Source organism: Rhamphochromis longiceps, linkage group LG4, assembly GCF_057381845.1.
Source record: "Rhamphochromis longiceps isolate RC_006_pf linkage group LG4, R_longiceps_female_GT1.1, whole genome shotgun sequence".
Classification (NCBI taxonomy): domain Eukaryota; kingdom Metazoa; phylum Chordata; class Actinopteri; order Cichliformes; family Cichlidae; genus Rhamphochromis; species Rhamphochromis longiceps.
In genome coordinates, this window is record NC_140560.1 from 19561649 (window position 1) to 19705827 (window position 144179).

Below are 144179 nucleotides of genomic sequence, written 5' to 3' on the forward strand. Positions count from 1 at the left end.
TTGTTGTTGGATTTTTTTGTGATGTGACCACTTCCAGGTTCTGTATCAGCCGCCTTTCTGACGCTAGATGGGATGGAGAGCATTCTCAGTCATCAATACTTCAAAACCAAGAATGTGACAGAGATGTACTCAGATGTTTTAACTGCCATAATACCAGGAATAAACACCACCAACCTGACAGAGCCTGTCAACTTTACAATTCAACACAAGGTGTAGCATCAAGATTGTACATATAGAGTGTTGTGAAAGTGTTTGCCCCCTTCCTGTTTTCCTGGATTTTTAGTATGTTTGTCACTTAAATGTTTCAGATCATCAAACAAATATAAATAATAGACAAAGATAATGCAAGTAAACTCAAAATGCAGTGTCTAAGTGTAGGTATTTGTCATTAAGGGAAAAAAAAGTAATTGCCCCCTAACCCTAATAACTGGCTGGGTCACCCTTAACAGCAACAACTGTAGTCAAGTGTTGCAATACGTGGCAATGAGTCTTTTACAGCTCCGTGGAGGAATTTTGGCCCACTCGTCTTTGCAGAATTGTTTTCATTCAGCCACATTGGAGGGTTTTTGATCGACAGCGTCTCAATCAGATTAAGGTCAGGAATTGGACTTGGCCACTCCAAAGTCTTAATTTAGTTTTTCTTAAGCTGGAGGTGGACTTGCTGATGTGTTTTGGATAATTTTGAATCATCATCAGCGTGCCTCAGAGTGAGGTCTTGAACAGATGGACGATATTCTCCTTCAGGATATTTTGGTAAACAGCAGAATTCATGGTTTTTCAGATCCTAAGGCACCACAACAACCCCAGATGTAATGGAACTCAAATCTCATTAGTACACAAAATATTTTCCAAAAAGTCTTCAAGATCATCAAAATGGGCTTTTGGCAAAGGTGAGATGAGCCTTTTGGTCAGAACTGTTTTATTTCTTGAACTCCTCTGTGGATGACATTTTTGCCGAGTCTCTTTCTTATTCTTGAAGCATGAACTCTGACCTTAACTGAGACATGAAGCTTGCAGTTCTTTAATGTTGTTCTGGGTTCTTTTGTGACATCCTGGATGAGTTGTGAATGTGCTCTTGGAGTAATTTTGGTAGCCCAGTCACTCCAGGAGGAAGCCAGGAAGCTTTCCAGACTCATAGCTATCAGTGACTTTGTTTCTCCGTTGTTTCTTTAGATCGTGGTATGATGTCTTTCTCTCTTTGTCCAATATTAACATTTGTGTTTAATATGCAAGACACCAGGAAATCAGGAAGGGGGCAAACACTTTTCACACCACTGCATGTATTGAAAAAGAATCAGACTTTTTATTCTTGCCTTTGCCTATTTTTTTTTTTTTTTTAGGAAGTACCAGATAATGGAATGGTCACTTGTGTGTACTGGGAAGCCGGAGAAGCCGAAGGTGGACAAAATGGAGAGACGATGCGTTGGTCAGAAGAGGGTTGCTGGGTTGCATACTCTCACAAAAACTACACTGTTTGTAGCTGCTCACACCTTTCTACCTTTGCTCTCATAATGCAGATTGGGGAGGTATGTCAGTTACATGTTGGTAAGGTTGAAGTCTTATTACTTACAGGACTTAACATACTTGTACATTTTTCAGATTTGATTAAAACTCCACAATTTGACAAATGGAAACATGCAGTGTATATAAGCGGTTAAATCCCTTTTTACATTTTAAGTGGAAGAAATTTTTTTTTGTAATCAGTCAAAATTTCTGTAGAACTTTAATTTGGTATTCTGTCAAACTGCTTTGTCAACAAGTATAGTACACTTTACACACCCAGTTTTAGACAGTTTATCCCACACTTCTTGGCATATGCAGAATTAGAAAGAGACACAACATTTCACTAGCAGGGACCACTCCCTTGGTAACAATGAGCAATGAGGGATGAAGGAGTGTGATTAGTGCTGCGGTTTGGGGAAGGCCTTGAAGGCCCCTGTACTAACGAGAAATAAAGGGAGGAAAGGAAGAGAGGAGAGGACAGGAGAAGAGAGGAAAGAAAAAAGGAAGGGGGGGGGGGGGGGGCATGAAAATGAGAACAGCAGGTATTGGAGAAGGGGGGCTTTTATAGCCTGAGGCCAGAGGGGGCGCTCCTGAAATTCAGATGATATCTCAACAAAAATTGCTCTTAAAAAATCTCCTGGATCTTAGACATTTGTCAGCTTTAAAGCATTTCAATAAGCCAATAAGTCAAGCACAGTTATAGCCAAATTTACATCCATTTTCATCAGTATCCATGTATCTCATTTTCAGCCTGTGCCACAGAATGACTTCTTAGAGTGGCTGAACCGGATATGTGTGATTATTGGACTATTCTTCTTGGCTTTGGCCATCTTTACCTTCCTTCTGTGCAGCTGGAATCCCAAAATTAACAACACAGCCCGTCTCCACCTCTGCCTCAACCTGTTTTTTTCACAACTGCTCTTGTTGTGGAATCACAAATACACTGATAATAAGGTACAATGTGGCTAAACTCCAAGAATTATCAAAATATTATCTATTGTGTTCCAATTGTCCATAAAGCTTAAACATATTTATCTGTCTCTACAGCTGGCCTGCACTGTCATGGCAGGGCTTCTCCACTTCTTTATTGTTGCCAGTTTTGTGTGGATGTTGCTGGAGGCACTACAGCTCCACTTGTTGGTACGGAAGCTCTCCCAGGTGAAAGTCATTCAAAGAGATGGCCTCCCCAGGCCTCTTCTCTATCTGATTGGCTATGGTGTTCCATTTGTGATTGTGGGTGTTTCGGCACTGATGTATTCTGGTGGATATGGACGTACTGAGGCTAATGTGTAAGTCAGACACAGTGCAATGCACCGATTTATGCATTAAATCCTTTTATTACTAAATGTACAAGACTGGATAATGGTCTCTGATGTGCGTTTGAATTGCAGATGCTGGCTGTCAGAAAAACGAAACTTCAAATGGGCTTTAACAGGGCCAGTGATAGCGATCCTTGCTGTGTGTCTATTTTTGTGTTAGAACCGTATTACACATTACATTTTTTTCTTATAATGATAATTTGTCTCAAAGTTAAATTATAAATCTGATTATTTTATCAGATGAATTGCTACCTGTTTGGTGCAACTTTATGGAGTCTGCGGCCCACCTTGGCTAACATAAAAAGTGATATCTCTCAGTCCAAAGATACAAAGTAAGTTTGAGGTTTGTTTAAAAAGCAAGTTCAAATTCTGAGTAATCATTAAGATTTTTGTGCAGCTTTTTAAAAAAAATGTCACTCAGTAGAGACTCCAGACTAAGTGCGATTTCCATTCTGATTCTGATTATTTGCTAAATGACAACACAGATTTTTCCCTATTTCAACTACAACTGACATTATATAGAAAGAATAATCAACTTTTTTCAATGCAAAATATTATTTGCATAATAAAAAATAAATAAATAGATAAATAAACTTTTGCTCCAAACTCAGTAAGTTACAGGATTTTCTCTTTCAAGCATGCTAATAATTGAATAGAAATTAGCTGTTGTATACCCACCTTTATATCAGACACTTGCATCATTTTCCCGTATACTTATGAATTCCCCGGATGAGAGGACATCAACCCTTTCCCCTTTTTTCTCACCTGTCTGTAATTTTCCTTTCACAGCTCTTGCCTGACTCTCTTACTTGTGGTTGGTTCTGAGCTCTGAATAGTTTAGCTTGACTCACTTTTCATTTGTTGGCTAATTTTTAAAAAGTACAGAGTTAAGTGTTTGATCAGGTTTGTCATAACAAACATTTTCTGTGGTCGTTTACTTTGGCGAACTTTGTGTCTTCACTCGTGGTGGGGAGTTTCCATGCTGACAACTTGTTGGCATGCGCCTGTGAGTGTGCGCACAACTATTTGCATGCGTTTCCATGTGCAAGTAAATCATTTTTTATTTGTGCACTGTGAGTGTGTAGAAGTAGTAGTTTGTAACAATTTGCTCATGAAATGTATGCGCAAGACGCCGACCAGCCAGTCCCCCTTCTGGACCAGAGAAAACTGGAAATCGGGAGATACCTTTCCCTTGCCAGACAATCAGTTCATCTCTAGAGACTAAACATGTCTTCCTGTTTGACTATAAGTGCAGTTACAGTAGAGAAATGAATTCATTTAGCATACTGACTTTTTTATTTAACATCCTGCTCCAATGTTTTGTAAAGAACTGTAAAAACCTTCTGTTGTTCTGTTTGCAGGTTGATTTTGTTCAAGATACTGGCCCAGTTTGTTATACTTGGCTGTACCTGGATTCTTGGCCTGTACCAGACGAACCTCTTCTTTCAGGTTGCTTTTATAGTTCTGAACTCCCAGCAGGGTACTTTTCTCTACATTGTCCACTGTGTCCTCAACAAGGAGGTAGACTCGTTATACCAGTGTTTCTTAACACTTTTCTTACATACTGTATGTCAAACTTTTTATAATTCATTCTTTATATTATTCCTGAGTTCAATTCTACCATCAGGCCGGGGTCTTTCTGTGTGGAGTTTGCATGTTCTCCCCCTGTTTGTGTGGGTTCTCTCCGGGTACTCCGGCTTCCTCCCACCATCCAAAGACATGCACTTAGTGGGAATAGGTTAATTGAGTAATCTAAATTGCCCATAGGTGTGAATGCGGGAGTGAATGTGAGTGTGAATGGTTGTCTGTCTCTTTGTGTTAGCCCTGCGACAGCCTGCGACCTGTCCAGGGTATACCCCTGCCTCTGGCCCTACGACAGCTGGGATAGTCTCCAGCGCACCCCGCGACCCTGAAAAGGATAAGCGGAAGCGAATAGATGTATTCTTTATAAGAGAAAAAAAATTAAGTTAAAATGTAGTTAAATAAAAGCTAATCTCTGCCCCACTAGCAATGGCTCTGTGGCTTTATGGATCTATCTATAGGGAATGCACCACATTAAACACCTGTTTAATAATGACCAGCTCTGTGATTTAACATCATCTCTAGTTAAAACATATTGGTAGTATTTTTTATGAGTTTTATAGTGAGAGTTATTTCATTTATTTTTCAAAATGTGCATTTATTTCATATTCTAGATTAGAGATGAGTATGTCAAATGGCTGACCTGTTCTTTCAACAAGACCAGAGAAGGCGGCTCAGTGGTAAGTTTCGCATAGCAGTCACTTGACCAATAAGACTTTTTAAATTTAAAAGCTAACCTGTGTTGCAAATGTGACCGCATAAAGCGTTGCTTTGCTTGTAATAAATTTAAACCTTTTGTAACAATTTTTTTAGTTTTTCTAAAGTATCTGCACTACTTTTTGACAGAGAAATGCACCATCAGTGTCCGAGGACTTGGACATCCCTCAAGAGCACAGAGGGTGATGTTGATAAATAAGTGAAGGAAAAGATGGAAATGGAAGATTTATATACTTTTCTGCTGGCAACTGTTTACTTTCTTGTCAAATATTTGAATTTGTACTGTGAATCAACCTTATAAGTTCTTTCTGTCATGAAAAATTAGTGCATTTTATGTAATACTTGTTTAAACTTATTTAGAAAGTGTTTTAAACTACTACTTGCTGATTAAATGTCCCAAGTGTTTCTCCCAAATGTTCAACTTTACTTTGAAAAGGTTATGGCCAGATATAGGTGCGCCCAAATCATACATCAGATCTTGGGTTTCACAACCAGTTATTAGGGCTAGAGGACAATAACTTTTTCCACACAGGGTCAGGAGGGTTTGGACAGCATTTTTTCTTTAATAAATCTAGTTGTTAAGCAAACATTTGCTTACTTAAGTTTTAGTTTTGCTTATTTAAAGTTGCTTAATGATGACTGATCAGCAATTGACCAATGATTGATTCAGTGGTTGGAGTCAACTATTGTACAAGTGGCTTGTAATGCCCAGTTTTACAAGACACAGTAAACTGCTGTTAATGCTTTAAAGTGGTTGGTTGTGGGATTTACATACTGCTTAATTTGACTCAATAAAGTCGCCTGACACCCAAAGTTCTGTTTTTTGTCACCATTTAAACGACTTTAAAGTAAATACATTATTTACTTTAATTTAGAATTTAGGAGGAAGAAAGTTGGTCATTAATTATCAATGTCCCATAAAAAGGTTTACTCATGGGTGCCTTTTTGGCATGAGGAAAGGAAGGAGTCTTGCCCTTTTTACAGGCCTGAAATACAGCCCCCCTGAAGCACAGTATGGCTACATTTTTCATGCAGGTGCCATGATTACTGCAGCTTGATGAGAGCAGACAGTAGGGCACTGGTGGAGGGCAGCCTGAAGGAGGAGTAGTTGGTAATGTAAAGCAAATGCAGGCACTGATCGTGTACATATTAGCATACACAAAACACTGAAACGGTTCGTTTCGAAGTAGGAGTGAGCTCTGATGCAGGTTTTGACTGAAAGCTTGAAATGTTTTTTTTTGTGTGAAAGGACAAATATTCAATAGATCAGAAATACGAGATGGCCTACAGAAAAAAAAGTAGGACAAGCAGGACAGCCCCTATTTTTTTAATTTCACAAATAAAATAGCTATTTGATCAATTTTGAAGTGTGCTTTAAAAGTCCTTAGTCTCTAAATTGATTTGGTGCAGATTTTACAGGATTAGTTTTGGGAATTTTAAGTATAACTGTGTTCATTGTCTTTGAGATCTGAGAAAGGAACTAAAGAAAAGAATAAATGCTTCACAAACCTGAAAACACTTTTTCACAAACATGAAAAAGACAACATAAAAATCCTGCAGTCAACAGTGTATGTTTCTTTCCTAGGTCCTTAACATAGTCTACACAAGTTGGTGAATTTGCATTGGTTTTTGCATTCACATAATGCTTTTAAAAGCAATATTTGGGTGTTGCTCATGTTTTACAATGTGAACATTCAGAACAGATCTGGAGACTTGACTTGTCACTATGGACTGTGTCTTGTCACTTTTTCTGGGTAAGTGAATTTGACAGAGAAAATAATTTTAAAGGTATTAAATTGATGTCAGTGCTAATTTTAATGAGAAAACTAGATTATTAAGATGGAACAAATTTTTAGTTTAGATTCTGGATTCAAAGACACATATTTCTAATCAAATAATGGTAAATTATAAACAGTTACTATGACTTTAGGTAGCATTTCACAAAGATATGTGTAAATTTCAGTCAATGTTTACAATACTTTAATCGCAAAAGTTTTAGTTTTTGGTTTTAGCTGTTGAAAAATCACCTTTTAAAGCAATGAAAACTAGTTCATTCACCAGTATTTTTCCCTTTGGTAGGTTTGTTTATCATACCTGTCTCTTGTGATTTTCCTCCTGGTATGTAAGATTTTCTGCTACAGCAAATACTAAAAAACCCACAGCAAATCCTCCAAAAACGTGTAAAATAACTACTATGATACCAATGCTTGCTTGTTATTTGCAGGTTCTTGTGATGGATACATTGAGATAAATGAACCATGGCGGAACCGAGCCTTTGCATCTACCCCTTTTACTGGTTATTCCCAAAATGATACCGATTTTCTTGGCAAATGGTTGCGCTTTACGGGGATCGGTGGAGACACAGTTATTACATCCTGTCTAACAGTCCAAACTGGTGCTACACTTGTCCCCATTTTTATACCATTTCCCTTACCAACTAATTTGTCTCTGTATCCGACAAATGGGACTGCAAAAGGGTGTAATGAAAAAAGTTTTTTAGTGAGTGTGGCCCTCTGTCCAGGAGAATTCTATGTGTATAAACCAGAGGATCCCCTCCCAGCTCCCGACATGGTATATGTAACTTGTGAGTATAAACATTTTTTGTGTGTAGAATTTTAATTTGAAGTTTTATTGGTTTAAAGAATTGTGTGAAATGTACATGATGTGTTTAAATTTGTATTTTACAGGCAACATCTTACGAGCAAACGTTACTTACAAAATACACAAAATACGAAATAAAAGTTTCGAAACATCAATTCTCATTTGGACAATTAAGAAACATTTTCAAACTTTATGTAACGCCAGAACTGCCATTAGTGATATTTGATAGGCAAATAATGCAAAACGTCTTTATAATAATAATAATAATAATAATAATAATAATAATAATAATAATAATAATGATAATATAAGCCCAAAATGCATCTGAAAATGATGATGATGATTTAAATTACAAAAAAATGCTGTCAAAACCAGCATGGCCGTGTGTAAAAAAGCCAATGCCTCCTAAATGTAATAACTGGTTTTGCCCCCTTTGGCATCAAGAACTGCAAGTTTTAATTCAGCTACACTGTAGATGGTTTTCAGCTAAAACCTGTTTAGGTCACCAAAAGCATCTCAGTCTGATTCTGGACTTTGATTCACCCATTCCATTGGTTTTGGTATGTTTTGAGCCATTCAGAGGTGATTTTGGTGGTGTTTTTTGGATTATTGTCCTGCTGCAACTCCCGGACCACCACACTACCACCACTGTATTTGACTCAAACTAGGATCACATTTTCTGAATTCTGTGTTAGTTTTATGCTAGAATAAGCCTCAAACCTTACAAAACGTTCAACATTTGTCTCATCAGTCAACAGAATATTTCCTCAAAGACTTCGAGGGTTAATCAAAAATGTTTTTAACAAATGTAAGACGAACCTTTCTGTTTTGCTCAGTAGTGGTTTTCTCCTTGAAACTCTCACATTTTTGCTCAGTCTCTTTCTTATTGTTGGATCATGACTGGGACCTTAACTGAAATTAAGTGTGTAGTGCAGGTCTTTAGATGTTGTTGTGTTTTCACTTGTGAACCCCACGATGAGCTGTTGATGCTCTCTTGGAGTAATTTTGGCACCCTGGATTTTTCCAGGGAAGGTTTCTAGATAATGGCTGTCACTTAAGTTCCAAAGTCTTAGAAATGTCTTTGTAAACCTTTCCAGGCTGATACATGTCAATTACATTGTTTCTTAGCTGCATGATATGTAGCTTTTAGAGAGTTTTTAGCCTATTTCACTTTGTAAGACAAGTGATTTTATGGTTCAAGAGTTCTGGCAGTAATTGGATCCAGGCATAGCTAATGGAACTGAACTTAGCTTTTACAAAAGATCCGGTTAACTGTTAATACCTGTGAATTCATGACTTAATAAAGGGAGGAAATGCTTCAAATAGGGCCAGGAAGGTTTGGATTACTTTTTTTTCTCTTAATAAATTAACTGATTATTTCAGAATTTTATATTTTATTAATCTGTGTTAAAATAAGTTTTTACTTTTATTAACTTGTTTGATGCTCCAAAAAGATTTAAGCATTTTCAAAGACTTATTCAATTACTTATTATCTTTGTCTTGTGAGTGTATGCCTTGTGTTGATGAATTTCTTCACTCACAAAAAATATTTTGTGATGGATACAACCTAAAAGAGTCTGGGAGTAAACTACATTGACAAAGTAATAGGCATCTTTCCACTGAGATGCAGTTACACAATATTTTTTAAGCAAATATAATACTGAAATAACAATAAAAAAAAAACAAGTTACACAGAATAGAACAGAAAAATCAAATATTAGATTAAAACAGACGTATTCTTTGATGTAGGTGTTTGTATTGGTGCTGTATGGGAAAAAACATCATTTGCATTCTTAAAAAGATGGCTACACTAAACTTCATTTGATTAGGCCGCAGTATTTTGAAAACTAGTAAAGATGTGAAACAACTTGCCAGCTATGAACTGTTTTGTGCTTCGCACAAGCAAGTAACATGTCTGTTACAATATCATACTCATTCATTTTTATGAGCAATGCATGCTGCATTCATGATTTTTTTCTTAATATAAATAATATATATAATATTATTATTTATCCTAATATATAAAATAAAAAATATATTATTTATTGGGAATATTATGTTATTCATAATATTGAACATGTACCATGATTTTATATCTATTTAGATCATAGTAAGTGTACTGAAAAGTCTTGTGGACCATTGGGTAATTGCACAGCAGGTGGGGGGTGCATTTGCAATGATGGATATGAAATGCCTCCAGACGACCCGCCTACTTCAACATCATATGGCTGTATTGGTAAGAAATTATAGTACATTAAAAACAAGATGTTATTTTCAAAACAGCAATATTTATATATATTTTTTATATTACGATCAATATGAAAATACATAATTTTCAAGATCGTTACAGAAATCTAGACCTATAATGTTTACACCAGTAATTGTAAAAGCTGTTATTTATAAACAGACACTCAGAAGCAAGTGCATCATCTGGACTAATATGTTTTTAAAGTTTGCAATTTGCTAATTGTATATCATCTTACCAGATATCAATGAGTGCACAAGGACTAAAGGAATTTGTGGTTATAATACCAACTGTTACAATACAGTTGGGTCATACAGTTGTAACTGTTGGGAAGGATTTCAACTACCAAAGCCAATACCAAAACTTAAACTGACCCCTGGCTGTGAAGGTACAAATCAAACAAACAAACACAGAAATAATCCTGTTTAGTTTGTTTTATATTCACTTTTTAATTGTTCTTTGTGTAGATATTGATGAATGTCTTAGTGGTGTCTGTGGGCCATACGGGACCTGCTACAACACCATAGGAAGTTTTGTGTGCAACTGCTCTAAAGGATTTAGGGCTGATTATAAGATGTCCCCTATTTGCCAAGGTCTGTATTGCACGTTACAATATTCTATCAAGTGAACTTCATTGGACTGTTCATATTACTGTTAATTACTGAGTGTGACAACAGAATATTTGTATGCATAATATATTAAGAGTTGTATGAGTTTCTGTGAAAGGGTGGTTTGTACTTTTACAACTTTAAAATGCAGTGTGATAAGAACTAGCTGTAACTTTCTAACTTCAGATGTTGATGAGTGTTACAACTCAACGATATGTGGTCCATATTCTATCTGCGAAAACCTGCCTGGAAATTACTCCTGTAGCTGTAAGGTGGGTTTTGAACCAATGGATAAAACTAAGCAACCCAATGAGACCAACGTCTGTATTGGTATGTGAAAATTGATTTATTTATATTTGAAGTCACTTGTGTTTGCTCTCTCTCTCTGTCTCTGTGTCTCCCTGCTATTTCAAAAGTATTTATGTGACCACTACAATGTCACAAGATTGTTATACTGAGTAAAGAAAGGCCTAGGCTGACAAAATACATTAAATCACAGGGTCATTGCTGTTTTAGTGTCAGAAGGATGAATTAATGATGAATTATCAAAGTGTTCAATGAAGCACTGGCAATGTCATGGCTTGGCTAAAATCATACAGACTTTTTTTTTTTTTTTAAAAAAGGAAAGACGGAACACATTGTCACAAAATGTGGAAACTATGCAAAGATTAAATTTAATCTATTATAAATAAAACATGAAAACATACTATCCAGATTTGGCATTGCTAGCACAATTTAACTGCACAACCTGTCCTTGTTAGATTTGAAACTAACAGAATAGCCTCTTTTCCATTATTACCTAATCGGACAGACTAGCCAAGATTCCTCCAAATATGCGTTTATTGTTGTCATAGAAACATGTCCAGGCATCCGCTGATGTAATTTTTGTTTCTCAGAAAAGAATATATGGCTTCTTTTGTTGATAACATATATTTTTTTAATTCATGTACTTCAACAGATATTAATGAGTGTATCCTACCAGTGTGTAGTACATGTATAGACATCTGCGGACCAGATTGTAACTGCTCAAATTCAATTGGATCTTACTTGTGCACCTGTATCCCTGGTTATCGGATTAACAACCCAGACTTTATAGCCAGCTATGATAACCCATGCAGAGGTTTGTGCTCTTGTTTGGTGTTTTGACATATAGCAGCTCAAATATGATTAAATGCAGCAGTTTGATCAAATGATCAATTAAAAACAGATTGCCTTGCATGTGTGTGTGTGTGTGTGTGTGTGTGCTCTCTATACTGCAGATATTGACGAATGCACTGAGACACCCGGTATATGTGGTAAAATGACTGTGTGCACTAATGTACCGGGTACCTTTTACTGTTCCTGCCCCGATGGATTGTTCCCCACAACTGGAATCGTTGCCTGGATATTGAATGTCACATATTGTCAAAGTGAGTCAGTTTCAACCATAATTTTGAATTGTTTTAAGGTTATTTATTTGGTTTGAGGGAGCATTTGATGTTCACATTTTTAATTTACTGACAGGCATTGAAGATGCTCTAAATAAAGTTCCAGTCAAAGAGGTGAGACCCATCAAAATATTTACCTTTTAAAGGTGCCTTATTTTTTTGTCACCAATGCATAACAATGTTTAAACCAATGTTTAGCTCCATTCAAATAAAGCAACAGGAAATTAAACCATGACAATTACCAGACAGTGCTTTGTAATAAATGAATACTAATACTGCACATTCAATGCAGGGTCTGACAAAAGAAATATCGTTCATCAGCAATATGCAAGATGACCTGAAAAACAATACAGGTGCCTTCATACCAGAAGCGGTATGTAGTTCAAAAGTAATGCTTGTAAGCCAGAGTGTGCTTTGTTATATATTCAGATATTTGTAACTAAAAATAATATGTTATGTGATGTACTGAGTAAACCACAGTACATTTTATCTAACGCCTTTCTCTCTTTTCTTCATAATGTGTTTGCAGACGGTAGCCAACAGCTTTGCTGCATCTATGGTACTTAATGTCCAGCCAAAGAAAACATACCATATTCCATGTCTGTATTTACATTTATGTGTTTCACTGATTAAAATGATTTACATTTTTGCAGGCCGTGTCCGGTGTTGGACCACGAGCCACACAAAGCAAGGTGAGTAGTGAAGGAGATCGGGGGACGGGCAACGCAATTCTTGACCTTTCAGAGTATATCGTTGTTGCAATGACTCCACATACCGAAAACCAAACCAAAAAGGAAGTGCACTCTTCGACAGTGGGTAAGTTAAATTCTAATATTTTGTAGCTTGACTATATTTAAAATTACTGTTGGTATGAATTGACTGATTGTTATCTATTTGTAAGATCTGAGCCTGCTGGCCATTGGTCCAGGGAGTAAGGATAACTGGAATACCTCCCTCTCTGCTAATGGAAATACCATGGACTTCAACTTGCAGGCTATAGCTCGTGCTAACAATGGTGAGAGAGTATTTTAAAAATTAAATATATTGACAAATCCAAACTGTTTTTATTTAACAAATGGTTTTCAATTTCTTTTGTGATGCGAAAACTCCCAGGATCTGCAACAGCTGCTTTTATGACACTGAATGGGATGGAGAGTCTTCTCAGTCATCAGTATTTCCAAACAGAGAAAAAGACAGATATGTGTTCGGATGTTATCACAGCCATAATACCAGTTAATAACACTAACCTCACAGAGCCTGTCAACTTTACTATCTACCATAGGAAGGTACAGCTGCAGAATCTCAACTCTACATCTATTAATGCAGAGGGATACAGACTTTTAATGTTTCTTCTTTGCTTTTTCAGGAAGTACCAGAAACAGGAACAGTCAGTTGTGTTTACTGGAAAACCACAGAAACTGTAGAAGGAAAGTCTATGAGCTGGTCAGAGGAAGGCTGCTGGGTTGCATTCTCTAATGAAAACTATACAATCTGCAGCTGTTCTCACCTTTCTACATTCGCCCTGATCATGCAGATTGGGGAGGTATATATTTTTTTCTTCTTCTTTTTTGATGAACTTATTATTAATTTGATTTTGAGTATTGGATGCACAGACTTTGTCTTTTCTTCACTTCATTGTGTTGTAGAAGTAATTTAATTTGATAAAATAACTCTTTTTTTCTATTAGCAAACACTGAGTGACTCAGAATGGCAATACGTAGGGAAAAATTCTTGTAAACCCAAAAACTGTTATAAAAATTTTAGAAATTGAATACGGTACTTTGTGGAAACTCCCTTGGCCACAAACAATCTCCTTAGCTAGTGTATAAAAACTTGGTACAGGTTGATTTAGCCAGTTTATAACATTCTTTCCAGAAGTAATTGTGGTCTAGTAAATCTGTGTGTCTGGGAGCTAAAGGGTTGTCAGCGGTTTGTCCCAAAGCCAACTGTGAAGGGACCTGAATAGTTACTTGCATACTAAGAAAAATATGCAGTAAGGTCATTTTAATCACAATCTTCATATGTCTCATTTTCAGCCTACACCATCAAATCCTTTTTTAGAGTGGCTGAACCGGGTATGTGTGATTATTGGACTATTCTTCTTGGCTTTGGCCATCTTTACCTTCCTTCTGTGCAGCTGGAATCCCAAAATTAACAACACAGCCCGTCTCCACCTCTGCCTCAACCTGTTTTTTTCACAACTGCTCTTGTTGTGGAATGACAAATACACTGATAATAAGGTACAATGTGGCTAAACTCCAAGAATTATCAAAAGATTATCTATTGTGTTCCAATTGTCCATAAAGCTTAAATGTATTTATCTGTCTCTACAGCTGGCGTGCACTGTCATGGCAGGGCTTCTCCACTTCTTAATTGTTGCCAGTTTTGTGTGGATGTTGCTGGAGGCACTACAGCTCCACTTGTTAGTACGGAAGCTCTCCCAGGTGCAAGTCATCCGACGAGATGGCCTCCCCAGGCCAATTCTCTACCTTGTTGGCTATGGTATTCCATTTGTAATAGTGGGTGTTTCTGCACTAATTTACTCTGATGGATATGGTGTTACCTCCTCAAATGTGTGCGTAACACATAATTATTTTCACATTTTCCCATGTGATCAATGTTTTTCTAGAACAGGTTTGCTTGATTGATTATTTATTTACTTGTTTACATGATTCTTTTGCAGATGCTTTCTCTCTACAAAGCGGAATTTCAACTGGGCTTTAACGGGACCTATTATTGCTGTCCTAGCAGTGAGTACATTGAGTATTTGCAGCTGCGTATTGAGTGTTTAACATCCTCATGTGTATATGTATAACTACATGACTGTAGTTAGCTGTCATGTTAGGCCTTGGACATTTAACTTCTGTTGGACAAATGGTTTGTATTTGGCCCATGAAATGTAGGATTGGGTATAGGATTATATTTAAAGCACTGCCGTGCCAAATTGGATTGACAACTTATTGTAATGGAACTGAAGCAATAATCTATAATTAAAAGTCTGTGTTATCTAGTCTGTGGCAGGCTTCTTTTTACTTTGTACACCTAGCAAATATTGCTGTTTGTTTATTTTTCAAAGATCAACTGGTTATTGTTCCTTGCTACTCTCTGGAGTCTGAGACCCACTTTGGCCAACATGAAGAGTGATGTTTCTCAATCCAAAGACACCAGGTTTGAACATTCATGTACTGTTTTCACTGAGGTGACAATGAAAGTGGCACCTGCATGTAAGTGCTAATGCACAATTTGTGACTTACGTACATGTCTTTATAGTGGAACTCATTGTAATGTTAAGGTGAAGGATGGCTTTGGATAAATGAGCTGAAATAAGATGAAACACAGAAAATAAGGACATGTTTTCTGTGTATGAATGTAAACACAAATAATGGTAAAAAAATATATTGTGCTCTTTGTTTTTCAGGTTGATTATTTTCAAAATCGTGGCACAGTTTGTCATACTGGGCTGTACATGGATTCTGGGCCTGTACCAGTCAAACCTTTTCTTCCAGGTCCTCTTCATCATCCTCAACTCCCAGCAGGGCACATTCCTGTACATCGTACACTGTCTGCTAAACAAGGAGGTAGACCTTATCTTGAGCTATGCTCTTATTACATTTTGCTCTTTCACAACCTCTCATTTAAATGTTCACACTAGGCCAATAGTAACACAATGAAGGGAGCATAAAGTAAGTTTGTGGTTATTCGCTAAAAAAAAATGATCTGCTGGTTTCTCCTTTACTGTGTTTTACAAATTTTAAGAAGTACAATGTTCACAGTGTAACAATGATTATGGTTGTAAAGCTTTACATGGACTCTTCAGTATGGAGCTATTATACTGTACTGAAACTGTCTTTACCAGGTGCGAGAGGACTACATTAAATGGCTGACATGCTCTATTGGAAAAGAGGCAGCTGAGGTAAGTCTTGTGAAAAACATCGAGTCCTGTCACTTTTAATCTCAGTCAGATCAGCTCTTAGCCCAGCTGTTTCTAACAAATGAATGTATTTCAGGAAAAAGATGTGGGTTCGGTCACCGAAGATTTCGACAAGCCTGAGAACCAAAACAATGAAGGGAAGAAGGACCACTGATCCAATGAAGTGAGCAACGCTAAAACAGACAACGCTATATGTATCGAGTTATTATCCGTGCTTTTTCTTAATTCCATTTTATTGTGTCTAGAAAGTTAACGGTAGCATAGCATATTAGCTTATTAGCTTAGCATATTGATCTGTATCATTGTGTCTTTTAGGGCCCTAGCTTGCTATTTTAACTGCTAAAGAAAAATATATTTTTAATTAAACCTGAATGCAGTGACTGCTAAAGTAATGCTCTTTCACAAGCAATTATTTCTAGGTGTGTTTAAGTTTTATTAGTTGTATGTTACTGTACTAGCTGTGCTATATTACAACAGTACATGTCATGTTAACACCATCAGTTAGGCCTGTTATTATTATTATGCTGTATAAATTTGAAATGTAGCTAATGTAGCTAACGTAGCTAACGTAGCGGTAGAATACCATAAGTCTGACAGCCATACTGATTTTCTCACTCACTGACTAAACAGACCATCTCTGTACCTAATTTGCTTGGGTCTGGGAGCTTTCGCAAACATCTTGCTACTCACACCCTCAGAGAGTCAGGCTTGAAAAAACAAAACCTCCTACAAATAAAAACATGTGCTTCTCAGTTTATTCTTTCTTGTGTTATTTGCATTTTATTTACGTGGCATATGAGACACTTTGACGTAGCTTAAACTTTACAAGACAAATTCGAGGGATGTACAAAGCCAAGCATACTTTGTGATTTACATCAGCATTTAGCTTGCACACTATTTCAGAAAAAATCCCTTACAGGACAGAAACAAACTATTAAACTTGAATTAAGAAATTAAAAAAAAAAGAAATAAAAGGAGTGCAGGGATAAATCGTGTTTAATATGGTTTGCTGTAATGTCTGTCATTTATCAGAACATGCATGTAACCCTGAAAGAAAGTAACTTTTACTACCCTTCAGTTTCCTTAGGATAGATAAGGTATCACATCCTTGGTTCATCATTAGTGCTTCCTTTCTTTAGGGAGAATAACCATTAATTTGTAACATTAGGGCCATGTTACCCAGATCGTCAGTTATTTATTTGGGATTCACATTTATTGTAGATGATTGCATTTGTTGCTGTTTGCCTCTTATCATAATTGGGAAAAAATAAAGTGCTGATGATAATCCTTGCATTGGAGATTTACAACAACATACCTTACTTTTTGTGGTAAATTACAACACTCAGGATTCACTCTTGGATAATTTGGGTTCCCAGGAAATCTAATATCTGATTATACCTGCACTTGTAGACTAAAACTTTTACAGTACACAGATATCATCAAGTTTACTGTAATGCATATGCAATACAAATGTCTTCCTGAAGGCTGCAGTGTTCAACCACATTATGAGATTGCAGCTTTTGTGCTTCCTGACTCCGACCAAGAAGACATTGTTTAATTTAAATCATATGTGTAACATGAAATCCAACATTTCATTCTGAAGCGTCTAATTAAAATGGTATAAAAATTAAATGATGATATGTCTAGGAGTCCATGTTAAATGATAATGATATTATTAATATAAATAAAGATAAAGCAGAAAAAAAACAAGTATCTGTGCCATTCTGACACCATCTGTTAGTCAAAGCAAAGTAGTGGTGATGATATTTTGAAAGTCTACCTTACATAGCTTAATTCTCTTAAATAAAGTAATGGCTGCTAACTAACCCTATACTAACCATAAACAGATTGGTGGTGTTTGATATGAAGGGGTTAACAGTTAATAACACTGCTGCTACCAGTGTTTTCTGTAAAGTCTTCAATGGACTGTATCAGTTACTGAAAGCTACATACTGAGCATGTGACACACTGAGTGATGCAGTTTTGTCAACTGCCACTAGATGTTACCATCTGTTACCAAGTTACTATCTATCTGTTTGTGTGTGTGCACGTGCAGATATGTTTGCTGGTATTGAGTATTAACCTGCATTGTACTAATACTAGAAAATAAACAGTGCAGTAGTAGGGAAACGGAAGGTGAGATGTGCTAGCTGTAGGTGAGCTAGGTGCTAGCTCACCTACAGCTTTCAGGCCTTTTGTGTATGATTTATCAATTTAAACTATCCACATATATTACACAGACATACAAGGTGGTTGAATGAGCATCATATTTGGGGCACAACGTAAATATACGTAGAGAAAAAAATATTTATTTTGCCTGCTGATATTCAAAATTGTTGGCGTGATGTTGTTTGCATGCTCGTTTGACTATATCATTGAAAATTTATGCATTCAAATGCCTGTTTCTGATTCCTGTTTAATGATGCATAGTGTCAGTCAGGATCAGCTGGAACTCTGCGTTCTGTCTGCTTGACTGCTGATTGGATCCCATTTGAATCTAGTGATGCTGCCCTCATCTCTGTCCAGGCACGAGGCCACTGATGACACGGCCTGCATTCACACTCTAAACCCCTCTTCCCTCTGCATAAACATTTCTATGTGATAAACACTGAATTAATGTAATATTAAATATGACAGTTTTTCCACAAGCCTGCAGCACAACTGAGAAATACAAATAGGGTTTTTTTTCTCTTTATGTTACTAAAAATATTGCAGCTCAGAGATCATCCTAGGAGAATTCAGATTCAATCACTGCGAATTATATCAAAATGGCAGACTACTATGCTTTACAAGGTTTTAAGACAATATAACTGTCATAAATGTAAGATAAGTTAGTTCCACATTTTGCAAATGCACCAAACTGCTTAAATATCTATTACTGTGACATTAGACAGGTGTTCCAATTTTAATTTTTTCTAAATTTCTGTAGCATCTAAAACTCAGTATGTCATGTTTCCTGCAGTTTTTAGACGTTCATTCCAAAAGCTTTTATTTTACGCTCCAGCTTCAGCTGGAACTCACTAACTCAGTTACTGCAAATGCTTATTAACAAATTAGTAGAAGCCTGTTTGTTTATTTATTAATTTTTTTTATGCCGCAAACGACAATCCTGCATCATGTTTAACACACAGCTGGAATAACTGACAAAATAGGGATAAATATAACAAGATATGGTTCCCAGGGTTTGCTTCATTCTCTCTCTTTCCCTGCTTCTCTTCCACTCTCTTTGCTGCTCTTCTCAATACTATACATGGTTACCATGGAAACACACTTGCAGCTCTCGAGTCGTGAGGCCAGTCAGCTGAGATACCATGTCTGGTAAACAAATCCGCAATCTGAACTGCTGGGTGTGTGTCAGAGTTTGTCAAAACATGAAGGCATCAGCCAAAGGTCATAAGTGCCAGAAAGGTGGCCGGAGCAGGGGTTCAAACTGAGACAGCTAATGTGACAGTGCTAAACTTTTCCTACTGCATGTTTTATTTAACAGACATTTGAATGGCATGTAATCCTCTTTAATCCACTATAATAGGAACATGACTGAGAGAGACACGGATTTCTAAGTGCAGCTAAAGCTCTATGTTATTTTTTTTCATTACTAAACTAATACAAATGCAAAACAAAGTAGACCCCCAAACAACAAACACATGAATTAGACAAGGAAATGTAAAATGTGAAAGAGCACATTCACAAGTGTATAAACTCTCATTCTGCCAACATATTACATGGACTATAACTGAGTTTCCTGGGTACTCTAAAAAAAGCATTTAATAGCAGAATAATATCTATAACAAGGTTTATTTCTTCTCAAAGCATTATTAGCTATGCAATGTTAAAGCTTAAAGATTACATTATTACATTGTATCAATTTTTATGACTTAAAAGCTTATTCACCATCCTTTGACTCTGGTGTCAGTTTTTGGTAAGTTCAGTTAAACCTCATTTGTATTTACACGATGCAACTATAATGGGCTATTTTGACTCAGTTACAAAAATAATAAAACTAAACACACAACGAAGCCATGTAATCACTTCGACGTATCCTGGGTCTGCCAATAGGCCTCATTTACATGCTCAAAATACCTCATCTGTTCAAACCACCTAAGTGGCAACAAGACCCCAAGATACCCGAACACCTACACTTGGGGCAGCAACTAACTGCCCCAGTGAAAGCTGGAGGTCAACAGAACCACACCATCTGAGAAAAGCAGAGACCAGATCCTGAGACCACCTAACCTGCTGCAGTACTTAGAAATGTGATGAACAAAGTCTGTGACAAAGGGCAGCCCAGACAGGGACCAGCAGCCACTAGGAACAAGTCTGACTTATTGATGGCAATGCACGCTAAACACTCTACTGTGGTTGGATGGAAACAACTAAAGCTAAATACACACTGCAGGCACTGCACAGCATTTGCCTTGTGCTGTGGCATGTGACAGAGAGAGCAAAGGTTTTGCAAGTGGATTTTCCAGCCAAGCGCTGGACAGTCACATCAGCAGGTGGAGCATTGTGATAGTGGAGCAGTATCAGCTGTTCTTTTCATGTGTTGCATAAGCAGAGCATGCCCCAGCTGTCTCAGGTATATCCACCTCCAACACTTGATGAATTCGAATTATCAGAAGTTGCCCATTCAGATGATGAATGCAGCAAAGGAGACTTTCTTCTTCTGTCCCACGCCCCTGGTATGATATATGTGATGCTTTAACTTAGGACCTATGGCAAATAATTCCATTAATAGAAATACATAGGTGGAATTGAACAAACGGACTGAGATATTGAATATATTAAAATAATATAATCTACTGGTAAAAATTCAGAAAAAACAATGCAACAAGCAAACATGGGTATAGTTTATCATCATATGGTCATGTTATACTTGTTATTCTTCAACTCTTCTCCTGGTCCATGTTTTTTTTATTCTTGTTTTCATGCTTTCCTTTGCTTTTTGTACCATCGGTGCCCTTTTATCATTTGTTTCTTGTATACCCTCCCTCTACAGTGTATTTAATCTCACTTTTCCCTTCCCTCTGCAAGTTCATCTTTGCACAGCTGCAACAGTCTCGGCCTTGTGTTTCTTTGTGTCGTTAATAAAGGGTTTGCTTGTCTTTTTGATTCGTCTATCCCCTGTTCAGTTCTGGCCCGACTCGTCGGACCAATCACCTGGATAAAGACTCTTGCCAAATAAAGATTGTAATCCTGATCTGGTCCCTGAGCTGTAGGTTTAAATTCACTTGGTGTTGACACACTTACAGTCATGTGAGAAAATTCGGACACCCCATAAAATAATCGGCTCTGTATTAATAAATGTTCAAATATCAATATCTAATCATGTTTTCATGTATTACTGGAAAAGAAAGTGACTTAATTGCAATTAAACAAAAAAAAATACACATAAAAAAAAAGATATGAACAAAAATGTGTATTTTAATGGAGGAAAAAGTTAGGACACCCTACCCCTTAATAACTAGTGTTGCCCCCTTTGGCTTATATAACTTCAGTGAGACACCTTTTGTAACCTTTTACTAGTCTCTGACATCGACAGCAAGTTTGGGCCACTCCTCAATGCATAATTCTTACAGCTGTGAGATGTTTGAGGGTTTTCTTGCATGTACAGTCTGTCAAGTCACCCAACAGCATCTCAGTGGGATTACGATCAGGGCTTTCACTTGGCCTTAATGTCTGGCCTTAATGTTTCTCTCAGAGAGCAAATATTTTCTCCTTGCACACCTCAAACTTGTGTAGTCTCTGATAGTAGAGTCATGCACTTTAACATAGACACTAGCCAGAGCCTGCTGTAGTTCCTGTGATGACATTTTAGGATTTTTGATGACTTCTTTGAGCAATTTGTGGTCTGCTCTAGGGGTGAATATGCTTGGACAGCCAGACCTGGGCGTGGTGGCAGTTGTTTTGAATGTCCACCAGTTGTAAACAATTTTCGAGATGGTGGAATGGCTGATGTCAAATTCCTTTGAGATCTTTTTGAATCTTGTGGAGCAGGGAAATTATTTTACTGCTATTGTTAAATAATTGTCATCATTACCATTGCATTAATAATATAATCTGGAGTTTATATTGCATTCAGGGGTTGAACAGTGTGTGTCTTTCAGAAAGGCTAAAAGTAACAGGACAGGAAACAGGCTTGGAGAGTTTTGCAGAAGTGAAAGTTATTTTGAGCAGCAGGCTAAGACGAGGCTTTAACAATGTAACAATGTAACAGATAGCTTTAAGAAGGCCTTAAGATGTTATGCATACAGTTATTATGTTGACCTTGTATTTCAGGTGCAGTTATGACTATTTTATACACAATGCATATCTGTGCTTATTAAAGAGTTGGAGCTCGGTCAATTAATTGGGGGTCGGAAGCTTTGTTCGGCGCGATGTCCGGACAATCTATTGTGCAAGTGACTTGGAGCCATAGAAGGAATTGCAATACATGCTTACAAAACACTTATATATCAGGTCATTTTATATTAAGGTTTAAGTAGAGGTTCTTGGTTAAAACATTTATTTAGTAGAAGACATACATATAGTCTCAGTGAGCCTCTGGTCTGGTGAAAGGTCAGAAGTGCAACAGGTGAATTGAGAAAGAGCATGTGAGGTCGTGACACACATGAGTTAAATTTATTTAGAGGAGAGATTAGTCATGTCTGGTTGTAACTGCAAAAGTGTCTCGGTAAAAGAGGAACCGTCCTTGTTGTCTCGGCAAGAAAGAGGAACAATTTACTTTAAGATAAGAACGGAAAGTACCAGCCATGAAAATAGAAGATGATCTTCTGGGTTAAAAGCCATTGTGGTGTTGATCTGATCTATGTATAAAATGTATCTGTGAAGGGGCGTCAGTAAATCAAACCCTGATGCTATAAAATATCTGTTCATGCTTTGATTAAGTTGGAGATCACTTGCTGTCGGCGTACAGAGTGTTCTTCCCACACGTGTGTAGTCATTAAAATCATTGTTTGACCAAGACCTTCTGGACCATGGGTGGTTTGTACTCTCCTTCCTCAATTGTGAACCTTAACATTTGGGGGCTCGTCCGGTGGTTGAGGAGGGAGAATTGGAGGTGTAGATGGAGAAATTTGGTCTTAGGTGGTCTGACGGGCAGACATGAATTCCAGTGGTCGAAGTGAGTGGGCATAAGCCGGCTTATCCAAAAGGTAAGGCACTACCTGTTGAATTATTTCCAAAGTGTGCCAAATTGGATATGATAAAATTTAAGTCTACTCACTGAAATTACTGGTGGATGTCTGTTTTGATTTTGATGAAAATTTCATGAGTTGAAGCAGTTAGAGTTCTGCTAAGAAGAAATGAAAGCAGTAAAGTCTGCTAAAGCAGTTAGAGTCTGCCAGGAAAAGTTTAAATACTGGGTTGAAGTCCCAAAGAAATTGAGTTAGAGTCTCAAGTAGTTTGGTAGGAAATTTGGTCATTTTGTGGGTTAAAGTCCCGGTTGGTCATTAGGTCAGACCTTGGTTGGTCATTTTGTGGGTTAGAGTCCCCATTGTCCATCAGGGTAGATCTGCCTCAGTCATACACTTGTGTTGGGTGTTGATTGTTGTTTCAAAGTATTATAAATTATTCTAGGACGGCAGTTCGAGTCTGCTAGGAAGCGCAGTTCTCGGAGGTAATGCTCCCTCCCGGCCAAGGACGCTTGGCCCTGACCTATCGGCGAATAGGGTTAGTACGGTTGGCAACCGGGGAGAACTTGGGAACCTCCAAAATAGCTAGGAGTTAGAGTCTCCTTACCGTTTGGAACGGTAGTCTGCGCTTTTTTGGTCAGAAGAAGTTGGACTTCGGGCATGTAACTTTAACTTAAAACTTCAGGGTAAGCCTTGGCTGGGAAACGCCAAAAAATAGAGCTTCAGGCAAAGTTTGGGTTGGTTGACGCTTTTAAATTGAGTTAGGGATTTTAGAGATGAGGCCAGAAACAGTTAAAGTCTTGATACTGGTTAATTGGTCGCAAAAAACTCAGGGAGTTTATCCGCTGGGCGGTTATTTTAAAGTTTGAAAGTGTTTTTAATTTAAGAGATGCATGAGTGTGTGTTTAAGATGCCATTTATGTTTATTAGAGGGTTATAAATAAAGTTTTGAGTTGCCGTAGTGGATGTATAGTAATTGACTGAGTTTGGATGTAGATATATAAATATATTGAGTGTACTGTATATACTTAAGACTAACACATTACTTTCAGTAGTAACTTTTCTCCAGCATTAGTTGCTGGTGTGTTTTATTTTTAATTTCTTGTGTGTGCGGTGAGAATTAATGGAGGTTTCAATTTTTTGTTTGTTTGTTTTTTACTTGCTCTTTCTGATTATGACAAGCATGTCTAAAATACTCTTAGGAAAGTGTGTTTTGAGTTATATTCCTCAACTCTGGTCACACTTTAAGTGTGAATGCGGTGACTAGAAGGTTTTGAATGATGAATAAAGGTGTGAGAGGTATTTCTTTGGTGATGTAAAGTAGGATGTTTTAAAGAGTTTTAAAGTGATGAGGAACGTTGAAGAATATATATAAATACAAGTCAATACGTTAAGAGTATAATTAGGTTCATGCTTTTGATTAAAGAGTCCCAAAAAGGATAAGTTAGGGAGATGCAGGAAAAGGTGTTTTGTTTCCTTTGCAGAAGATCTCAGCGACCACAGGAGGGGCGAGGATCCTGGAGATCTCGAGGCCTGCTGAACCACCAGAGAGGGACCGAGAAAACCAAAGCTTACACATGGAGTGTTCTCGAAGGGGAGCTGGTGTTTATTACTGGACCAAATAGATGACATGAGGTTGTCTGATTTGCTGAGCGAGGACACAATGTATTGCGACCTCTGGTGTTCCAGAGGTCGAGAGAGGGAGTGTGGAGCAGGGAAATTATTTTACTGCTATTGTTAAATAATTGTCATCATTACCATTGCATTAATAATATAATCTGGAGTTTATATTGCATTCAGGGGTTGAACAGTGTGTGTCTTTCAGAAAGGCTAAAAGTAACAGGACAGGAAACAGGCTTGGAGAGTTTTGCAGAAGTGAAAGTTATTTTGAGCAGCAGGCTAAGACGAGGCTTTAACAATGTAACAGATAGCTTTAAGAAGGCCTTAAGATGTTATGCATACAGTTATTATGTTGACCTTGTATTTCAGGTGCAGTTATGACTATTTTATACACAATGCATATCTGTGCTTATTAAAGAGTTGGAGCTCGGTCAATTAATTGGGGGTCGGAAGCTTTGTTCGGCGCGATGTCCGGACAATCTATTGTGCAAGTGACTTGGAGCCATAGAAGGAATTGCAATACATGACACCACCGCGCCCCGACCGGACCCTCCGACCGGCTTCCTCCACCTACCTATTCCGAATCTACACAAGAAACGCTATAGGAAACGCGGTAGAAGGAGCGGCCGCCGCGTTCGCTTCAGGCTCTACTTTAAAGCCAGAGCCACAGGCTACCCACATGCCAGCCTGGATATTTTATCTTCTTTCCCTCCTTCCCAGGAGCGCTCTGATGCTAAGTTGCTCACCCACCGTTGGATCTGCTTGGCCGACCACGAAGTCTACCCTGCGATTCCTGTGGCATGTTCTCCTGCTCGGGTTTGGATAACATCGCTCCGACGCGGCGTTTGCCGAAGCAACCTAAGTGTCCTACGACGCACCACCCGTGGCGACTTAGCCCCTAGGATACGGATGGCATTGCTTAATGTCAGGTCGCTGGTCAATAAGACCTTTCTTTTAAATGACTTCATCTCCACTAATGGGATTGATGCCTTATTCCTGACTGAAACCTGGATTCGTCCTGGTGAGTTCATCCCTTTTACTGAACTTCTTCCGTCGGACTGTGTTGCTTTTAGCTCACCAAGGCTTACTGGTAGGGGTGGCGGCGTAGCCTCGGTTTTTAAGAATTCGTATGCAGTTCGGCAGCTACCCTCACCTACCTACTCTAGCTTTGAAGTCCAATTATTGGAGATGACTGCATCCACGACCACACTCTGCGTGGTGGTTTATCGACCGCCTAAATATAGCAAATATTTTATCACGGACTTTGCTGATCTCCTAGGCTCCGTTCTTTTTAAGTATGGTTGTGTTCTCATTGTCGGTGATTTTAACATACACACTTGCTGTAAGGATGACTCATTTGCTAAAGACTTCCTTGCCTTAACGGACTCTTTTAACCTGGCTCAGTGGGTTAATGACCCAACGCATGTTAAAGGACATACTTTGGACTTGGTTTTCTCATATGGTCTGGACATTTGTATCAAGGATATAAGTGACGCTGGGATCTCGGATCATTTCCCAGTTATATTTGATACTGGCTTATGCACTAATGAACTACATCCTGCGGCTCCCCTTCGCCCGCTACGTGTAATTAATGCTGAAGCGATGTCAAACTTCTCTATGTCTTTCTTGGATTCTGCATCTGTCACTCTCGACTGTTGTTCTTTTCACTCGGTTGATGACTGTGCTAATTCCTTGTTATCGCTGATTTCTTCAATCCTTGATACTGTTGCCCCCATTAAGATGAAGCGCCCTAGAACCTACTCTCAGTGTTGGCTTAATGACACTACGCGCGCCTTACGTCGCGTGTGTCGGCGCGCTGAGAGAAGGTGGAAAAAAGATAAACTTCAGGTTTCCCATGACATGCTACGGACTAGCCGCTTAAAATTCCAAAGTGCTGCTAAAACGGCCAAAACGTCCTTCTTGTCCAAAATCATCCTGGCCAATGACCATAACCCCCGTACCTTATTTAAAATTTTTAACTCTGTGGTTAACCCTTCCCCGGACATGCCTTTAATTCATTCTCAGGGTCTTTGTGAGCGATTTCAAACTCACTTTTTAAAAAAGGTCTCATCTCTTAAGTCCTCCCTTCCCCCTGCTTTATATCCTCTCCCCATTCCTGAGTGCATTTCAACTTTCCACCAGTTTGAGCCTGTGTCACTTTTGACTCTTAAGCGGCTAGTTGCTCAAATGAATAACACCAATACTGTGCTTGACATTCTTCCATCTCGTTTAGCTAAGGACTGTTTTGATGTAATCGGACCTAGTATCCTATTTCTTATGAACTTTTCCTTGCTCTCAGGCTGTGTTCCTTTGTCCTTTAAGCATGCTGTAGTCCACCCGATTCTTAAAAAAAGAAATTCTGACTGTTATGACCTTTCAAACTATAGACCGATCTCTAAGCTTTCGTTCTTGTCCAAGATCCTGGAGAGACTAGTTCTCTCCCAACTCCAGGCGTACTTGGACACGAACAATATTGCTGAGAAATTTCAATCTGCCTTTAAGCCATTGCATAGCACTGAAACAGCGTTGGTTAGAGTTCTTAATGATATTCTTGTAATCACTGATACTGGACGCTCTATGGTCCTAGTTTTACTGGACCTCTCTTCGGCCTTTGATATGGTAGACCATAACATTTTATTACTAAGACTTGAGCACACTGTGGGTATTAGAGGCACTGCCCTCGACTGGTTTAAATCATACCTCGCTGATAGATCCTTATCAGTTCACTTAGGCACCTTCTCCTCTTCCTCCGCTCCGGTCTGTTGTGGTGTGCCTCAAGGATCAGTTTTAGGCCCTATTCTCTTCTCATTGTATTTGCTCCCTCTAGGCGCAATCTTTGAAAAATACAATATCGCCTTCCACTGTTATGCCGATGACATACAGATCTATTTTGAACTTACTGACGACCTTGCTGTGTCCCTGCACTACTTTCAAGAATGCATGCGGGAGGTCAAAGAATGGTTCCTGAGTAATTCCCTCGTTTTAAATGATAAGAAGACTGAGATTGTGGTGTTCAACAGTAAAATCCCTCGTGCCCAACTCTGTGCTGCCCTGGGTTCCTTTGCTAGTTTTTCTTGTGACTATGTCAGTAACTTGGGTGTACTGCTGGATAGCTCGCTCAAACTCGATAAGCAAGTGTCTGCTGTAGTGAGATCTAGCTTCCACCAACTGCGCCTTATCTCTAAGGCTAGGCATTATATTCCGCATGAGGACCTGGAGAAGCTTATTCACGCTTTTGTGACCTCCAGGTTGGATTATTGTAACTCCTTGTACTATGGTCTTCCCTCTTCTCTTCTTCTTAAACTGCAAACAGTCCAAAATGCAGCAGCCCGCCTTTTGACTGGTACCAGGAAATTTTGCCATATTACCCCTGTCCTAGCTAGCCTGCATTGGCTGCCCATAAAGTACCGTATTCAATTTAAAATATTACTCCTTACTTTCAAAACTATTAATAAATTAGCGCCAAGTTATCTTAGTGAACTTCTCAAACCACATACTCCTGCTAGAACACTCAGATCTGCCACTCAACTACTTCTGACCCAACCCAGATCTCGACTGAAGTCTCGGGGTGACCGTGCGTTTGCTCTGGCTGCCCCGGTACTGTGGAATACCCTTCCTCTCGACCGCCGCGCATCTGATTCCATTGCACTGTTCAAATCACGATTAAAAACCCACTTATTCAATCTTGCCTTTCCCTCTAGTTAATATTTCTTTTATGATTTTATATCATGCACTTTTATGCTCATTTAAATTCTTGTTTGCTCTGTACCTGTTGCTTTCCTATGTATTAGTGACAGTTATCTGCTTGCATATTTAGTACTTGCTTTGGTCCTATTTCTATTATCCTCCTCCTATACTCTATTTTACTTGTTAAGCACCTTGGCATACCCTTGGTTTTTAAGTGTGCTTTATAAATAAAGTTTATTATTATTATTATTATTACATGCTTACAAAACACTTATATATCAGGTCATTTTATATTAAGGTTTAAGTAGAGGTTCTTGGTTAAAACATTTATTTAGTAGAAGACATACATATAGTCTCAGTGAGCCTCTGGTCTGGTGAAAGGTCAGAAGTGCAACAGGTGAATTGAGAAAGAGCATGTGAGGTCGTGACACACATGAGTTAAATTTATTTAGAGGAGAGATTAGTCATGTCTGGTTGTAACTGCAAAAGTGTCTCGGTAAAAGAGGAACCGTCCTTGTTGTCTCGGCAAGAAAGAGGAACAATTTACTTTAAGATAAGAACGGAAAGTACCAGCCATGAAAATAGAAGATGATCTTCTGGGTTAAAAGCCATTGTGGTGTTGATCTGATCTATGTATAAAATGTATCTGTGACGCATGAAGGGGCGTCAGTAAATCAAACCCTGATGCTATAAAATATCTGTTCATGCTTTGATTAAGTTGGAGATCACTTGCTGTCGGCGTACAGAGTGTTCTTCCCACACGTGTGTAGTCATTAAAATCATTGTTTGACCAAGACCTTCTGGACCATGGGTGGTTTGTACTCTCCTTCCTCAATTGTGAACCTTAACAATCTCTTACCAGACTCATAAGCAGCCACAATCTTCTTTCTGAGGGCACCAGACAGCTCTTTAGATCTCACCATGGCGCTCACTTCAACACTTCAACAGTCAGGAGCACACCAAACTAAATCTGAGGTTTAAATAGGGCAAGTCTCCTTTAAAATGCTGGGTAACAATGTACTGATCATGTGCACCTGACAAGATACAACTGTGTGTGATTTTAACCGTTTTAAGTGGGATGACATGTGGGGCTGTCCTAATTTATTCCTCACCCGAATTTGCATTCTTTTTAAATTATGTTTCACATAAAGTTTTAAAAAAGGTTTTTCTTATTTTTCAGTTGTTTAGTTATGTTATTTGGATCCCTCAGTATCATTGAAATTTATATTAAATATCCATGTGTCCAAATACATTTTAAAGTATACAGGCTTTCATAGGGTGTCCTAATTTTCTCACATCACTGTTGCTGGGTTTTTCTAAATGTGCTTTGAGACACTTTTAAAGGTCTCCACAAAGAAGGTGGTTAATCGTTTTACTGTCCAAAGAACTTTCAATATTTATTTATATAGTACAAAACCTCATGTGTCATGCCTCCTGCATACTCTGTTTGTAGAGCATGCACTGAATACCTGTAATTATATCTATCATTTCATAAATCTCGGAATAACCCTATTTATAGGCCTAGCTTTGAAATGCTGGCCTTTGTAAGTGAATGAATGACAAGGCTCCAGCAGACATCATTCAGCCCTTTTGTGGGCATTTACTGAAGCTCCTACAAAGAGTATCAAAGGAAAACTCCAACAATCCTCGTAAATAACCTTGGTTACTTCTGCTGACTTACTTGATTCTTTAAGTAGGTTTACCGAACATGTACAACACACTTTTTTAAAATTATTTTTTTTACAGATTGTATAGTTTGCTCGTATAGGTTAGAATCCACCAGGAATCTCTCCAGGTACTCTGGCTTCTTCCCAAAGCAATGCAGTTAGAGCTGTTATCCCTGGAACAGACTGGTGACCTGTTTAGGGTGTGCCCCACCACTCGCCCCTGGCAGCTCGAATTGGCCCAACTCTTGAGTTGTGTTGGGTTTTATGGCACTCCCTTTAATTTAAGAATAAGGACATAGGTGGAAAGGCCATATTACAATGTGATATACTGGCCTGATCTTCTATTTCTGTTCCATGATATGTATAGTGGGAACTACTGGTCAGTCAATCCTATGTTGCACATTAGCACGGATCTGTCATAACGACATAAAATGAAGGGCAGTCTAATGATCTTGATTGCCTATTGAGAAAACCTGATGTAATGTGTGAAAACACTATGATGTATGCACAATGAGTCACCTCATCAGCACAGAAACCTGGCATACGATTACATTCGCATCAGACCTGCCCTTAATGCCAATAAAATTATTCCATTCAGGAGGAGGTAAGTGCACGAGCCATTTATCACCCAGCAAGCACAATTACAGACAAAGCCATGGATAAATTGTAGTGTTAAACATTATCATATTGAAGGAAAAAAACAGCAGATGCTGCAAATAACCATATGAAAGAGATGATCTTCTATTTAGCATAGCAGTAAAAATAAGAAAATATACTTAAACTGAAGCTAATGCTTGCTGACAATGTTTCAAAGTTAACCATGTTGATATATAAATGATTGCTGGGAACAAAAAACACATTCAGCTGTTGACTTTCCAAAATAAAAGCCTGCAAAAATCAAGGCAACACCAAACACACATAAATAAAGCAAGCAGAAAATGGATGCACCCATCTGGAAAGATTTCAACTGATTCATTATTGGAGTAGCCAGTGTCATAATCCCAGAACCTTATTAGTGATATAATAACATCCCCATTTCTTTCCAACATAGTGATCACAAGAAGTATCAGGAATTAAAGGTCCTGACAGTAATTCGGTAATAAAAGAGGAGTCATTAATTGTTTGGCTGCTAGGAAAACGTTTGCATGCATCAAAGTGAGAGTGAATATAGGAAAGAAGTATTTATGACTAGACAGCTGGTTGAGGTTAGTTATGAATGCGAGCATGCAGGCCAGCAATTTTGGGTCCCATGAGAGCAAAAGCTCTAGCCTGAAGCTCGACATTTTCTAGTCTGACAAAATTATGCTTTTGAGAGATGACCTATCTTTTTAGCTTCATGTGAACTTTTAAATGGCTAACCAGTCTGTTCAAATATGTCTGATAGACAAACTCCTGTAGATTTTTTTTTTCATGATTACATGACGTTACTCCATAAACCGGTGACGTAAATACTTTTTAACTTAAGCAAATAACTTCATTTCGATAACTTTGTCATCAATATTGGTCAAATTTATCCTCAGTCATGGTTTTCCATCAGTTTAATTATAGTCTACGGCTCACCCAGTTTGCTCGAGGATCTTTATTGGATATGTGTAGATACAGATAAAAAAAAAAAAACCTTAATAACCTAAGAAGGTAGGTCAACAAACACTTTTTGACTCCTGTTCTAAATTCTTGGCTAATAGTAGACCAGAACTGAACAAATGCAGGCGACAGAAGAATATTAGAGAATTTCCTTAGATACTTGTGTGGAAAAAAGGGATAAGTAAGAGAGGTCAAACACACTACAACTTAAGAAAACACCAGCAAACAGAAAAATGCTGCAAAAGCACACAGAATACACTGGAAACTGAATAAAACACAGTAGAAGTAGAAAAAATGTCACAAAAGCCTCTTAAGTTGCTCCCTGATGGGGCCGCGCCCTCGCTGACCCTGGTTCTGCTTTAGGTTTCTTCCTGTTAAAAGGGAGTTTTTCTATTCCATTGTCGTCCAAGTGTTTGCTCATAGTGATATGATAGTTGGGGTTTTGTCGTTTTCTTTCTTTACCTTCTTTACCTTGCGATGTAAAGGAAACTGTTGTTGTGATTTGGTTTTATATAAATAAAACTGAATTGAATTGAATTGAATTTCACCAGGGTCACCATATATCTGATTTATGTGTGTGGGTATTGGAAAACAAAACAAGAACAAAACAAAAACCTTTTGCATGATGATTTTTGATGCAAGAAATCCCCATTATTTTTGGAACAGGTCCATTTTAGCGTAGACAGTACAACACAGCCTATTGTGCATGCAAGCATAAACATTTAAAGAGGTCACCACATATGAAGGCAGATGCAGCGAAATTAAATTTGTTGCGCATCATGCTACGACAAACCATTGCGTTGGCTCAACAGTGGACCTACTGATATGAATAAAAATGAATAAGTCTCAATGCCACAGCACTCTCTTGAGCTAATAGTCCTCTGCTGGCAGAGAAAAAAAGACAGAGATTGAGAGTGTGTGAGTTAATAAGCTGAGGTAAACATGTGTGTTTGCATGTGTATGGGCGTGCTGCCTTCTGTGATGGAAAAAAATGAAGTGTGAAATGAGGAGGGGAAGAGTGTTAATTGAGTATGATTACACCTTCAACATATTTCTTGCCGTGAAAAAAACAGAATCATCCTCCCCACTGTCCACACAGGCAGAACATCCTCAGGGGTTTCTCATACCTCTAGATTTTTCCTGCAATAGCCTGATTCACAAACTGCTGGGAAAATTCATCGCTCCCATCCTACTCCATCTTAGAGCTTCAAATGTGTTTGCGGTTAAAATGAGAGGGAAGAGAAGGAAGAGGAGGAGGAGGAACTGTCAAAAACGTAGGCTCTCATTTGAACACAACAATGCATTTTTTATTGTCCCCTCACCATAACCTAGAAAAAAAATGCTGCAAATTATTGAATTGTGCTTGGGGTCAGATGCTGCTTTTAGCATTATTGTGTTTTTGGAAGGAGTAAATAATTAACATATTTCAAGAAACTGTACTTATTAAAAGGTCTTTCATTGGTTTCTTTTCCCTTTCTTTCTTTCTTTCTTTCTTTTTTTTGCATCTGTTCAATCAAGTTTTACGAGGGCAGTCAGATTGCTTGTGCGCCTATTCACGTCTTGAATGTGAGGTGGAAGGAATCACTGATGCAGCGACTGCATGTCTGTGTCAGCCTCCTGTGTGTGCATGCAGAGTTATGGCAATCAACGCTGGATAATCCTAGGTGTGATGACTTGAAGATTTTATGAATATTAAACACCAAACACCAGCAATTAAAAGAGGTTAAGTGGTGACCCAATCCGCAGGTAGGTTATACTGTAGTGAAAATGAAGCCAGTTGTAGATGCCCACTGCAGTTGGACTATATTAGTCTACGCAGAGGTCTAGGCTATGCATCCTCCCTCCCTCTCTATCTCTCCCCCTCTCTCTCTCTCACTTATCCACTCCCGCCGTGGTGGTGAGCCTGCGACGTTGGATGGAAAAAAAGCTCCCTTTTTGTTCCCTCGACGCACGATTTGGAGGAAAAATGAGTGAAGGTACTGTACAAAAATTGCCCCTTTTCATCTTTTATATTTTTTAATTATTTATTTATTTTAACCCAACCTGGTATGATAAAATATATGCACGCGACGGCAACGGGAGGACGCACCTGCACCACAGACTCCCAACGCTTTGCTAGGTTGAGTCCTCTTGGTGCAACAGAAGCCCCATATGGCAGATTTCATGAGGTCATGGAAGCACGCTTTTCCCTGTTTGTGGTTTGAATTATCCGCGATGAGGAGCAAAGTTAGGTTTTAGAAATATGTACGTGCAATCGGGAGAATTTTATTGCTGGGTATTAGCGCGCATTTTCTTCGGGTTTTTTTTTCTTTTCTTTTTGGTACAGTTGTCGTTCATAAGGTGGTATTCCTGCGCGACTGGCTTTAGAAGTGATTAAAATCTGTGGCGGTAGATTTAGAGTGTCACATGAAGCTTGGCTGGTATTTATGCTGGATTCTGCGGAGATAGGATGGCCGGGCAGAGTACGCGCCATGGACAGATGTGCGCGAGGGGATTTAGTGTCGAGGGAGGGAATCGCTCAGGGCATAAAACTGACTGTGCGTGCGCGCGCGCGTGTGCTCTAGCTTGTGGGTTTTTCTTTTTTTCTTTTTTTTTCTTTTTGGAGGGTGAATGGATGGACCAGCTACTCTGTTGCGCTACAGACACCTCTCTGTTCTTCTACCTGCAGTCAGGGCTTTGGCTTAAGCTGCCTTTAGTTTCACTGTGCTCGCGCGTGTGTGAGTTAGCGATTGAGGGAGAGACACAGAGAGAGAGATAGTCTGCCGGCAGCAGCAACAGTGTCCGACTACTGACCGATGGACCGCACAGATTCTTTCGCCCACACATTTTTAGGCTGCTAGGCACGAGATAACAGTTAGCAAATGTGAACAACACTTATCTTTTTTGTTGTAATCACTAACTTGATTATATTAATTGTAGGGCTGCAACTAAAGATTTTTTGGGTAGTCGACTAACAAACAATTTTTCGCTCATTAGTCGATTAGTCAGGGATTATTTCAATAACTCTAATTATCTCCGTGTCCTGTGGAGAAACGTCCTGTTCTAGGCTCCAGTACCTCACCTGCTCAAGTCTGCCCACCTGCGAATGTCACCCTTTTGTCTCATCCCACAGCAAATTAAAATAATGACCCAGGAAACATATGAATTAGGTATTAGGCAATACACATTATAGCGCTAGTAGTATTTAAACAAATAATAATGTGCAAATAGGAACTGGAAAAAGACTTCTGTCCCTACGTTCAAAACAAGCTTCCAATTAAATCAAAATATTTTTAGTTTCCAGTCCAAATTAACAAAGTTTCCGAAGTTTTCAGATGATTCAGTTCATGAATTCACGATTGCAGTGGACGTGCTCTGGAGTGACGCTTGCTGATAACCATGCTAAAGATGCTCTCTGTTGTGACTTCAGCCATCTGAGAGGTGCTCAAGCCTTTTTACAGGACAAACACATCTATACAATAAAATCCTGCGTCGATGAAATTTTATAGTCGACGTCATCGATTATGTCGACATATCGTTGCAGCCCTAATTAATTGACAGTGTCTGGAGACACTGATGCAGTAGTGGGTGTCCAAGCTGTTGTGCGTGTGTGTGCGTGTGTACGCGTGCATGTGTGTCTTTGAAAATGATCTGCATACATCATGTAAATAGACAGTATAACAAAGGAAGGACTTGTGTTCACTTAGATAATGAAAGAGGGAATGCATATAATCAACAAATGAGGATGCTTCCTGAAATGGTGCCATTGGTTTCTCCTTATAGTGGCAGGCTTGGACAGGTGACAAATTAAAAGAGAAAACATAAACGGTTGACCCGGCAGTGAGGAGACCCCCGTTGGCTCTGTTATGCCTGTGGGGTTATTTTGCTGATGGTTTTGGTCCACTTAGATGAATGCATTGGACCAAATTTGTGGAGGCTTGCTCTGACATCCTGTTTTTCTACATCCTGACTAGAATGGTCTCTTCCAGGATTATAGGGCCTCCATCCATAGGGCACAGTGGTTCACTAAATGGTATGATGACTATGAAAATACTATGACTCATTAACTGCTGCTTTCGCTACACCTAAATCATAATTACTTGCACATAATTAACAAATAGCCTAACGATGATGCTCGACACCATCACCAAAACACAAAGCTGGGGAATACATTATTATATTTTATTATATATGTATTACATATGAGAGGTGGGAATCATCAGATATCCCAAGATACGATTATTACCACGATACTTCACTCATGATTTTTTATTTTACATTTTGTGACAATTGCAATAACATATATTGTGAATTATCACCTTTTTCAACTGCAAATTATCCTTAAAGTTTAACTCTGACATTATCTGTTTTATCCAAAGTTATCTCACTTCATCAATTATTGCCCTAATACCGAAGTCAGTAGTCATCAGTATGCCATTATATGGGGTGAAGTTCACAAATATATGCAATATATTTCTGATAATACAGCAGTTAACTGATGAATCAGTGAACATTGCGTGTTTCTGTCTACATGGACAGAAAATCACATTTAACTATTACATCTGTACTCAGCAACCTTGCCCTGTTCCATATGAATATATCCAGAATACAACCAGCTAGTAGTCAGCTAAGTCAAGTCCCCACAAGTTATGCTTATTCATAAAGACTCAGACTGATATCAATATGTTGGCAATCTGTCTGCATTTATAAATTAGATAGAACTTGCAAACCTTCTGCAGCCTCTCTATTGGTGACTGTCCAAGTCAGACTGCGACTGTTTGCAGAAAGGTTGCTTCCTATCAAGTGAGATAAGGCCTCTTGTTTCTACTATTCCCAGAGAATTTTAACTTTTTAACAAAACACACATATTTAGTGTCTCTTCATCAATACAATATTGTCTCACAAAATATCGCAATACAATACTGAATCTTTTTTCTCTCCCAACCCTATTATTTATCAGAATCAGGATCCAGAATCCTGCTATAATTTTGTTATTGTGATTATTTTACTTTCATTTGTCACATGTCAATTTCCTAAGCAGGGGGTTCCTTCGTATGCCATATAGTAAATTAGCTTTCACTAAAGTGAAAGCCTTTACTGGCCTTTTTTACCTTGGCTCATTCAATCACTGTCGTCACCTACTTGGATAAATAAAAAATACATAAGAGCTACATGTCAAACTATAGAGAGCCCCATATCTTCCCTTAATAGTATCAGTTTGCCTTCCACACATTTCTTAATTTTCTCTCTACCTGCTGCATTCATTTGTCCCATGATTCCTTTTGTTGCCCCTGGAGGAATGATGAGCAGTCTCCAATCAATTGCAATCACAGATCAGTGGTGCACCAAGGAAGAAGGGGGAGAGAAAATCAGTAGGGGAGGTGTGCCTGGGAGACCTAAATAATGACCACCTACCAACCAAAAGCCTTTGGCTTGCTGCAATATAATCTTCACTTCATCAGGATGCTATTGAACTGTGTTACTCATAAAAAATCTGTGCTCCTGACTGTTAGGTTAGATCTCAAGAGCTGACAAATATAATACTAGCAAAAACTTTGATTTCAGTTTTTATGAATGAAAACACTATAAATTGACACTGTAGAGTTCACTGTGCATAAAACGGAGGAAAGAAAGATAGGTGAGTGGAGGACTGGACTGGTGCCAGATGGGTGGGAGCTTCAGTAGTTATTGAAAAGTTAATGACTTGAGCCATTAGTGCAATTTTATGGTCTTAACCTCAGAGCACTTAGAGACCAAGATAGTTAGAGCTCAGCTAGCCTAATTTAGGCATCTTGTCCTAGGATCCAGGTCAAACGATGGTGGTTTGGTGAAGGAGTCTAGATGTAAAACACAATATTTGCTATCAGAGAGAAAGGACATTCTTTTTTCTCTTTCTATTCCATATGGCCAGTATAATAGCACAAACTAATGTGGAGATTAAATGCATAAAAAATGTTGTACATATCTGACGACATGTATAGTGTGCACTTCTGATTACTGATGGGATATAAACCCAGATGGCTGGGAGCGTGACTGACTGCTTAGCTGCCTTGCTACTAAATCACTACTGCTACATCTCACAGCCGACTTGTTGAGATGTTGCCATTTTGCAACTCTAGACTCCAAGCTGTAGATACAAATTCAGCCTTATTGATAACAGTATACAAGAAATGTAGGATTTAAAACACAGGACTGAAACCTCCTATGACAAGGAGACATATGGGACCGAGACTAATGGGCTTAAAAGTCAGTATTTTATATGATCACTAGTAGTTATCAGCCTTGTTTAAGGAAATTAGAAGCTCTTCTTTGGATACTGACTGTCTTTTGTTCAGTTCAGTGTGATCATGATCCCATTCTGCTTCAGTGATGTTGAGGTCCAGGTTCTGGGGAGGCCAGTCCATGACTGATAGTTTTCCATTGTGTATTTCCCAGGTCCACTTTTACTCCATTGGCAGTGTTTTTGGGATCGTTGTCATGCTGAAAAATGAAGTTGTTGCCAATTTGTACTGCATGGCGGATCAGCACCTGATGATACTTTTCTGTGGTTCATACTTCCACTGACTTTCACGAGGATCCCCAACAGTGCTGGCTCAAATGCACCAAACCATGACTCCACCATGTCTTTCAGATGGCTGTAGATAGTCACTTTGGTACCGTTCTCCTGCCCTCTTCTATACATACTGCTGATGATTTGAGTTAGAAAATAAATTAATTTGGATCCATTACTCCATCAGACCTGTTGCCCCTGATTTTCAGTCAGGTTCTTGTGTAGTTTAGCGTATCTCAGCCTTCTTTCCCTGCTTCCCTTCCTTAATAATGACTTGTTGACAGCCACTATTCCCCTGAGTTTTTGATGACACTTCAGTGAACAGTGCATGAATCAACTGAAGGGCCAGATGCACCATCTTTGGTCGTGTGTGAGGTCTTTGCAGGATTTGTTTTTATTTCTTAAAGAGATGGCTTGTCAGATACTGTTCATCTGCTGTAGATACATTTTTAGGTTTGCCTCTTTTTCTTTTATCTTTCATTTGTCCAGTTTCTTCAGTTTTTTCCCAAAGGCATTCTGAAAAATGCAAAGTTTTTGGATAATACCTCTTTGGGGATCCCCTTGGTTGGTGAAGTAATATTATTTTATCCCTGTCAAACCTTGGTATCATTGGCATTTTTATGGATTCAGCTAGTTAGTAATAAGTGCCTTAAAGATACAATTTAAAATGCATTTAAATGTTTTCTGGCATGTGTAGACACAGCAGTAATTAATCTTTTGAGTTAGGTACCTTTTCTAATCATAGGTCAGTGTTAAGTAACTTGCAGGGGACCAAACTTTGAAAGACCTTCAGAAAGCCTGGTTAACTGAAGACCATCTAAAAATTACAACAAAAGTCTGGCCTCTTGGAAGCAAAAAAGAAATGAAAAGGTGAGCTGGATCAAGACTTTTGCACAGTACTGTATATTTACAACGGGGTCTTCAACTAGTTTTTTAACTGATAAACTATTATAATAATATAAAAATGATTTTTTTTCCTTTCCTATTCATACCTTCTCTATCTGAAGATAGAGACTATGAAAAATCTGCCACACTGTAAAATTGTAGACCTCTGTAAACCTTTACAGTAAATAAAGATGTAAATGTCAGTATCGTGCCTTCCTAAATGCAGGGTTGATTTACTAAGTTGCAGTCCATTATGGGCCAGTTCATTTTGAGCACTGTGCTCATAATGGACTTACCTAAAGTTTATATTCCTGGAAAGCAGGTTTCTCAGCTCACTGGCCCACAATTGTTACTCCCCACCAGATTTACCTCTCGTAGCGTCCCTTTTTCCCAGCCACGCCCCTCCAAATCAATGTCTGGATCCACCAGAAAAGATTATGCAAAGATCCTGAGAGGGATAACCCCAGGGAAACATCCACACTTGCTTACTCCTCCACATCAAAATTCTTGGCCACAGCACACTGTGCTCCCTTTTGTGCCTACCAGCTGTTGCGGTGCTGTGTGCAATCAATACAACAGTCATGTTTCACAACAACTGTCACTCCTTCACTGCCAAGAACCTGTGGGAGGTCCCCTTGGGCAAGAAACTGAGACACATAGTAGACAGTGACTCTGTGACGGGGTTTCAGAAATGTAACATCCAGTGACAGATTTCAGAGATTTAGAGTCAGTTTCATTAGCTGTACTTCAACTAGGCGGGAATGTGTTGATAGGGGGGAAATCTGTGTTTCCCTGTGTCGGAGGATGAGACGTGAAAGGAATACAGAGGGTTTACACAGAACGGTGCCAGGGAGTGGGAGAAATGATGGAAAGCAATGCATGTAACAGGTAGAGATGGGAAATAAGAATGTTACAGTATGAGGAGTAAGGGCAAGAAGAACGGGAAAAAACAGGGAGGAATGAGAAGCTGGTGAACCAGCTCTTCAACACCACCTAACCCGCTGAATGACAGGAACTCTCACAGGAGGGTTCAAGCACATCTCATACCTGTCAAGCTAACCATAAATTCAGGAAAGAGTTGATGGAAAATCTGCAGAAATCCTTGTCACCAAGTATTTTCAACCCAGTGCTGAGCGTAAAGTCCCACGCTGCCGAGTGGCACAGACCCGTTATGTGCTACCTGAACTCAGCTACAGTGTGACTTTAAAAACAATGCTGAAGTCATTTTAGCTGAATCAGCTAGAGGCATAGGCGTTCTTTTCTCATTACTTTCATAGCCACATGCAGATCCGCTGAAAGCCAGCGGGCTTTAAACAGTGTGGGAATTGACAAGCACTTTTAAGTAAGGACTCAGCTCCACATCTGCTCAGTAAACTCACATGAGCCTTTATTTCAGGGCCAGTCTGATTTTGGTTCTCGCATTAATAGATTTGCAACTCTGAGCTTTATGACTGTAATTGGAGTGACAAAGTGGTGCAATATGACCTGACACTGACAAAATGATTCTGACGGAGAATGGCTGTCGCACACAAAGAGGAGGATGCACTGATGCGTGTCTGTCTGATGGTAGGTGTTGGTGACAAACTCAAGCAACACGTGCGCGAGTGTTTTGATGTGTGTATGGACGGTCACGCCTCGCTTCAGAATAGAACATCACAAATTGGCTACACTGTGAGAAAATTTTTCAGCATTGCAATGGTAATGCATTTAAAGGGGCAAAGTTCAAGCAATCAGCAGAGCTGCACTGCTGCACACGCGATAAACCTTCTTCTTGACATCGTGCACCAAATGCGTGCTTCGAAACTATTCAAGCTGCAAATTTTGCCGTCTCTCCCTGCACTCTGCCAGTGCACATTTCCCCTGCTCAGCTTCAACTACCACGTCACCCACCTGCAGACCTGCAGACTGACTGGAGGTATTTTTACCCATCATTCCCCAATACCTCTACGCAAGTGTTTTCTGCCAGGAGTGATGAGGTCAGAACTCTATTCTCTGCCTTACGTAAGTACTCCAAATGTGAGTTGTCTGACTGAAATGGTCAGAGAGAGGGAAAAAAAAACATATCATCATATAAGAGTCAAGGTTCCAGATCTGTGTATTTACTGTAAGGTGGTGATCTGGACCAATAAGTCCACAGTGTTTCAAAAGTGAATGGAAATTAGTTCAACTAGTTTAAACTTTATGAAGTGTTTGGAGGCTTTCTAAATTTAATAATCTCCAGAGGATGAAGGCGTTTTGACATGACTCATCCAATATGCAGCTGTTACTGATGTGAATCATAAGAGCAATATTTTTAGAGTCTTAGAAAATGGACTTACTCATATGTTAAGCGCACACAATATGAAACTGTTTACCTTGTAAGTGTCAATCAAAATCAGTGTCAGAGAAAAAAAGTATATTGGAGCTATTTTAAATGCTGTGATTGGTGATTCTTTTTAAATTTTCCACCATATCTGCACAGACCTCAACAGAAGGTTGATGAAGCTTTTGCATGTCTGGATGGACGCTTACTATGATCCATGAATGTTATGCATGTGCTCTTTTTTTCATGGCATGAAGATGTACTGTATCTGCTTAGTGTTTAGTGTTTGTGTGTACTGTATGTGTGTTAAGTAAGGACGCCATCTGCCATCATCTTTGGTTTGTGCCAACCCCCCCCCCCCCCCCCTTTTTTAACTCACACCCATGCTCATATATACAAAATCCCTCGGCGTTTGAGTTTCATGAAGGAGCGGGAAAAAAAACTCGCTTGCCTGCTGTGGAAGTGTGTGTGTGTGTGTGTGTGTGAGAAGGGGAGGCAGAAAGTAGAGTGGGAGGGATGTGTAGAGCAGTGCAATTGTTCAAGGGTGATGAATAAAAGCACAGAGATTAATCGCAAGAGAAACTTGTGGTATTTCTGCTTGATATTTAACCTCTGGTATGCTACTTTGACTTTGAATGGATGCTTAGCATATTTTCTTGTAGATTACACACACAAACACGTACACACAAATAATGAAATACAGTTACATGCACATACTTGCACACACATAGCAAGTGGATTTTGGAATAATGCCTTGTTTTTCTGAACTGCCCTAGATTCATTTGGCATCTGTGCTGCACACTCATCTCTCTCTCTCTCTCTCTGTTGTTATCACTCTGCTTTTCCTCTTACCCACAGACAGCGACACTTTCCATCGCCCCTTTTCTTGTAGCCTGCCTCTCTTGGATATCTTCCTCTTTCCCTGTCGTTATCCATCTTTCCCCCATCTTCCCTCCTCTGTTAGTACTGACTGCTAAGATCTGGGTATAAATATTTTAGCTCTGTCACCCATTCTGCAACTGCAGTTTCACAGAGAGACTGTATCTCTAGTCAGCCTGCTTGTGTGTGTGTGTGCCTGTGTGCATGCCTAGGCACTGTTGATTTGGATGAGTATTTGGTGGCATGTTCTACTGAAGCATCTGTTTGCATTCTAATTAGTGTGATTTTTGCCTACAGAAGCTGACTGTTGCAATGTCTTGGTCACAGAGTTGGTCTAGAACCCAGTTTGTGAAATGTGTTATTTGTTTTCCTCTTACATACGCAAAAGTTAAGAGCATTCTGGTACTGAAAACAAAACGGCATCCAGAGAGCACTGAACACCTGAATACAGTGGCAATTGTTTCATCTGTTGAGCATTTTTGTTTTAAGCAATTTTCTAAAGAAAAGAGGCATTTATTGGGCTTTATGATTCACTGAAGCTGCATTTTGTTGTGGGAAAAAGGTGAAGACAGACGCTGGAGGCCTCATGGCTGATTTAATGGAAAAAGCCAAGCACTGACAAATCAGTAAGTTTGCAATGCTTTTATAAAGTTTGAAAACATGTTTAGGTCTTCTATATTTTGTCATGATTTAGACTTGATTCTTTTTGCCCTTCAGTCTAAAGACATTAAAAAAGCAAAAAGAAGTTTTTTTTTAAATACAGATATGCTATAAATGTGTATGCCTTGCTGCTTCTACAAACTAATTGGAGTACACCTGTTCCTAACTGAATTCACTGAACCTTATCTGCATAAGATCTCAGTTTCATGGGCCTTGCGATCAGTAGGAGACCCTGCTGGGGAAACATCTTTTTTTGCATTAAAGATGCTGTTCTATATGCAAACATTAGAAAGGTACTTCCCGAGCAGTAGTGAAAATGTGGTCGGTGCAATGGAGACTTTCACTTTCAAAGTGAAAGCTGCATTTTTGAAACTTATTTGGTTGCAGGGTCAGGCATTCAAAGTAAAGGATGAAGATGAATTATCTCTGTTTCTGGTTTGCATTACTCTTACAACCCCTCATCTAAAAGTCTAGGGGGGACAACCCAACCAGAAATCTGGAACAAGATTATGGAACGAGCATAATATATGAAAAATTATATATAATATATATAATATATAAACTGTATAGCAAACTGTAGCAAAATGTGCAACAATATATATATATAAAATGTAGCAAGTAGACGTCAGGGTCTCTAAGACCAAGACAAGAATCATAAATCCCCACTCAGAAAAGAAAAGAAATACTTAGCTATATCTAAAAACTAAATTTCAGTTCAGCTTCCTGGATGGTCATGAAAAAAGAGGAAACCTATAAAAACACAGTGGCAGAGAACCCAATTCAAGGGCCTGAATATGAGGGCAGCAATAGAGTTCAGATACTGTACTTTTAAAGGAAAAATCCTATATGATTTAAATTTGGCTGATATCCCCTTTTAAAGTAGCATCCTTGTGTAATTATAAACTGTTCCCAGCAATTCTGCTGTGCTTTGGATTGCTGCTGTTCTTTCAGATTTCCATTTGTGACATGCACTGGATTTCCTCCACTATGTCAAAATGACAACCGTTCAAAATGAAATTTGTTTTGGGGATGAGGAAGAAATTTAAATCAACACGATCTGGCAAATAGGCAATGTTTTGAGGAACTACTATGTTGATGGATTTAAAAACAGTCTGTTAGCAGACACAATGTGGCACATGCCTTAGTTCAGGATGTTTTTGACAAATGTTCTCTAGTTCAGATGGCACAAAAGTTGCAGTAAAGCTCAGCACTGGCAGTCTGTGGAAAAACTTGAGAATGCATTTGGTCTTGCGCCTCACTTAATGCGCTTCCACTGGGCTTAGACAGAAGGGTGAATTCAGGTTTGATTATGCAGCTCCAAATCACAACAACAGTCACCTCAAAGTCCTTTCTACTGTAAGGTAAATAAGCTACAGTATTCTGGAGAAACACCCAATAATCAAAAGACCCCATATGAGCTAGCACTTTGCAACGGTGGGAAGGAGAAACTGGCTTTTAACAGGAGTAAAACTCCAGCAGAAGCGAATCCTTTCCTGGTAGTTGTTGTTAATGATAATCATTTCCATGAAGGCAGAGTCTGAGATTTTTCCTTTAAAAAAAAAACAAACATTTACATGAAAAACTTGGCTTTTGCATTTTCATTGTGGGCACTATTTGTGGATTAGTGAGAAAAACAACAAATTAAATTGATTTTCGGATGAGTCGGAAGCTGTGGAAAACTTCCAAAGTGACTGTATTTTATGAAAAAAATACTGAAACACGAAAAGCTCTGTTTGGACGGATCACCCTTTGATGATTCTGGGAAGACCACTTCTAAATTGTTCCAGCGGATTAGAGATTAGATCATCCCCCACTAACCTGCAGCCTGCAAAAACCTGTAGGTACTTGTGGCTGCTTTTAGCTTTTAGCTTACAGATTTCCAGACATGAAAAAAAAAAAAAACAACTCTGTATATCTTTGTGCCTTCATTCATAAAAAAGACTCATGTTCACATGCTTTCAGATTTACAGTTATGTTTTCTGGCTGAGAGTCTTCAGCTGTGGACTAATGCAGAAATAAGTAATCAATAGTCAAACACTACCTTTCCTTTAGTCAATAATAATATTGATTGCGGTACATCCTCAGTTAAAACAAGCCAGGGAAAGTTCCTTTGTTCTTCTTTTTCATTTTCCAGAGTCTAAAGCTGTTTTGTTTTGTTTTGCTGGTCTGTAGTCACAGAAACCCACACAGACGCACTGCAGGCCCTGAATACAAGCAGACATAGGCTGTAAAATGTGCACAAAGCTAAGCCAAATGCACATCACATAAACACAATGCATATGCATCCTCTTTGCTCTCCTAGGGTTTCAAATCATTTCACAAATGCTCACACTTAATCCAGGCTTAGGTGTGTGTGTGTGTGTGTGTGCGTGTGTGTGTGTGTGTGTGTGTGTGTTGTGTATGTGACACTGTACTGTGCCATGGTTTATATGCATGGCACAGTCATGTCGTTTATACAGTCTCATACTTTTCTAAACAGCTTACATAATAAAAGTTATGAAGTAGTAGGCAAACCTTCATGATTTGGATACCAAAGATCTGAAGCATAAATAGATTTTTTTCTTAAAATCTAAATGTTTTTGTTTTTATTCAGATAGAAATCCACTAGCTGCTGGAGCTGATGATGACAATGACTACATATCTGTTCCTGCAGTTTGTTATAGTTGCCTGAGAGAGTGAGTGAGTCAGTGTATATGTCTGAAAGCCTTGTCTTTTAGTATTATATTACATAATATATATCGCAACCACGCAAAATATCCATGATTGTAAAATGTCACAATTCACACTGATGCCAACCACCTTTCTTAAATTAAACTTAAGTCCAGTTTTCATCAATAAAGGATGTTTTCATGATACTTCATATGTATTTGAGTTAATAATTCTTACCTGCCTTACCTCATACTTTTCTATAATGCTGTGGACGCAGCTATTGGTAAAGTGGAAAACTATCAGTGATAACACTACAGTTACTTATCAAACAATTATGCCGTTATTTGTATCCCATACATTTTTCAGTTGTCTTTGTTTCTTCTATACTGCCATTAGCCATCAAATGCTGCTTTTCAACAACTGCCAAACATTAGTCTGCACATCAGCTATGACAGAAATGGCAAAACAAGCAAAATATGCTCAGGAGTAGACATATGCACATCACTTTGTCTGATTGTTGCATGAAAAACAAGAACGTGACCAGGAATAGCTATCCTCTGTTGCAAACAAAATATCAACTCAATACAAGCACTGGCCAAAGAAATATGATACATACAATTTCAGTTTGCACAGCAGAGCTGCGGTTAACACATTTTTATGTCAGGTGCTCTTTGGGCAGGTTTTCAGCAGTTTTGCTGTTGGTGGATTGTACACACTCCTTAAAAGTAGATTTGTGTTGAAATGTAGGTCATGTTAGGTGATCCTAATGCTGCAAAGTAATGTAATGAGTTGTGTGAAGAACTGATTCCTATATAAAGTAAATAGAGAAATGCACTTCTGCTTGGTTGCAACACTGCTCAATGTGTAATGAAAAATCTGATTATTCTATGCAGGTGCAAAAATGTGCTGACATTATACTACTAAGTTAGTTTAAAAAAAAAAAAGGTTTTCTTTCTTCTTACATTTTGCTGTAAATTGATTCCACATGCTACTGCAACTATTTATTATCAATAAGAGTAACCTCTACTACTCAAAGATGAGTAATTGTATTGTGTATATGTTTAGGGGTTTTATTGTGAATAGCTTCGGACAGAAAGAGCACATGCATAGGACACATCTTGCATATTGTTGCAAAGCCTAATTGGAATTTAGAGAGATTCCAAGGGGTAGATCTAGTAGCCAATAAGGAGTATTGCTTTTTTCTGGCCCTCTTATGAGTTTTCTTAGTTTCCCAGAAAGGCAGCTATCAGGATTTGTCTAATGCTGAATATAGGTAGGAAATTCATGGGTAGCAGACTTGAGGCATTGGTGTAGCAGATTGGCAGGTGGTTGGCCTGGAGGAGGAATTGGAAAAAGCAGCAGGATAGCAGGCTAGAGGCTAGCTCAGGAAAAGGCCTAGGAAAAGGGTGAAGGCTAGTCAGGTGGATAAGTTTATTCATTCTTCCACCTTAGACAGGTTTAATGAGTGCTTTTTAAAAAAATATATAAATTGATTTATTTTTACAATAATTATAATTATGACCTCAGTATATCACAGATCAACACTCCTAATGCTTTACAGACAAACTATATGTGTACTGTATATATATATACAGTACACATATACATATAAGCTGCTGATAGACATGGATGACATACAGCATATTAGAGTTCCCAAGATTCTCAGAAGGGGAAATAAAACACTCATGCAAAATATCCAACACATCTCAATAGGTACGAAAAGTACTGAGTGTGTAATTGGCATGCAAAGAATGAAGTAGTGTGTTTTCTGATATCAAGGCTTTATTCAATCTTTTGACACAGTATGTCACTCGTTGTCATCCTTTCATCACTCTGTCTCTCCTTTCCTCTCATTTTTCTCCCCTGCCTTTAGCTCTGCAGTCAGAGGCCTCTTTGGCAGATTTTGCCCAGCAGTACTAAGGACACATGTGCCTTGAAGGAAAGACAGACAAACACGCAGATGGGTGGGACGTGAGGATAGACAGTGTTTGTTTGAAGCTTAGTTTCAGTCTTTTCTCATTCTCAGTCAGTCCCATTCGTGGTGTAGTCTAGGAAGACGTGGGAACAGTATTCATTTACTGGGCTTTTGTAGTTATGATTAAATTAAATGTTCTTTGATAATTCTGTTCTTACAGCAAAAATACTATGTGGTACTCATGCATGTTTTATTTCTCTTTTTTCTTTTTCCCCCATTTACTTTGCATTAAAACGTTGTATGTACACTGTGGGATAATTAATCTTGAAACAAGAAGGCTAAAAGTTATGCCTGACTTTCACATCATTATCTAACCATTTGTGACACATTTACCAGATGTGGCCTCCTTCACACCTTCAGCTCAGTTAGCTCACCTGCTTCCCCCAAGTTTATGACCTTTGTTGGGAGTCATTCGATGCTGAACCCAGTCTTTGTTTACAGCCTCAATTTCTTGCCTTGCAGGGTGCTTATTATCATCAAACAGCAAACGACCTAAATACTGGCAGAGTGAAGATTTTGATACTTTTAGGTCAAATAGTTGTTTTCATATTCAGCTTCCACTTCATTAGGTACACCTGTCCAACGGCTCATTAGTATAAATATGTAATCAGCCAATGACACAACAGCAGCTTAGGGTAGTGGCATGTAGACACAATCAAGATGACCTATTGAAGTTCAAACTGAGCTGGGATTTTCCCACAAAACCAGAGAATGTCAAAAAAAGAAATACTATGCTGTGAGCAGCAGTTCTTTTGCCAGAAAATGCCTGGTTGCTGCAAAAGGTCAGAGTAGAATGGCCAGACTGCTTCAAGCTGATAGGAAGGGAAAAATAATTCAAATAACCACTTATCACAACCAAGGCATGCGGAAGAGCACCTCTGAAAGCACAATGATCCTTGAAGCACATGCAGCAGCAGCAGAAGACCACATACCTCTCTCATACTGTATTTATTCTGTATAAAAATATTGTATTCTCATTTATCTGCTCGGTGGCTGTGTTACACATTTAAATGCAGCAAAGTACTTGGATGAATTTCAAGCATAATTAGACATTCTTTTATTGCTTGCAACCACCAAAAAATTACATAGATCATAATCTGGCATATCTCACATCATCAAGACGCTGTGTCAAGTTAATTAAGACATGTCTTTATGCTAAGATGGTGATAGAGAGGTCGACACTTTTGTCTGAATTTAGACAAACCAAAGTATTGTAACAGCAACATTTACAGAAATAACTCACTGTAACGGCTGACTCATAAGATTAATGAAACCTTGTCAAAGACAAAGACAGCATTAAATCCTTTGTAGAGTTCATGGATGAAACTTTATGTGAAGTCTTCGGAGCAGCTATGGTTGGTTAACACTTTACAGTTTCTTTATGCTCACGTAACAGTGACGAGCAAGTTAGACCCCAAAAATTAATTAACAAAGGATTCAAATCTATTTTAATTCAACATATTTTAAATAAAGAAGAGCAATTGAAGAGCAGACTTACAGCATAAATTCACATCAAATGTAACTGACTAATTCACTCGAAAGCTGTTTCACGGAGAGATGTGGGAAATTCTTTTGTTGTTTCTTAATTAATGAAGTGGTTAAAAGGTCTGGAGATGTCAATGGCAATTTTATTTTCATTGCAAGCAAACTCAATTGGAGATGAGTCAAAGGGTATAATTTGGAAGCAAGGAGCTCTTAATGCAAGTGAAACATACTCAGACTGCAACACAATATAAACCATCATAGAGAGAACATTGGGAACATTAAATGTGGCCAGTTCTTACATTCTGAGAAAGAAAGCACTGGTGATCTCAGGAACACAAAAGGCCTGAGTGTTCAGTGAAGAAACAGTCATAGATAATTGCAGGGTCCTTCCTGTGCACCCCAGCTGTGAAACTATATTCTTTCAACAGATGATGCAAAGATGAACCAAAATGTGGGTGTGCAGATATATGTAACATAACGGTAAGATCTGAGAAAAAAAGTGCATGGCATGCTCGGTTTCCAGTGACACTGGGCCTCTGGTATTTATAAATGATTTGAAAAGAAGAAAACTAGAACTAGGATAAATTCTACAATTTGTATGGATTCTTTCTCCTCAGGTTTAACCAATTACAGTAGATATATTTGATAGAGCTTCTCAGTATAATGCAGACAATGAGCAAAAGCATTCCATGAAAGCGCCTCAGGTGGAAATGGAAAATTCTGCATTGGATGAGTCTGACACCTGAGCTCATTCAAATGAGCGTGCAATTCAGTGGTGAAAACCAAACAAGAAACAATAAAATAAGAAATAAACAAGAAATAAATAGATAGATAAAATGATTTTCTTCTATTCCAACTTTAAAAAATAAAAACAAACCAAAAAACCAAAACACGAAAAAGTTGCTTTGACAACTGTAAGTGATTTAATTTGCCATCTCTTACACACAGAACAATTTCAAATGATCTTGACACAACAACACACCATATAATGTATTTATATTACACCGCACTTACCCAGAACAACCACACACCTTTGATCACTACTCTTCCCCCCCACCGTTCGCTACCGTTTGTGTCTCATTCTCCTAACCTCTTAACTTCTAAACTCCTTTTCCCCCCTCTTCTTATCCCCCGGCACCTCATTGGTCCTTTCCCATCATCATTGTTATACTCTTTGTCTACTTGCTGGTTAATTACTGTTAATGCAAAGAACTGAGTAACACATGGGCAAACACAGAGACATAGCCTCCCACAGATTCTGTAACCCATTTGTGTAACCCACCCATGGACCCATGAGAGGCAGTGGGAGCTATAAAAATGCTGACTGCACACAGCTATGAATATAGTTTAGTTTACATCTGTGCTTTGGACGGCTTCATTTCCAACCTTCTCAGTGTGTCAGCAGCTGCTTTTCTTTGATGTGATTATGGGTGGGAGACAAGAAGAGACACTGGTATGTAAGGAAAAGAGCCAACTCTGCAGTAATCTTAGCCAAATAGCTCCAATTCTCTTTCTGACCTTGTGTCTAGCTCGCTGAACTAGTATAAATGATATTTTTGACACAGTAATGTGTATTAAGTATTAGAGCTGGGCAATGAATTAATTAATTGTTTCATTTTTTTTGTTTTTAAAGTCATTAATACGCTGCACCCACCAAGCCACCCTGTACTTTATGTACTGTGCCTTTAAAACGCACTACCATGTTTATTGTCACATGACTATCCAATCCACATTGTGAAGGAAAACTCCAATCCTGAGGCGACTGTGCAACTCCAGCAGCTTGTAGCAAATAGAAACGCCGTGTCTGTTGTTTTGGCACATTTTTGGCTTTAGTACACACAACACAGACAAGAAAGCCGAAAACTGAACCAAAGGTAATACCACCAGTTGTTCACAACATTTGGAACGGGCTCAAATCACTAAAGAAAATATCCCAGATTTGGTGTGTAAGCATATTGACAGTACAAACCTGTTGAAGTAAATTAATAAATGAAAATACATCAAAATATATAACTGATGCTGAGAGACAAGTACATGCTTAGTTTACACTAACTCTATTACATCATTTGTTGTTCACATGAAAATAATGGATTTGGGTTAAATGTCTTTGCTTATTTTATAAGAATTTTGAACTTGAAGGCGTTAGACTTCGCCCATTCAATTATAATGGTTTAGTAACACTACCAATAGATAAACTCACTTTTACTACATTTATTGATAATTACATTTCTAATAAAAACTCCACTGTTGATCAATCACAGTACACACAGAGTTATTACCACAGGCCAAAGATGGAAAAGTCACCAGCATCACCACAAGGCCACATTTCACTGGCTGACTGAGCAGGTCGCACCACTGAGATGTGTCGCTGTGAACAGTGGTTCCCCGCTCACAGTGGTTCCCCGCTCACAGTGGTTCCCCGCTCACAGCTGAGGTGTTTCCTGGATGAAAACCAAGGGCAAGATAGTGCTATGTTTATTTGCAATTTATGCATCAAAACATGTGCAATAAACCTGATATGTTGGAAAACATTTTACAATCAGTGAAGTTCTAAACAGTGAAACCTGAAAAACATTGCATTAAGGCCAAACATATCCACTTTGGTCTCAGCTTTCCAAAGGAGCTCCAGAAGTTTTGGTTTGCTCAGATGCAACTTTGCAAACTTAATTTGTGCTGCCATGTTCTTTTTAAAGAAAACAGGCTTTCACCCGGCAACCCTTACAAACGAGCCATATTTCTTCAGTCCTTTTATAATTTTATAAAAGGACTTAAGTTAGTTGGTTTAATATGCTAACCAACTAACTAACTAACTAAGATGTAGCTCTTGGATTTTAATTTAGTTTTTGCTGTTTCTTTGACCATGGCCTGACTTTGGAGCAAATTTTCGTGGACGTTTCAAAGACCGTATTGAATCTTTTCCATTTGTGATTATCCTTTCTTGCCCTAGAATGACAAACTTAAAATTATTTGAAAATTTGTTTATTGGTTCCAAGATTACAAGCAGCGTTTGCTTCTCTAAGACCACTGATGCCCTAAGTCTAAGTCCTTATGTCTTTCTTTCTTGGCATTGTGCTAAAACACAGCTCAGTGCTCCTGCTAAGCCTTCTGCTTTTATAGAGGTGCTCACAGTTGCTCATGATCAATTATTCAATCCATTTGATTAGCAGCGCCTGGTTGCCGCTCACGCTCTTAATTGCTATGGAAGCAGTAAGGGTAGATTTACTTGTTTACAGTATTGCATTGAGTCCTGTGGAAACTTTCTTTTTTCTGTAAGTGTCTTTACTTTACTTCATGCTTTGCTTTGTGGTTAACAGTTAAAGTTGTTACTGACTGCAACATGGAAGGCTGTTCAATGAAAGCACAACTGAAAAGTGTTATTCTCTGGGGGGGGGGAAGAAACATTGTAAACATCTACCAATTTCTGCCTCTACAAACATAGAGACAAACTCAGAGTTTCAGGCATTTATGGCTATTAGTCTCTGACAACTTGGACAGTAACCTGAAAGTCTCACTAGAGGGCGTTTCACTAGAAAAAGTTGTCGTTTATAAAATAGAAGTGGTTTAGTACATATGGATAATATTTGACATGAAAGCAGAAATCTGGCGTGCCACTTGGAAAATGTTGTAATCTGTGTTTTAGTATTGCAAACAGAACATGACATTTCCAGTGTGTTTTTTGGGCCTTATTTTTTTAGCACATCAAATAAATAACACTTTTCATAGAAATGCTACTTAGTGACAGACAAATCAGAATCTGATAACGTGGGTCTATATACTGTTGCAGCATCTCAAAACATAATCTGTGAAACAGAAGGAGATCACTTACTTTCATAATATTTGTCACTCTTTTTGTGCTTACTTTAGTTTAGATAAATGAAGATAATGAAAAAATGATGAAGGAATTGAATTGACTCCATACTCTGCACACAAACAGAGTAACTAACAATAAAATACAACTAAGTTTAAAGGTTTGCATCACTGAGCTGCTTAATTAACATAGCTTTTTCTTTCCAGTCCAGCTCATTATCTTCTGTAAAGTCTTTGACACACCATAGTTTAGGAATTCCTTGTTAATTAAATAATGATAATTTCTGTCCTCAATCATTCCTGACTTGCTCTTCAGAAATTTGCACCAGTTGTTAAAGTCAAAATGTTGTCCGTGTGTTTATGTGTTTGTTGCTCTGTGACTGCACTCATGCCCCTTGCAAGTATATCATGTGCAGAGTGAGAGCTAATAGGATGTGTTGTCCTCAGCATGCATGCATTTTCATGAGGCATGAGCTCCTGCCTTATCTCATGCCCATCCCTACTTACTGTGCCCAGTAATGTTCATGTCTAATCTGGTGATATTTCTCCATTCAAGTTGAAACGGAGAAACAGGATCAGTCGAGTATTATTGCTAAAAATGAGATGCCCTGCTCTGCTCACTGTGGGGCAGCTAGCACAGACTCTCCCTAACTGATTTAGACTGTCTGTGTGGATGTCTGTGCTTGTGTTTGTCAGGGAAAGGGTGACAGTGCCGAAGGGAGAGAGAGAGAGAGTGAAGGAGAGAGAGATAAAGAAAGGCACAGAAGCAAAGAGAGAGGCCTCGGAGAGAGGAAAAGAAGTATGTCAGTTTCTCTGACAGTTATTTGCACAAATTGTTCATAGATAGGTGTTGTGTATTGATGACTGGAGGTATGTTGTGACAGGTGTCCTGCACTGTGACTGAAACAGAAGATAGGTAGCATCTCATTATATATATATAGTAATACTTACAGATGGAGCCATCTGCCACCTTGTAGCCATCAGCTATTATTGCCATCATTATTGTCACTCCAGTTGTCTGCCCTGGTGATGCTAATTAGAGTAAACCACAGCAGCTGAAATAGTAAGCAAAGGTCAATAGGAGAGAAAGAGGGAGAGGAAGACAAATAGTGAAAGAATGAGAGTGCGATAGAGCAGTGACATAGATTCCTCCTCTTTTTCCATAGCCTCATGATGGAAGGGTTTGTGTGCTTGAGTGATCCCAGGAGCTACTATTTTGTTCATGACATTTTGCCCCTGGGAAGATCTCCTAAGGCAAACTTATCATGAGTGAAGAGCCAGACTAAGACGGCAAGACTAGGGGACTAAGTTACCAGGGTTAACAGGGCTCACACCCTTGACTCATACCTGGGGTAGGGGCTTGAGAGCAGGCACTTGACGCCTAGGACTTAGCCGTGCTCAGCAGTGCATAGTCTTCCAATGGGCCCACCATATGTCATAGGGGTTTGAGCAATGTGAAATGAGCAACTGTCTGGCGTTCCAATCCTTGGATGTAAAAACTGGCTCCTGCTATATGGAATGCCACCTCTCTGGCTAGATATAGTCTGGCTCACTTCAACACATGGCTTATGTTCTGGAACAAGTCTCCTAGAAAGAGGCTGGACTCTACTGCAATCTGGGATTGCCCCTAGCTCTGTTTCTGTATGTTGGGGATTTCCCTGGACGATCAGAATTTTAATTTTTTTTTCCCATGTGCCTTTGGATTTGGGAACTGGTCCTGTATGTTGTTTGAGTCTATGCAACGAAATGAGCACCACACAGCCACACCTTCTTGCCATTGTCCTGCCAGGGGACATCTATATGCACTTGGACAATAACAGTGAAACCTGAGGGTTGTGGAACACTGGACCAGTTCTTTATCATCTCAAGGATATTTGAGGGAGTTTGGGAGTTTGCCCAAGTACATGTACAAGGGTAGCAGGTACACATCTCTGCTATGTGTAGATGTGATTCTGTTGGCTTCATTTTTCCACCTAGTGTGAATCAACTGGGATGAGAATTATCCTCTCCAAGTCTGAGGAAATGGTTTTCAGCTGGAAAATGGGGGCCCTACTGCTGCAAATTTAGGAGTTTATGCAACTTGTTCACAAGTAAGGGCAGAGTGAGAAGTGAAATTGAGAGATATGTTGTGGTGAATAGAAAGTGCAGCATAAAAGTGAAGATGTTTGTTTACTGGTCAGTCTGCATTCCTACCCTCACCTTGGACACCCACCTCAGGTTTGGGTAGTGACTAAAAGAATAAGATCGTGGATGAACTTTCTATAAATGGTGATGTGCTTTCGGCATATCATGATGGGAGGAGGCCCGGGGCAAACCCAGGACACACTGTCTTGGGCTACGTCCACACGTACACGGGTATTTTTGAAAACGGAGATTTTCCGTTTTCGTTTTAAAAATTTATCCCATCCACACGTAAAGGCAGAAATGAAGGAAAACGCTGCTAGGAACTTGCCAAAGCAACAGGTGGCGATATATATTCCTAACTGTGCAGAAATGTTGGCCAATCAGAAGTCTAGAAGCCTCGGTGGGAAAAAGTAAACAAAGCTGGGGCATAGAAGCAGAACTGAGTGGTATGTGTGGAGGGACAGTAACTGTGTGTTTATATGTAAGCATTTAAACACTGCAGAGAGTAGAATTAACAGTAACAGTATTGTAGAAATTCATTTCACCGAAACAATAACGTGGCGCACAGTGTGACGTCAAAAAATGCGCACACCTTTGAGGCTGCGTTTTCTGCGTTTTTCTCGTCCACACCTAAATGCAAAGATGGAGTTTTCAAAAATATCCACCCTGGCCGGAGTTTTTAAAAATCTCCGTTTTCAGTGACCAAAAACGCCGTTTACGTGTGGACGAAAGGTGCAAACGCATAGAAAAATCTGCGTTTTCAAAAATACCCGGGTACGTGTGGACGTAGCCTTGGTCTAGTGTGATCAGGTCGAGGGCGGTCTGCTGACATCACAAACCACACCCAGATACATGGTGGAAAATGGATGGATGGATAGATGACCTTATTCTATCTGTCTCACTTGAGTTTCACATTAAGTCTAATCATCATAGTTGCCAACCCCTTTCTTTTAAAATGTATTTTAAAATCCATCAGTGCTGAGTGATCCAGTGTTTATGTATATTTTTCCAATCTTTCTTTTTAAGGATGGATATAGTTTACCAGAAGATATTTCTTTATAACGCCATTTCAATCTGTTTAATCCTGTGCAGTTTATTGCGATTCATATCAGCATTCATCTTTACTTAGCATAATGAATAAATTGTAATAAACATCATTAGTAAATTAATGAAGTAGTGACAGTGCACAATGAATTTAATGAAGTAACAGCAATGCACTCTGCTTTTAATTCACCTGTTAAGGAGCGTGATGTAAAAATGGCTATAAAAAGGTAAAGAATTTTGCAATAAGAGGTTTTTTTATTGTAAAATGCTGTTAGAGATGATAGTCGTGTTTAACCCCAGTTTTTTTATTTGTATTTCTTTTGAATGCAGCTCCAGGTCAAGAGTCTTCACTAGAAAAATCCTGGCAGAACTGCTGAGGATCCGCAGAACGAAGAGCAAAGCGCGTAAGAAGATCTTCATAAATGCAAATCAAGAAGAGGAGCTTTCCATCTTTGTGTTGAAATAAACACTTAAAGAGTGGACAACACATACTGGAAACAGGTAGGTGATAAAAATCTATCTTAAGCATAGTGTGTTCAGGCAGAGAAAGACATCATAAAGATGACGTTGCTTTTCATTTTTCAAACCATTTGTCACATGTATATGAAAATATGCCTACATAGTGAATTACATACATGCTGCAATCTTAAGAAATAAAACCAACCTGTCACAAGCTTCTGCCCAGTTGTGTGTTTCTGTGCGTGTGTGTGTGTTTGTGTGTGGCATACAACTTGGCATTAGGGCGAAAGCATTCTTTAGTGTCTTAACAAGCATATATTATGCCATCTTTTTCCACTTTTATTGCACTTATTTTACTGGCAACACTGTAATTAACGTTGGCAGTGTTTCACTTACCACAGTTATTATATTCTGCATGTGCATACGTGAGTGTACTGTGTGTATGTACATGTCAGGCACAGATAAAGTCAAAGAAGTAATTGTTGTAATTATTTCTTTTCCGATCACCCCTTCCCGACTGTGTTAATGTTAGTGAAATTCCTGAGACTCTTGAGACAGATGTAATGCAGAGTAACGGCGCTCAGTTCAACCACCTTTCTATTCACGAAGTGACATATCCGCGCCATTTTATGGTGCTCATATGTCATTAAGTTAATTACTATTGTCAGGAAGAGACTCGGCGCTTCTGACAACAGTGCCGCAAAAAGAAAAGAAAAGAAAAGACAAAAGAAAACAGCAGTTATACATCATTGTGAAAAGATTTGAGTTTTTGTTTTTGGAAGCAAACCAAAGAAAATCAAATCAAACAATGTTTTCACATGTGTAATTATGAGAGGCGACAATTTCTGCTTAAAGTGTGCGCGTAGATGTCGCGTACCTTCTTCTAAGCTTCAAGTAGTTAAAAAGTGAGCTGAGTGTATGCTCCTGGAAATCAGCCAGAAATGCAGTGTTTGTTCTTTCAACCATTTCTGGAACAGCTTCAGTGTATGGTCACACTTTCTGGGCTTTTTTTGCCAAAATGTTATTTCTCATGAGCAACGGGGGATTAGAGGAGGGATGTGTTTCCTTATAACAAGATATATGTAAATACAGGCCGTTCAGTTCTGTTTTATTTGTGACTGTCTGATGCTAACAGACTGCATCCCACAAAGCATCTGTAAAATAAAGAATTGAAACCTGAGCATTTCAACACAATTAATGTCCTTCAGTTTGACTTTAGTCTTCCTCATAATGACTGCCAGATGTTTAGGATTGATCTTTCTTTTTTCTTCCTTTCTTCGCTGCTTAAAGTCCTTATAGCTTGGCAATGGCAGATGGATGAGCGTCTGAACCTCTTAGATCAGGTTTTAGTTTCGGCCATTACCAATGAATGCAGAGTAAAGTGCCTTGGATAGACCTACGACTAATCAGAGCTAAGTGATGGAATAATGTAGACTGACCATGGCGAGCAGAGATGTAGTTATTGGATGTTATCTTTCTCTTATTGCATAAACACTGATTGGCCATGCAGGAGCAAGGATGTGAGGAAATACACCTGAAACGTAGCTCTCTCTTTTAGAATTATGTGCTATGTGAAGTTTTGACTGTTGTTATTAGCTGCGATATGCTTACCTTATACAACAGTGATTTAAGACCTCAACTTTTATGTGAAACGAAAAGTGCTGTGTGATTTGTCCTGACTGTGATAGAGAAGGGGAGGTTTGTAGTTACAGTTGTGAACCTGCCAGTTCCCCTTAGAGCTACAGCCTCATCATATGTAGTGGGTTTAACATAAAAATGAGACTTTGGATCCATAAAACAACGGAAGATAAAATCAGATCATAACAATAATGTGTGTGTGGGCCACATACTGTAAGTATTAAATTATAAGACAGAGTAGGTTCTCTGTCTTTATTGGGTCTTTTTTTTACCAGCCCAACAGTGTTTGTCACCAGTTGCATAATCACTGCTAAAAATGAATGCCTTGAGGCTTTTGTTCTCCTTCTAACTTTCTTAGTATGACCTTTGTGTTTGTTTTTGGTTAGACCGTCATTTCTTGATGTTGAAGTATTTCCAAAAGGCTTTTTAAGGAGACAAAGGCCTGTTTAGTTTTTTCCTAATTTTCTAATTATTTAAAATAAGCACCAGTTCCACAGTAAAAAGGCGTAGTGCAGCTGCGGATTTTAAGATAACGTTTCTTGAAGGGGTTCAATGTATAAGTCCGACCTTCTTTAGCTTTCTGCCTGGGAATTCGTATTCGAGGGCACAAGATTGTTCTGAATTTTGGTGTTCACTTTTAGCAATAGAGACGTCCAGTGATATAAGTATAGTCTCATGGAAAGGGTTAGTAACTGGGGGAAATGTTGCATTCATTGTCCCCCATTAAGTGATTGCTTTAAATAACATGTTCTGACTGTATGGCTTACAAGCTCAAACAACATTGGACTTCTTTGGCATCCCTGTGCTCTGGCAGGAATTGCATAATCAAATTAATGTGACAATGCCCCAACCTGTTCTCCTCTCAGTGCGTCAAATGCTGCAATTCTGTTAGACAGGTGTCACATTGATACCCACAAGGTGTCCTTAGGCAGAAATAGCTTGCTGGTCACTATTGTTTAGGAATTAACACATTGTTAGTAGATACGCGCAGAACTTGCCATTACCGTTTGCACATTATTGTAATTGGGGCAACTTAGTAAATCTGGCTGTTAGCAGTATAATGATTTTGACTTTTTCATACCAATATTTGTTTTGGTTTCATTCATGAGTGAACATTCAGTTCACTCATTAAATATCTATTTGGCCCTAATTTTAATATCTTAGAGGCCCAGAAGTAGAGATTTGTTCAAGAGGTGGATGGTACTAATGTGTCCCAAAAGACGTTACCCCTTTTTTCTGAGTACCAGCATACTAGTGTCACCTACCCTGTAAGAATTATTAATGAAAAGCAATAGCTGCTAGAAAAACAGTGGTAGTTTATTCCTTTTTTGTGCAGTGGGATTTGCAAATGTTGACCCCTATTCCTCAAAGACAGACATGGTTTCAAGCAAAGATTGTGTGTCATCCACATAGATTCCAGCATACACATGCTCTCAGCATGACTGCAGTGCCTTTATATGTGCCTTTATATGCGCTACCAGTCACTATGAGCTCAAGCCTCTCTGCTGGAGCTAGAAGTCCTGTCTCATCACAAGGAAACCCTTTATTCACAGCAGCAGGTACTTCTCGCTTAAATAAAAAATAATGATGTATGCAGGGACTGCAAAAAATCTGCAAATCAATCTAGAATCAGTCAAATAAAGTTGAAAATGTTTAATCTGAGAAAGACATCATTCCTAGTGTTACCTTAATGCAGATTTACCGATATGTTTTTAAAAATTGCAAAAGAGCTCATTGATTAAAACAAAAAGGAAAACCCAGAAACAACCCTTAAGATTTTAATGTAAAAAAAGAGGATATTTATCTTAAGAAAGCCACACCTAAAATTAATAAATAAATAAACATTTGTTTGTGTTTGATTTAAAAAAATCAACCACAGTGGGTGCAAAATATAACTGATAGCGCTGCCCAGGACACAGTGACAAGCATTGCTGCCTTACTTGTATATTTAACGACCTAATTGGCTTGCAGGATGAAATGTGCCCTTTTTGCATACAAATCTCTATTTAAAGGGGAAGTGCTAATCATAAATATCAAGGCCAAATTCAGTTCCTGACCTACTTGCCGTGAAACTGTGGAAGATTTATGCCTGCAAGTCAAAGATCTAAATCATTAACATTTCAGGTTTTTCCATATAGCGTCATACCATTTAATTGTCATATTTGCAGAAGTGAACATTTAATTCCTTTTGAAAACCTACAAAGGTGAGATACTCCAATAAATTATGCCTAAAATTGTTGCTTTTTACAGTTACAGAGGACTTTTGTCTTCTTTGGTTTTCCCACTGATTTGTTTGACGACCTGTATCCTCAGTGCTCATCTGAAATGCCACTCATGGTTATAATTCATAATGGGCACATTAATATTGTGGAGAAAGTGAACTGGCTTGATTTTTAAGGCAATTTTTAAAAGAGATGTGTTTATATGTGCTGACAAAATATAGAACACGTGTGTGTTTTGTGCTTTTGAAGCCTCAGGTTGATAGAAATTCATCTGAACTATGACTCCAAAAAAAAAATTTGTTTATAGCTTCACCACTAAAAGTTCTTCTAAAAACACTATCAAACCCACCAAGGATTGACATAGACAAAGACCAGATTTGAAAGCCAGCTTGTGGGAGGGTTTTAAATGGGGAAATCTCTGGAAGAAACACAGGAATTATAGATGAAAACTATCACCAAACCAGCATCACAGACTGTTTGAAATTCATGCAAAATGCCTACAGAAGTTTCTAGTTTCTGCTAAACTAGGGAATACTCACTTTGAAGGGAACAGAAGAATATTATTTCTGTGTGTTCAGGTATATCATTTTTGTCTGTAGGCTGTATATCAAAGAGGATCAAATGTTTTGAGGTTCAAATACATTGTGCAACCAGTGATTTTCCTTTTTGGTTCCTTGCTTTTGATGACTAACTTATTTGGCCACATGGTAGCTGACTTTCTTACATTCCGAAGCCTTTCAACTTTGTGTTAATATTGAGAAACATCAAATTTCTGTAAAACAAAAAAAATGTGTCAAACTTGGGAACTTCATGGTAAAGTCTTCTCGGTTGGAGGTGCTAGTGATTGAAGTTTTAAAGACATAGTCAAGGGTGAAGGGCTTTGCAGGATATTGCAGCTTCACATTATTATGACATTTGATTTCTCGCCGTAGTTTTAGCCCAAAATAATGAGTTCAGTCTGAAGTCTAATCTAATGATTACAAGGAACCTGCCACTTAGGAATACATCGGTGAAGTGATTCATATTCAAAAGATTTAACATTTGCGGCTTCTACTGTTCATCTTACAGCACAGTGCAAATTTTTGTGCTTGCAATGCAATAATTCTTTGCCAAGTAAGTTGACTATGAAAGCAATTAAAGTCCATGAAGTATTTTAACTTTAACTGATATTGTTGGTCTGTTTTCACTGTTTTTATTGTTTACTCCATGGGCAGTAAAACAGTAATACATGGGCAGTAATTGCCACTAATGAAGGTGTTGTTAAAGCCAAAGGGAGCAGATTCACAAGGGCACACTATACCATATTTTTCTAAGAGTTGCCCTGTATGAGCAAATTAGTTCTTATATAATGTGTTTGGGGCATTCACTTTATTTTTCTGCATGTTTACATAGTGTGAGAATATCCTAATAAACAGGGATTTGGCATGTTCACACCTGCAGACATATTTGTGAACAAATGTGTAAGCTCTGCATGCTTTTCACGGCTCTTATGATGGACTGTGGCCAAGAGCATTTGCATAAACTCTATTTGGAGGCAAATACAACATAATGACTCTTGTTCAAGTCCTCGTTTTCACTGAGAGAGGTGTGGCCCTCACCCGCTCCGTTGTACTCACACCTACACCTTTGCCACTTTGAGAAGGAGTAAATATGCAGCTCGCGAAGTCGGATGGACGGCAAATTTGAGCCTTTGTCTTTGGGGAAGGGATATTTTATCATACCGTTTTCACATGTGCGACAGCAATTATCTGTTTAAATTCCGCTTTCATCCCATTTAACCATCAATCTAGCAAATCCTGCTTTAATTATGAGCCATGCCTTTTCCTCCCCCTAAACTCAATCAGAACAAATAAAATAGCCTTTTCAGCTATAATGGGATTATCGATCGGGTGGCAGCCTGAGACTTTGTGTATGTTTGTGTCTGGCTATGTGCGCGTGAGAAAACTAAGCCATGTGTGAATGTGTTATTGTGTATCTGTGGGTGTAGAGCAGTTTGAAACAGATAAATTGAAAGACATTTGGGGTGTGTGTGTGTGTGTATGTGTGTCAGTGCTGTCTGGAGTCTTGTCCATGTATATGGGTGCTGTCAGTGAAGGGCTGAAGGAATGAAGCATTAAATTACCTCGCAGTTTGAGTCTCATCGAGTGTGTGACAGGTTTTACTGATGAGTTCTGAGCTTTTTCAACTTTTGCCCACCAACACTTTGCTATGCACACATGCAACACACCGAATGCGGTCAAGGGTGTTAAGTGATGCATTTGCTTATCTGCATACACTGACCTGCAAGGCTATGCTGCACAGTGTCGAGATGAAATATTATTTTACATTCATAATCTATGTTACTATTCATAATCCTTATTATTACTGTTGTATCATTTATGATTTATCATTATTGTCATTTCATTGACACATTTATTGAAACTGGTGAGGTTATATTAAAGTCTGTATTTCAGGTGTTAGTATAAGCACATAATCTTTCATTGCAGGTGCAACTGTAATCATGTTATACACATATTGCATAATTAAAGGGTTGAAGCTCGGTTAAGTTAATTAATGGTTTGAAGCTACGGGCAGCGCGATGTCTGGCCGATCAGTGGAGCAAAGTTCAAGCTGGAAGGATTGCTTATATATATACAATTTAACATATATTTTCTAAGATTGTTTAAGAAAGGAAATAAAGGCTGTGTGCCCTGTGCTGTGGAGTTTGCCTGGTAACAGATGATGTAGAGGGGGGTCATGCACTTAGATTAACGACACAGACACATAGCCTGTCTGGGTAAACTGATTGCAAGTGTTGTTTAAGTCTAGAAAAGTGTAATAACAGGATGCATCTGGGAGGCGGTGGAGGAACTGAAAGAGGAACTGTTCTGTTTTAGTGACGCGAGTTACTGGTCATCATAAGTATAAATATTACAACCACCTATTGTCAGGCGGGAGATGGAGCCTGATGTTTTGCAGACCCTATCTTCACCACATAAATGTGTTTTAATAAAATCATTTGTGTTGACCCACTATGGACTTTCAGTCGTATGTCTCTTCCTCAAAATTCGAACCGCGACAACAGTGAAATACTTTTGGCCTCTTTTTATTTTTTACATTTAGATGTGTATACTTCCATAGTGTAGTGAGAAATGCATTAGCTTGGTCTGTGAAAGGTTCTAGCTTGGTTTGCGTCTGGAAAGGCATCCTGTGTAAAGCTCTGCCAAGTCAAACATGCGACATAACCACTTGTGACAAGGGACCAGCTGAAAGTAACTCTTTATTTTTTTTCTGGTTCTGCCTGAGGTTTCTTCCTGTTAAAAGGGAGTTTTTCCTTCCCACTGTTGCCATGTGCTTGCTCAAATTGAATTGAATTGAACTGAGACAAAATTGACACAAATGGCCCCAAGAAGTCCTCATATACGAGTATTATATTTATCCAACACTTACCTCAACCTTGTTCTTATAAAGGCACAAGCAGTTTTTTTTAAAGACAGCTTGTGAAGCTAGAAAATGTTGCTAACATTTAGCTACGTTTGCCAAAAGTATTTACAGAAATGATGGATTAAATTAAAATCACTGCAGCTGAAAAGCTGCCTGCATATGCCTCAATAGTCTGTGCATCACCTTTTAACAGTGGAGTGGTGCACAGTTTGTGCATGCAATAACCAGAAGCATGTAATTGTTATTAGTAATTGCTATGCTGACTAATTCGGGTTAAGCAGGCATCAGTCTATGCAGTATAACAGTGGGCTATGTGAATTATACAACAGCGTAAATATTAATTATATCATTTCGTACTGAGAAATGTGAATGTTGTTTTTATTGACCGGCCTGGTTGTTTTTACTTGATATAACAACTAGCAGATGTGTAGCACCAGTGAGGAGATACGCCTTTGCTTGTGTTGTGTGTTCGAAAAGCACATTGTAAACTGACAAGGAAGCATATTTAATATTTTTTGATTAGTAGCTTCTTCTTCTGTCCATCCATCTGCACATTCTCAATCCAGATTCTAATCCAGTACATGAGAATGGATAGAGCAAACATACGGCCCAATAAATATTATTACAGGACTCTCTTTTTAGTAAATATCACACTTCTTAACTGTTTATTGTGTGATGTAACGGTGCACAGACTTTTCGCTGTATTTACATGGAAATTGCATAGTGGTACGTGTGGAAAATGTGTTAATAAGGTGACGCAAGTGGAAAACATCTGCTGTCAGGAAATGTAATTATGTAAATGTTATTCTGCTGCCACCAAATTATGTTATAGTGTCTCTCCTTTCTGCACCTTTGGTTATTTGTATGATTAAAATACAGCTTAAATAGACTGTAATGTGAGAACTTTGATATATACTTAGAAAGCAGAACATAGTTTAGTTTCCAAGTTCCAAATTATTTGAAACACTGGCTGTGTTTAATATAACCTGCCAAATTTACATATAACATAAAACAAAGAAATGAAATAAGTTGGTAGGAGTTATAGTCCTTTCACTGTGTCCTGGCCTCTTCTACTCTTTTCTTGCGTAGTAGTGTAGTAGACAGTATACTCTCAGTGTACTGCATCTACCATTCAATAATACTGCTCTCTTTAGGTTGCATCATTGGTGCAGCTTCCTGTATATTTTTAATATATACAGTGGGGCAAAAAAGTATTTAGTCAGCCACCGATTGTGCAAGTTCCCCCACCTAAAATGATGACAGAGGTCAGTAATTTGCACCAGAGGTACACTTCAACTGTGAGAGACAGAATGTGAAAAAAAAAATCCATGAATCCACATGGTAGGATTTGTAAAGAATTTATCTGTAAATCAGGGTGGAAAATAAGTATTTGGTCAATAACAAAAATACAACTCAATACTTTGTAACATAACCTTTGTTGGCAATAACAGAGGTCAAACGTTTACTATAGGTCTTTACCAGGTTTGCACACACAGTAGCTGGTATTTTGGCCCATTCCTCCATGCAGATCTTCTCGAGAGCAGTGATGTTTTGGGGCTGTCGCCGAGCAACACGGACTTTCAACTCCCGCCACAGATTTTCTATGGGGTTGAGGTCTGGAGACTGGCTAGGCCACTCCAGGACTTTCAAATGCTTCTTACGGAGCCACTCCTTTGTTGCCCGGGCGGTGTGTTTTGGATCATTGTCATGTTGGAAGACCCAGCCTCGTTTCATCTTCAAAGTTCTCACTGATGGAAGGAGGTTTTGGCTCAAAATCTCACGATACATGGCCCCATTCATTCTGTCCTTAACACGGATCAGTCGTCCTGTCCCCTTGGCAGAAAAACAGCCCCATAGCATGATGTTTCCACCCCCATGCTTCACAGTAGGTATGGTGTTCTTGGGATGCAACTCAGTATTCTTCGTCCTCCAAACACGACGAGTTGAGTTTATACCAAAAAGTTCTACTTTGGTTTCATCTGACCACATGACATTCTCCCAATCCTCTGCTGTATCATCCATGTGCTCTCTGGCAAACTTCAGACGGGCCTGGACATGCACTGGCTTCAGCAGCGGAACACGTCTGGCACTGCGGGATTTGATTCCCTGCCGTTGTAGTGTGTTACTGATGGTGACCTTTGTTACTTTGGTCCCAGCTCTCTGCAGGTCATTCACCAGGTCCCCCCGTGTGGTTCTGGGATCTTTGCTCACAGTTCTCATGTTCATTTTGACCCCACGGGATGAGATCTTGCGTGGAGCCCCAGATCGAGGGAGATTATCAGTGGTCTTGTATGTCTTCCATTTTCTGATGATTGCTCCCACAGTTGATTTTTTCACACCAAGCTGCTTGCCTATTGTAGATTCACTCTTCCCAGTCTGGTGCAGGTCTACAATACTTTTCCTGGTGTCCTTCGAAAGCTCTTTGGTCTTGGCCATGGCGGAGTTTGGAGTCTGACTGTTTGAGGCTGTGGACAGGTGTCTTTTATACAGATGATGAGTTCAAACAGGTGCCATTCATACAGGTAACGAGTGGGGGACAGAAAAGCTTCTTACAGGAGACGTTACAGGTCTGTGAGAGCCAGAGATTTTCCATGTTTGAGGTGACCAAATACTTATTTTCCACCCTGATTTACGAATAAATTCTTTACAAATCCTACCATGTGAATTCATGGATTTTTTTTTCACATTCTGTCTCTCACAGTTGAAGTGTACCTCTGGTGCAAATTACTGACCTCTGTCATCATTTTAAGTGGGGGAACTTGCACAATCGGTGGCTGACTAAATACTTTTTTGCCCCACTGTATGGCACGCAGAAAAAAGGCTAAATGATGATCAGCATTGCTCATGAGCTGTTTGCCTTGCTTTGCCTGTGCATGCATAGATATTTCTGTGTTGTTTCATTCCCTCATGTAACTCATTTATGCCTGCATCAGTGCACTCAAAAACAGAACAGGCAGTTAACACAGGTGTGTTGCACACATGTGCCTAGCAACACAGAATCTAGTCCACAACAAATTAAAGAGAGGGATCAAACCTGATAAAGTGAAAAAAGGAAAGAAAATTCACATATCAAGTCATGACTCGTCCCAATGTAAGTTCTTCTCTCACTCGTCCTATCTCTCTCTTGCAAAGGAAAAACTTTTTAACAGTACCTCATATTTTTATAGCTGCCAACATCCTTCATTCTTTCTCTCAGCTCAGCTCTTTGAAGTGTTAATCTGGGTGCCAGGTCTGCTGGCTAATGAAGCTGAAGCCTTGAAGTAATTATCAGTACCTTGTGCTTGTAAGAGTGCCAGTGACAGAAAAAGAACTGAGTAGAAATTGCAATTATTGCTGTAAATGCAATTTTAGTTTTGAACATTTTTTGCATCTGTGCGGGAGACAGTCGATTGTGAAGAAATGTTTTATTTTTGTCATCTATCTATCTATCTGTCTATCTGTCTATCTGTCTGTCCGTCTGTCTGTCTAGTATAAACTGACATTCAATAAGTTGTGAGAGTTTTATACAGTGATAGTCTTTTTACATGTATTTATTTATACACTATTTTCTTTTTACTTGCAATAACTGTTAAATCAGTGAAGTGTTTCTAGTAATCATTTTCAGTAGGAATGCACCAATAGATCAGCACATTTCTTTTTGAGCCATACGTTTCCTATGGAAATTGAGTTGTGTTTTATAAACTAATGTAATACACCTTTGCAATGACTTTTGCTGGTTCATTGTCTTGCTCTTTTGGTAATAATTCCTTGTTATCATCAGTTTATAGATACATGTAGGTGCTTAGACTGACAAAATAAATATACTTTGACTTTTTAATTAGCTGCCGACATGAGTGACCTTCTGAGAATCTTTACTAATTGGTTCCTAAAACTCCTGCAAATGTTCATACTGACTGTCTTCAGCTTTTGTGTCGATAGATGTGTTGTCTGAACCTAGCACTAGCTCTAGCGCTAGCAATAGCCATGCCAACAATCTGTAGTGTTACAGCGCATCCATCACTGAAAACACAGGCACGTGCACGCGTAAAACTGTACTTTGTGTTCTCTGACAACATATGAGGTAAACTCTGCCATTGCAAAAATGGCCCATGTATCAGTTGCATATGCTCACATATTTCTTGAGGCATCCTCTCCATTAGAAGAAGAGAAGACATGAGACATTTTGATGGATGGGCCAATCTTTAAATGAAGCCGATCTAATAGGAGACATACAGATTATGGGAGAAGACAAACCTTAAATAGACATTATGGCTTATAGTATATTTTTTTCTGTTGCATCGAAATGGAGAACGTTTAAATTTGAGAAAGCAAGGGCAAGGCTTTGAGTATTTATCTAGAAGGAGAGAATGAGTTTACATGAGCCTTATTTCATTTATGCTAATCTATGCTGACATTCACATTATGGTGGTGCACTCCACCAGACAAGGAGAAATGTTCCTAATCTCTGCAGGATACGAGAAAAATGGCTTTTGGTTGTATACTATTGTATATTATTGTGTAATCTTTTTTTTCTTTTTTTTTTGCATGCACAATTTAATGGATGCTCTTCTAAGAACTCCTAGTAATTATGCAACCCCTGCAGTAACCTCTGCAGGGGGTTGCTGTTTCTCATAACCAAGCAAGATTAATTTAGTGTCTAACAGTTGAGCACAGACACCAAACAGATGATTATTAATATTTACAAAATAGGTGGAAGAGGGAAAAGAGAATTCAGAATGGATGGATGGATGTATAAAGTATTGTTCTATAAAATAATGCCTGCAAAATAACAAACATAGTTTAGGCTTATGATTTCCCAGAGGTATGACCACCAAACCTAGAGAGTGGGAAGACACAGTAGGAGAAAATGTAGAAGAGACATCCTCCATATGCAGTGAGCCATACATGTTGCATAAGCTGACCTATCTTGAAGCAACTATAATCAGATCAGTATGCTTGAAAAAACTTGATCCAGTAGCAACAACAGCCGTTCAGCAAAAAGGGTATGATAAATGACAATGAGAGTTTGAGGCAGAGGAAGAAAGAGAAATATCATCAAAGAAAATATCATTCACGTCATTCAGAGAACCATCCCGTGGAGATTTCATGCATCCGTAACCAGCTTGGGGTTTTCTTTGGCTACATTTTTTTTCATGGGCAGATACAGCTTAAAAAAGTACTGTATTTGTGTGTCTGTGTGTGTGAGTGTGTTTTTACTGTGTACCATGTATGTTTTATGAGTGCTTTGATATTGTAAGGTCTTTGCGATCTTTAATGTTCAGTCCTGTCAGCGTAAGAGGGACGTGGTGGGATGGATGTAGGTGTGCCCTTGGAGATAAGTGAATCACCATATACACTATGTCCACTATGACTCCTCGTTCATACAGAACACTGATAAAAAGGTTTTCACGAGCAGTTGCGGGATGGTTCAGACCAGCTTTTACAAGGTTCTTGAACCCAGCGCTGTCCACAGATTTCCCTTTTTTTACGTCATTGGTTTTTGAGAGCAAGCAGTTTGCTCTGAAAGATTTCTTGGACTTTAAGACCTCATCTTGACCTCCGGTTATACTGGTAACTGCAATTTCTTACTTATACTACTAAATGGGACCACCTGGAAGCCCTGTGCTATCTTCTTCTAATAGCCTTCGCCTCCTTCTCAGGATTATTCTGTTTTTTCTAGGTGGCTGATTAGAGGAGCCCCTGGATACTGATTGCATGGATAAGTAATAGCAGTTGTAGTAGCTTTGAAATTTGCATAATGATGACTGTGAACAAGCCATAGTTCTTGTAAGCTAATTGAGCTTGTTCTGTTGCCTCTCTACAACCTTTATTTCTATCTTAAAATAAGAATGTGTTTTAAAGTGAGTACTGGGTACTGCATCAGCCCTCACTGAACAGACAGATATACAAGTCATCTCGGCTTTTATGATGAGGTTTAAAACTTTGCTTTGTGATAAAGCTAGTAATGAGTTAGCCATTAGTTACCATGCTCTAGTCTCAGGCTGACCTGGAACATTATGTTATGAAGTTATCACTTCTCATCCAGTCCTGTAGTTTTCTGTAGGGTTTTATTCTGTTTGCTGTTCTTGGTGCTTTTATGTCCCTTTTTTTATTCCCTGCAAGAGATCTCTTCTTATTAAACAGGGGTTCTTCCTCCCCACTGTTGCCAAGTGGATTGTCTGATTGCTGAGAGAGTCTCTCCTATATGATAGGGTCTTGTGATGACTGTTGCTGTGAATGACATGCATATGAAGCTTAAATGATGTATTGCTACACATTCTATTTTTATCTGGCCCGGTAGATTCTGGGATTTTCCTCTATTGTTTTGATCCAGTTATTTTTTAAGAAATAAACACCAACCAAGTCTCCTGCTTGCACTAAGAGAACTGTATGAGCTTGTTAACATACTCTGGATGAAAATTTTATAACAAATAATTCATGAAGGAGTGGTGCACTAATGTGCTCAGTACTGCCCAAAAAGTAGCAACTTCCAGGAATAACTGAACTAAGACACAGCATAGTGAGTCGGAGTTTATCTCCTAAGCAATGGTGTGTTTTATTCAGCCTTTTTTTTCTGTGCCGTTTCTCATGTCACTCTGTGCTGCAGCCTTCTCCTCCAGTAAGCAAATGTGTCACTAAAAAAATTTGGGTATACCGTCATTTTTAGTCACAGGAAGTTTTTACTGGGTCATCATTTGTGTGTGGCGAAGTCTCAATTAAGATGCACGCACACATACACCTATCGCTGCGCACACATACAGTGCTAAGAAGATGAAACTAGAGCAGCAAATGAGGAACAGTATGTCGTCTGAGACTTAGCCCCGCGTTATTTTAAACCTGGGAAGCATGTCAGGGTTATACTATCTAGGTAGCCCAGAATAGGAGTGATCTGTTAGCCACCTAGCAGATACTGAATGAGTTGGTAAATAGCTGTAAAGGTTGTTTCAAAGACAATCCAACTCACACATAGGCTCACTGTCACTTAAGGCCCAATATATATATAATAAATATAGTACCAACTGAGGATTGTTTAAATGCCACAGCCTGCTTAAGTTGCCGACCATGTCCTTCCCTTTATGATCACAGTGTATCCTCTTCCGATGGGTGCTTCCAGCAGGTGAATGTGCAGTAGTGGCATGTATGCAGCAAGCAGGTGAATTCTGCACATTTAGTGAATTAAATAAGAATAGACAATGGGACATGTCCTTCAGTATCTGCGCTGCTCTAGTCCAGCATCTCCTGGTGTAAGTGTCCTGAAGCGGGGGGAGAGCAATCCTGCAGCACCGTTCTGTTGTACGGATCACTCTCTGAAGAGCTTTTTAGTCTTTAACACAGCTGTTCTGAAACCAGGATGTGATGTTCTGTGTGAGGATGCTCTCCACAGCGCCTGTATAGAAAATCCTGAGGATCTCTGGAGAGACCCTGAACTTCCTCAGTTGTCGTAGGTGGTACAGGCGCTGCCTAGCCTTTTTGGTCTGGACCTGAATGTGGGCAGACCATGTCAGGTCTGAGGAGATGTGGACACCGAGATACTTGAAGGACTACATCCTCTCCACTGGAGCTCCATTGATGATAATGGGCTTGTAGTCTCTGTGCTGACTCCTTCTGAAGTCCACCACCAGCTCCTTGGTCTTGCCAACGTTTAACTGGAGATGGTTGTCCTGGCACAATGATGCCAGATTCTTCACTTCATCCATGTAGGCCGTCTCATCGTTGTTGGAGATGGCACCCAACACCACTGTGTCGTCAGCAAACTTCACAATGGTGTTGGAGCCGATCTGTCCACCCACGGTTTCTGGTTTGGGAATGTGGTGACTCACGCAGTGGGGATAATCTCCTCCACTAGCATATTGACGAAGCATATTGCTACTTCTGTAAACTCGTTGATGTCAACTGCGCATGCTCTGAACATGTCCCAGTCGACGTCGTTGAGTGCGTCCTGAACCGTAGCTTCTGATTGGGCAGACCAATGTTTCACCTCCCTTGTGGTTACTTCTTCCCTCCATATGTTTTGTTTATACTGGGGAATGAGGAAGATGGCGTTGTGGTCAGACTTCCCAAAAGCCGGGTGTGAGACAGCTTTGTAGCCCTGCTTGTATGGCATGTAGCAGTGGTCCAAAATTTGATCCCCCCTCATCGGACACAAGACATGCTGGTAGAAGTTGAGGTTGTCTGAGGTTTGCTTTATTAAAGTCTCCTGCTACAATGGCAAACAATTCCAAGGAATGGAAACAGTGGGAACTGGTTCTCAACAAGAACCGGTTTTCGATACCCATCCCTACTGATTGACACACCTGAATGTTGCTCTGAATGTTCATTTTCCTCCTTGGGAATGTTTATTTTGGAGTCATTATTCAGTTTGTCATATTCATGGCAGATTTACACCACCTCTTCTCTGAAACCATACTGACTGACTTTTAGTGTTTTCACTGCTATGCATGGCAATGAATGGGAGTTGGTTGTGATTTGTAACAGAAATTACAGCCCTTCCAAGTGGCAATCAAGCCAGTAAGTTCTCCACCTTCAGGATAATTATACCTTCATGCTATATTAGGCCTCATTTACCCGCTATGCCATAACTTACATGACTTCTAGTTTAGGGAACGCTGAGAAAAACCTATAGGCACACATATATCTGAAATATGAAATTATTCACCAAGATGAATGTGTCCAAATGAGCTTCTTATCATTACTGTGCACTTTTGCTAAAGTTGTGATATTCACTTCTATTTATGTGTATGAAAGTGAGACATGTTTGGCTTACAGAAAAGTGAGAATGCAGTGTAGCAGCCAGCAGTCTATGAAACCATTGTTCTAACAACCAAAGCCATTGTTCTTCCAACCAGCTTCTGTTTCTGTATGATCACACACCATATGTTGAAGATATGCCCACGTACACATATAAAGAAATAATGATGCCCACGACAGAACGAGGACAAAAAACAAGCTATAAATATATATAGATGTGTGTTTACTTGCATCCGTTACTGTGTAAATCAGTCCACCATCAGCCATTGCTGGACATGATTACCACTCAGAGATAGGTAGAGCCACTTGGGCTTTTTAAAAATCTGATCTCCTGCTGGGGCTTACTGGAGGGTGACAGCTAGAAAAGAGAAAGAAAGAAGAAAAAGCCAGCATAATTATTGGAATATAGTCTTACCCTCACCGAGCTGTCAAAAAGGTGAGAGAGAGGTTGGCAGAGACAGGGGAAAGCACGAAAACCAATAATGATGGCTTCGAACATTTCTAAAGCAGCCTAGGGACAATAGAAGTTATAATGAGGCTTGTTTTTGTTATCTGTCTTAGAGTGTCATCTAAAAAAAAAACGAACCCCAAAACAGCTGTTTACTTTCCTCACCATTCTTCTGTATCATCTTGCTCTCCCTGTCAGTCCTGTTGCCTCTGTGTTTCTCCCTCTCTTTATCACTTTCTCACATTCTTTCTATCTTCTGGCAGTTGTCCCCCCTTTGTATCACAAGCTATTTCGCCCTATTTGCTTTCGATTCCTTTTTCCTTCTTCTTGTTGTTTTTTTCCCTTCATCCAACACTTCGTTCAGAGCTTCAATTCTGCCTCCTCCCCCACCTACGGTATACTTTTGACCTCATCACCTTACTGATACACGGCAGGTTTTCAACTGCCTTCCATCCACTTTAAATGAGTGGGTGTACACAACTTGGATACGGTACAGTTACATCTCTTCTCGTGCTTTCTTTCACCCTCCTCCTTTTTTCTGAGACTGATAAGTCTTCTGAAAGATAAAAGACAATTGGAAAGAAATATAAACCCTTTAAATCTTTTCAGTGGCAGTTTTGGAAAGTTAAATTTAAGGCAACGTTGCTATATAATAATATTTTTATTACAATTATTATCTGTTTGCTGCCTTAATGGGCTTTAGTTATATGCTGTATTATATTATACATTTATTATGCATATAATATAAATGTTTTATATATATTTCTTAATTTCTGCTGGATCCCAGCCAACACATCGGCCTCACCGATGTTAAATATTTTCTAATATATCTATATAAGCATTTATAACAGCCAGTAAATGAAAAAAATTTTAACTAAAGGACAAACAGGAAAAAAGTTAATCATTATGTCTATCAGTGTTGCATACTTTGTTCACCAGAAGGCAACTTTTCTGTTGAAAGACATGTGGGGAGCGACACAAACACAACAACCACCTGACTCAGGCAGGGTGTAAATGAGTAATCCAAGACCTGCTGTGGAAAAAAAGATTATTTTTAAACTGCATTGTCATGTTATCTTAGTAAGGACTCATAAATAATGACGCATAACAAATAAAAATAAAGCTTTTATTTTTTCAGTCTCTCCCTCTGGCTTCCCCTGCCTTTCTTCTTAGCGTTTTTTTTACAGAGAGATCCATAAGTGTCCCTATTTGCCAAGTAGGGCTATTCACAGCAAGCTAAAAACAAGAGCCACAGCCAGTGCTCCCAATGGGCAGTCCAAGCCTGTATGTATCATAAAAACGTACCTTTTAAAATATTTAACAGCTTATAAGCTCCAAATGTGTGGTATTAGATAATTAGATGTATGTTGTTGCTATAGCGTTTTTTTTTTCTTGTGATTAAAAGATTCTACAAACACCCTTTTAGTAAAGATTGAAGACAGATATTGTGAGAAGAAATCGGAAGTAACAGGCAAATTGTAAGTATGGTGGGAATGGAAGAGAAATTCAGTAGCAAGTGAATGCAAAATAGTGCAAAGCCGTGTGACAGCTAGAAGGGAGGAGTGAGTAAAAACATGATGGAGTGAGAGATAGAAATCAAGAATCAAAAGAATCTGTACCACTTAACTCAGAACTTGATACTTGCAAGCTGGGTGCATGCAAAGCAGATATTGTACGTTTTCTTATAATTGGTTGACCAAAATTAGGTTCGCCTTATTTTACAGATGTTACAGAAATTCAAATGTAAAGAAATAAACTGGAATATGAGAGGAAAAGCAGCACGGGAGTGTGGTGATTGTCGCTTTGCAGCAGAAACATTCTTGGTTCAAATCCAGGCTGAGACTAGGGCTGCTCGATTATGGCAAAAATGATAATCACAATTATTTTCACTGAAATTGAGATCACGATTATTTGACGATATTTATTTAACCCTTTAAGACCTACTATAGAACCAAGTCCACCAGAGCTTATATTATTTTTTTTACATGCTGTAGTGCCATTTGTGGGAGCATTTCAAGTTGCTATACATCAATACAACTGTTATAGCCCATATTTTAATAATATGTATGCATTAAGTCCATAGTAATTACATAAATTGCAAAAAAGTGCAATAAACTACAAAAAAAATTGAAAATCGCTTTTGTTTTGTTTACATATATTTCTACTTGGAGAAATTTAAGAGGCTTATCCCTCAAAACTTTAAATACAATAAAGTTGCAAAAAATAGTTTCCCACCACAGGAAATTTATTTTGAGTGTCTTCATAGTTTTATTTTGGAGATACAGCAATTTTTATATACTGCAGGAAAAACAAAAAACAATCCTATGATGCAAATTTGCAAAGAAAACAGCATGTGCATCATTTCACTGTGGGAAGTGTTACGAACAGCTGATAGGAACGGCAAAGCGTGTTTCTGGAATATTATGTTTTTGTTCCTGCAAGCGCTTTTTATGCAATTTTTGCAAAGCTATATGTGGAACGAAACCGTGACCGAGGACAAGCTGATGGCATCAGATGTAAGTACAACTCCTCCGGTTTCATATGCAAAACAAATTATTGCGCTAGCTTACACGGTTCAGGTTCTACAGGGATTTAAAAATACGGAGCGTGCTGCTCTGACCGGCTTTAAAGGGTTAACAATGACTTTAAAAAAAATAATATAAAATAGTGTGCAACACCACTGAAGTTTTTTTTTTTAAACTCTCTTTTCAACCAACGGCAGTCACTCTCCAAATAACTTCTGCTTAGCTTTCCGAGCTTCCCTCGGGTCCTCTTAATCAGCGGTCTCCAACCTTTTTTGCGCCACGGACCGGTTTATGACCGACAATATTTTCACGGACCGGCCTTTAAGGTGTCGCGGATAAATTAGGGAGGGGCTAATAATCGGCTCAGTCATTTTTAATGATCGTTGAAAGCCCAGATCGTAATCGTGATTAAAATTCGATTAATTGAGCAGCCCTAGCTGAGACTTTTCCATGTGGAGTTTGCATGTTCTTCCTGTGTCAGTGTGGGTTCATGCTGGGTATTCTGGTTTTCTTCCACAGTCCAAAGACATGCATGTTAGCTTAACTGGTGATTCTAAATTGGCTGTAGATGTGAATCGTTGTGTGTTTCTCTGACAGACTGACTAACATTCCAGGAAGAACCTTGCACCCCTCCATCCACCTCTGTGACCCTGAATTGGATAAACAGGAGAAGATGGATTATCATTTCATGTTTCTGTGAAAATCCCTCAGTTTTTTTGAATGCACAGCCACATTTTCATGGATTTGTCAAATTTGGATGTATCAGATCTGCTAAGCATCCATCGCTCATATCGCTCATATCAAATCTGCTTCTAATGCTATGTATATGCTTCTTTTTTTTTTTAAACATATTTGGCTCACATTCTTTTGACAGCTTGGAATCTCATCTGATCTTGTGAACTGAATGTTTCCAGCTAAGCAGCCGTGTGTTCATTATCACATCCACTCACATCTGGTGTTACTGTTTGATCCCCGAAGCATACTCTTCTATTTAAATTCCAGTTGTATCTGTGTGCACGTATTTCTGCATGCACGGCGAGTGAGGAGGTGGGTTTTTTTGTGCACAAAATATTTATTTTGATGTAACGCAAATATGTGTCAGGCTTGAGCTGTAATTACAGAACCACATTAGACTTGATTAAAGCCAAGTCTTGTGACATTCTTTACAAGAAAACAGAGACATCACAATAATTACAGCAAACAAACAAAACCAAGCTTTACATGCTTACATGCTACAGCATCCACCTTCTTCTTCCTCTGCAAAGCTGCACGCCATAGTTCATATTTGAGTTAAGCACAGGGTACGAAAGAAACAGTCAGCAGGGCAGCATTGTCTACAAATCCAGCAAGTCATTTACTTTATGGGGACGATTGTTCATTTCAAGAAAGGCATTTATAAAGAAAAAAAATAAAAATAAAAACTGCTGCAGTGAAGAGCTTAACCACCCCCATTACTGACTATAACGCTTGATTTATTACAAGCTACAAGCTGGAATATCTACTGCCTCTGCAGCTAAGTGTTAAGGCTGGTGCAGAGCCTCTAATGGTTGTCAAACCAAGACACTCATGGTGTGGAGTGCAACTAAACGCCAACTTCATTTGAAAAAAACACAAAAAACAAAACTCTGCATCTATTTTTCATTAAGTAAATCACTAAATTAATACCTACTTAATGCATAAATAATAGGCTGAAAAATCGCTAGTTAGGTTACTGGATGTTTTGGCTTAGTAGAATTCATAATATGTTGATTTACAAATGTTGGCGATGTCTCAGCCATTAAGCTTGGTTGCGACACTTGTGGTAAAACACAGGTTTAGAGCAAGAAATGCAAACACGAACAGGGAACTCTGAAATGTTAGACCTAAGTTTATGTGTGTGCATATTTTTTTGTTTTATTCTAGAGTTAAAGAGTCCTGTGAAGAACGAAGTACAACCACTGATTTAATAACTTGTAGAACAACCTTTAGCATCAATAGCATCAAGTAGTTTTTTTTCTATATGATTTTATCAGCTTTTTCATTTTGTTGATCCACACTTCTTTGCAAATGTGTTGTCGCAAGGAAATAGGATATTTACCTATATAATATTATAGCCTTATATAATTAAAAAATAATAATTTAAGTAAATCAACCCTTGTTACATCTATAAATTAAATACATCCCTTCATCTTTTTTAGTTTTCATTTAACACCCTTTTTTGCATAGCAGTTGTATGATTTAAGTGTAAAAGATATCTGTGAGACATGGAAAGACATGTAAGGGCTGTGTATCTATCTATCTATCTATCTATCTATCTATCTATCTATCTATCTATCTATCTATCTATCTATCTATCTATCTTAAACTCATTTCCTACCCTGGGATCAAATTTCCTCAGCATTAATATTTAAGATACAAAATTGGTTCATTGTAATTACCTCTAATTAACTTAGCAGCGAAAAGTGACACCAAATATGGGAGTAGGGAGAGTTTCTGGGTGTGACCATATGATGTATCTGTGTTAGGCAATTTTGAAAAATGGCAAACACCTCAGGGCTACGCACTTTGTGTTCTCAATCTAAGCGTGAACGAAAGAATTCAGGCGTTTTCTTGACATGCGCTGAATAAAGACATGATTAAAACTGTCAAGTACTGTCTGGTTGAAGCTAAGGCTGTCCACATTGAATGCATGAAAATGTTCAGCTCGTAACATGGAAGAGCAAATGAAGCGGTGCTGCTTGTTGGGAGAGGGAGGGGCGACAGGTGCTTAAAGAGCACTGATGCATGCAGAGGCTCAAGTACATTTAATCGTGGTCTCTTTCCAGTCTAGTCTTCTCAGCACTGCAATTGTAGTTGACAAATCTTCTAGCGTTAAAAAAAAAAAGCTAATTGGAGGGAGTCACAGTTAGTTAAAACCCCTAGTGTGAGATAATGCATTTCACTGTAGGGGGTTGTGATTCAGGGACAGCAGGAGAAATAGCAAGTGGGGCATCTGGTTTTGGAAAAGATTCCTCACTTGAAAGATGAAATTGGTAACATGTCAAAGGGGTACCCATTGTACCAACTGTATAATATATATTGTATTGCAGGGTTATTAAGTATGAGTATTAAGTTATTGAGTATCCAAGAAGTCCAAATCATGTCTTTGTTATTTTTTAAATCAAGCAAATGATTCAAAAGTCAGTGTCATAAAAGCACCTCTTAAGACATTAGTGGCACCCAGGTACTCGATAATAAGGCAGCTACTTTCTGTCAGTTTCACGACTCCTTACTTTACACTTCTAGGAGCTGTCATGGACTCCCGTGGCACAAAAAGAAGGAAGAAGATATAAAAGAAATGGAGGAAATGGGTGACTATTAAGCTTCACAGCTTGCCTCTCAATAACAGTTTTAGCATATGGCGTAGCATTTTTTTTTTCTTGCAGCACTTGCATCCCATGAGGGTGCTTCATCTGCACCTTCGACCACCCCCATCAACACTGGGTTGACTTTTACTGTCATCACTATCCCTCATTATTGAACCTCGTGAAAATTTCACTTGAAAAAATATGTATTTCCTAAGTGCAAGTAGTTCACAAAAAAAACAAAAACTACATTGGAAGTAGTTCTTCACCATGTTTTGGATTGTTGTTGTGTTGGGAGACAAAGCTGTTGCTGTCTTTCAAAATCTTCACATATCCTTCTTTCTTCATGGTTCCTTCCATCTTGACAAGATTCCCAGTTCCAGATGCACTAAAGCATCCCCAGAGTATGATACTCCCACTACTGTGTTTCACTGTAGAGACGGTGCTGTTATAACTTTATATATTTCCATCTCCACTGTGTTGAAATTAGAAGATAACCCTCAATTCTAACTTGATTTTACAAGCTTTGAGCTTTCAAAATTAAAGCACGTCATTGCAGAGAAGTGGTTTGTGCTGCAGTTCAATATAAAGGTCAGATTTTCAGGGGGCTAATAATATAAACGCTGGCAATTTTAGGTTTTTCTAAAGTAATTGTGATGCTGTGTGCAAATAGACCAGTTGTTATGCAGTGCTTCTGTACTCTGCTGGAGCACAAAGTGCCAGTTAATAACCTGGCAGAGGGTGTTGAAGTGTGTACTGTCTTCAAATCTTTTTGTGTTCGTGTTAACACACCACAGTACTCGTTGTAGTTAGAACTATCCTACTGCCTTATATCTAAGTGTTGTTTGTGTCTCATTTCACACATTGCATCCTCCCACCTTTAGGTGAACACAAAAGCCAGTTAAAAGAAGCTTTCATGGTGAATCAAGAGTGTGCTTTGGCATGTCTTTATCTTTTCAAGCCGAGTCGTCCCATTCAACCTGTCACGGCTGGGGGAGTGAGCCGTGTGGAGTGGAGGAAAAGGAGGACCCAAAATGCAGCAAACTGATGATACGAATGACGTTTTATTTACAGGGTGGTAGTGGCAAAAACAGGCAATGAAGCACGAGTAATTACAAACGGAAACCTAAACTGGGAGAAACTAAAGAGCAAACCTGAAATCTTACAAAACGGAGAGCGGAGCAGAGAGACGCAGACCAAGGACCAGGATACCAAGAAACACAGACGAGCCGACAACGAACACAGACCGACACCCACTATATATACACACACACACACACACAAGGTAATCGGGTAATCGCACACAGGAGGGAAGAACAGCTGATCTGAATACACATGATGACTGGAGGACACAAGCTGAACACAATGACAACAGACACAGACTTTCAGAACAAAACAGGAAATCTAGAACCCGAACCGGACACAAGGGGGGAGGACACAGAATAACTAGAACAGAGGGAAATAATCACAAAACACAAAACGCTGGGTCAACGACCCAGGACCATGACACAACCATTTGTTTTTCATTACTTTGTCTTTCTGTAGCTTTTTCCTTGTCTCCTTTGCCCCCTCGGTTTGTGTAAACCAAGATTCAATTTATGAAAGAGGAGTTTTTTGTAAGTAAATAAAAAGATCCGGTGGGGTGACCCAGAGCTCCCTCTTATGTCTCTTTCTTTTGACGTAATTGTGTAATAACCTCACCACTCTTTCTACTCTGGTGTCTGTTGCTTGTATATCTTTCTTTTTTTCCTCTAATGTGATCTTTTTTCTATTTCTCTTTTATTATCTCAGTCTCTTGCTTGATGTTCTTGACCCCAGAAAAGGGGGTTCTTTTTCACTGTCCATGTTTTTGAACACATTGTAATTCTTCGCCTCTCTCTTTCTCTGTGACACATTCCTTGTTGCTGAGATTTAACTGGCCAGGGAGAGTTTCATAATGTGATGTGTCTCAGTTCATTTTAAATCTGGTGCTCTTTGTTCTCTCTATCAACCCTGTTCCTCTGCTCTCATGCATCTTCCCTTTCCCATGCCTCCACTTTTTTTCCTTTCTGCATGTCTTGCAACATCCGTCACATCTCTGCCTCCTTTCCTATCAGTAAATACTTCTGCGAATAGTTATTATTGCATCTTGACAGCATGGTGGAGCAGCAGCTAGGACTCTTACCGCCCAGCATGAAGGTTCTGGGTTTGAATCTACTGGCTCATTATGCCTGTGTGTCTTCTCTCTGGGTACTCTGGCACCCTTTAACCTGCTTGTTAAATTACAAGTTGGTGTCATCTAGGATGTACCTCACCTTTTGCCCCCATGCGATAGGGTCTAACCCCTCCTCCCTGATTTAGAAAATGGATAAATGTTTGCATGTGCTGACCCTAAGAGCTACAGCTTAATAACACTAGAGATCATGAATGCTTTTCCAGTTCTAGTTTACAACCAGTTCCAATTTGTTCTATCTATCTATCTATCTATCTATCTATCTATCTATCTATCTATCTATCTATCTATCTATCTATCTATCTATCTATCTATCTATCTATCTATGTCTAACCTACTTTCTTTACAGTAAGTCACTTTTTTTTTATATACTGCTGATTCATATTTGTCTACCACCACCGTTTATCATTCAGCAGTGAAAAAGAAAACAGCCTGCTACCATCCAACAAACATGAGTCATTAACATCCCACCGGGTATCTCACAGTGGTACCTAGTAATACTACATTAGGAAATTTGGTGTTTCATGAGTGCAACCAAAGCAAATATTAAAATATTAAGGATTAGGTTGTCCCTCTGCTGTCCTTGTTATCAACAAGGCTGACAGGAAGCGCTGTCAGGGACTGAAGCCCCATCAAAGCCAATAATGGACATTTTTTGCGTACCATCTGTGCTACTCTAACATTGCAGCAGGAACCAAAAGTTTTGTATGAGAATATGTCGTGAGAGTTTTTTTTGTTGGGCTTGTAAGTCCACAGTCTCAGAGCACAATTCTTTTAATTGGTACTTGGGTTCACATGATAAAGAAGACTTTTAGTTCAATCTGCACTACTAAGATGAAACAATATACCGCGGATGAGCATTATAGTCTTTTAGGCCTCTTTGAATTAAGATCATTACATTTCAGATTCTTAGACACTGAGCCGATGGTCTTAACTTTGAGCAGCTTACAAGCACAAAGATAGTACCACTCATGTCATTGTTTTCTTCTCGGCAAAGCCAAATGTTATACAGTGAATGTTTCTGAACTACCTGCTTTTTTTTTTGTCTGACGTGATGTGATAATACTAGCAATTTATGGTTCACAGTGACATGAAGTGCACCTCTGTGGTATTTAACACTATTATGTAATTTCTTCATTACCTCATTTTTCTTCCCTCCATCTGATTCTGTCTGCTTCTTCTCTGCCGCGCTCTCTCTCTTTTGCCAGCAGCAAGGCAGTGGCCTAGTTTAGCAGTGCAGAAGGTTTGTTAGTATCACCCCCAAACACAACAATTGCAATTTGGATTCATGTGAGAATACAGGCTCGTTCACAATCTGTGCATGTAAAATTGCACATATATACATGGACACATATACTGTAATCGTGGCTTCCTAGTCGAGGGAAACACGCTATAATTATCCAAGCGCACAATAAAAGCATTTGCATGTGGAAAAAAAATAAAAGCAATGTAAACACGCCCCCACATACATACACACTCTTTGGTTGCAATGCTGCCAATTTAATCTTGTTGAAGCATATAACGGTTTGCTTTGAGAAAAGCACACCTGCACCCTGTTACGAAGGAAACGACAGGATCAGAACATTTAAATATATTAATTATTTATACACTGTCATACATTAATTACGCTATTTCTGTAAAATATAGCCCCTCACATTAGGTTTATCAAGCCCTCCAACTAAATCATCATCGCTGCCACTTATTCCTATACTACGTGACCCATGTACACACTTCAGCACGCATTCCAGTAATGATATGTAGGAGGAAGGCCACATATCTGAATGTCTGAACTGGGAAGTAGGAATGTTAGCAGAGGCACAAACACATACAACTTTCTATTACAGCTTGGTAATAATGTGGTAATAATGGGGTGACAAGGTGGAAACAAAGATATTAATATGGAAATTTGCAAGTTAAGAAAAAAAGAAAATTCATACATTATCTTCTTCTTGCTAGCAGTTTATCATGTTGTTGTCAAGGTATTATACTACTATTAATAACTGGTTTTCTTCATTAACATAGCCTTGTTTCCATATTATTACCCTGTGTTTTTGGTCCAATTAAATGAATTTCAGTGTAAAATTACTCAGCTGTAACCATTGTTGCTACACTTATATTACTTGTGTATTACTTTGGTAACTAAGTAGTAATAATGTGCAAATTTTCATATTATTACCTTTCTGTTTCCATTTTGTTATCCCACTATTACCACATTATTACTGAACAGGACGTCAGGGTTTAGGGGCCAGATTTGCCGAGAAATATGAACAGGATGAATGTTTTCTTCCAGCATTGTTTACTCAGTATTCTTCAGTTTGGCTTTAAAAAAAATCTTGTGAACTGAACCTTAATTTTGATCTCGACTGCGCTACTGTAAAGTTGTTGCTGCTGTAACTTGTGTGGTTTTGAGTCTGTGGCAATTTGGCTGATCAAAGTCCTCAAAACTGTCTTTGTGGTATACACGCATACACAGACTCAGAAGCTCAGTTCAGTTGTATTTATATTGCGATAAATCACAGCAACAGTTGCCTCGAGGCGCTTTATATTATCAGGTAAAGACCTTACTATCATACTAACTATGCTTTTGAGGCTGGTAAAAATGTGAGTATCTGAAATAAAGTCACGTGTTAGTGTGTGCACTTCAGTTCTTCTAACCAGTGTTATAACCATGGATTTTAGTGACCATGCTGCAGTCTGTATATACAATGCTGTCCCTCAGGCTGTAAGAGAAGCCATCCATCTGGGGCCCCGAGACAGTCATTGCCATCTCCATTATTATTAACTATGACTCATTGCCTGGATTCACTGCTGACTCACTGCTGATGAAATGAATCGATATACACAGGGAATAATATATTGTTCACCTCTAGTACTCGGTAGAGTAGTGGTTGGCAAGTTAAAGCAGTAAAATAAATGTTTCAAAATATTTGTTTGCTCACCAGCAATGAAATTTGGCTCATATTAGAGAGAATGTTTTTTTGTTTCCTGGTTTTGAATCCAGAGTAGTGGAAATGTATAATAGTGTGAGTGAAGTACTGGGCTGTCCCGTAATGCTTTTAATATTTACCAAATTCAGAACTTCTGGAAGGAACACAGTGACAGCTTGTGAAATGTGCTTATTTGTTTCCTCATCTAGTATTATTTTATTATATTCCCATTCTTGACAAAACATTTTTCTATCCATTTTATAGTAACACCAGTGAAACAATCTCTAAAACAACATTTTCCTCAAGTTACACAAATGACCAAGGAGGTTTATTATTGTTTATACGGGACACCTAAATGATTTGTTTTATAGATGACAGATATTCTAAGTTATAAAGGGATGAGCACAGTCAGCAACAGCACATTACAAAAAAAATACTGAGTGGTACAAAGGGGCCCAATGTGTGCCAAAATATCCCCCGTGCCATTATGCCACCACCAACTTCAATCGCTGATAAAAAGCAGGATGGAACCATGCTTTTGTGCTGTTTGCATCAAAATCTGACCCTGTCTTCCAAATGTCACAGCGGAAATTGAGACTCATCAGACCAGACAATGTTTTTCCAATTTTCTATTGTCCAAAGTGATGAATTGTAGCCTTGGTTTCATGTTCTTAGCTGACAGGAGCAGCACCCAGTGCAATCTTCTGCTGCTGTAGCCCATCTGCTTCAAGGTCAAATGTGTTAGGTAATCAGAGATGCTCATCTGCATGTCCGTGGTTCTGACAAGACAATTGTAACACGTTTTAACACATTTATTTATATATGTTTTCTATCTGCTTTAATTTTCTGTAGGAAAACTTAAAGTGCTGAAGTGTATGGAAGAGATTATTGAAGTATCTAGAAATTGTAGATGCAAATATTAAACTTCCTTTTATTCTTCCATATGGGCCAGAAGGACAAATGATGGCTCTTGCTCACTAGTAATTAATTAATAAGTGAATTTTATGGGCTAACCACTGAAATCAGTATCCTTGTATTTGCCATAGAGATGTGAAACTGCTATCCCTCTAGTCTCCTTTTATCTCAGTAACGAAGCCAGCTCCTCAAGAGATTAAAGTGAGAAAATGGGGCATTATTTTTTCTCTTTTTTTCTGTAAAACCAAAACTGCTAAAACTTTGTTGTTACTGAGCCTGTCAAGTTTACCATTAATGGAGACAAATGAGACAAAGTGCTGTTCACAGCAATGTCAAATACAATATTTGATGAAAGTAACTGATTTGTGTTCTCAGTGTCCCTCAGGCAGCCTTAGAGATGGTTAAAACTCATACAGTGACTTACAGTAAAGCCGTTTTGCCCCTCCACTGTGCCATTAGATATTTAACTGCTGTGGTATTGAAAAATAAATTATTTAAAACAACAGTTAAACATAAAAATGAAGGCTTCATTAGAGAGGCTTCATAACATCTCACCAGTTTGTTATTGCTCTTAGAAGTAACACATGTATATTTTTGTAGAGCAATGTCAAGCTCCGTTATTCTGTAAAACATGGCTATTCGCTCTTATTTTATTTGCATTGCTCTTTTTCTTTTCCTATTTTGATCAGGATTGTGAAAGCGTTTGCGTTTTAACTCCACCAGCCATGCTTCTCCTTTTATGTTTACACATTAATGAGCATACTGTGGTAGTCTGTTGCTTACTTCGTGGTTTTTGCAGTAATATTCACATAGCAGCAAGTAAATGTGGTTTGACAATTTATAAAGTAGTAATTGCCCAAGCAGCACTGGATATAATAAGCTGTATGACTGTTAAAGGATGCTTCCGTGTACCTGTAATTGAATTTAGAGTAATTTTGGGTTAGGTTTTTGGGTCATTTCTCATTCATTTGTCTCATACCGACACCTGCATCAGCCCAACCTCTTCTTCCTTATTGTGTTATGGTTTTCTAATATTGTTGATTTTGTTAAGATTCGTTATCTGTTTGCAGCAATGTCTGATTTCTGCTTACCACAGCTAATGTGCTTATTATTCCTGGAGATTAGTGTTCCCAGCAGAATCCTTGTTGTTGCATGGATTATTTCAGACCGAAGCCTTTTCCGCTCTATCTATAACTTTAACCATTCGCAGGCTGTGTTTCGTTCCTTCACATAATCCTGTCCCTGACTAAACTATGCCAGAGTGATCGGAGAGAGTCACTGGGGATAAAATTTGTTTGTGCCTCTTATCTCACATATCACATTAACAGACACCAGAGTGTGCCACTTCGTGTATGTACTCATCCAGTTTCATTGCTCGCTAAGGGCATCCAATTTTCCGAAACTCTATTTGTAAGTGCGACATTTTCAGCCGACAGACCTTATTAAATCAACACATAACGTAAAGTGGCACATTAGGAAAGGAGATGTCATTAAAAAGCAAGTTTTATTTTTCATAAAAAATAAAACTTAGATCTGCCAGCTGCAGAATTATGTTTTTACCTACAGGGATGCACATAGATCTCAACATTCCAAGTTAGAGTTGCGATCCATTAACCATACCAATAGTGTAGACTGTTGGGGAAAAGACTTTTGAAACCTATGACAAGCGTATCCTCATGGGTTGTTCTAGTCAAACATTTCCAGTAAAACATTTTTCCTGTATACCCATCGACTCAATTTGATGTACAAACAGTGCAGTGTAACTTTATGGCTTAATAACACTTCCTAGAGTCCTAGATTTTAATCCTAGAATTATGGAAAACTAGTCTCCCTCACTCCATCCATCCATCCAGCCAGCCTAGCACAGTATACATGTTACTGCTGATTCACTGGTAGCACCATAATTCATTCATTCAGTTTATTGATTGTTACATCATAACCTGTAAATCTCTATCCATCCACTCGTTGCCCAGCGCTTATTATCAATTCCCCTTTTTTCTATACATAAATAAGTCTTTCCTGTGGTCTCCATTTCATTCTCGTCATTTCTATTACTCATCTTCTTCTAATAAAAGGCTTTGAGTTTGAACTTTATATATTTCTGTCTGGCTCCTATATCTGAGTCTTTGTCTCTCTGCCTCTACTCTGACATGCTTGGCGTATTGCTAGTTCTTTTGCTCCTCTGCGATCAAAAAGCCAATGTACTTTAGCAGTTTGAGCGTTCATACAGTGTTGCCATGGAAGCACTTGCGCCAATGGCTATAGAATATCAGATATGTTGATGGTGTAATGTGTTTCTCACCTGTGGTAAGTTAGAAACTGTAATTTAACTCACGCATCCCCTGCTGTTTACGCATGCACGTGTGTTTGTGTTTTTCTTATAGTAAATTTGAGGTGTTTCTTCTTTTGAGATGACGCATATAAATCTGAATCTATAAAGTCTCTGTAAATGAAAGACCTCCAAAATCAGCAGACTAAGGCTATGATCTTACCGGCATTGAGATCTGTCTTGGGTAATCCAGTCACAAGAGCTGACTTCATACCTCCATACCTCATGTCCATTGCGTTTTGTATGCAAACACCAAACATGTTATTGTCAACCCGCTGGTGGGAAAAATACACTTTTCATGCCTGTTCTGCCACAAATTGCAAGAGGTATAAAAAATTCAAAGCTCTTTGGCCTAGATGGAAATCACACAGCATGCTCTATGTCTACTCCATTCACACAAATCCATTTTGCCTGTTGTCTTTGTCACTGGAATTGCACTTTAGTGGTATGTCATCTGCACGATGCTGAGTATGTACTTCTGCTTACACCAAACAAGAATCGTCTTTGCTTTGGCCGAAGACACAGTGACTAAAATTATGTGGCCGTGGAAAGACGTTCAAGTTAGTTTTGATCATTGCCAGCATTAGGGTAAGTTATGGATATTATCTGATCAAATCTGCTGTATGAATGGTATCCTTGTATCAGGGTTAAAGTAAATCAGAATAATTGGGAACAGAGTTCAGGTACCTTCAATTAATGAACAATTGAAGGTACCTGAACTCTGTGATTCATTCTGATGGGCAAGTAAATGCATATTACTGTTGAATGAGTTAATTTTTCATGTGCCACAGCTTGGAGTTGCTTCCAGTAATATAGAAATACTTCCTCAGTAATAAGAAAATAATAATGTTCCACCGTCCACTTACATCTTCAGCATTTCCTTTTTCCTTGCTCTTCCCTGTGAAGCGTTCATTGTGCTGATGTAAAGTTGAGGTTGGGGCACTTAAGCACAGAGCAAGCTGCAGAACAGGAGCGAGCATGAAAAGAGGAGCATTTTTTAAATTATGACATAATTTCTGAACAAACAAATATTACGAAAAATACAAAGTGTTTCTCTACAGTCTGTCACAAAATGTGTCTGCAGTATTTCCCAGAGAGAGAATAAAACATTAATGTGTGGTTCTGATAGATGGCAAAAGATTTAAGAAAGAGACATAAGAGGAGGATGCAGGATTATTTTCAAAGGTAAGCATTGATCAGCAGGTTAAATTTAAATCTTGTACATTATGTTCTCTTTCATTTTACAGTTTTTTTAAATGAGATATTGGATCTATATGGAGACAAAGAGATGGATGTTACCAGGATGTGATTTGCCAGGAGATCTTGAGGGGAGCTTCCCCCCTTCTCCTGGTCTCCATGTTCCTTAATTATTTTTCATCCCCAATGGCGATATAAAAATGTATTCCCAACTTTTTAGTGCGGCAACTTGAAACAGTTTACAGCACAAACAACAATAAAATTAGAAACTGACTTTTAATTTCAGCACTTGCGATGCGTGACAACAGAGATTACACTGCTTCGGGGGACGGTGACTGGATCCCGTTCCATTTTAACTTTTCATTAAGTTTCTAAGCACCACTGTTTCAGAGTAAAAACCATCATTAACTAAATAAAACTGAAATGAATTGGATCCAGAGCATCGGGAGAGTTTCACAAAGAATCCTGGAAATATTCCTACTGTGTGCCAAACACTTGACTGATCATTGACATCAGAATTTGCCACAAAGCTGAGTACTCCAGCTCTTTCTTTCAACTTGTTAAATTGCATCTATGCACCAGGGCAGCTGTGGGCAACATCCTACAGTTAGAAAGTTTATCTTTGAAGAAATTGCGCTTGCGGTTTGTTGACTATGCAAGTGATGGTGCAGCTGTTGTTATGGGCTGATAAACAGGGGCCACAGTCCTATGTGAAAAGAACAGACATTACCTGACCCTCATTCACTGCATCAATCACAGGTTAGATCCCGATGTCTGAGATGCTGCAGAACACATTACAGAACTCAGTCATTTTGACATTTATTCGCTTTCAAACTGCAACTTTGTTGTTTTTTTTCTACATTACATCCTGGATGGGGCAAAAGAAAGAATAAGACCGTAATTAGCTCCATGTATGACAGCCTGACCTTGCAGGTGAAATTGCAAAACTATCTTTTATATATTTACACAAAGATTTCTGATTTCTGACTTAGAAACAAATTTTTGATTAGTCCTGATACTGCTGAAATTGGAATTATATGAATATGTGAGTTGCCTGTTAGGTAAATTTGTGAGTTGTTTAATCTATGCTAATTTCAAACTACCATGCTGCTACAACTAGCTAAACAATGTGTTAAAACTATGCCAGTGATGACAAATTTTTTGTTTTTTTCTATCCTACTACATTTCAGCATACCAGTACAGTGGGTGGCACTCAGTGAAGTCTACCTTTTATTCTAGTTTCATTTTGTCGAGTGATTGGAAATCAGCCATATAATTCATGTAACATCATCTTATATCTTAAAGAATTTAGCTGACTAAATCCATTAAATATAATACAGCTGATTGCAGTTTGTACATGAGGAAAAATCTGCCAGAGCTCAGAATAAAATGATTATGTGACGTATTTCTAAGTAATTATTTTTCCCAGGCAGCACTGACACCTAATGTTAGGGTTTCCCCACCTGCAAAATCTCACTATAACCCCGGCCTTGTATCACACATGCTCCTCTTATTTAACCTCCTAGGACCTGACGTCCACATATGTGGACATCACATTTTGGGTTATTTAGACCAAAATACTTAATTTTGCTCTACAAGGGCCTGATATCCACTTACGGGGACATTATACTGCCACTGTTCTATCGAAATTTGAAAGGAATATCCTCAATGTGGCTATCATTTTTCTTAGAAACAAAAATCAGGTAAAAAAAATAATCTGGTAATTCTTTGTTTTTACATTTATCAGGTCCCAATCAGCCCAAGTATCAAAGATAAATTAAAAACACATGCCATGGAAGAGTTTGGGTCTTAGGAGGTTAAACTGAATAATGAAATGTTAGCTTACCCCATCTGTGGATGACCCAATGGGAGGAGTAATTACCATTCTTGTCACCAGTAGTGACAGACCAGTGGATGATGTTTTGTTTAAATCATGAGAGAGCCAACAAACTAATATAAAACAGATGGATTTTATTTTTTACATCATTAATACCAGGAAAGAGGAAATCACACACAATTTGAACTTGTATCGGAATAAAATTAGTCATCACCACAGACAAGATTGAAATTACCTATGCTTCCTGAGTGAAATAAATCCTTTCTAATTGCAGTTTTATTTTATTTATTAGTCATTTTCATTAGCCACAATCAGATATCTTGAGCTGTAATTTGAGTACCACCCTCTTTACCAGGCAGCTGATTTTGGTGTGTGTGTGTGTTGATCCAGAGCTTTAGAAAATTTTGACTCCTACTCATTAGGTCCTTCTCCAAATTTCTGAAAAAAATATGTCAGGTCATTGTCTATATAAGTTAATTAGTCATTTGAGCTGTCTTTTAAAATTATCTATACGAGTATTTACTCAGTTCAACCGCATAAATTGCAACGATTGGTACATATAGTATAGATGAGCTGTTTTTGGATATCTAAAATAAATCGTGTCTTTGGTTACAGTGTCTTTGCTTTGGTTGCTGTAGATACATACTGAATGTTTTATTTTGATCCTGTGACTATTTCTGTGACCTTATATCAGAACATTTCTCACAGGCTGCTCGTGTCTGAACATTTTAGACATGAGGCAGATGGAGCCTCTGAGGCAACGGAGGACTAGAAGGAGTAGCTGATGATATGTATTCTGTTATCGGTGGATCTCTAGTCCATTAGGGAATGCTTATTTTCTACATGTGGGTGTTTCTCAATAACACACTTCAATGTTGTTTGTACAATTTGCAATTTTTCCCCTAACATTTAAGAGGCTTGAGAGCTGGCAGGAACCCTTAATAGACCTTTACGTACTATAATCCACTTTTGCTGACACATACATACGTAGATAGAGAATATTTTTATTGTTTCCTGTTCACTGTTATTGCTTAGGTTGCAATCTCTGAAGTTTCAGTGAATCACAGAGTTATCTCCGCGATTTGATCTTCTCCGTTGTTTTTACACTTATCTGTTGCTATTTTACGCTTACTTTATTTTATTTATTTTATTTTATTTAGAAAGAGGGGCAATACATATTAATGAACATTTTAACAAATGTAAATAAGCCAGATTATAACCATGACAAGAAGAGTGGACACAGAGGACAATATAGATAACAATAACGGAAACACATCAATTATATTGCACAAACCCCAGTATTGCACATGCCCTGAATGTCCAGATATTACACTGACCCATTACACTAATAGCTGTTTCCCTTTTTGTAATACACTAACTCTTTTTCACGTCCAATATAAATCATGATTATTAAACATGATCACATGTTTGTGTGTCCCTCAGCCGCCCTTTTAAGTGACTCTTAAAGATGGGGAGACTTGTACTTTCCCTCACTGACAGTGGAAGACTATTCCAGAAGCTCACTCCCTGATATGACAAAGCATTCTGCATTCAGGTGGTCCGCCTGAATGCCAGTTCACAATCACCTCTAACAGTGGCTCGAGCCAGTTGTGACCCGGCAACACTGCTAGACTTTTGTTTAATAAAATCACTCATTGGTGGAGGCGCCAGACCATGTATAACTTTGTATATTAGACAGGCAGATTTAAATAATTTGAAATTAATAAAATTTAGAAACTTGTATTTATCTAAAATTTGACAACGGTGACATGAAAAATACTTTCAATGCTCTTTTGTAGCATACTTCAATTGGCCCAATAGCAGCAAAGCTCCTATAGGACCAATTTGTAATGCAGAATTCAATATGAGCCAGTATCATTGAGTGCAGGAATGTAATGGCTGCTGTGTCTGTTAATGATGTGCGGATATGTCTAAAGTTCTGTATATTAACATTTAAAGTTTTCACTACTTTTTTAACGTGTTTTTTAAAGGATAATTTAGAGTCTAGTAGCACTCCCAAATACTTAAATTCCTCAACATTAATTAATTCTTGTGCACCCAAGAAAATTTTTACTGCAGCCACTGTTGTTTTAGGTTTACTAAAAAACATTGATACGGTCTTTTTAACATTAAGGCACAGGCATGAGTCATTCAGCCATTTTTGTAAATCATGTGATGCCAATGAAAGCTGATGGGCTGCATCAACAGCAGTTTTGGCTTGTGTAAAAATTACCGTATCATCAGCATACATAATCGTGTCCACATTTGTGCACACATTGGGCAAGTCATTTCCATAAAGTGAAAATAACAGTATGAATAGCTTGTCTGACATTAGGAAATGGAGGAATAATTATTAATTTATATTTCAGAGCTAAAACTCATCTGAACAGATAACAATCTAATTTGATCCATAACACCTTACATTTCTAGCACCTGTACCTCCTAGTATAAGTATTTTAGTTCACTTTAGTATTAAAACTGATCAAACTCCGGGCTAAATGAATGATATTTAGAATATATTTGCTACTGCAAAATGGGTCAAATTTGACCTTATAGTATGTAAGGGTGAAATCGCTCTTCTTTCCATGTTTTCCATCAGCATGCTTCAATTTCATCTCTAAATTTAACCCAGACCTTGTTTGGAATCTAGCCTTATCATACTACTAGAAAATCCCTGATCACTCCATTACCTTACAGGCCCACGTTACTCCACGGAGCCGTGTCTCCTGGCCCTCAGTCCGGTCATTTGGGGCACAGAAAAGAAAGCATGTTAGTAGTAGTGATGTAGCGGTCAGTTGGAGGCCGTAGGTGCTCTGCTCCATTTAGCCCTAGACCTTTGGGCCCGTCTGTCACGCTCCACTGCATCACTTCTTCTTCCCTTTGAGGCATCCAAGAAATGGATATGATGTCATGCATGAGAAGCCACAGATGACAACGGTCTAAACATCACACACTGGCAAACAGATATAGACACAAAAACATAGAGAAGGTCAGAAAGGACAGAGAAGAGTGAGGCACTTTAAAAAAAGAAGAGAGAGAAGTTGGACAGATCTCAAGGAGTGCACAATGATAAAATATGAATTATAGATCAAACCTGAGAGAGGTAGTTTGAAACACTCCTTCACCGCTATCACTTTCATTTCTTTCTTTGTGCATGTGCTGCTTACTCTCAAATATTGGGTTTTTTGTATCTGAATCATGATCATCAGGGGTGTTTCAACATCCACGACATTGTCATTGTTCTTTTTGGTGGTGAATAAGAAGTTTGTGGAAGAACCACAGATCAAACACACCTTCTCATAGGTCCTGTCTTGGCTGTCTTTTCTCTCTTCTTCTTTCTGCCTTTCAAATTTATTTATATCTTTCTACATTTTTCTGTCCTGCTTGAGCAACAAATAGCTTCTCAAAGCATGGGAGATTATCTAAACAATAATCCATCCAGCTTTAAAACCCATGAACAGGCAACATTTTGCTTCAACTGTATTTAACGAAGTAGCAATACTGCTTTTAGTAAGTTCCTGTTATGACCACTGAGAAATCATCTGTTCCGCATACACACTGGGAAGCTCTCTGAGGAGCCTGCTCCGTCTGTAGTTGTGTTTGTCTCATCCATAAGCCCCGTGTGAAGTGGAGAGGAAAAAGTTTTGCTCACAGCCTCAACCTTTCTACACTGCACTGACTGTACTCCAGGGAGCACGCCTGGACGAGAGGGAAGCGTAGCATCAGAGAAGAAGACTGATACAGGGAGAAGCGAGGACAGAAAAAAAATTGAAGGAAATTGTGAGACAAGAACAATTACAAAAGCTTGCAGGGGATTAGAGGAGTTGAAAGACAGAATGAAGCTGAGTAAGAGAAGCAACAGAAAACTAAAAAGGATCTATAAAACTAAACTGAGAACGACAAACGCAAGGAGGACTACAAAGAATCTAGAGAGTAGATTATGATAAACAGTTTGCAAATGTAGGACGTTTGGGACTAACACACACACACACACTTTCAGCAATTTCCATTGCCATCTTAACTTTTTGTAACTAGGTGTGACCACATTAGGAAGCGTGTTTACCAAGCTGCACTGATTGCATGTATTGCACAGACAATGCTTGCTTGAATATTTCACTCCTCAAAACTGTAGCATAAACTTCCTGAGCATCTATTAGCACATATGCCACTCCTCAAGTCATATTATTGGTAGCAAATTTGAAAATTGCATTGCAGATGTGCCAAAAGGCACCAACAACAGATCTACTTTCGCCAGTATAGGCATCTTATTGCAGTGTCCCTATCATGCAAACTCTAAACCTTAAATAGATGTATACAAATGATCACCACTGTGCAGTTTGCAGAGAATATAAGCTATGAAATCCTGTACAGTTTGGAATTTTAACATTGGGGATGAACAGAAATTAACATGCTTTTGGAGCCAGACTCAAGGGAGCAGTTGAGGCACTGTAGTTTTTGGCACTTGCCACTAAATCTGCGCCTGAAGGGCTGAAAAAGAGTTTACTTGATCATGTCGTTGTAAGAGATTCTGAATAACAGGGATTAACTCAATGAAAATGAAGGTCAAAGTTTGTGGATATGTGTGTGTGTGGTTTACATAAAGCTAATTGACAGTATTCTTCTTCTGATATATAAAAAAGGAATTGAGTCATCTGCTAAATGACCTATTGAGCAATCTTTGCATAACAGTTACAACACTGGAATAAGAATAGATCGGTGTAGATAACTTTGTCCATACTAAAAGATTTGCATGACTATTGAGTGCAGTTAATTTTTTAAAAATCTTTTTGGCTTCCTTTGCTTAAAAGCACCACTTGAGTTGATAGTTCAGATCACATCACTTTAGTTTATGGTTATTTAATGTATTCTGACTCATGGCAGTATTACTCAAACCGGTGTTTGTTAAAACTACCAAGCCCATCATGCCTTCACAAAAGGTTTTCATCATAGAGGTTAAAAAACAAACAAACAAACATGTAACGGAAAATTACATTTTACAGTGTAGTAGGATCTATTCTGCTTATGTTCTTCACTGTGTTGTGATCTCATCAAACACCACTGTGAGAATAGCTGTGTTTGGTGTAGATAATCATAGTTTGTATAAACCAAAGACAGTCAGTCAGAAAGGCTTAGAAAATAAGCTGCTGGGAGCCTGAATTTTTAGTACCTGCCAAAATAATAGAGCATGGTGTATTGGCACAGATTAGCAACTGCTACAACTTCAACAGATTTTTGTCCAATGAGTGTCAGACCTTATTTGAATCATCCTCCCGACAAGACATCGCAGTGATAGCCGCTCAGGCTGAGTCACCATCGCCCCAATTTTTTCATATTTGGTCCCAGTTAAATCTGTAGCGCTCTTCTTAGCTCTCAGAAAGCAACTAGAGGTCACAGGTTCATTTGCTGATTGTGTAATGAGCAGCTGACTGCGTAAATCAAATGCTAATTACACATGGACGGTGAGCACGATGTGGAGTTCAGATTTGCCCAGCACTTTGTTACGAATAAAGGTCTCTTTGTTTTAACACGTCAACTCAATGAGCGCGTATAATTCACAGGTGACACAATTGAAAATGACAGCAGCATATGCAGCCAGAAGCACAACGAGTCCCAGCAAATATATTTACGTTTGGAATGACGGTGACCTGTGTCCACGAGTAATGTCGGTGATAGCGCAGAATAGACATGGACCCTCTCCAAGTCTAACACCTGTCAAAGCCAATGTTCACTGGGTGTTGTTAGAATTGAGGCAGGAGAGTTACATCATTATGATTAACAAGGCAGAACACACAGTGATTTGATGCAAATGCCAACGACATCTTATTTTCTCAACATTGAACTTAATTGCCACTGTCCGTCATAAATGTGTTTCCATGGCAATCACAAGTATCAATATAAGCTTTTGCACCAAGTAACCCAGATGTGTTCTAGAAGCAATGTGAAATGTGATAGTGTGTTTGTGTATGTATGTGTAGGCACCATACAAGATCGAAGAATTATATATAATAAATACATATATTACATATATTACAAAGATTTACAAAGTAGGCAATCAATAACAACCAAATATGAAATTCCCCAAAAGTTTGGAGTTGGAGTTTATTTTGTTTGTTTGATGGATTCTGGTTTTGTGTTATGGACACTTTGTCTGTCACAAAGGTTTAAACGAAAGCATAAAAGAATAAAAGCTTCCCCGATCCTTCCATTTATCACCAGCTGCAGCAGTGTGGCAACAGCATCTTAACGTTGTTCATGTGTGCATGTGTGTGTGTCTCATTACGGCAAAATTTTGTCCTGGTGACACCTGCCACTGAGATAGATGGTAATGGAATAGTAAATGGAACGGTTCCTATATAGCACTTTTCTACTCTGTCTGAGCACTCAAAGCACTTTATACAATTTGCCTCATTCACCCATTCATACAAGCACTTTTTTCTATGAACTCTATCCTTTTAGTGTGTAACATTATTCAATTCAATTCAATTCAATCTTTATTGGCAGACTACATGTCCATAAAAACAAGACAAGAAACACACACACACAACTCCCCCCCCCCCCCCCCCCCCCCCCACACACACACACACACACACAACACAAGGTATACCATTAAATATATATATGTATATAAATAAGTATATATATATATATATACTATAAGGGTTCGAGCTCATTATAACCTTAAGGTTTTAGAAATTCTATGAAGTTGAAATATTTCTTTTGTTTTTGTTTTCAGACTATGATTAAATATGAGCTTTTCTAAATCCAGGTTTTTCACTTGAAACGATGCAGAGAAAATTACATTGTCTTAAAGAGGATACCTCCCAGTAAATGTGATTACACAGCATGCAATATTCAGTAAAGACAGCATTTAGTTGTGTTTAATAGTGTTGGGATTCTTTAAGCTAAGGTAGCCACTTTATCCACATGTTTAATCTAAATCTAAAGTGTCTAATTTCAGCTCACACATTGCTCAGATTTGCTTTGTTTAAAATCTTGGATTGCTTTAATTGTGCAAAACCTAAATAATGTTTTATTCTTTTTTATTTAAGCAGTTTATGGCTGAGGTGTTTGTGCTTCCAGACATATTTGAGGTAAAAGCTTACAGCTACCTGTTCACTTTTTAGTTTCTAGCTTTGAACTTTTCTGATGCCATGACCTACTAAGAGCACATATGCAGGTCAAAGATAGCTTTCATGAAAAGAAGCAAGAAACTGATTCTGTCAGTTTCCAGTGCTATTAATACTGTGCGGTGTAATGTGTATAGCTTATCAAAGTAACAAACCCCTCTGCTGAGCTTCATTTGAATTTGGTCTGTAATAAAATGCATGCTTAATATAGACCAAAATCTAAAAAGTATGCTCTTATATTTGTCGCGGAAGCAAAGTTTACAATGTACAACACCAGTGTGCAATACTGGCAGAAAAAAAAGTTGAATCCCGTGTCCTACATTTTTATAGTTACAAATGGATCGATGATATGAGTCATGCATTTTCCCTTTGAGACAGGTGTTCTGCGTGTCCCGTATTCCTAATTATGTAATCATATCCCATACCACACACATGCAGACGTACTGTGTTTCCTGCCTCTCTTGTATGAACCCTCTGGGTTTCAGTATGTGGAGCGCCAAATGAGATCACGTCTCCTGTGGAGGGGATAAACCTCAGACGAAGAGCAAGACACTCAGTTGCAAGGGAGTGTCCCAGTGCGTGCTCATGAGTTCAACAGAGAATATATTTGTGCCACTAGACAGAATGTAAAGAGATGAAAAGAAGACTGCAATATATTGCTTATAAGGTATACAAATGTTATGTGTAGGTGTGAGTGTAAAGGACCCATTCAGTGATTTAAGGTTCCATCTATCCATCCATTCATTTTATTCCTTTTATCCAGTTCAGGGTCGTAGGGGGTCTGAGCCTATTCCAGCTGTCATAGGGTGAGAGGTGGGGTACACTCTGAACAGGTTACCGATGCAATTTTGAATTACCATTTAACTTAACATGCATGCCTTTGGATTGTGAGAGGAAGCCAGACTACCTGGAGAGAACTTCATGCAGTTACACGGAGAAAATCCACACAGCAAGAACCCAGCCAGTTCAAACCTAGTACCATCGAGCAGTGACGTGACAGTGCTAAGCACTGAACCGCCATCGGGAATGATATCATCAAACATAAAAAAAGAGATTATTCATTTTACATTATCAATTAAGTTTAGGAGCATTTATTTATACCTGGGTGTTTCTCACAACTGACTTTTGGACCAGTCTGGCATAAAAATGTTGCACATTCAGTCACTGTTCAAGTAAAATAATGTAATATTCTTGTTATGTTTACTGTTCTGTAGTTTGCCAGAAAGTCAAGCACTTATTTGAATCTATTCACCAACAATCTTGTGTATACATTTGATAAATTGAGTATTCAGAACTAAATGCATTAATTGTAAACAGACAACATACATTTAGTCTTCATATCTATTTGTCTTATCCATTATCCAGTACATGTTTAATGTCTTCTTTGTGCCGTGTCTCCATAAAATCTTAAGACCAGATACCTAACAGGTACCCGAGGTCATCAGATACATGATAATGCAGTATTATGCAAAGAACTGCAGGGTTACCATTCTCTGCAGTAATAAGTAGATTAAAAGAGAAGATGGACCTGATTCTGCTCACACCTCTGGGGAGCATGGACCAGAATAATTTGTAATGAGTTCAATTCTTTGCCGGATTTAGAAAGAAGCAGAATTTAGAGCATAAGAAATAAATTTGGTCTGTTTCTCAGAGGAGCAGGGAGAGATTTTCCTTGTTGTTTTCATGAAACGATGATGGGAATCAAGAGAATATAAAACTGAGGGAATGTGAGATGATTTTTAGAGAGAATGGCAAGTACAAAGACAAACTGTACCGTTCAACGCTGTACAGAATCTGTCCTGACTTGTTTGCCTTTAGATATCCTGTGTGCATACATGCGAGCTGTTATATGAGGGCATCTATGTGCTTCGGGGTGCACATGTACTCATCCACATTTTTCCGTGTCCATTTTAGTGTGCATATGCAACGTATGTGTAATTGTAAGTATGTTTTTCCCAGCTGCTGAGCCGGCAAGAGGACAATGTCTGTCATGATGCAACAGGCGGCTAATCCTCTCCTTATGTAAACGCTTGACTGCTATTCAAATGACATGCAGATGGGTTAGAGAGCTTAGGTTTTGGCAGGATAGTGTCATAACAAGGAATGTCTGTGAAGACAATGTGCTGTCAGCATTTGGATGATTAATGCTGTACTTCATGTTTGAAACAGGCCCTCTCAGGACTCAACAAAGACTGGCAGGTTCACATAGTGTAGGTATCAGCCAAAGCTTGATGACCTCATAGCCTCATGAATTGGGGAGGGGAGCAGCAGGTAATGACTAAGTGCAGATGCAGTTGGCTAAGAGAACATCATTTGAGTGCAGCATGAATATATAATACATATATAAGAAAGAAAAGCCAGCACAAGAAAAAAAAACTTGGAACAAGCCCAGTTGAAAGCAGACTGATTTTGTGATGCCCACATTAGGAATTTAGTGAAGTTTGAATTCAGTTCAATCTTTTAAAGTCCACAAATAAAGCCTTCATTCTTTGTTAAGCATGTGTTCTTTGACAACCCTTCCAAGCAACATTTCTTTTAAAAAAAGCCAAAATAAACCAAAACCAAATAGTTTTGTTTTCATCATGTCTATCATTCAGAAATGTTCCTTTTCTAATGTTTCTCCTTTTTCTCTTCTCATTTACAGATCCCACTGATCATTCCAAAGGTTTATCTATTTGGCTCTGTCACAACTAAAACTGAAGACAAACTGTGTTACCTCAAACTTTTATCCAACAAAATATGACATAACATGGGTCCCCTGCTAATCCCCATGAAGCAGAGACTGGTATCGTGAAGGCTTCTCCCCTTTTACCGCTCCCAACCCAGACCCATCTCCTCTTTGGAAACCCTACCAGCAGCTTTTGTTGCTTTCCTTTACCTGTAAACACACCTTTCTTTCCCATTTCCCTCTATTTCCCTGATTATAGTTTCATTTTTTCCCTTTGATTTATATTGGAATAATGCAGGGTGCTTCTACCACCTCCGCTTTCCTTCTTATTCTTCCTTCCCTCCTATTTTTCTCTTATTTCCCTAACACGGCTAATGGGGACTGCTGGCTCATTGAGGGGGACAAAGGCTATGTGTGGCTAGCTATATGTAGCCAGAATCAGCCTCCATATGAGACTATCCCCCAGCACATCAACAACACAGTGCATGACTTGAGATTGAATGAGAACAAGCTGAAAGCCGTGCTCTTCAGTTCCATGTATCGATTTACCAACTTGACTGACCTCAACCTCACCAAGAATGAAATCAACTACATTGAGGATGGAGCCTTTGCAGGACAGGCCAATTTACAGGTAACAAGAAGATGGGTGTTAAATGCACACGATGCATTAGATCACGGGTGTCGAACTCCAGTCCGTGAGGTCCTGTATTCTGAAAGTTTTACATGTGTCCCTGCTGCAACACACCCTAATAAAATTTGTAGGACCTCAGCATGCAGTCAAGTCTTTTAGCAAGACTTGACTGCATGCTGAGGTGTCAACCCCTAACCGTAACCCTACTTAAGTACATTTAAATAAAAGTGTAAGTTTAAAAAAAATCTACTTCTAAAATCTACTTTTATTGCAACATGTTCATTCACTCTTGAGCTTCTGTAACATGAATCAAATGGCTAAATTGCTACCTCAGCATGCAGGCAAGTTCTTGCTAATGACCTACTAAATTCTATCAGGTGTGTTGCAGCAGGGACACATGTAAAAGTTTCAGGACACTGGCCCTCGAGGTTTGACACCTGTGCATTAGATCTTAATTTGACCATAACATTTTCAAATTGACAAGTGCATGCATAGGATTTAGGTTGTATTAATTGTTTGTTGTACCTTATTCAAGCAGACTATATTTAGTACTAAATTTTTAAGGATTTTAAGGATTTTTTTACAGCTACAAATTATACTACTAATTAATTACTAATTATACTCTTACAGTATTTATTAGGCAAATAACAAAGTGACCTCATGTTTTGATGCCCAAAATTGAGCTCTAGTCTTCGTTCTTATTCAAGAACAATATTCAACTGCTGAAACAAATTTTTCTATTTAGGAAAGCAAGTAAATAACTGTAATTTCATATCTTAGTCAAAAAAAGATAATAATGTGTTTACATTTAAAATATCATTTTTATTAAAGCATATACTGGTGGCTTAGTTATTACAGACATATTTTAGAATTGTTATGCAAATTGTAGAATATGCTACAGCATCACAGTTATTTGGTAATTTGTTTGGGACCCCAGCTTAAAAATACATCATTTTAAAAATGCTCTTGTTTTTCTCAGGTTCTTCAGTTGGGTTACAACAAACTGACAAATTTGACTGAGGGTATGCTGAGAGGGCTCGGCCGTATGCAGTGCCTGTTCCTGCAGCACAACCTGATTGAGGTTGTTGCCAGCAATGCATTCTGGGAGTGCCCGAGCCTGAGCAGCATTGACCTGTCATCCAACAAACTTGCCCGCATTGACCCATCCACTTTCACAGTTCTTAGTCGGCTTATGGTTTGTGAACTGGCAGCAAATCCATTCCATTGTGGCTGCGATCTTTATAGTTTTCTAACCTGGTTGGAGTTCTTCAACAATGTCTCACATACTTATGACCGCCTCCTATGCGAGACGCCGCGGGAGATGTTTGGCTATCCTTTACTGAGTCCTATTGCAGCTGGACATTCTGGTCGGAATGCTAAAAACATTTTGTACCATCACTGCCGAGACGGTGTAATGATTCCAGGAATGACCTCTCTACCGCCAGATTTAGATGGTCCTTCTGGGATCGGACCAGAGATGTTTGGTGGTATAGGACCATACCACCAGCCTACAACCTCTTCCTCGTCTACTGAAGACAGCTTCAGTCCCAGCATAAAGCTCCATCATGTCTCTTTGTCATCAGCATCTCTCCTTGTGAAGATTCCAAAGCCCTTCAGTAAAATGTATATTCTAACACAATACAACAACACATTTGTGTCTGATGTCATGAACTTGAAGAACAAGAAGGAGATGATCACCCTTAACAAACTAAAACCACGCAGTAATTACACCTTCTGTGTGGTATCCATCCGCAACTCTCAACGTTACAACCACACCTGCCTCCAGTTTTCCACTCGGGGGCAAAGTCAAGATGATATGCTCCCCACACCTTCCACCACTACTCACTATATAATGACTATTGTGGGCTGCCTTTTTGGCATGCTAATCATTTTAGGCCTTGTCTACTATTGTCTTCGTAAAAAACGGATGCATGATGAGAAGAGGAAATCTATCTGTGTCAAGAAAACTATACTAGAAATGCGCTATGGACCAGAGGTGGCAGCAGCAGTAGCAAATGATCCATCAGCAGTCCACAAACTCCAGGAACAGTCCAGAGAACATCACCAGTATCAGCATCACCATGGAGGGAAACTTCCCATGTCGACATCCTCAAGCTCGGGAATGCTCCACTCAGCCAACACCACTTCCTCAAGACTTTCTTCTATCCCACAAGTGGAAAAGATGGCCACTGCCTTTTCGGAGGCCATGGCTACAAACAAAGGGAACTATATGGATATCAGAACTGGAGGGGCAGGGGTGGAGCGGATGGGAGATGGTATGCATGGAGTGATGAGGGGAGAAGACTTGAGGGACGATGATGGAACTGATATTGGCGATGACTCGGATGATGATGGGCATGGTTCTGCATCTGAGATCTCAACTATTGCCATGGAGGTGGACAAGGTTAATCAGATCATTAACAATTGCATTGATGCCCTGAAACTGGATGCAGCTGCAGTTGCTGCTTCAGGGGCCTCTACAAACCCTTCTTCCTCCAATCCCACCTCCCCACCGCCCACCAGCACGTCCTCCCTAACACGTGGCCTAATCCCACTCTCTCAAGGGATGACAGAGACATGCCAGGTCATCGCTCCCAACAAAGTTCCCCCTCCACCTCCACTCCCTGCCTTGAATGCCCCTCTCTCTGAGCGCCCTGGAATCAGTGGTGGGGGATTTGTTGTCACTCCCCCCTACAGGCCCCCTCCTCCGGCCAATGCTGTACGTCCCATTCAGCGGCAAATGAGTGCAGATGCAGCTGTCGTTATTGTAAATTCTGTCAAGAAACAGTGCAGTACCACATCTTGTGGCTCCATGGGTCGAGACAGGGAGCGCGGAGGAGCCAGGGTGTACAGCCTGGATGTCCCTGAGCCAAGGAGCCCAGATGCCTGTAATCAACAGCAGCAGCAGTACCCAGACCGGGCCAGTCCTGTGGGCTGTGGGGAGCCCCTGGAGAGACTCCCTTTAGTGGGAAGTGGGAGCTGTGGTGGAGGGAGTGGTGGTGGTTGCGACAGTGGTGGTGTTGGTGCCCAACATCAGGACAACCAAAAATCCCACCATTACCATCAGCAGCAACAGATACAACATCAACAGCAGCAGAAGCAGCAGCAGCAGCAGTTGGAGGTGCAGCAGGACTACCACTGCTCGGAGCACCGCCACTCTGTCCCCGCTCTCTACTATGAAGGCTCCCACCAGGGTTCCCCAGCCCAAAGAGTTTCATTCCTAAAGCCCCTGACACGGTCCCGCAGGGACGCAGCTTCTTACTCCCAGCTTTCGCCTGCCCGCCATCATTCCAGTTACTCAGGCTACTCCTCCAGCCCCGAGTACTGCTCAGAGAGCTCACTGCGGATCTGGGAGCGTTTTCGTCCCTACAGGAAAGGCCCACGTGATGAGTCCTGTTATGTGACCGCTGGAAATGCCCTTCGAAAAAAGGTGCAGTTTGCTAAAGGCGAGGACCTGCATGACATTCTTGATTACTGGAAGGGTGTGTCAGCACAGCAAAATCTGTGACTGGGGGCCAGAGTTAACCACTGGAGGATATAGAGTTCAGATACTGCTCTTACTGATGCACCCCTGGGCCAGAGAAATCAGTTTTACTTCATAGGGAGAAAAATGTAGGACAAAATTTTGCCTTTAGGTTTTTTTTTCTCCTTTTGGCATGCTAGGTGTATAAATATTGCGCTAAGAGCAAGGACTGCAAAACTGTGCCTGGGATCTGAGTCATTTTTTTTTTTACACATCATTGTAGCAACTTCTATGGTTCATTCTTATTCAGTGTTTGTGGGTTTCATTTATAGTACAGGGAGCAAATGCCAACTGTGTAATTTAGTACTCTATTTGACTGATCACATTTTGTGATGCAAAGGACCATCTTTAACAGTGCCATGTTTTCATCTGTGGGTTGTCACAGAGTAAATGCTGATTCCCTTCATTTTCTGCTTAGTGTGATCCAAGATGTTTTGAGTTGTTTTTTTTTATTGGGTGCTGCATACGTTTTTAGCATTCCACCTGGGATTATTTAGACGTTCTAAGTAATGGTGAATCTGATAGGGTGTGATCTGTGCTGTGGTACAACTGACAACATGCAGATTAGTGAACAGAGATGTCAAATTCAGGCTCTGACTTTATTCTCTTAGATCCTTCTTGAGGCCGAGGTATTTGCATTTCAAAAAGCATCTGGCACACTAAAAAAAGGAATAATTGTAAAGAAATGAACATATGAAGATAAAATATAGTGAAGTGGGTTCTAGGAAAATCATAGGAAAAAGATAGACTGGGACATTGGCCGGAAACAGTGCCATGGATGCGTCTAAAGCAAGGGTGCGGGAACGCTCAAGGGCCGGTGTCCTGCAGGTTTTAGATGATCCAACACAGCTGATTTAAATGGTTAAATGACCGCTTTAACATGTCTTGAAGTTCTTCAGAGGCCTGGTGATGAACTAATCATTTGATTCAGGTGTGTTGACCCAGGGTGATATCTAAAACCCGCATCCTTCCGAGTAACAATCTTGCATTGTTTAATGAGTAAAGAACGTGTTCCCTAAAATATCCTCACTGACCTAAATCGTACTTCGCTGAGCAATGATCTGAATTATGGTGTTTGTCTGAAGCAATACAGAGGACACATTAACATCCCCTTAAATACTACTTACCTGACGGTGTAGGATGTGGTGTACAATGAGGGAACTTTACCATGTAACACATAGGTTGATTAAAGCGATAGATATCACTTTAATCATATCACAAGACGTGTGATCCATATATGGCAGAGGCCAAAAAAAGAAATGAAGGGTTCAACCCAGGTTACAAATCCTTTTCCGCAGCCACAGTGAATGTAAGTAGACAAGCAGGCAGGTTATGGGGAAATCTATTTTCATCATTTAGTGTTAGCACGACCGTACATTCCAAATCCTTTCTCTTACATTAAAACTCATTGAGGCAGAGAGGGAAAGGACACTTCTAATTACTGCCAATGTATCTGTTCTTTTCTGGGAATTAATGTTACTGTTGTATATAACTGATAATTAAAAAAACAAAAAAACCCACAAAAACAAACAAAAAAATCTTGTTACAGGCATGTCTGCTTGCACTCTATGCCTCATGATTGTGTGTGTGTGTGGCTGTGTGGTACACAGTGGTCATTGTAAGCAGGTGTTGGCATGCCTTGTTTGATTATATTGTATATTCCCCAACTAATTAAAATTAATATTCGTCAATATTTCGCCCCGTGGCTGGTTGTCTGAGTCTGAACTAGATTATTAACGGCATGTGTAAGTGTAGAGATGTCAAACATGTCCAGGGTATCTTTCTCCCCTTGCTAACTCAGCCATCCCATAATCTCTAATCATAAACAGGATTATCGGGCCTTTTCTTGAATTTTCTACCGAAATGACTTGCTTGTAATAATGACACCTTTGTTTCGTGGGACTCAAAAAGGCATCCTGCTTACCTTAAGTGCTGTGTAACAGTTAAATTTTCATATCATCAGCTAACATACACAATCAGAGACATAATACCCTAAAAATGTGAAAACTAAATCAGCGGTTACCGCTCCATATCTTTGTTCACGGCTACCTTCAGTAAGTTTTAATGACAAGTTTACTGTCAGGTATATATTTTCTTTCTTCTTACGCTCACTTGTATATTGCAAGTAGTGTTCGCTTGGTCCGCCTCCCACCACCTTCCCTGCTCCCACAGGTTCAATGATGTACACAGTAGGTGTGATGTGAGCAGGGTATCGAACACGACCTGCTCCGTTTCATTAAATGAGGTTTGTTGCAGGCAGAACTTGGAGGAGGGGTGCACCGTGTACCAACACTGCTGCTTTTCTGTTCTTTTTTCTTTGTGATGTTGCTTTTTAGTAGTGGATTGATTCTATTAAAAAAACTGCAGGTTGAACAGGAATGATATGCAAACTATAATGTATTTCCACACTGATCTTTGTATTTCCTTCTTCCTCTCTTTTCTTCTTGTTTATCAAGATGTTTGGATAGAGTCAGATTCAGAGGTCATAATCGTTGGATCAGTGCATAGCTGTGTGCGTCTGGGTCCACTGTAATCTTTTAGCAACAGTGTATCGGGGATGCACCACCTCATCTGCCTTGTTTTTACAATGAAGCACCGTGTGATGAACATATAATACAGTCCTGGAAGTCTTTTCTGCTTTTTTCTAAGTAACATGTTACTGTAACTGACTTAGTTTTACCAGTTTGTTTACTTGTATGTACTAAGAGTATCTAATCCTACAGAAAGAACTTGGTGCATTCTTCATCTGCCATAACAAGTTTACAGAAATAGACAGCAAGGTTAAGCATAAGCAACATATGTTAAGGAATATCAGGACAGTTTTCATTTCAGTTGCCGTTTTTGTTAATCTACCTGACAAAATAACATTTGACATTACTGTTCAGTGAAAAGGACCACTGTAGCTCTTAGTATTGTGTGCAGGAAGTTGTATTTGGTGATAGGGCTATGTGCTGGGTTTTCCGTGCCTTTCCACATGAATTCATGAAAAGCTGGTGGCAGCAAGACCAGAGAACATGGCAGAACAGTACAGACATCAATGATAGAAAGTCTGTGAGGTTGCAAAGTGGCTTGCAAGCAAGCTGAATAGCTTGCCCAATATGGCAAAACCCAATCCTATTTGCATTTAGATGTATAAAAAGGCCTCAGCTGAGCATTCAACTTATGTGGCTTGGCACTGAAAACTATATAAGTAATTTGATTTTATCAATGTTGTCACTGACTTTTCCCCTATACATTTTCTGTTTTATTTAACACTTTTAATACATCAGTGATTTTCAGGAGATAAACTTTCTGTTGTCAAGTGCTCTTCTGCTCAATTTTGAAACATTTGCTTAGATCTCAGTTTTCACTGCATTTGAGAGAAGTGCCAACATTTCTAATGATTTCTGAGTAGCTTCACTAAACCTCAAATGACTGTTATTATTATAGTTGAGCAGAGTTTTACCATTACAGTTAATTTTAAGTTGTTGCCAAAATACAAACTACATTTTACCAAAAATGTAGTTAAAACGCATAATTAAAATTAACATTTAAATTTGAATCGTGAGACAGTAAAACTTGGAAGCAGCTTTCAGAAAACACAAAAAAACACAGCCACAGATAATATTGAGCATGATTGTGAACAGAAGAAGGTGAGCAACCACTTTTGCCCTCTCAAATAAATGTCTGCCGTCTATTTTTGTTTGAAACGCACCAGATGGTGTTTTAAACTTATTAGATACTTAACAAATTGATTAGACCACCTGTCATGAAAACAAGAAAACAAATATTTTAGAAATCTGTCAAAATTTGTTTCAAACTAAAAATATATATTGGTCTTTATTTTGCAAATCATAAATGTCCAAATTTGAGGCAACATGCTGGACTTCTCTGGGAAGTTACGAATTGATCAGCTGCACCATCAACCACTAAAACTATTTTTTTTTCATTTTCAGGAAAGTAAAGCAATTTGGTGTCTCAATAACAAAATAAAAAATGTTTGTTAGTGTTTTTTCTACTTTTTTGTAAAACAGTACATTTGAAAATTCATGGATAAGAACAATATTGTAATTACGAAATGCTAAAATACAAGCATTAAAATATAATTTCACTTAAAGAGCTTCTGCATACTAGTGGATTAACCATTGCAGAAACATAAAAAATGATTTTAGTGATTGGCAGTACTGTTAATTCAGGACAACTGTGGCATGATCTCTACATTGAATGGTAGTCTATCAAATTCAATCCATAAAATACATAGGATTTCAATTCAATGCAATAGAGACTAACCATTTGGTCAAAGAATCCTTTAGGTTATTCATTCAAAATTGAGACAAAACTTTAAATATTTTTCAGAACATTAGCAATGAGATTTTACTTTTTTTGTTTGTCTCACAGAGTAAGGAAAAAAAAAACATGAAGCAAAAAAATCTTCCTTCCCTGCCCATGTCCTCACTGAAACCCTGGAGGGTGACTCACTTGGAGATGGATGGTTGTTTTTGTAGTTCCATCGATGTTGTTTGTCTCAAAGCAACCGGCAAGTCAGACATGAGAAAACCATGCAGTGTACTATTAATGTTTGAACCTTTTCTTAGAGTCTGGCTTTTATGATTTACACTTTCTCCAAGTCAGGCTTGAATTAGGTTCAGTTCTGATGCCTTATGTCTTAGTCTCATTCAATGATCAATGGTAATAATAATAATGAATAAATAATTTTGTTTGAGAACTGCATAAAATTGAATTTTATACCCAGACAATTAATCCTTGATGCACTCTATTGGTTGTCATAATTGGCAATCATCATCATTTATACATTCCTACTGTAAAATAATATAGAGGATATCTATATGTATAAGATATAACAATCATTACCTAATCACAACACTGAATGATAAATATTGAGTAAGTTTAGCAATACAGTTATATGTTTAATAATACATGGTGTCATAAGACCATCATCAAACTGAATTTTTCAACTTGTTTATTATGTGTGTTTATTAAGCATTTTCTCCCTCCCCTTTCTTCTCCTTTTACCTTCCCTCACCAGGAAACACATGAGTCAGGATGGGTCACAGTGAGATCAAACTTAAATGAGTATTTTCTTGAAATCTTGAAATCTAACTGTAAAAATCTGTAAGCTGAAAGCATTCAGTGACAACTACTATCCTTCACCTGAATGTACAAGTTACCCCTAATGTGGTTTCTGAGCAGAAGAGCATTTGAAAATCCTATTTCTATCCTATAACAGTAAGCCCAAATGGGCTGATCGGACCCAGTTTCCAAAAAGGGACAAAGGACTAATAGAATCTGTGAAATATCTGTGAATTTTGTACACTAGATAAAAGAAAAAAATATATAGTAAGGTTAAAAATGCTTCTATGGATGTTTTTTTATAACTCAGCCTGATCTATTGATATGTCTATGTGTACCTATTTTTCAGTTTAGTTGTCTTCTTTTCTTTTTTTAGTTTCTTTTTTGTTTGTTTGTTTGTTTTTTCTTGGTGTAGGGGGGAGGTTATTGGGAAATTATTGGGGACAAAGAGACTGACTTTTAGTACTTGCGATGATTTATGTTATAAAGGTTTAAGAACAGAGAAAACTTAACATAGTGTACTACATAAAAGAAAAAGTTGTTATATTTGCATGATTCCCTGTATTTTTTGAGAGACAAAATATATTGTTGTGTACAATAAGTGGACGTACATCGAAAACAAAAACTGTAGGGGCTCAAATATTGTCAAGTACCTTTGATTTGAACATCTAGGTGTTAGCCTTAGTTTTTTTTTCTAAAACAATGGTGATGTTATACTTACATTTTTGATTCTTGCCTACTGGTTTTCATTTGGGTGGTTGTATTATAAAGTGTACTGACAGTTACCTCTGCAGATATGCTAATCTTTAGCAACAGGTGTATAAAAAGAGGGTAAATATATAATAAGCTGCTGGTTGTTTACATCCATCTGCTCTCGGTTCTTCTTCTTTCTTCTCCATGCAAAGCTATCTTTCAAGCTTGAGAGTTACCCGATCATACTCTGTCTGTCAGCCATGGCAAAAAAAAAATGTTTTCCTTTTTTTCTTTTTTCTTTTTGTAGTGATGCAAGCACACTGTGGATATTCTTAACCTAATCTCAATCATTCAGTTAGCATTCACTGGCAAATTAATGCAGCCTCAGCAGCTTCTCCCTCAGCCTCAGACCCCTTGCTGTTAGGCAAATGAATGATTTTCATTCCTCCTGCTCTGGTCTGAGAGCCTGCTGGCTTTCTATCCAACTAGTTTATTAAATTTACCCTGTATCCGGCCAGTTGTAAATCAGCCATTTATCATCATCATTGAATAATAGACTATTTAATTAAGTAGTTCTTCTGCTGGAAAACTTCTTGAATGTGCAAAACAGGTGGTCTGAAGTTGAATCAAAGAAAAGACATAGCTGTGCCATTATAGGAGCTGAAACTGAAACTGAGGTTCTTGTACTTATTCTTCTGCAGCACTTAAAAAACAGAGCGCACGCTTAGAAAAGAAAACCACAAAGACTCTGGTGCATTTTATTTTCTTACCCATCCTGTAACATGTTAGTAACACTCACTGTGGCTCTCCTGCTATGTTAGTTATTGCTATAGGGTTTGTGCATGGCAGCAAGCCATAAATCATAGCCATGTTTACTTTCTGCAGCGATAACGCTGAGCGCCTCCCGCAGAGATATTCATTGCCCATTTTGTGGCCCAGTCTTTGCCAAAACTTTAAGAGGGCTGCTTGTGTCAATTACACAGAGAACATTGAATGCATTAACCCAGGACTAAGTTGGGTCCTCTGCTTTTCAAAAGGGCCCAGGCTATGTTGGGTAGCCAATTTATAGAGATTGGTTTTAATTGGGTGAAATGGCACTGTAATCAGATCAGTTCTATATTGGTACTGGAGGGTAATCTGTAACTCAGAGCTCCCATTTCTCTAACCCCTGATCCAAAAGCTGTGAAAATTGCAAAAAAGGTTGCAATGTGGTGAGACCAAATGCTGTTCAGTACTTGGAGCCAATGATTAGGATCAGTGGAAATGTTTTCTGTACTCACAAACAGCAGAGGCTGCGTCACACAGCCCAGTGCTATAATAATCCCCAATCCAGAATGATTGGCCTTGTCAGTGCCAGAGATTGAAAACTCTACAGCAAAAATGGCCCGTTGTCCACAGAATCAAGGGCCCTCCTCAAATCACTGAGGAAATAAATGTGGACTGTTCAAATGCTAATAGTGCCATTCTTGCCTTACAGCAACAAAAGCATTAATTGTTCATATTTGCCGTCAAGTAAACACAATTTCGAAACATCTAGTGTTAGAGAGAAATGAGAAAGAACCCATATATAGAAATTACTATTGAAAAAGACGACTAGCAATATCAAAATTGCTGATCAATTATTGAAATTCTGCTGAGCACCAATACCACATTCCACATGCACACTGTGACCAATAAAGCCATGTTTTAGAAAAGTACAGTGCAGGTTTCTGATGTAGAGTAATTTTTCAGTCCTTAAATCATTGCTTTTCATTTGTTATGGTGATGTTTTATTTTCGTTTACTGTATATAAAATATTTTTTGTTTTTTACAGAAGCATTTTTCATTCATTTTTTTAAACTCTCAAAAGAAAAATTAGAAGCATTTGGCTTTCTTGCAGGTTGTACCAGCTGAAAATAAGTGTAAAGCAGCATGAAAAGCCCCCTAAAAGTGTCAGTATTTGTGGTCACAACTATGTAATATGTAGTTTAATTACTGAGCTGAGGCGCGACCACCATCTGTGTGATTTCTGTAAGGCCAAGGTCTAAGGCAAATTCTCACAATTATCATATGGTTTTAGTTCCTGTTTGGAAATGTGTGTAAAATTTATGTCGAAATGTGAGTCTTGCCTAGCTGACAGCATCAGGAGGTCTTTGTCTAAAATGAAGAGTTGAAAATGGCCACAGCAGGATCCACTTCTTGTGGTTGGAATTTTTTTGACTGATGGCAGCAAATCTTGGCTTTCCGCTTTCTTTAAATATTTGTTGCTGATATTAACATTTCCCTTTGCAATTTCTGTACAAAAGATCTATTTCTATATTTGCAATAAATTTGTAATTTAAAAAGAAACACTTGTGAGAGATCTCTTTAATTCGCTGAATTACCTCATGGTTACACTGATTGCGTAACATTCTTCTGTAGCTTTATTATTATATTTTTTTCTTTAAATACAAATCATTTCCCCTACCAATACACACCAGTAGCCTCTTGTACTCTCCATTAAAAGTGGAGTCCTTTGTTTAGAGGACCCACTGGCACACATAAGCACTCAAAGTGTTGAAAAAATTGAAAGCTGATGACTCATGAAAACAACAAAAATGTCCGCCTCAGTCACTGTTCCATTGAGAGTTGGATTTTTAAGTCCAATGTGAGTCAACAAATTTAATGAGAAAAACGGCCAGAGAGGTTTCTGAGCCTGAAGGCAGAAAATGACAGGGATTTGGGAGTTTGCTAGTAGCATTTAAAATGCTGGGTTTGGAACACAGAGGAGTTATTTATTCTCTGTGCTAATCTTAAGGATTGCAGTACTGTGAAAAGGTCTTGAGTCAACGCTCATTTCGTGATATTTTACTTCCAAAGAGCTACAACTTCAAAGAAATTTTCAAAGTGATCTTGAGCAATAGTCCTCCAAGTTTTTCTTTGCCACTCGTGACTGTGGTATTCCAAATGACATAAGAACTGGTATGAAAATCAGTGTGAACAGGTCTTATGAATGAATACAGTGAGGCATACAAGTGTAACATTTCTGGTTCAAATCACACTGAGTTCAGTGATTCAGTTGTATGAAATCAGGAGAAAGGTACAACACTTAGTGTCTAAAGCCATCTGTAAAAACGTGGAGGCTCTGGCATTTTTAGTCAGTGGTTTAGAAGATCTTGTCAAAAATGATGGAATTATGAACACAGAAAAGTCCGGTTAGATTTTAATCCATTGTCAATTATACCTGGAAACTGTAATTGACAAAGGGTTCATTTATCAGTATGACAACGAGCTCACTGCAGTAGAAGCACATCTGGATAGAAAAACGGACAGGGGGAGACTATCAGTCATGGATTGGTCTCTTCAGAGCCTGGACCTCAAAATTACTGAAGCAGTGTGGGATTATCTTAACAGACAGAGGAACAAAAAGCATCAAAGATCCACAGAGGAGCTTTGAATGTCCTTCAAGAAATCTGTTCCTGAAAACTACTTAATATAGTGTGAATCACTAATTATAGTGATTCACACTATAAAACCCTCATTTTTTATACTGGGGATTGATGCAGACTTGGTTCATTCACTGTCTGAAACAAACTTTTAGAGGTGATGAAAGGCCATTTCTGACTGGCCACTGCCTGGTTTCTGCAAACAGCCTCTGGTTCTTGTGCACCACCTCCCACTACTTACCAGTGTGGCACAATTATTTTTTTTTAAATTCATCTTCACAGTTTATAGCCTAAATAGGATCCAGTATTTGAAGGAGGATAGCAAAAATATTAACAGCAACAAGAATTATAGCAGGATGTTTGATAAATATTAGCCTCATTACCTATTTATTGTGAAACATAATATTAGATGTAGTTTTTGCAAACACAAGCCGTGTAAAACTGTCTATAGATATTGTTGTTTAATGTATATTGTTCAGATAGTGTAGCAGCAAGTGAGTACAAGAGTATTTACAATCAGAGTACCACTGAAGAGTACTTCAGTGGGGCCTATTCCAGCTGATATATTTTGAAAGGTGCAACATATGCTGAATAGGTCACCAATCCATTACGGTGCAATGACACACTCTCTTTTTTTTTTCTTTGTTTCCTTTTTTTTCTGTTTTTTTTGTAATGACACACTCTCACATCCATACCTATGACCAGTTAAACTAACATGCAAACCCACACAAGAGCAAGGAGAACACTTAAATGCAATGCAAATGCAACACACTAAGGCCAAAACCAATGTTTTACCATTCATAATACTCAGCTTAAAAAATTAAGGGAACAGCTTTTAGTCAACATTTTCTAATAGGCCCTATGTTCACTGCTTGGCACTGTGGGACCCAACTGGCTTTTGTCATCACTGGCACCCTGTGGTGTTCACACATGTGCCCAAGGTCAACCTGGGTACATGTGACAGACACGAACGGGTCTGGAGAAGATGTGGAGAACATGATATGCCTGTAACATCATTCAGCATGACTAGCTTAAAGTGAGTAAATGAAGGTCTAGAGAGGCATTTCAATAGAGGGACACAAAGACTACAGACTAGGGAACGGCACCCTGACTGCAATGCAAACTACTGAGTTCCATTTTGACATGTTGCAGTGAAACTTGGGCTAGAGGAACTAGCCTGCCACATAATTTTTTCACTTTGATTCTCGGGGAGTGCCATCAAATGATGTGGCATGCTTTAATCCCTAACACATTACCCAGTCCATATTAGTATATAGCCAACAGGTTTTTTTTTCCATTGACATCTGATGTGTTTTCAAAGTGTTCATTTATTTATTTATTTATTTATGTATTGGAGCAATCTAAAGATCACTTTGGAGGTTGAAGACACATTTACTATTTAACCAGAGTTAAATTATTCATTTATTATTACGATTTTAATGCAGTTATTTTAACAATACCTAACTATTATCAGTGAAAACCGTTCTCCTACCCGTCTTCCACAACATCCCTTTCCATTTTTTCACATTCTTACTCCAACACTTCAGCCTCTTCATTGTTGCCTCAACCTCCCTGCTGTGGATTTTTTTAAACCAAAATCTGCAGCCATAAAAGTATCTCATACTTCTAAATATCCATAACCCTGAACCATCCATGTTAAGCTCTTTATCACCACAGGATTGGAGGGGTGGGGGGTAGAGGGGGATTCTACGAAGACAGACACAAAGTAAGTAAAGATCTGAAAAAGCAGATTATCCAAGCACGCAGCACAAAAGAGAACAAAGATAACCTCCAAAGTTTTGTGAGAACTCTGCAGCCTGTAGTGATGAGAAAATGAAAGTGTTACTGTATCTCCTTTAACCTCACATGTTTTCTCTCTCTGTCTGTCTATGGATACACATGAAACTGGAGAAGCCTCCTCATGCAGGAAAAAAAAAGGATCGGTGGCACTAAATGTTATGAAACGTAGGTTCTTGTAATTTACAGCTCTTATGTAATTTGGCCAACCTCAGCCTTTTCTCCCTATTTCCATTGCTTAAGAATGTCCTTTTGACTGAGAGCTTTTCTAATTAAGCTATAGCTGAAGGCTTAGATGTTTCTCTGAGGTCAATTCTTGGCTGGATTTTTCTCCCTCTTTCTTATGTACATAAGTTTTAGTTAGTGTTGTCTGCTGTAGATAGTTTGTTAGACTTACTGCTTCTTCTTTTGTCCTCCACTTTACCAATTTACGCTAACCGCACTGCACACCATTCTGAGGTGTTGCTAGACACAACACCTTCACTTAGGTGCCTTATCTTAAGTTTGAATGATTCATAGGTCAGTGTTAAGTGGATTAACAGTTAAAAACATTTCCTCTGAAATCATAATAACAAACATCCAAAGGAAAATTTTAAAAGATCTTCAGAAAGTGACAATCAATTGCCCAATAGCAAAAAAATCTGGCTAACTGGAAGCAAAGTATAAAGAAATGAGGGGTGGATTAAAACCTTAGCACAGTATTGCATTAACATTAATCAAAGGATAATTACATAAACAGACTAAACTGACTAGAGTAACTTAAAAGACTGTGTCAGCTGCAGAGGTATCTGGGCAGTGGAGTCCACCCCGTTTTCCCAAAAACCAAAGTTTATCAGAAAATGATCATGTACTTAGCATAAACAATCTCTTAAATGTTTTCTTTAAGGCCAATTTAATGCCTGGTCAATTACAGTGACCACATCTACTGTATTTAAATAAGTACAGAAAAGAAAGTGTGAATGCTTCAAATAATTAGTATCACACAGTCCAAAACGCATTGATTTGTCAGTCCTGCCTGGACTGAATAAGGCTGTTCATTGATTGGCTGCCATTCTGAGAAGCTCAAAGCAGTAGAAGGCTGCATTTACTGCATAACAGCACAGCAACCAAGAGCAGTTATTCAGGTCACATTTATGAAAACCTGTGAGAATCGGGCTTGGTTTTTACAGGAAGACTAAGCATAAGAATCTGATAGTCCGAGCTTTGAGAACTAAAACCAGCTCTCACCGTGCAAAGACCCCCTGCTGAAACAGTTCAACTGCCATTAAAACTTTTATGCATTGCACATGTAAAGAAGACATGAAGTGTATCCAGAGAAAACAAGCAAAAAAAAAAAGCCAGGAGGGGAAAGCATCCTATTAATAATGAATCATCTCCATTCTCCCTGGGAACATTCCTGTATTTTGACTCATAAATGGTTGCTTCCTTCAAAAAAGTTGAATATAGATAGGCTATTTTAGTGTAGCGCCATTACCAAACATCCAGTCCCAAAGTTAGATTTGATATGTAATTTGCAACAAAGATTTCTCTCAGGAGATGAAAGGAGCATTTTCTTTTCTTTTTATCTTTTATTTATTTATTTATTTATGCATTTATTTATTTTGCTTTCTGGTGTGAGTAAAAAAAGGTGCAATGCAATAAAACATGTGAAGGAAAAATGCTTAAAATCAGCACGAGGAGACTGCAGATTAGGTTTGCTTATCAACACACGTCTATCTTCATGTTTTAGGAGAGTTATTTTAGTCGAGATGGCCAGTGCAGAGAAATCTTCCAGTTGCAGTTGGTGACAGCTAACTAAGGAACCCTTGCAGGGTCCTTGCAACCACGGTTACCGTCTATGTCAGCAACCCTGGACTTAAAAGAGGCTTTTCTCCAGGGGCGATTCTAGGATCAGAGCTTTGGGGGTGCTGAGCACCCAGAGCTGCTCAGCCAGGCAAGATAAACTTTACTCGTCACGATGAGACTTCTTCCCTGTCTCTGTCAGTCCCTGCATCCTTAAATGCCTGGGTCCTCGTCACAAAACATGACATCATTGTTTTGTACATTTTAACACAATTTAATCCCCACATCTGTGAAAGAAAAGCAAAACACTTTTTAAAAGTCTGTAACAAAACCATCAAATCTGATCAAGGTTATTTAAATGTTGCTAAAGAAGAATGGATTGGAATTTAAAAAACACACACACACATCCTAACCTTAATTACTTTACTGGGGGAAAATGATGAATGGTGATCATAGTGAGTAAGAAGTAAACTGAGTGCATTTTTTGGATAGAGATTCACTTTTAATGTGTATTTATAATATAATACAGATATATGAAAATACACTCCAAAAATAGAGTCCTTGAAATGTACACATTATTGAAAAAATATATATAAATGGAGGCAACTTTGCCTATGGTACAATGTATGAAAATATCTTTACTGCAGATACTACAGGGTGGGCCATTTATATGGATGCACTGTAATAAAATGGGAATGGTTGGTGATATTAAAGTCCTGTTTGTGGTAAATTACTATATGTGAGGGGGCAAACTCCTCAAGATGGGTGGTGACCATGGTGGCCATTTAGAAGTTGGCCATCTTGGATACAACTTTTGTTTTTTCAATAGGAAGAGGGCCATGTGACACATCAAACTTATTGGTAATGTCACAAGAAAAACAATGGTGTGCTTGATTTCAACGTAACATTATTCTTTCATGAGTTATTTACAAGTTTCTGACCACTTATAAAATGTGTTCAATGTGCTGCCCATTGTGTTGGATTGTCAATGCAACCCTCTTCTCCCACTCTTCACACACTGATAGCAACACGGCAGGAGAAATGCCAGCACAGACATCCAGTATCCGTAGTTTCAGGTGCTGCACATCTCGTATCTTCACACCATAGACAATTGCCTTCAGATGACCCCAAAGATAAAAATCTAAGGGGATCAGAACGGGAGACCTTGGGGGGCATTCAACTGGCCCACGACGACCAATCCACTTTCCAGCAAACTGTTCATCTAGGAATGCTCGGACCTGGCACCCATAATGTGGTTGTGCACCATCTTGCTGGAAAAAGTCAGGGAACGTGCCAGCTTCAGTGCATAAAGAGGGAAGCACATCATCATGTAGCAATTTCAAATATCCAGTGGCCTTGAGGTCTCCATTGATGAAGAACGGACCCACTATCGTTGTACCCCATATACCACACTAAACCATCACTTTTGTTGTTCCAACAGTCTTGGAGGGATCCATCCAATGTGGGTTAGTGTCAGACCAATAGCAGTGGTTTTGTTTGTTAACTTCACCATTCACATAAAAGTTGGCCTCATCACTGAACAAAATCTTCTGCGTGAACTGAGGGTCCTGTTCCAATTTTTGTTTTGCCCATTCTGCAAATTCTGTGCGCTGATCTGGGTCATCCTCGTTGAGATGCTGCAGTAGCTGGAGTTTGTAAGGGTGCCATTTGTGAGTAGCTAATATCTGCCAAAGGGATGTTCGACTAATGCCACTCTCCAGTGACATGCGGCGAGTGCTACGCTGTGGGCTCTTGCTGAATGAAGCTAGGACAGCCACTGCTGTTTCTTCATTAGTAACAGTTTTCTTGCGTCCACATTTTGGCAAATCCAACACTGAAAGAATAAAGCTACGTTGAAACCAAGCACACCATTGCTTTTCTTGTGACATTACCAATAAGTTTGATGTGTCACATGGCCCTCTTCCTATTGAAAAAACAAAAGTTGTATCCAAGATGGCCGACTTCTAAATGGCCACCATGGTCACCACCCATCTTGAGGAGTTTGCCCCCTCACATATACTAATGTGCCACAAACAGGACTTTAATATCACCAACCATTCCCATTTTATTACAGTGTATCCATATAAATGGCCCACCCTGTACTATGGCTCTGCAGATTTATTCCTTTCATTCTAACCTGTGTCGCCCCACCTTGAAGTTGGCAAATACTTTTGGTAGTCAACTCTCTCAAGCAGTTAAACGGTTTCTGTTTTGCCTGTCACTGTTCCTTGTCTGTTTTCTTACCTGGTTCTTCCTGACCTTGCACTTTCTCCTCATGTTCCCCTCTTTCCTCTCTCCCTCTTTGGACTGATAATCATACACAAATAGATTGTATTCAATTAGATGAAAAAATTACATTCATTAAAAAACATATTATTAAGATCACTAATAAAAAAAGTCCTCTCTCAGTCTACTTTCAACCAAAAGGCAAATAACCAAACCACATGAACATCTAATAAAATATATAAATATTGAGATCATTTGTTCTTACACTTACCTGAATGTTGCTCCTGGGTTCAATATCGGCACATGCACATGTGACAAAATAAGCAGCTTCTCTCATTCCATTTCAAACAGGACAGTGGTAACAACAGCAGGCTACGGACAATTTTAAGTTTTAGATTTTAAATAGGCTGTATAAATTTCAATGGGAGCAACAGGACAGTCAAATGTTGCTGATTTTACTACACAGTAGGACGGATTGTAGGGTCGCAAACATTGTCGCAAAACACGTTTTCAACACTGCAGGTTACCTGGGTGTAATGTTTTTCAGCTAAAAAGAAACATGGTCTGACTCCTACCTAACTACATAAAGAGTAACTGAAGGTTAAATGCAGTAAACATTTCCTGTTTTAAGCCAGGCACTCACACCTCTGCTCTGCTGCGTCTCAGCCACCACCGCTCTGGCAGCAACAGTGCTAGAGCCAGAGCAGGGGAGAGGTGAGCTGGAACAAACCATTTGGGGGGGGGGGGGGGGTATCTATACTTTTGTTGTTAAAATGTTCCATCTCAACCAAGTACTGTATGTTTTTTATATTTTTAGTAGTGTGTCACACAAACAGCAAATATTGTCAAAAAAAGTAAGAAATCTTTGGGGGTGCTTTGATTCATTTTGGGGGTCCTTCAGCACCCCCCAAAATGGCCTAAAATCGCCCCTGCTTTTCCCCAAAAGTGTAATTCAAGCAACTTCAAAAGACACGTGGTGGTTAAAAGTAACCGCTTAAGGGTGTAACCTAGCTGAGGATGCAAATGTCTGAACCTTCGACAGGAACTCTGCTATCAACATCACAACGTGATCCCTTCTGTCTTCTTGCCTAGTTTTAGATATACATTTTTCTGACTATGTGAAAAATCCAGTGTTTCGCTTACAGACGGCGAAGGGGCTTCGCCATTTAACAATCAGTGTGTAAAGCGACACTGATAGTGTTACAGTGTGTTGTCCATGACAAATGCAATGCCTGGCTTCTCTCTCACCTCCACACAGTTGGCAAATTATAGTGTTAAACGGGTGTGAAAGTTTGTCAGTTTCTCAACGTTACAGTAAGATAATGACTGACACAACACCTCTTATCTGACTGTGGGAAGGACATTTCTGAAACTAATCAACACATACAGAATTTTTTTGTTATGTTGTCTAGAATTTCTTCAGTGCACTTAAAGTCCTAGAGTATTATTAGAATGATTTATAAGACACAAATGCATACAAATGCACTTGTTTCATTTGTTGTACGCAGTTTGTATGGCAGATTTCTGAGAAACGCTGGCGGCCAATTTAATCTCTTAAATAAAATATCTTGATTAATGCCGGAAATAATCTGTCTGAAGTAATGCAGCTCTTAAAATCTTTGCTACACCTTCTTTGCGGCAGCGATTTGATGAACAGTATCAGGCTGCGATGTTCTTTCTATCTGACAAACAAGTATAGCACAGCACGAGCTTCTGCTGGTAAGGATTTAAAAGCCTTCCATGGCACCATGTAATTACCCTGAATATTGTGTGTCATCCAAGCTCCTACATTAAAAGCATGTCAGGAATCACCCTGTGCGATTATAAAACTATTAACCCTCATTTGAATGTCTCATCATCCCTCCTTTCCACCCTCTTTTCACTTCTTTAAACCTTCCCATCCCTTAATCCTTTCATATCTCTCTTTAGTTTATCGCTCCTTACATGGTCTTTTCTTGTATTCAGCAGTTAAACAAAGTGCAGTCCTTTTTTACCTCCTTTTTATTTTTATTCCAAAGTCATTATCATTTTTGATTGGTTGTGCAGCACCAATTTGACCAGTTGCACTAAACTCTCTCACAAATGGAAATGACCAATGTGAGAATTGTGCCCAGTGTCACAATATAATTAAAATTACATATGTTTGTTATGGTCCAGCCTGGCTTACGTTTAGTGTCTCTTTTTGTCCCTCTCATTGTAAGTCTTAGGTGGTGTTGAGGGTTGGCACATCCTGACTGGCCTGTCCTTTGGCAAAGTTTCTTCCTCTCGGCTGCCTTTCCTGCATCTGGATGGTTCTGCTGTAACTCTGTCAAGTCATTAATATCCATATTGTGGCAATCAGGTTCTCCATAATAACTGCTAGCTTTTGTGGTCTTCATCTGTTAACTCTTTTTCCCTGTCTGCCTCTTATTTGCCTGTACAAAAATCAGTACTATAAAACCTTTTTCCTGGATCCATGTGTTCCTTAGGAATTCTGCAATCATGGCCAGACATTCTGTCTCAAGCTTTTCCCCCACATATATTCAAAAGGAAGTATTTACTAGAAGCTCACCTGCCAGCTCACTCTGCATCACCACTCACTCTCCAATGCCACTCACCCAGCTGCTTTGGATTTCTGCCTGCCTGCCAGTTACCCCTCCAAAACTCCTGTTCAGGAAACAAACAAGTGAGGCCATTGAAACTGATCACAACAATTACAAAATCCTTTTGAACTCGCCTTGGCTGCACTTAACTCCGTCTCTGGCAGTGTTCCCGGTAGCCTTCCTATTGCAAGACCACTCTCCAAGTCACTCGCCTGTTCTCACTTAACTCAAGCCTTTTAATAAATGCTTTAAAACTGCTGTCAGTTTATTGAATCTGTGTTAGATCTAATTTAAAGCCAAAACATGACATGATCCCAGTGGGGGGGGGGGGGGGGGGGGGGGGGGGGGGGTTCAGCCAGCATAGTATACAGAAACATCTGTGACGAGTATGGTCTGGTCAAAATGGGAGACAGGGTGGTCGAGAATGACCAAGCCAAGTCAAAGTGGTGAAACAAACAAGCAGAAGAATATAGCCGTAGTGATAGACATAGCGATACCGAGTGATAGCAGCATCGGTAAGAAGGAACACGAGAAGGTGAAGAAATACCAAGTGCTCAGATAAGAACTTGAGAAGATGTGGAGGATGAAGGCAACAGTGGTCCCAGTGGTAATTGTGGTAAATCAATCTATCTATCTATCTATCTATCTATCTATCTATCTATCTATCTATCTATCTATCTATCTATCTATCTATCTATCTATCTATCTATCTATCTATCTATCTATCTATCTATCTATCTATCTATCTATCTATCTGTCTGTCTGTCTGTCTGTCTGTCTGTCTGTCTGTCTGTCTGTCTGTCTGTCTGTCTAGATGTAATGTGAAGCGCCAGAGTCGCATTACTGAGATATAATATAATATGTATAATGTCTATAAGTCACTGAGGTATCACTGAATGTAATTTGAGATTTTGCAGAAACTGTTGCAAACAGATGGGCGACAAACAAATTTCTTTGTTTACAGTTTTTCTCAGTCGCTTTGGTGCATTTCTCACAACAGAATTGAACTCTCCACCACTACTAAGGCACTTCTCAAAACAATTAGTGCAAACTGCAAAACATGGTGGATAACTTGCAAAAGTGAGTCACTCCATCAAAAAGAAAAGTCAGGTGTCCAAAATAAGTTGTCAATGCATCAACAACAAATCCCTTGAGCAAAACAGATAATACATTCATCAAAAGCAAGTACTTATATCAATCAAAGTGTCAGGGCTGTCACAATTACAAGTCATTACACCAGCACCTTTGGTCACAAAATCAAATGGTTTGAACATGTTCTCATTGTGACGGATTTCTTTGTAGGTGCTTCCCAATGACATGTCAAGTCTGGACAGCATGCATGGCATGTTGAAAACCATAAATTGTAAAGGAAAATCAAGACACTCCATATGCACTCTTGATAATATTTAATTGAAACTGTTCACAGCATTGTGCAAACTGGGGAAATACAGTAAATCAAACATTTTACAGCAAACATAAACTCACTTAGACAGTAAACCTCACTCCAGTGGTTATGAAACAAAAAAACAAAACTGAAAAACAGACACTGCTGCATATCAATCATTGATATCTAGACGCTCCCGTCTGTCTGCCCACATATTTGCATCAACATCACAGCGAATGTCAGCTCTATCGATGCATCGGGGAAAGTATCTTCTGGAGTGTCAACTCCACTCTCTGCAGGACTCTGCTGTGATGTCATCACAAGCTGCATCCATAGCTGCTAGCAGGGTCATTTGGGTATGTGGATGCCTGTCATATACCTTCCACCTCCAGAAAGAGAAAAACTCCTCAATTGGATTTAGGAATGGAGTGTAAGGAGGAAGAAACTCCATAAGTATCCTGTCGTGTGCTGCAAACCACTGCCCGACTACAGCAGAGTGATGGAAGCTAACATTATCCCAAACCACTACATACATTGTCCGATTGTCACCAGGATCATCCCTTTCATTTTGTGGGATTAGGTCCCTATAAAGAGCGTCCAGAAAAGCCAACCGGTGTTGTGTATTGTATGCACCAATACGAGGAATATGGGTGTGAACGCCATTTTCTGAGATTGCTGCACACATTGAAATATTTCCTCCTCGTTGGCCTGGGACATCAATGGTGGCTATTTCTCCAATGTGATTTCGTTCACGCCTTTTGCAAGATTGAATCCCGCTTCGTCAAGATATACAAACGTGTGCAGGGGTTTCATGGAAACTCCTTAAAAATAGGGTTTTCAAAATGGGTGTACAAAGTGTTTGACAAGATGTTCAACAATTTTGAGTGCACTGACACAAGCAATGAAATGAAGACTATTAGTTGTGAGGACAATGACTATTCAGCCGGTACAAGTATGAATAATTGTGACATTCATGATAAAAGAAAGGAGATAGTGATGAATAGGAAGTCAAACGTGACCATTCTTTAGATATTTGTACTCACTCAACTGCTTCATGTCCAAAGGCATTTGCCTTTGGACGCAGTGAACGTGAAACCGCCACAGGGTTGTGCCAAAACGACTACATGTTGTGGTGGTTGAACTAACTGTTGTGCAATGTTTAATTCTGTTGTGAGAAATGCACCAAAGCGACTGAGAAAAACTGTAACTTTATTAAATCCTGCAAATTGGTCATGTCTTAAAAATGGTGAATTCCACATGATCCAAAGTTATCCACAGCACATCTGCTCTATACTATACTACAAACTGTTTCAGGCAATGCCTAATGGAAGATTTATCACCAAAATCAAAACATATTAATTCTACTTCATCTGTCTGTCCTTGATCTGAATTATGATTTCCATATGTTTCTAGCAAGAAACACAGGCATACAGGAAATTATGGTGAATAATAGATTACTTGCTCCCTCACTGGGTTTGCATGCAGCCAGTTTTGCATGTAAGCCTCTCTACAGCTTCTCTCCTCCTATTAGCACCCCATCCCCAGTGAAACTGTCTTCTCCCAGACCAAGCCAAAAATCAGAAAAACACAATCCATCCATCCATCCATCCATTCGCTTCCGCTTATCCTTTTCAGGGTCGCGGGGGGCGCTGGAGCCTATCCCAGCTGTCATAGGGCGAGAGGCAGGGTACACCCTGGACAGGTCGCCAGTCTGTCGCAGGGCCAATTTAAAAACACAATTTAAATATAAAGAACAATATAGCAGCTACCCTCAGCTGCACCAAAGAGTAAAAATCAGTTAAATGTGATTTATTAAACATTAGGTCTCTCTCTTTTAAGTCCCTGTTAGTGTATAATTTAATAATTGATTTAAACATGTTGATTTAGTCTGCCTTACAGAAACCTGGTTACAGCAGGATGGTTAGTAAATACAAACTATCAGATTTCCCAAAGTGCAGGCCGAGGAGGATGACTGGCAGCAATCTTCCAGTCCAGCTTATTAATCAACCATAGACCCAGACAGAGTTTTCATTCATTTAGAAGCCTGACTCTTAGCCTTTTCCACCCTAGCAGGAAAACTCAAAAAACTATTTTATTTGCTGTTGCTTACTCCACCTGGCCCTTATTCAGAGTCTCTATCTCATTTCTCAGACTTTTTAAATGATTTAGTATTCATTTCACATAAAATTATTATTGTGGGTGATCTTAACATCCATATAAATACTGGAAATGACAGCCTCAACATGGCATTTAATCTACTATTAGACTCAATTGGCTGAGTCCACCCACCACTTTACTCAAACTCTGGATCTTGTTCTGACATTTAATAGTGCCCCCTAAAATAACCTCTTTTGTCTGATTATTTATTAATATCATTTACATTTAATAATGGATTACACAGGAGTGGGGAATGTGTTTCATTAAACTCGTCATCTTTGGAAAAGTACTGTAACTAAATGTAAGGGAATATTTCCTCCACTGATACGCTCATCATTACCATGTGCCAACACAGTAAAGAGCAGGTAAACACTCCCACATTGGTCATTTTCTTGCTGACTATTTCCTTTGGGGGAGGGGCTCTACAAGGTTACAATTCTTGGGCACTTGAGGCATCTGACTTTGGTGGTGCAGGTGCAGCAGTTGGTGATACATCGTACTTTTTTATTTGTGCTCTCCTTGTGCTTCTTTTATAATATTTTCTCCTATTTTCTTCACCTTCCTTTTTTCCCTTTATTATTATTATTATTATTATTATTATTATTGTACTACAGCAATGAGCAGACAAAACAGCGGTTCAGTGTAACATGCTGTTTGTATATAATTACATGCTGCTTAGGGCCGTTACTAGTCAGGACTGTGGTGTCAACATTAGTGACTGAGAATCTCATCACAGCCAAGGAGCAGGCGGGAATTCAGCACAGATCTACCACAGATCTGTATAGAGGCTGTCACCAAGCAGCTGGCAATTTTAAGTGGCTGTATCCATTTATTTTTTTATTTACATTATATACTGTATTCAATACATTAAAAAAAATAGCTCCAGAAAGTAACTGCCTTTAGTATATACTGCTAATTAGTAAATATTGGCCATTCCGTCATATTATATTTACATGGTCATAGGCATGGTCTTTTACTCATCAAGTCTTTTCCTCTGAAACAGAAATATGAATGAAATAGCTCTTCCATAAGTGAACTGAAACATACGTAGAGGACTGTGCAGGACACAGGTCAGGAGCAGACAAGGTCAAGTTGCCTAACCAAGCACATAAACAAGCAGAGTGATGGAGGTTAGATGAAAACATTCATACTGCAACTTTATATTGCGCCAGGAACTCAGTTTGTCAAAACATGCATTAATGCATGCACATACAGAATATAATCTTATTCTGTATAAGAATATAAGACAGAATTTTACCATTCTAACAAGCTTGAAAGCCAGTATATGGTGTGACCACCTTTATATTTAAGTTCTTGTCTTTAAAGAGAGTGCAGCTACTAAGATTAAAATCTCTGTGTAGAAGGCCTGTTATGGATCCCTGGCTGCTGTGTCTCCTTCAGTGTGTGAAAATGGTGATCCTTCAAATTGATTTTCATTTTCAGAAGTGGATGAAATCTAATGAGTGAGCCTGCAGTGAGAAATTATTGCACTGATGTGACCAGAAAATTCCTGCTTTAATAGTGTGCTCTGACCTGGTAATAGATGACACGCTGATATTCAGAGGAAAGTTGTCAGGACATTACAGCAGAACAGTGTTGACAGTCTCAACCTGGGGTACCAGTTCACACTGTACAACACAATGAATATTCAAAACATGATGCGCATGCTCCTGGACTTACTCCTCACATGACACACAGCCATCGGTCTTGGAAACTGTGGACTCTTCATCTGAAACCTGGTTAAAATTGCTCATCATATCCATAGCCAGAGCCCCATCTCTCATCAACAGTGATGATGCTCTTCATATGAAATTTAAGCCGGTTTGAAAGAGAGATTTACTGCAAGTTTGTGGTGCAGAACACAGTAGTAAAAACAGGCCTTCCAGGGAGAGATCTAAAAATATTAGCTGCGTAGCAGTGGATTTTTATTGACTTTTATTAGTAAATTTATAGGTAAGGCTTTCAATTTTTATGAACTTATTCTCAGAACCTTTTGATCGTACCTCATACTCGATGAACCATGAGGCTTAGTAAGGATTAAATATTATTGAAGTAATGACCAGTGATCATTAGTGGAATAAATCTGAAGCGCTTCCCTGATCCACAGGGTCTCCCACATGTTGCCCTGCTATTTTTTTCTGTCTTGCAATTAGAAAAGAGAACAGCAGCTTCAGTTTTATGGTGATCCACTATATTGACAATTAGATGTCTATTCTCGGGGGGTAATCATCCTGCTTCTGCTGACAATAATGCTACAAAGATATTAATTGTGCGATCCAGGTAGCGCTTCACAGAGCAGAGGCATCCAAACAACATGGCCCAAATGAGCATTCACTCACATGGCTCATTCTGCCAATCAGGCTCATTAATACCTGTTAGAAAGATCCTCTGCATTTTTAATGTACAGTGAGCATTCAGGATTCTGCCTGATGTTTAATTCATTCTGGCTGAACATGAATGGCATGCAACGAATGTTTTTTTTAGATGTATTTGTTCATAACGTCGATGATTATTTCAGGTGTGTAAATGTGTGCGTATATGTGTATATTTTCATATTTCCACAAGAGCTGACTGCTATTCACAGTGTGAACTATTGCACTGGTGTTCTTATTCGTAATCCTTATCCGTTTGGTAGCAAGACTTTCATAGAATTTCTTTGACATATTCAAAGCTTTCTTTTCAGTAGTCAGCCTGATGATATAATATGTCTGCTAAATCTTTTTCAGCATTAGATCTTTATTTTACTAAAATCTGCTTTGATATTGGAAATCATTGACTATTCAAAGCAGCTGAATTCCAAAGCTGAGCAGATCAACTAAAGACCAGTGGAACAACTTTATTGCAGTATTTCTGGATTGGATGCACTAGAAACATTAAATCCAATATGCAGAACTGTTCAATGGTCAGTGGAGCACATATGCAAATAATCATTAAATATCAGTGTATTCTTTACATTTTGTTAACACCAAACATGATTTTCTCAAACCTTGACACATCCAGTTGTAGCTGCGTCAGTCTAAACAAACATTTGCTATACTCCGTTTTTCTAAATCATACAGGGGGAGTTGTATTTTGTACTTGTTTTCAGGTAAAATACTGTAGGCTAACTAATCAAAATATTTTTTAAATACTACCTAGAGTCAATAAATGATTTTTAAATGGAAGTGTGCCAGCAGTCTTAATTGCTTAATAATAATAAAAAGCCATATTCTGACAATACTTATCCCACAATATTCCCACAATATCTTGACGGTTTCTTCAAAGTATTAAATTGAAACACAATTTAGGTATTCAGGGTTCTGTAATAAATGAGGAATTGTTCCTAATTCATCTGAGAATAAACCACTGGGTTTATGAAGGCTGTAACTGTAACTCCTGGATTAGAGCATCTCTACTGTTAAACATGAGATCTTGCATTCTGACCTCCTGCAGAATTTCAGAAGGGTTCCAAGGGAGCAGAGTCAGAATGGCCCGTATTCTGCACCTTGATGGCAAATGTAGAATAGTCAGTTTCTGCACAACAGGAACAATGGTTTGTGCCTGTTGCAGTGCTAATCCCCAAACCAAAAAGTGGACATTGGAGGTTAAAGGAACCATTCGGGTGAGAAAGACGTCTTCAAGCAATTCAGGAGGTGAAAGCGGTAACTGAGAATATAGCTGGGCAGTGGAAAGAATATTTCAAGGACTTTTGACCCAACTTTTGACCCAACTTTTGTAGGGAAAACAGATTGTGGGGATGAGGGTGATGATTCAGAGCAACATGTTCTGGCACTCATTCTCATTAGTATTTCAGGGTAGACCTTGCTTACTTAAGCAAGACAATGCAAAGCAGCATGGCCCTGAAAAACAAAAAAATACAGAATTGAAAAAAAGAAATAAAAGGATAAACGATGACTTAATCATTCATTAAAATCAGTGAAACTTAATTAAAAGTTTGAATTAAACTGAACTGATGAGTAATGGTAAATGGCCTGCATTTGTATAGCACTTTTCTAGTTCCTAAGGACCCCAAAGCGCTTCACACTACATTCAGTCATTCACCCATTCACACACACTGGCGATGGCAAGCTACATTGTAGCCACAGCTGCCCTGGGGCGCACTGACAGAGGCGAGGCTGCCGGACACTGGCGCCACCGGGCCCTCTGACCACCACCAGTAGGCAAACATGGGGTTAGTATCTTGCCCAAGGACATTTGGCATGTGTTTTGCAGTGGCAAAACACATATTTTACTGTAGCCACAGAATATTAACATATAAAAAAACACACAAACATGTGTTAGAGATTCATAGTTTTTAACTCAAGTATGCAAAAGTTAGAACTCAGCTAAGCCTCTACAGAAACACAGCTTATGAACACCAGCCCCTAAGTAATCACCAACATGCACATAACCTGGAGCTTTGCTTGAATCCTTGTGTATGTTTATCCAGCAGAGCAGGTGTTCTTGTCACGGCTTTGCACACAGAGGCGATTACCAAAGGCAAGCATATAAATGTACCTATGAGACCCTTCACAAACAGGTGGTATCCCTTGATGCTGTATCAAAGAAAACAAAGCACCAATACTACAGCTGGCACTATTCATTATAGTTGTTAAAGAAAAAAAAAATTGCAAGTACATCCAATGAAATTTATGAGACTCTGCTAATAATGCCAGTGAACTACAAAAAATTACTCAAACTGTCTCAAAACGTTTTTTTAGTAATTCTTAAACAAATTTAATAAAATAACAGACAGTTACCCATGTCTTCAACTCATAAAATAACAAGTAGAACCTGTTGTATTTAAATCTCTGACATCTAAATGTTGTTATTAAAGTCTGTGATATCATTATGTGAGGAGGTAAAGAAATACCACCAGAAAAAAGCTTGTGAACACCCAGGTTTTTTACAAGTGTTTACATGTTCTTGAAAAGCTCAGCAGCTTTCACAAGGTACCAATCTATTTTAAAGAAAAACATGAAATTAACATAAAACTAATTTTTGAAAAGCCATCATGTGTGAAAGTAAGTATCGTCATTAAAGAGGGTATGTGAGTAGATGAGTGAACACTATAGCCTGGAGGATGAATGTGCAAAGCAGTGCAGAGTGGTTTACCTGTTTAAACTTTTACGCAGATGCGGGACCAAACAAGCTCTTCTCTGAGCAAAGTGAGGCTACTTTTGTGGAAAAGTTCCTGCAGATACTTCTGCAGTAACCCACAAAGCACAGGAAAAGGAGTTCTTTCATTTGTGATTAGTGGCTCGTCCAGACCCAGCAGCGCAGCTGAGGCGGATCATGGTTGCCCTTGGAGATTCATACTTTCCAGCCAAAAAGCAAATAGTTACCAGATACATCCAAGGTCACTTACCCCGGTGTATTCAAAGATTATATATGGTCATTATACATAACAAAATTCTGTGCTGCAGTCCTCAGCTTAAAGGCGGGTGCATGGTCTTGTTTTTATGGTCCCTTAGTCTTGTTTTTATGGGTCTATATACCTTCAGGCAAGGCAAAGGGGCAAAAAAAAATTATTACCCAGGAGAGGGAAGTCTGCAGCAATGCAGCTGGCCTTCTTATGGACATGGCCACTACATCTGGGAGAGGATTTCTTCAGTCACCTGTCTTGTTCTTACTACCCAAGTCCTTTCTGTCTCGTTTTGTGCAGCTGCTATCCCAAACTGTCATTCGGAGACAGGGGATGTTTTCTATTGTGGATCTGTAAAGGTTTGCCTGCAGCTGAAAGGAGAGCCCAGATCATAGTGATAGATGTAGCTATATGAAGAGATAGAAAATCAGGAAGAAGAAACACGAGAAGCTCTAAAAATACCAAGGCCTGAGAGAGGAGGGTGGAGGCGACATTGGTCCAGAACACCTGGGGCAGTGACATCCAAACTCAGAGAGTGGCTTCAGCAGAAATCACATCAGAGATTTGCAATTTTAGGATAAAATCAGAAATTAATATGCAAAGCTGCAACATTCAGTCAGTCAATTAAACCAATAAATAAACTTTAATAATATAAGTTTGAATCCGAACAGCCTTTCAGCTCTACTGAACTATAAGTAGACAGCTTCTTCTTAGACTAAAAAAAATATTAAGTTGATAGATTTCTCTCCTCTTTTTGCCTTCCCACATTTTTGCGAATCTTCACACAGAAAAGGAGGCGGCCCCTCTTCCATTTAGTGACATGAACAGCAGACTTTTGGACTTTCTGAAGAACTAAGTACAGAGGGTCTAGACATCTGAAAATGACTCACTTCCATAATATGTTTTACAGCATAAAGGCCTGATAGGTTTGCGTAAGGATGTGCCTGCATGTCTGTATTCTCCATGTCCACCCATTACAGAAGCTGTGTCATCAGCTGAAATACAACAAAAAGTGAGAGTCATATTTCTTCAGAGATGCCTAGCATATCAAGGTTCTTTGAAGAAAAGTAACAAATAGCCCCAGTGAATGACTCCTGTTCAACATCCTGAAATAAGTTGCAACTTTGTAGAGCATTTTACTGTACAAGTTCAGTGGTAATATAGTGAAAAACTTTACTTTTTTCGTAATTTAAATAAAAAGTCTAAAATTTGTTTTTCTACACTATGTTCATTCATAAAGTTGAGTTCAAGCCTTTTGTGTTTAAATTTTAATGATTCTGGTGCAAAGAGCATGAAGAATGGGAAATATAGAATATCAGATTATAGCATTGTTTCATTTTGAGTCCAAGTAAATGGCTGTTCATCACTGTATGTTACACGCAACCACAAAAAGGGGAAACACTGTTCACTTGATTACACCCAGATGACATAACACACCCCATGAGGCGAGGAAGTCACAGAAAGTTTGCTTAGGGAGCTGGCTTTTAGCAAAGGATATTAATGGAAAGTTGATTGGTAGGGAAAACTGTGGAAGGAAAAGCTACACAAACAAAACGGATGATTGAAGCTTTGAGAGAACTCAGATGTGAAATATTTTTACACAAAAAAAGGTGTAGGCTTTGTAAAATATGACCATTTACTGCTCTGAATCTGTTTCATATTTCTTTTATTTAGCATGTGCTTGGATAAAATGCAGATTTTTCCAGGGACAAGGATTATCCCATCCAAACGGTGTGAACTGTAGTTTCACAGGAGCACAAAATCCATTTCTGAGTTCATTGCCGTTTACACTATTGACTGTTTCAAGTGGCAGTACTGAAAATCACTAAATGGAGAAGATACCCTTTGTCTCCAGCAGAGATACCAAATAAATGAGCACAGAGGGGATTCCCTCACCCAGTTTATAATACAAGTGAAATACAGGTGAAGATGCTGTTGCTAAAGACAGTCAGAATACCTACATGAGCTTTTCCTTTGGAACTTTATTATTTAGCCTTTAATGAATATTTTTAGGACTCATTAAATCATATTAATGAAACATTTTAATGTGTAATATGTTAAATTAATTCACTCACAAGAGAATAGTAATGCTTATTCCTCATCACATTTGGTATGTCACACCATTAAAATAGAGGTTTATTGTTTTGAAGAAACTCCTTGGGCTAACATTGTGTGATAACTGTGTGTATACAGCAGGGGTAGGCAACCTTTCTGATGGCGAGTGCCATTTAAAATTTCCTCAGAGGTCAGTGTGCCATATGATTGCATTAGCAATAAATTTAATAACGCTCTATATGAACAGTTACACACTATATAGAACCACTTTATAGAATTATATTTGTTCGCAGATGTTGGCAGCTATCAGCGAATAGTTATCAGCTATTTTGAAACAAAAGAAGACACTTTTTATCCATAACAAGAACTCCATAACAGCAAATGGACTGTACAACAGAAAATACAAATGCTATTTATGGTCTCCTCACAACAATGATAAGAAAAATAAACCAAGCCAATATGGCATGTCTGTTAATACAGAGACACACCTGTTAATGTGATCTCTGGTCTCCCACTCAGAGACACAGGTCTCCGAGTGTCCAGCATTCAGACGGCTACCTGAGGACTCATGTGAGAGAAAATATGCTCACACAGATATTAGAGCCAAATACTGTCAATAAGGCCTCTGCAATGTTCTGAAGACAGTTAAACTTGTCAGGTAGTGATGAAAATGCAAGCTCCATGAACACGCAAAGCTGTGGATTCCAGCTGCTTCGATGTTGCATTAACTGGCATTAACTCAATCCAGCTGTTCATTAAAGATTTCTGGTTTGATCAGAAAATAAAACATTGGTCCATACGCCTGAAAGTTCCAAAAACGCATTGTGCCTCGAGTCTACGGATGTATCCGTGTATCTCCGTGGTGCTGATGCTGTCCTGAGTGGAAACCTCCTGAAGCTTTTGAAGTGTCAGAATGTGGAAAGCTAACAACGTCGCTCTCACCAGCAAGCTAAGTTATTTTTATCCAATTACAAGTTGAATCTGTTAGTTGGGGTTGTTAGCTAAGATACTTTTATTAAGAAGAGGCACAACTAATGTGTCTATGCGAGCTGATTTGTGATGTGCACCGCTGGCGCGGCCATTTATTTTTTAATGCACCCTCTCAGATTAATTCACTGCGTGTCGTGCCCAGGGCTGAACTGGGGGGAAAAAAACAGCCCGGGCATTTTGACTAGAGACCGGCCCACCAGGTATTAAAGCCATAAAGCCTTTGAATGAAAACAAACGCTGTTGTGACAGTGATGTACAGTCTTGTTGCTATATGTATGATTTCTATACATTTTACATCAGATAAAAACTTTGGTTGTAAGCTTCAGATAATTATTTAATAACAGCATGACATTTTAAATGAAAATAAGAAAGCATTTCTTTGTGCCCCCCTCTCCCTGTTAATGCCTCACTTGGCCCTCGTGGCAAAACTTTGCTAGACCCGCCCCTGAACAGTTACCAGCTGTCAGCTACTTAGAAAAGGATCCTGGTGTTATTTGTCCCTCAGAAACATTTCATAACTTCCCTTCAACTCATTCATGTCACCTAAAGGGTAAACCTGTTTCTCCATCACCTGTTCAGCTCTGATGATTCAGTAAGGACATCTCCTGGTTTCATCTTCATGTTTCCCTCTCACCAGATATACAAACCGATATCATGACCAACAGCTTTTACAGCTGCGGCTCCAGCAAACATCAGCTGATAATAGAAAGTAATATTAAAAAAATTCTAACAACAGCTGATCAAGCTTAAATGTACTGCTGTTGTTTAGCGCGACATCCGGCGGTTTCCTCTTTCTGGCGCAAAGTGGGCGATAAACAAACAAGAGAGAAAAGCCGATCATTGATTAGTTTCATGATTAAAATAGCAACAGGAGAGGGAGGGGAAAGAATGAGAGAAGAAGAGGCAGCTGTGCAGCAAAGACAAAGCATAACTCCACCTTTGTGTCTTTTTTCATTCTAGCTGAAGTCCGGGACAAACTGCGTCCCCTCTCAGCTCAACACGAAACGCGTAATAATTTCTCTGAATGCGGAAGGATTCCGTCTTTTTACGGGACGGTTGGCAACTCTACTAACTAACCTTATGAATTAAATAAATTTCAACATCAGTAACATCAAACCACCCACCCAGCTGTATAGAAACTCCATCATGCTAGCTAGTACGCAGTACGAGTTATTGTAACTGGCTGTAAAAAGTCAGGACAACGAAAATAAACTACACCTAAACTTGGTTTATATCTGACCCAGAGAGACTGCAGGTCATAACGTCTTACCTGAAGTTCAGTTCACCTGACACTCGGACCGGCGGCCGCCTCGGGTCTCTCCTCGTCCTGCCTCCGATCTCCCTCATCCACCTGCTGGCCTCCACCACTTGCTAATTTAACTGAATCTGTGGAAGCTCCGCGATGCCACCACCAAACAACTGAGTTGTCTTTACACACCGGCCAGCATCTGGCCAATCCAACACCTTTCATTGTTTATACCATTACAAAAATAAATAAATAAATAAATAAAACACAGCTATGGCCGTGCCATCAGTTAACCCTTGGGTTAACCCCGTGCCTAGGGTTGCCGACCCCTGGTATACAGTGTTTGTGTCACGGTCTGGCTGGCAGACCGTGGGGATGTGGGGAAAGGAGGACCCAAAACGCAGACTCTGCGATGCAAACAGTGCTCTTTATTTACAGTGAAAAGGCTGTAAATACAATAACTACCCGTTGCTCCCTCGAACCCCGTGTGCGTGCTTCCCTCCGATATCTGTGCTCGTGCTCCCCGCTGTTGTGTTTCCGCACCCCCGTGCGTGCTGCCTCTCCGGACCACTCCTCCTCCTGCAGGGAAACCAGAGACGCAGCCGTCAACACTAACCCTCGGCGGGCATATACGCACAGCACAGACCTAAGCTAACACACATTGACTTGGTAAGATAACTCAATGATCCCGCGCCGGTGGGAGCTCCAACTCTCTCCTAAGTAGCTCCCCCGACGAGCCCTGATCACCAACAGGTGTGGCATGAACTTCAGGTGTGGCCAGTCCTTCCGCAGGGCCACACCCCTCAGGCCTGCAGGTGGCTGAGCTCCATCCTCCAGCCACACACACCCATACCCAGCCTATACATATGAGTGGGACACAGACTAACACAGCACAGTGCAGAAAAACACACACATCACCAAAATAATAATAATAACAATAATAACAACAACAACAACATCAACAGTCAAAACTGCTCACGGACCCCGAGTCCTCCAGAGCTGGGTCCGTGACAGTTTGTTACTGTGTTACTAAACCTTCACATGTATTCTCTTTGAGGTTTTAATGGCAATTCTTTGTCTGCCATGATTCCTGGTTGCTCACACATAAGCCGCATATCAGAATGCATATTAGTTATTAGAGATTAGTGGAAGGGCTGATGATCAAGACATCAGATAACACCTAATAATTTTTCAAAATATTTCAGTTTTTCAAAATACATCTGAGACACTGTGGTACTGAAATATGTATATGTTCTTTTTCTTTATATGTACATAATCCTAATCTTCACCTCTGCAGTTGCTCTTTCTCTCATGTTGATAAATGATACAAACAGTAATACATATTTCTGAATTTCTTTTATACATAAATAGAACCAATTTTTTAAAAACACATCAAACCTTACCTTAAATTTTTTTTTTTTTTTTTTTTGTTATTGAAGCCCCACTATAATCAGATGTAAAGATGTGCCATGTGACAAAACTAGACCACTGAGCTGGACTAGCAAGCTATACACAGAACCTTCTTCTTTACCAACCTGAGCCTGTGGAAGAGGCAGTGGGACCAAATTATCTGCTGCTACAGCAATGGGATCTACATAACTTTTTCTCAAACTCTTCTGGCTTCACGCCTTGTTGCTTTCCTCCTTTTTCCATTCATCATTTTTCATGTTTTCAGCATGCAGACACCACCCAGGAGGCACTGAGTAACAAGTCTAAACCAACTAAAAAATTATTTATTTCAGAGGGGAAGCTCTTCAGCTCTCCAGTGCCTTCCGATTTTCTTGATCTGTTGCTGATTTAGTTTCAAACTTTATTATATTTTTAAAAGATTACTGTTATTGTTAAAATTGTATTGACTATTACTTTTATCTTACAAAAGCTTTATGTCCAAGCTGTATCTTTGTACTTTAAATTACTAATACAGAGTGGGCCATTTATATGGATACACCATAATAAAATGGGAATGGTTGGTGATATTAAAGTCCTGTTTGTGGCACATTAGTATATGTGAGGGGGCAAACTCCTCAAGATGGGTGGTGACCATGGTGGCCATTTAGAAGTCGGCCATCTTGGATACAACTTTTGTTTTTTCAATAGGAAGAGGGCCATGTGACACATCAAACTTATTGGTAATGTCACAAGAAAAGCAATGGTGTGCTTGGTTTCAACGTAGCTTTATTCTTTCAGTGTTGGATTTGCCAAAATGTGGACACAAGAAAACTGTTACTAATGAAGAAATATCAGTGGCTGTCCTAGCTTCATTCAGCAAGAGCCCACAGCGTAGCACTCGCCGCATGTCACTGGAGAGTGGCATTAGTCGAACATCCCTTTGGCAGATATTAGCTACTCACAAATGGCACCCTTACAAACTCCAGCTACTGCAGCATCTCAACGAGGATGACTCAGATCAGCGCACAGAATTTGCAGAATGGGCAAAACAAAAATTGGAACAGGACCCTCAGTTCACGCAGAAGATTTTGTTCAGTGATGAGGCCAACTTTTATGTGAATGGTGAAGTTAACAAACAAAACCACTGCTATTGGTCTGACACTAACTCACATTGGATGGATCCCTCCAAGACTGTTGGAACAACAAAAGTGATGGTTTGGTGTGGTATATGGGGTACAACGATAGTGGGTCCATTCTTCATCAATGGAGACCTCAAGGCCACTGGATATTTGAAATTGCTACATGATGATGTGTTTCCTTCTTTATGCACTGAAGCTGGCACATTCCCTGACTTTTTCCAGCAAGATGGTGCACCACCACATTATGGGTGCCAGGTCTGAGCATTCCTAGATGAACAGTTTGCTGGAAAGTGGATTGGTCTACGTGGGCTAGTTGAGTGGCCCGCAAGGTCTCCCGATCTGATCCCCTTAGACCTTTATCTTTGGGGTCATCTGAAGGCAATTGTCTATGGTGTGAAGATACGAGATGTGCAGCACCTGAAATTATGGATACTGGATGTCTGTGCTGGCATTTCTCCTGCCGTGTTGCTATCAGTGTGTGAAGAGTGGGAGAAGAGGGTTGCATTGACAATCCAACACAATGGGCAGCACATTGAACACATTTTATGAGTGGTCAGAAACGTGTAAGTAACTCATGAAAGAATAATGTTACGTTGAAACCAAGCACACCATTGTTTTTCTTGTGACATTACCAATAAGTTTGATTTGTCACATGGCCCTCTTCCTATTGAAAAAACAAAAGTTGTATCCAAGATGGCCGACTTCTAAATGGCCACCATGGTCACCACCAGTGTTGGTCAAGTTACTTGAAAAAAGTAATCAGTAACTAATTACTGATTACTTCCCTAAAAAAGTAATCCCGTTACTTTACTGATTACTTATTTTCAAAAGTAATTAATTACTTATTTACTTTTTAAAAACACGATTTACAACCTGAAGAGGTGATGAAGCGATAGATCTTTCAGCCCAATTCTACTTTTTCTGCATAATCCATCATACAAAATGTAATCAAATGGAAAAGTCTCTTTTTAAAACTTGTTTTATTAGTTTTAACCTTTTAACTTTATGCATCAAGCAAAAATTTAATTATATGCAACATTCTCTGACTGGAAGAAATTTGTTTACATTTAAACTTATTTTCTGCACATTCCAGCACATAAAATATTTTTTTTGTGTGTGTTTACACTCACTCTTTCAAGTAGATGCAAGTAAAACACAGCAGGAAATAAATAATATCAAAGACTAGGGGTCCTGTTGTTCTATTTTCACCTGTAAAGCAGGAGTGGCGTAGGCGGAGGTTTACCCTGGTGCAGGTGTGCCGCAGCGGTCAGTGGAAGAATCCGCCAGTTTCTCTGTGAGTTTCCCATTATGTCATAGCGCACTCGGTGCTTGCTTGGAAGTTTAGGGGTTTTTTTTCGCTGTAAAAAGAAGTTTTCTTCCCACGCACAACGGACACTAATGTTTTTGTCACTTTTTATGGAATCAAACTCAAAGTAAGGTCAGTACTTCCACGCTTTAAATGCTGCACGCTCATACTGTCTCCCGCACTCATATGATCCATTGTTGATCTGCACACAGCTGTTGTCACAAACGTCGCACTCGCTTACGTCACTGTCATGAGACATTCTCGCAAAAAAATCACGGTTTTAGTAACGCAGTAACGCAGCGTTCCTAACGTAATCTAATTACCATTTTTGCAATAGTAATCCCTTACTTTACTCGTTACCTGAAAAAAGTAATCAGATTACAGTAACGCGTTACAAGTAACGCAGTGGGCTAGTTGAGTGGCCCCCAAGGTCTCCCGATCTGATCCCCTTAGACTTTTATCTTTGGGGTCATCTGAAGGCAATTGTCTATGGTGTGAAGATACAAGTAACGCGTTACTGCCCATCTCTGGTCACCACCCATCTTGAGGAGTTTGCCCCCTCACATATACTAATGTGCCACAAACAGGACTTTAATATCACCAACCATTCCCATTTTATTACAGTGTATCCATATAAATGGCCCACCCTGTACATTATGTCATTTGGCTGGTGCTGACCTTCATACATGTTTATCATCGATCCCACGGGCCTGTGGAATACCCATGTACTTGTAGCTGCCCTGTATATCCACTATACTGTCTTCTGGTAGCTCAACCCCTTCAATCTGGATCACTGTCCCCCTCTTTGCAACCATTCAGCAACAATTATCCAGTTGGAATGACATCCCAATGTCCTTGCTGTATATTGTGGTAAGATGGATCAGTCAGGTGATGTCTTACGGACTCCTAACATACAGGTTGATGTCATCTATGTCCATGGAGGTGGCTGATGGTTACTCCACTCATGAATCTTTTTCTGTATCTGCTCTTAAGGATGACATGGCTTAGGGATTTGAGGTTTATGAAGAACAGCAGCGCAGACAGTGCATAACCTTGATATATCCTGCACCTCTTGGTAACTTGTGCGACAGCCTCTTTGGCCTCCAGTGTCCCAGTCCCATAGAGTTCCTGATGGATGTTATTAGTACACTATTAGCCTTAGAGCATGTCAAGCATTCCAGATTCCAGGTCTATGCATTGGGTTATAGGCTTTCTTGTAGTGTTCAGATTAATCCACCTGCATACTGCCTGGTATACTGCTTTATCAACCAGGAGCTGATGCTTAGCCCTCTCGTATTATTTCCATTGCCAAAAGACATAGGCACCATTTGATGTTAAGACATGAACACTCATCACATTGGATGGTGGTCTCCACCAAGAGTCCAGAAATCTGAAGCTCTATGAGCAATGGAAACAGGGAAGGTGAAGATTACTGAGTAACAGACCAGGATGAAATGTGGAAAATCCGTAAATACACCGGGAGATGGGCCTCCGATATAACTTGCAAGTGCAGCTGAAAAAAGAAAGTGATATGACACAACGAAAAGGAACTATCACGGAGTGTCTGCATATGCTATCTAACTGGTTGACATCAAGAAACCCTACCAGTGGCTAGAGAAGGCTGGCTGAAAGGACACCACAGAGGCTCTGATCTGGGCAGCACAAGAACAGGCTCTAAGCACTAGTCCATAAAGGCAGGACTGACCACAGCTGACAGCACCCAAGTTGCAGACTGTGCAAAGGTGCCCAGGAGACTAGCCAATACACAGTAACAGGATATAATATGCAAGCCAGGACTGCATACACTGAAAGAAACAATCAAGAGGTTGGGATAGTGTCCAGGAACCTCTGTGCTGCATACAGAGTAGAAGTTCCCAAGTCCCACTGGTGTTTAAGGTCTTGCGGGACTTTGGACTCCAGACAGCTGCTGACCAACCAAGCAGACACAGTAGTGACTGACTAGGTGCAGAAGACTGTAGTTTTAATGGATGTACCAATTTCAGTGGACAACATTATCAGGAAGGAGGAGCTCAAGAAAATAGATAGGGGCTGAAGGAAAAACTGAATCAAATATGGAAGATAAAGTGGTCCCAGTGGTAACAGAAGCATCTAGAGCTGTACCCCTGGAACTAAAAAAGTGGCTCCAGCAAATTCCAGACACCGCATCCGAGGTGTCTGTCCAGAAGAGTGCTGTCCATGGAACAGCTAAGGTACTGCACAGAACCCTCAAACTCCCAGGCCTATGATAGAGCACCATAGCATAACCCAAGAGGTTGATATGTGTGGAGGGAAGCCCTGAAGGATGGCAGTTGGCCAAAAGAGGTGAAGAAAGGCATCATGAGTGACAGGTCCATAACTGAGGCTCTAGAAACTGCCAAACAAAGGTGCACCGCTTTGGCCACTAGGCTGAAGAGATATACCAGAGAAGCAGACACCAGGAGAATAAATGATCTGTTCCTCAAAGATACATTCCAGGTGTAATCTCAGCTACAGGAAAAAAAATAGTATGGGCAGATCCACCCAGTCTGAGACTCAAGAATACTGGAAAAACATTTGGGAGAAAAAGTTCTTACACAATACCAACACCAAGTCATTGGTGGACCTGAGAGCAGACCACAGCAACCTCTCAGAACAAGAACCTGTCACAACGGGACTGAACGGACTCACGCGCAGGCTCTAGGTCTTGAAAGCACAAGAGTCTTTATTATGATGCACCAGGTGATTATTTACAAAAGTGAGGGGAAAGCCGGGCTCCGGGGGTCCACACACGAACGGGAAAGACACGCACACTCTCCGTCCACTCCTCTTCACACTCGCACACTCTCCGTCCACTCCTCCTCACACTCCACTCACTCGGGTAACACAGGGGTAGGTCCAGGGAATCTGTACACAGAGACACGAATGGGTAGTTAGGTAAATCGCTATGAAACACTTCTGAAGTCATTGAGCTGGGGTTACACTGACGAGGGTCGGCAACGGTCCAGCGACGAGAAACACAGGGCTGCCGTCTTATAAAGGGGCTGGATCACTCGTGATGAGCCACAGGTGTGTGGGCCAAGGGCAGGAGCCCGCAGGTGAGCTCCGCCCAGGCAGAGGGAGGAGGGAAAGAGGGGAAAGGAGAGAGCAGGAAAAAAATTAAAAAAGGAATACAAAACATATGTAGCCGTACTGAGCCGACCGGGTAGGCACAGGGACCCTGACAGTACCCCCCCCCCTCAACGGGAGCCACCCGGCGACCCACCGGGCTTACCAGGGTGCCGGCGATGGAAGTCACGGAGCAGGCGCCGACACAAAACAGCCGAGCGAGGCACCCAGGAGCGCTCCTCCGGCCCGTAGCCCTCCCAATCGACCAAATACTGGACCCCCCGCCCCCGGCGCCGAGAGTCCATAATGCGGGAGACCCCATACGCCGGCAGCCCATCAACGATCCGGGCGGGAGGCGGGGGCCCGGAAGGAGGGCACAAAGGACTGGAGAGCACGGGCTTAATCTGGGAGACATGGAAAACGTCGTGGACACGCATGTTGCGCGGAAGGTTCAACCGAACAGACACAGGGTTCACAAGCGCACCGATTTCGAATGGCCCAATAAAAGTAGGAGACAGTTTCTTGGACTCCGCCCGGAGGGGCACATAGCGGGTGGACAGCCATACCTTTTGTCCGACCGCATACTCAGGAGCCGGTGTCCGATGGCGGTCTGCGAGCTGTTTGTTACGTGCCGTCGTCCGGAGGAGGGCAGCTCGGGTGGCTCTCCACACCCGGCGACATCTACGCAGGTGGTGTTGGACGGATGGCACAGAGAGGTCACCCTCAACGGCCGGAAAGAGCGGAGGCTGAAATCCTAATGACGCCTCAAAAGGTGAAACTCCAGTGGCTGAGGAAGTCAGGCAATTGTGGGCGTACTCAATCCATGGCAGCTGGTCACTCCAGGTCGTTTGATTTGTGGACACCACACACCGCAGAGCAGCCTCCAGTTCTTGGTTCGCCCGCTCAGCCTGCCCGTTGGTCTGAGGGTGGAAGCCAGAGGACAGACTAACCTTAGCGCCGAGGGCGGAGCAAAACTCCCTCCAGACCTGTGAAGTGAACTGGGGGCCACGGTCTGACACAATGTCCTCCGGAATTCCATGGAGGCGGAATACATGCGTGGTGAGGAGGTGAGCGGTTTCCAGGGCCGTAGGCAGCTTGGGCAAGGCAACGAAATGGACAGCTTTAGAAAACCTGTCCACAACGGTTAGAATGACTGTGTTACCTTTTGAAGCCGGTAATGACGAAATCCAAGGCTATGTGGGACCAAGGCCGTCCCGGAGTGGGCAGCGGTTGTAGCAAACCGGAGGGAGGTTGGTTGGACGACTTGTTACGGGCGCAGGTCGTGCAGGCGGCGACGTATTCCCGTGCATCCCGAGCCAAAGTGGGCCACCAGAAGTAACGCTGGAGGAATCGTATGGTGCGGTGTACTCCCGGGAGACAGGTGAACCAGGCGGCGTGTGCCCATTGCAGTACCTGAGAACGAACAGAGGAGGGCACAAACAACTGACCTGGGGGCCCGGTCCCGGGATCTGGTTCTGTTTTCTGAGCTTCTTTAATCTGAGATTCGATTTCCCAGGTCACCGTGCCGATGGAGCAGGAGGCAGGAAGAATCGGACCTGGCTCGGGTTCCGCTTCAGAGGAGTCATACAGTCGGGAGAGGGCGTCTGGCTTCACATTGCGGCTCCCGGGCCTGTACGTAATTGAAAAGTTGAATCTCGTGAAAAAGAGAGCCCACCTCGCTTGCCGGAGATTGAGTCGCTTTGCGGCTCGGAGATACTCAAGGTTTCTGTGGTCTGTCCACACGATGAATGGTTGAGTGGCTCCCTCTAGCCAATGTCTCCATTCCTCCAGTGCTAACTTGATAGCCAGAAGTTCCCGGTCTCCAACATCATAATTGCGCTCTGCTGGGGAGAGACGGTGAGAGAAAAAGGCACATGGGTGGAGCTTACCCTCCCTCCGTTGGGACAACACCGCCCCGACCCCGGAATCCGATGCGTCCACTTCAACGACGAACTGTTGCTGGAGGTCGGGTTGGCAGAGGATAGGTGCTGTAGCGAACCGTTCTTTGAGACGTAGGAAGGCCTCCTGCGCGGATTGGTCCCACTGAAAAGACACTTTAGGAGAAGTGAGTCTGGTTAAAGGCAGAGCGAGTTTACTGAAATCTCGGATGAAGCGGCGGTAGAAGTTGGCAAAGCCTAAAAAGCGCTGGAGCTGTCGACGGTTTGGGGGTTCGGGCCAGGTAAGCACTGTTTGGACCTTCGCCGGGTCGGGTTTCAGATCACCCCGCTCTATTATGTATCCGAGAAAGGCCACGGAGTCCACGTGAAAGTCACACTTTTCGCTTTTCACAAACAGTCTGTTTTCCAGCAAACGCTGCAGAATCTGTCTGACGTGTGTCTCGTGCTCCGCCACTGTTTTAGAGAAGATAAGGATATCATCCAAGTAGACAAATGCGCACCGATTGATAAAGTCCCGGAGGACGTCATTCACGAGGGCCTGGA

General features: G+C 39.4%; 3 protein-coding genes across 3 annotated transcripts in view; all 3 read left to right on the plus strand.

Annotated features, from left to right (window-relative positions):
* Nucleotides 1-5306, plus strand: part of LOC146671442 (adhesion G protein-coupled receptor E1-like) — a 10408-nt gene extending 5102 nt beyond the window's left edge. Inside the window, exons 13-21 of the mRNA XM_085405344.1 lie at nt 38-210; nt 1341-1526; nt 2254-2457; nt 2551-2792; nt 2895-2961; nt 3063-3154; nt 4184-4343; nt 5018-5083; nt 5250-5306. Of these exons, the coding sequence (XP_085261470.1) occupies nt 38-210; nt 1341-1526; nt 2254-2457; nt 2551-2792; nt 2895-2961; nt 3063-3154; nt 4184-4343; nt 5018-5083; nt 5250-5306 (1247 nt within the window). The remainder of the gene's footprint in view (nt 1-37; nt 211-1340; nt 1527-2253; nt 2458-2550; nt 2793-2894; nt 2962-3062; nt 3155-4183; nt 4344-5017; nt 5084-5249) is intronic.
* A 1540-nt stretch (nt 5307-6846) lies between these two features.
* LOC146671443 (adhesion G protein-coupled receptor E3-like) lies at nt 6847-16352 on the plus strand. Its single transcript, XM_085405167.1, has 23 exons — nt 6847-6874; nt 7200-7238; nt 7345-7704; nt 9826-9957; nt 10208-10354; nt 10434-10559; nt 10761-10904; nt 11533-11694; nt 11834-11983; nt 12078-12115; nt 12294-12374; nt 12531-12560; nt 12655-12817; nt 12903-13016; nt 13115-13287; nt 13368-13544; nt 14038-14241; nt 14335-14576; nt 14685-14751; nt 15078-15169; nt 15420-15579; nt 15858-15914; nt 16009-16352. The coding sequence occupies exons 1-23, from the start codon at nt 6847-6849 to the stop codon at nt 16084-16086; spliced, it is 2964 nt and encodes a 987-aa protein (XP_085261293.1). The 3' UTR covers nt 16087-16352.
* A 17123-nt stretch (nt 16353-33475) lies between these two features.
* Nucleotides 33476-112121, plus strand: elfn2b (extracellular leucine-rich repeat and fibronectin type III domain containing 2b). Its single transcript, XM_085403648.1, has 4 exons — nt 33476-33596; nt 56290-56460; nt 99913-100567; nt 101547-112121. The coding sequence occupies exons 3-4, from the start codon at nt 100229-100231 to the stop codon at nt 104073-104075; spliced, it is 2868 nt and encodes a 955-aa protein (XP_085259774.1). The 5' UTR covers nt 33476-33596; nt 56290-56460; nt 99913-100228; the 3' UTR covers nt 104076-112121.
* The last annotated feature ends 32058 nt before the right edge of the window (nt 112122-144179 follow it).

Coding starts and splice junctions, on each gene's coding strand:
- LOC146671443 (XM_085405167.1), top strand. CDS start 6,847: ATGGACTGTGTCTTGTCACTTTTTCTGG. Junction 15,170..15,419: donor TCTCAATCCAAAGACACCAG/GTTTGAACATTC, acceptor TTTGTTTTTCAG/GTTGATTATTTTCAAAATCG. Junction 15,580..15,857: donor ACTGTCTGCTAAACAAGGAG/GTAGACCTTATC, acceptor TGTCTTTACCAG/GTGCGAGAGGACTACATTAA.
- elfn2b (XM_085403648.1), top strand. CDS start 100,229: ATGCAGGGTGCTTCTACCACCTCCGCTTTCCTTCTTATTCTTCCTTCC. Junction 100,568..101,546: donor CAGGACAGGCCAATTTACAG/GTAACAAGAAGA, acceptor TGTTTTTCTCAG/GTTCTTCAGTTGGGTTACAA.